A 139,757-nucleotide genomic window follows, 5' to 3' on the forward strand; every position below is an offset into this window, starting at 1 on the left:
GGATACAAAGTAAATTATGAATAAATCTGGATAGGTAAAAAGGCTATAGAAGGTTTGTGAATGTTGCAGAAGGTCTGTGGGAAGCTGTGCAGATAGAAGATATAGAGTTAGCAATAGAAAGTATAAAGCACGGAGATGCAATCTTAGTGAGTGTCAGAAGGAAAAGGATTTTCCATCATGCTTTTTATTTTCTCCCTACCTGATCCCTCCAGAATTTGGAATTCTGAAGGAATGAATAATAATGTAAGGTTTCTTGGTATAAAACCCATAAGACCAGTCTTTAGCAGTGGTTTTGTTAACCAGGACTTTGACTAGAATGTCACGCCTAAAGGAGGCATATATGGATTCTTGTCGTTACCCGAAAGCCCTGAGGAACTGGGATTGACCTGTGAAGCTAGTAAAAGCCCATGAGAAAAGCCTGGTACTTTGGTTGGTTGTGCGGTTCGTGCCAGTCTTTCCAGGGAAGGAATGAAGGTTGCTTTCCTGAAAGACAGCTAAAAAAGGAACCTATAAGCACAATAGAGGCTCAAGGATTTGAGTGAAACAACTGGTACAGGCGAAACCAGATGGCAGATGTGTAGTCCTGCTTCTGTGCCCTGAGGGGTGGACTGAGAAGTCAATCTGAAGGTTCCCTGTGTGAGTTCCAGCAAAGCAAACTTAAGGATCAGAATTGATCCAGGCTGCTCTTGGTGTGTTTATGCAAATGAACAGTCAAAATCAAAAGTGGGACCCAAAGTAGTCCCTATAATAACAGTGAGGGTGAGCTTAAGGAGAAAAACTGTGGTTCAAGGAAAATCACAATGCTCAGTATTGGACATCAGAATGGCACAGATAATTGTCTTGAAAGTTTGTTTTCATTTAAGAGTTGAAACCAGGGTTGTGATGTCACCAAAGATATACAATATACAGGTGCAAAGGACCTGTCAAATTGCCACTGTAAATGTCATTGCAGGAAGGACCTTGCAATGGAATGTCTTCCCAAAAGACAGTCTCACAGGCGCAGAGACTGGTTTGGGGATTGTTGTGTGAATTAATCTGTGTGTTCTTCTGTTTTCATAGGGCGTATGGCTATGACCTGCCTATGCCTATGAGTGATTAGTTGCAATATAGGCCTCACTTAAGAAGCCCATCTTCATCATCGCCCCCCTGAGACTCAACGGTTTTATTCAACTAAATAGTTAGGTTGATAAAGGGTGGGGGTGGTCTGTGGGCTTCACTTTAGAACTGATCTTCCCTTTTCTGTCTTGATAGCTTGGACAGAAAGGGCCCAGAAATCTGAAAGGAGGGAAATCCTAATGTATTCCCCTCAGCCCGAGTAAAGTATAGTGGGCCACAAGAGTCTGGGATAGGTGTAGCATGCCTTGTACACCTTCCTCCAGATAAGCCATTCTTTACTGAACTCCCTGCCTTTGTCACTTAATAGTTATGATTTAATTGTGCTTCCCATTTCTTGCCTAATCTGTCACCTCCAGAATACAACCTGACCAGGATGCCAACGGTCCAGTAATGCCAGCCTTTAGACGCCAAGCCTGCAACTTCCTGGTGCCAGCCAACTGACCAGGACCCTGTAAGGTCCTTCCCCTTGCAGGAAGGACTCCCTCCGTGCTGCAACCCCCCCTCTTTCAGGGTACCCCTGACCCAAGGGTAGGTAGGACGACATCCATGCCTAGCTGGAAGCAGTTACAAGAAGATGAGACCTTCGTCCATTGTCCTGTATATAATTCCAGAAGGGAAGGAAACCTCATTAATACTCTGAATCCAGGGAAGGGGGGACCTGTATGTTCCTAGGAGAGGACTATTGCTACTATGTAAATCAGTCAGGGATCATAGCTAAGAAAGTTAAAGAAATCAGAGAGAATATAAACCGCCACACCAAAGGAACAGAAAGTTAGAATTAGAGAAATTGAGGAATAAATCCTCAAGCCTGGCTCCAGCAGCTAGTTCCCTTTCTAGGCTCCCTAATTATTATCTTCTTAGGTTTAAGCTTTGGCCCCTATATCCTGTGGATCATAGTCCAGAACTTAGAAGCAACAGTTACCCGCAGGGTCCTGTTCCTCCGGTGATACCCTTATCAGATATAACAACAGCCCCCTGACGTACAAGAATAACCATAAAGTGATGCTACAGCAGTCGACAGCACTGTCAAGCATCAAAAGGGGGAACTTGTTTATTCCTGCAAGAAGAATGTTGTTACTATATAAATAAAAGTAAAACATTAATAAATTAAAAGAAATCCATAAGAGATTAAGAAATACCGATAATCTCACTGAGGGCCGCAGCTGGTGGCAATCTGCCTTATTTTCCATGCTAGCCCCGATTCTAGGACCCCTCTTTATTCTGTTGCTAGCCTTAACCTTAGGGCCGAGCTTAGTGCAGACAATAGTACAGCAGCTAGAAGCTACTGTAACCAGAACAGCCACCGCAAAGATCCTCTCCTTAAGGAGGCATCATCACCAAAGGATAGATTTTTCCGAGGGTGAACATTCAGATATAGATAGTTATGCTAAAATAAGCACTAGTGTTGTTTAGCATAAAAGGGGGGAATGATGTGGGAAGCTTTGGAAAACCTTTGTTCACCCAAACCCCAAGCCCCCTGGGAGAGCGATAAGGCCTTCTGGAAAAGCAAACAGCAGGATATTCACAAGAGCTAGGACTAGCACCCCCGCAGTTAGAACTAATTTCCCCATTTAGCCTTTGTACTCTGCTTCTGCCACGTAGGTATAGGGAGCCTTATAGCTAGAACTAACTTCCGCATTCTTCTTCTGCATCCTGCTTTGCTACATAGACAGGAAGACCCAGTAGACTATATAAACTCCAAGAACCCTTTGTTTGGGGCTCAGAATTTGGAGACTGACTCTCCTGGACCCGTACACGTTAATAAACCTCATACTCCAGAATCCCTTGGTGTCTGTTTGCTTCATTTTCCTGTAACAGTACCACTAGGCTTTGCCAGAATGGAGATCCCTGCACTCATGTAAGAGAGCCATGGGGTTTCAGCAGCATGAGGGTCCCCTCTTGGCCAGGTGAAAGAGGGAGCCATGTGGTTTTGGCAGAGTGCAGACCCCCTCTTTCCCAGGTGAAAGGGAAAACCACGCAGCTTTGCCAGAATGGAGATTCCTGCAGCCAGGTAAAGATGAAAGCCACATGCTTTTGGTGGAGTGCGAACCCCTGCAGCTTTGGTAGAAGAGGCCCACACAGCTTTGGGGTGCCCCTTTGGCCACGTGGCCTGGAAGCAAGAGAGACTTTGAGTGGAACTGGGTACAAAACAACTCTTGCCAGTGGACCGTGAGAGAGTGCCAATAACTTTGGATAAACTCGAGAGCCTGCACAGTGACACAGCTGACGGTGCCAGTGGCCTAAAACACAGACGTGTGCTCTTTTCCTGATTTACGGTACCTGGAGTTGGGACAGTGGGAGAAGGGAGTGCTATGTGGGTGTAGGTGTATACCCTAAAGGACTTTGATATTTTAGTGGAGGCGTTAGGCCTGAATAGCATTAAATAAACATTTTGTCTCCTTTTCACAAATCGCTGGCATTGAGAGATGTCTTTCCATTTGGCGGCGGACAGAAGAGCCCAGTAGATATTAGTATTCTGTCCTTAGGAGGGACCCCTGTTCTGTAGCAGTTTTTGGCATCCCTGGGTGGGCCAAATATTGCACCCCCCTCGGACCTCTTGTTTGGTAACACTCCTACAGAGTGGAAACCAGTTATGTGACTTCAAAAGTGTTTCAAATTGTTACAGAATGGACCAGTGGCAGGGAATGATATACTATTACCAAATGGACCCCCCTTTTTCTGGGGTCCCCCTGGACTAGGTTTGCCTTGCCCACCAACAGGGAATTATAGCTCTCAATGCCAGAGATTGGTGAAAAGGAAAGGAAATATTTATTCAAAAATATATACAGATTTAGAGTAATGACTTAATGTCTTCATTAATATCCTATGGTCCCTTAATACACCCACAAACACACACAGTCCTTCCTTCTACCCTTTGCCCAGTCCAGGGTACTGTATCTCAGGAAAGAAATGGAAGTCTGTGGCTCTGGTAGCCCCCGGTTCTTCTCAGCAATCCGTGCTCAGCTGGCAGGCCTCCCTCAGTTCCCAGCACCACCAGCTGTGTCATCATCATAATCTCGCTCTCAATCCAAAACTGCGTGGCACCTTCTCATGGCCCATCAGCAGGAGTCCTTTCACCACTTTTCTTCCCACAATGTCTCTCCTGCGTTCTTCTAAACTACTAGGAGACAGCTCTGCATCGCTGCTACGTCTTGCTTTCTGGCTTCCTAAACTGCATGGCAAAGGGAGCATCCAAAGCTGTGTGGGTCCTTTTCTCATGGCTGCTGTGCCTGGGTTTAAATTCCAGCACCAATTTTCCTTTGCAGCCCCATTTCCGACTCCTCCCTCAATTAGCTACACCTGCCAGCATTCCCCTATTTTTCCAACCTTTCTGGGCTGCCATAGTAAGTCCAGGCAGACGTGGCCCCATGGTGTGGAGCCAGTCATCCAAACTCTCACACAAGTGCTGTAACCAGGGGGAGTTGCCTCCCAGTACGTCCTGGATTGAAGTCACTTCAATCTCCCTGGCTCAAAGCAAATCCAGAGCTATTTAACATATCCATGAAGCTGGTCAAAAGTTATAGATATGTTAGCCCTGGCTGGTATGGCTCAGTGGATTGAGTGTGGGCCTGCGAACCAAACAACCGTGGTTCGATTCCCAGTCAGGGCACCTGCCTAGGTTGCAGGCTGGTTCCCGGCAGGGGACACATGAGAGGCAACCGTACATTGATGTTTCTCTCGCTCTCTCCTTCCCTTCCCCTCTAAAGATAAAGAAATAAAATTTTTAAAAAAGTTATAGATATGTTAAATGATCATTCCTGAAGTTATTTGCAAAACTGTTGCTATGCAAAACAACTTTCAATGGCCCTGCTCCATGTGTTCCATCCCCCCAGTTCAGACTTGTGAGGGTGAGGACATCCCATATTTTTAAAATATTTCCTGGACAGCCTAAGTTCTGGACCCCATTACAAATCCCTATTTGGGCCCTGTCCAGGCTGCACCTGGTTATAATATATAAAAAAGGAAAACTCCAATAGCGCAGATGCAGATTCTTTTATTTAGAACAAATATCTTTAGTACAGTTTACACTCAGTATTACATTGTGTTAGTTTCAGGTGTACAGCACGGTGGTCAGACGATCATTCACTTCACCATGTGCTCCCCTAATGTTTCTGGTACCTGCTTGGCTCCATCCATAGTCCTTACAATGTTATTGACTGTGTTCTTTAAGCTCCACTTTACATTTCCACGAATATTTTGTAACTCCCGACCTGTACTTCTTAATCCCTCCACTTCTTCACCCAGTCCCTCAACCCTCTCCCTCCTGGCAACCGCCAGTCTGCTCTGTATCTGAGTCTGTTTCAATTTTATCCACTTACTTATTTTGTTCTTTAGATTCCATGGATAAGTGGAATCCTACAGTATTTGTCTTTCTCTGACTTATTTCACTTAGATAAGCATTTGGGCTGCTTCCATATCTTGGCTGTTGTAAATAATGATGCAATGAACATAGGGGTGTACATATCCTTTTGAATTAGTGTTTTGGGTTTCTTTGGCTATATTCCCAGAAGTGGAATAACTGGATCATAATGATTCCAGAATAACAGGGCACAGCCAAGAGGGGGGCCCCAGAAAAGGATCTGGGATGGGGTTCAGAGCTCAGGGTGTCCAGGAAATATTAAGATGTCCTCACCCACCCCCTCCCAGGGGGGAAGGGACAAATGGAGCCAGGGCCATTGAGAGCTGTTTTGCACAGCAACAGTTTTGCAGCTAACCTCTGGAATAATTATTTAACATATCTATGTTGAGGTCCAAAACAGATGTTGAAAAGGGACAATCCTGAATGAGCCCCGGATAAAGTTAGGCTGACCAGGAACTAAAGTTAGGCTGACCAGGAGCAGGGAAATTTTTACTTCCTAAAAGGGCTAACCGCCAATTTCCCTAATAAGCCAATCAGCTGTTTAGAACTAGCCACTAGCTAACAGCCGCATCTGCTCCTGTTCAAAGCTTGCTTGCATACCCCTATATAAGGACATAGCTGTAAGCGCCGGGGCGCGGCTCTCATCTGCAGCTCTCCTGAGCATAGTGTCCTCGGACACTCAGAGAGCCTGCCCCTGCGCAGGTAAAACTTGGCCAATAAAGTAACATCTTGAAAATTCTGAAAGTCTCTGAACTTCTGTTCCTCGTGACGGCGGATGCAACAATCTAACTTTTAACTGATTTCGCAGATATGTTAAATAGCTGTGGCCAAGTTTTGAGCCAGGGAGAAGGGAGTGGCTTCTACCCAGGATGTACCTGGGGGCAGGTCCCCTGAGTTACAGCGCCTGCGTGAGAGGCTTGAAGTTGATTGGCTCCATGCCATGGGGCCATGCCTGCCCAGACTAATGATGGCAGCCCAGTAAACTTGCAATAATATGGGAGTCCTGGCAGGTGTAACTGATTATAGGAGGATTCGGAAATGGAGCTGCAAAGGAGGATGGGTGTGGAGATTTAAACCCAGATGCGGCAGCCATTGAGAGGAGAATCATGCAGTTTGGGTCAGAGTGAGGACCCCTGCAGTCATGTGAGAAAGAGCCACACAGTTTCAGAAAAGTTAAAACCCCCTCTTACCAAGGTGAAAGGGAGAACCATGCAGTTTTGGCCATAGGGCACACCCCTGCAGCCAGGTGAAAGGGAGAGCCACACAGTTTCAGCAGAGTAAGGATCCCCTTTTGGCGAGGTGAAAGGGAGCCACGTGGTTTTGGCAGAGCGCAGACCCCCTTTCCCAGGTGAAAGAGAAGACCATGAAGCTTTCCCAGAATGGAGATCCCTGCAGCCAGGTGAAGAAGAAAGCCCCATGCTTTTGGTGGAGTGCAAACCCCTGCAGCTTTGGTAGAAGAGGCCCACGTGGCTTTGGGATGCCCCCTTTGGCTGCTTGGCCTGGAAAGGAGAGACTGTGACTGGAACATGGTACAAAGAACTGTTACCAGTGGACCGTGAGAGGGTGCCACATAACTTTGGATTAATTAGAGATCCTGCCTGGATTGCGACACAGCTGATGGTACCAGCGGCCTGGAAAAGCAGATGTGTGCTCTTTTCCTGATTTACGGTACCCAGAGTGGGACAGTGGGAGAAGGGAGTGCTGTGGGTGTCTGTGGTTATCTTAAAGGACTTTGATATTTTAATGGAGACATTGGGTCACTACTTTTAAGTCTGTAAAGCTCTAAATAAACCTTTCCTTTTCACAAATCTCTGGCATTGAGAGATATCTTTCCAATTGGCGGCAGACAGAAGAGCCCAGTAGATATTAGTATTCTGTCCTTGGGAGGGGCCCCTGTTGTTCTGTAGCAGTTTTTGGCGTCCCTAGGTGGGCCCAAATATTGCCCCCCCCTTGGGCCTCTTGTTCGGTAACAATAAGGCAGTTCCATTTTTAATTTTTTGAGGACCCTCCATACTGCTGTCCACAGTGGCTGCACCAATCCGCATTCCCACCAGCAGTGTACCAGGGTTCCCATTTCTCCACACCCTCGCCAACACGTTTGCTGACTTAATTGATGACAGCCATTCTGACAGTTGTGAGGTGATACCTCATTGTGGTTTTAACTGACATCATTTCTGTGATGATTAGTGATGTTGATCATCTTTCTGGATGTCTGTCGGCTGTGCGTATGTCCTCTTTGGAGAAGTGTTTATTCAGGACCTCTGTCCATTTTTAAATTGGATTTTGGTGGGGGTAGGGGTGGTGCATATGCCATAACTCTTAAAACACTATGTTCACCACTTTTCCATTTGCATTTTACTGAGAGCCTGGAAATATGGAAATGGCCTAGATGTCCCCGGCCCTCTGAGTGGCCCTGGATGGCGGCTCTAGTGTCAGGGAGAGGACAGGTTCCTCAGCCAGGAGACCAGGGTGTCCTTACCAGGCCCCTGCTGAATGTAGGGGTCCGTGTGTGTGGAGACTGGGCGGGCTGGGCAGGCGTCCAGGCCCAGGCAGCGAGTCCCACGCTGCTAGGTGAGCGGCAGCTAGAGTCTGAGGAGCCCCGGGAACTGGACTCCTGGGCTGCTTCCCATGCTGGTGTCCTCTCTGCCGCCCCCGTGCTTTTGGTAGAGCCACACCTGTACCTGTGGACATGCGTCCCTCCCTGGGCTGAGAAGAGAAGGCCCTGCACCCTGCTTGACCTAGAGCACAGTGAGGGGCGGGCGGGGACCGGAGAGTCCAGGGTGCGGGATGAGCACAGAGTGCAGTTGCTCCCCATCCCCTTGCTTCTCTGCTCGGAGGAGCTGACCTGTGGAAGGAGGCACCTTCTCTGCAAGGAAAGCCTTCAACGATCAAGGTGTAATGGGGTGCATCCAAGGCTCCCTCAGACAATGATTTGAAATGGGGTCTAGAACTTGGAGTGTCCAGGAATTATAAAATATAGGATGTCCTCACCCCCACAAGTCTGAACTGGGGGATGGGACACATGGAGCAGGGCCACTGAGTTATTTTGCATATCAATAGTTGGCCAGCTGCATATCTGATATGCAAAAAGTTACTTCACATATCTGTAACTACTGGCTAGCTTCATATAGCTAGAAGTGAGTGTGAGGTGCAGCAGCAGCAGCACTGAGGGCGGAAGTGGGGAGAACATGACCTTTCTCCAGCCAGGAGCACTGACCCCAGACTTGCCTTTCAATAGGGAGCTGGCCTTTCTAAGAGGCCTTGGAGCTTTGAAAGGCTGTCCATCACCAGGATTGCCAGGTCCCAGCCATGTCCCTTGCTATCTGGGGATGGGTTTGCTGCCATAAAGCAGGTTTCTCAATATGAGCTTGCCAGGACCATGGTCACTATAGCTTCAAATCCTCCCTGGCCAGGAGCTGTTGTCCACTCACACTCCTCTCTCTCTCTCCATCCCACCCACCCTGAGTGTACCTCCTGACTGTGGACCTGGACAACCTTTAGTGTTTCTTTTCCTGCCTCATCCTTCTCAGGTGCGCTATGCAGACCCTGGGAGGTGTAGGTGGGGGAGAGGGCACAGGCTCCAGCCCAGAGCAGTCATTCCCTGCTGCTCATGGGCAGTAGCAGCCAGCTCTCCCGCCCAGGAGGGTGCTGTGCTCCCTGGGCCAGCTGACATCAACCACTTAGAACCAACATGTGCTGTTTGCCATCTTCCATGCTTCCTTCTCCTTGCAAAGGTCTCAGGCCAGAGTAGTGAAGACCTTAGCTAAGGAGCCTGTTACTGGCAGGTGACACCTTAGCCAGAAGTTGTAAAAGGTGAGAATTAATAGCTCCCATAAGGCCTGTCACTACGTAGACCTGACATGGAGAAACCACAGACATTTTCAACCAGCGTGATCATCAATCAGTGACAATTCATCCAGTGACCGCAGTTCTGAAAGTCACCCTGTCACCATCCCCTGCACATCAGCCACCACCCTCAAGCTGAATGCAAACACTCTCAATTGAAAATCCCCTAGTCCCTGAGGACTGTAATTCCCAAAACCCTCTGTCAGGTCACCAGCTTGGCTCAGAGAGACTGTCTTGCAAGCTCTCTGGTGCTTAAGCACATAATAAACGCAGCTTTCCATCTCAGCGTTGGAGTGGCCCTTTCTTTCTTCAGCAAGCGGTTTTGACAATCAAATCAGGTCCCCTGAGAGTCCAGGTTTCCCCAGGCTCTTTCTACAAAGACTGACATACGTTGTAGAAGCCTGTGGAAGTCCTGACTTGTCTTTAGTCTTTGTGGGCAGAGATCTGAGAGCTATAAAATATTTCATTTTAACAACTTGACTTTGCTGGTGAGCAAAGGAGCAGGAGCAGGCCCCGTATTCTGCACCTGGGCCCTTAGTCCTGAAAGGTAAGCTGTCCCACTGGGAAAGACCTGGGGACCTGAGAGTCCCAGATGCACCTACAAGATTTAGTCTTCACCTCCCCATGGGAAACACAGTGGAAAAATCATGTGGCAGTCTGAGCAGGAAATCAGGAAGAGTGGAGCCAGGGACAGGGGAGAGTTTGGCTGATGTCCCTGGAACACCTTCAGGCAATAGGGACGGGGCCTCCAGTGAATTTTCAAAACAGGAGAAACTGACCAGCTAAAAACTGCTGTCCTGAACATGGGGTCCCTGGTCAGAATTCAGGAGGACTGTGAACCTGGATGGGAGAAATAACCTTGGTTTTCACTAAGCTCTAGCTGTAGTATAGCCGTTCTTCCCGTGATGAACGGAGTTAGCAAAGCACAGTTGGATGAGTGGACCCTGCCGTGGCCACCTGCCCTACTTCCCAAAAGACAGTGACATTATTTGGCTCCACCACCGGGTAATGAGGCAGTGAAGAAGCATATAAGCTATATTTCATAATTATCAACACGACTGGTTTTCTTTCACATTTGTCCTGTTTTTCTCCTTCCGAGGACCAGCGAAGTGGGTCATTGAGGAACCCCCGGAGCCCAGCCGGACTGCGGGCTTGGAGAGTGCAGGGGAGGGCCCTGGGCGGGGCCGGGCGGGCGGGGCGGGGCAGGGGCCCAGCCAGGAATCAGCTGAACAGCCCCGGAAACGCAGGCCTCTCGGCAGGGGACCGGTTTGGGAGATTGGACTCAAGGCCACCGGCCACAGAGATGAAGACGGTCTCCGCTGGGACCAGCGCCCGGAGGCAGCGCGCCAGTCTTGTGGCTGGGGCCCCGCGGAGCCTGGCGTGCCCGTCGCTGCTGCTCCTGTTGGAACTGGTGCTGGAGAGCACAGCAGGTGATGGTGACAGAAATCATGGGGCGCAGTGCGGATGGGGGTGGAGGAAGGCGTTGGAGAGAGTGGCTGAGACTGCAGAGGCCGCCTCCGGGCTTGGGGGGGGGCATGGTGATTTGGAGAGCAGAATCTGGGGCGGGGGGACGCTGAGCCCAGGCAGGGCTTCTGTTTGCCATCTCCCCCTACAGCCCTCAGATCCCGGTGAGGGGCCAGCAGGTGGCGATCGCAGGGGTGAGGATACTGCTTTTGCTGGCACCCGGCTTCCAGGGCAGGTCCCCCAGGAAGAACCTGGGCAAGCTTCTTGGAGAAGGGACGTGAGGGTGGCCAACACGTCCCGTCCCCTCCAGCTCGGCCGGGCTCCGGCCCTTCGCTGAGGCTCTCCCTGAGCCTCAGCGAGGCTCTCTCGGGTTTCCCGGAAGTCCCCGTGGAATTTCCCTTCTTCCCCAGTTTCAGTTTTCTTTGCAGAGCTGACCCAGCTTGACCTCATCCTGGATTTCTCCTCCACTCCGAAAGGGCACCACTGCGTGCACGGCGCTTCTTCGCACCGGTGGAGAAGTGCACACCACCGTAGCAGTAATAATAGCTGGAGTCCTTTATGCCAGACGGTTGTAAGAGCTTCACTTACAAAAAGCTATTTCTGCATCTCAGAACATCCTCAACTGACAATCTCTATTTAAAATACAGCCCAGAGAGGACACTAGGTGGCAGCACTGGGACGTGGAGTCGGAGTTCTTAAACCTTTCATGCCTTACAAGTCATGTCAAAGTTATTAATACATAAAATGAGATACATAGGAATACAAAGGGGCCTAATTATGTTTCAAGAAAGCTATTAAAAAATTAACCTAAGCTCTGGCTGGTGTAGCTCAGTGGATTGAGCACGGGCCTGTGAACCAAAAGACGGAGGTTCGATTCCCTGTCAGGGCACATGCCTGGGTTGCAGGCCAGTTCCCAGCAGGGACCAGTTCCCAGCAGAGGGTACACCAGAAGCAACCATACATTGATATTTCTCTCCTTCTCTCCTTCCCTTCCCTTCTAAAGATAAATAAATATTATTTAAAATTTTTTAACCTAGAAATATAAATTCGTGAAATGTAGTATATGTGCGTCTAAGTTCCATTTAATAATGCACAGCAGCAGGGCTAACAACTCCCATTGTATGGAAGTAATGAGGAGGGGAAAGCATGTTCCCAGGTGTCCCCAACAGCTGTCAGGGATTCAGAAACACCTGTGGCTTGTATGGAACTAAAGCGCAGGTTCTGCTGACTCTGCTGTGCATTGCGCCTTCTATCATCATGAGAGGAGAGGCTAGAAATCAGCCAGAAGTCTGTGAAAAGAAAGAGGTTCTCTTTTTCCCTCGAGTTGAGGATCTGGAACTCGAGTTCTCAGGTTCACACAACCTGGGGGATTCACGGACCCCAGGGTGAGAACCCATGCCCCTCTTACAGCCCCTCCCTGGTGCACTGTGGGGCACACAGGTGGTTCCCGTTGTGCATGGCAGTCATGGTCATGGGTGTATCGCACAGGCCCTGTAGCCTGGTGCAGGGAAAGGGCCAGGGCTGGCCAGGGGGATGGGACGCTAAGCCAAGGAGGCAGGAAGAAGTGGAGGGGTAACCTCAGTTGTGAGCCAAACTGTAGGAGGGAGACGGCACATGGAGGGGACAAAGCCAGATGTCCCTGGCAGGCCCCTTCACAGTGGTCCTGGATGCCCGCCTTCCAGTCAGGAGCTGAGTAGTGAGGAAGTGGTTTTTAGGGGACAGACTTGGGAGTGCTGCAGCAGGCAGCTGAACCTCATGGCACACTACACTGATTCAGTGTATCTCCATGGTAAACACAGGAAAACCGAGGCTCAGAGTACCTAAGGTCACACAAAGCCCCACTGGCTGGTTAGGACTTGGACCCCAGGGGCCTGACTCTGGAGCCCCTGCTGCCCCTGGGCAAGAGCCAAGGCAGAGCGTCCTGACCGGATGACAGGGGCAAGAAGGCAGAAGTACTCAGTGGCCCTCGGGACCAAGACAACTAGAGACAGAATAATTAAGATGGGCAATTACAGAGCTGGCTGCTAAGGCAAAGGTGGAGTTAGGGGTCATGGGGTGAGACCAGGATGGGGGGCTCCCGGATGTCAGCCCGAGCATCGGGCTGGGTGTGCTGCTGGCACTGAGAAAGGAGCCATGCAAAGGGCGGGCTCAGGGAGGGACCTCAGAGGCTAGTGTACCTCACTGAGAGGTCCTAGGGGACTTGACGGGCTGGGACCCCTGAGACTTCCCGTGGTCTCCCTCTACCCTTCCCTCCCTCCTCCTCAGGTGCTTCTGCAGGCCCTTCTCATTGCGCTTCCCCTGCCCTCCCTTCCATGGCAGGCTCATGGGCTCAGGGTTCCCTCCGTGCTGACCACAGCTGTGTCCTTTCTCTGGCCCAGACCTTGCCCCTGAACTCCAGGCCTGGGGACCTGCACCAACGTGGCCTTTCCTGTGGACTAATTTGACAGATGCTTTGAACAGCAGCCCCTCACATGAGACACAATTGTAGGCATGTTGCAGTATTAACTTGTTATAATGTTGCAATATTAAGTTATAACCCTTACAACAGTCCTGTTATCCCCCACTTTATGATGGAGAAACTGAGGCACGGAGAGGTCATAGAGCCCTTTCTTTCCTCCCCAGACTCATTTCTTGAAATTTTTCAGTCTGCCTTCGACCTTAGTTTCCCGGATTTCCTTAGTTTTCGGTCTTCCTCTGGGCATTCCTGCTTTGCTCGTTCTTTCGGCCAGGAGCAGTGGTTTTCAAACTTTAGAGTCGCCCAGAAGGCTTGTGCACTGCAGAAAGCTGGGCCCTACCTCCCGAGTTTCTAACTCACCAGGGCTGGGTCCTAAGAATGGAGGTTCCCAGGTGATGCTGATGCAGCTGGTCCAGGGGGTAATGACTGAAGACTCCCTAGCCTAGAATGTTCTTTCTTCCTCACCCACTCCACCGCCTGGAAACTCACAGCTGGTGAGGTTTCCTCTGGGTCTCAGCCTATAAAACCCCTGACCCAGCACCCTCCTGTCCCCACGGCATTCCCGGCACTTGGTACCTCCTACATGCCACACTCATCTGCTCCAACTGGAGCTAGTTGTTTGATTGTTTAATTGTTCCCCCTCCCTGCTGGACCTGACCACCCTTGGGGCCATGTCTGCCTCAGGTCATCTCTGTCCCCACACCACCACCCCGTGCTGGCTCTGTGCCTGGCAAGTGGTAGGTTCTCAGTAGATGTTTTTCAGACCAGTGATACTACAAGGGGAGAGGTCAGGGCTGACAGTGCTGATGGGGTGTGCACGGGGGCCAGGAGGCGTGGCTCCCACCTGGCAGCACATGAGCAGCACCTGGGAGCTTTCAACATCTGCCAGTGTCCAGTGCCCCTTCCTGCAGAACAACTAAATCCAAGGTTGTCAGATTTAGTTGCTGGGTGATAACTGGGGGAGAAGAAGGGCAGCCCAGCCTTGCCTTCCCTCCCCTCTAAGTGGTAACAGTCAGGGCCCACCTTATAGGAAACGCAAGTAAAAAAACACCATGCATCTGAACAATAAAAAAATTCAACAAAAAATCCCCCCAATCCCACCATGCATCAGTACTTAAAAAGCTCAGGAAGCACACCTGGCACTGAGGCCCAGCACTGCCCCTGTTGACTTTGTGTCTGCGCACTGGGGAAGTTTCCGGTGACTCCTGAGGCCAGGCTCCCGGGTCCTTCTTTGCTTCCAACATGCCTCTAATTGTCATTCCATACCCTCTCTCCTCGTGGCAGACGCGAGGGTGTATAGGATATTTGTGCCTGGAGATTCATACTTCCCTTTTCCATTTCTCCCTTGTAGAGAGCCCCTGGGCGCTGCCTGTGATAGTCGATCGTCCAGCTTCCTTAGCAAAGGTCTTGATGGCATAACTGGCCAACTTGAAGCCAGAAAACAAGCCGTGGCCTGGAGGTAAGGCCCAGCCCACCTGCTGGTCCAACAGGATGGCAGAGTCCAGGAGCCCCCACTTGCAGGAGGGCGTGTCTTCAGTCCGGGAGTCTGGTGGACTGGCTCGGGGAATGGGGACTATGCTAGTTTGGGGGACACAGAGGCCAGAGCCTCCCAAGGCTGCCTAGGGGTGCTGGGCTGGTCTCCGGAGAGTGGGCTCCTCACTCAGGCAGCTTTCCCCACCCACTTCCTTCCTTCCCAGGCCCGCCTCTCCCCTCTGAACAGGATGGAGAGACTGGGAAGGTGATGTCTGGGGGCCCCCTGTACTTGTGCCTCACGTTCATTACCTCAGGGAATGTTCCAGTGCTGTGAGACTCCCACTGACAGTGGAGGAAGGCTTGCCTCCCTCAAGGCCACAAGCTAGAGAGCAGCAGTGCCATGTGGATTGTGTCGAGATGGGACAGGCAAAATGAGACTCCTAGGGTGGAGGGAGGGAAGGGACCAGGCACCTCCCTCCCCACCACAATCAGAGGAAGACGGAGACTGCTTCAGGGGTGCAGGACTGCCCACGGAGGGGCTGGCCACATGGCCCAGTGACCAGGGAGGGACAGTGAGGGGCCGATGGCACAGGCAGGCCCTTGAGGCAGCAATGGGTGTGTGGCCACTTCCTTCAGCCATGTTGCAGCAGGACCAAATTCCCCTGCACAGCAGCCACATGTCCCTCACTTCCCCCTGCTGTGGCCCCACAGTGCCTGACACTGACTACAGCCAGGCAGAGGTGGCACCTGGGACCACCAGAGCCAGCGAGGAGGCCTTGTGGTTGCTCCCACAACTAATTTCTGCTATATTCCAGGCTGGAGCCCAAGGCGTGATGGTCCCTCCTGAGCCCAGTGAACATGTGGGAGTCTAATCACAGCTCTGACCATCTTCCTGAAGCAAAAGAGGGATGTAGGCAGTGTGTGAGGCCCCCCAAGGAGCAGGCTGGGCCCCCAGGACCATCTGGCAGGTGGAGCAGACAGCAGTGGGATTTTCAAGGCAGGAGAGATGGCAGGCTCCTCGCTGGGCACATGCGAGGCAGTACCTGGCAATCAGCTGAGTGAAGGGCCACAATTGTGAGCTTGTCCTCAAAAGGGGCCCCGACTGCTGGGATGGGCATGCAGTGCTGGGACCAGGCCACGGGTGCAGCAGTCCTGAGCAGAGCAGAAGTCATGGCCAGGAACCAGGGCTCCGTGGTAGGGAGGGCCATTCCAGACACCATCTGCACACGCCTAAGAATCCAGCATTCAGCCCTTCCCTTTGTCCCTAGTGCCACACAGAGTCACAGCACCACTTTGTTCCCCTGTGTTACCACAGCAGGCCCCAAACACCCCTTGCCTCAGGGCCTTTCCCCTGCTGCAAGGCTCTCCCCCAGACTTACATGCCTGGCTCTTCCTCAAAGTTTCCTGTACGGGAAGGCAATTCCTGACCATTCTATCTAAAATTTTTAAACCCCTTCCCTACCATTTCATATACCTGCTTTATTGTTTTCCCTTCAGCACTTCCTTCTGTCCAGCCTGTTGTACAGTTTATTCACTTATCTTGCCTATCCTACATTCACATAAGCTTGCTGAGAATAGGCGTGGAGGGCTGTTCTGCTTATGCCGGCACCCCCAGTGCCATGGAGAGGGCCAGATACACAGTAGCTGGTCAGAAAGTCCTCACCAAATGGGACGGCGGGGACGTCCCCACTGGGCTGCCAGGGTGGACACGGTTGAGCCAGAAGTGTGTTCACTAAAGGGTAGGTGTGTGCCATCTGGCCCTGCTTTTGCTATAGTGGGCGTGGCAAATGACTTTGCTTCTCTGTGGCTCAGGTTCCCCGTCTGTCCTGGATGGGTACAATAGTACCTTTCCGAGAAAGTTGTTATGAGGGTGAAATGAGCCAGTCTTGTAAGTACTTGGGACAGAGTTCAGTACCCAGATGTTTTGTAAATTAAAAAAATAATACATTAATGGACTGTTCCTCGTTTTTAACCAAAAATAACTGGCCATTAAAGCAGCTGGCATTAAATACTATACTGCCCCCTTATCCGTAGGGGACACATTCCACTATCCCCAGTGGATGCCCATAGCACTGATAGTACTGAACCCTGTGTATACTATGTTTTTCCTATACATGCTATCTACGTTAGTTTAATTTATAAATTAGGCAATCTCACAGACCAAAGATTCAATCTTATCATCTTACCATAGATCTTACCAACCTCAGCACACAATTTTCTTGTTTCCTTAAATTAAGAACTCTCATCTTTTCATGAAAGGAAGCACGTTAAGGCTCCTCACGGGCACGCCCAAATCGCCAGCATCACTACTCTAGTGCTTTGGGGCCGTTGTGCAGTAAAATAAAGGCCCCCTGAGCACAGGCACTGCCAAACCCCGCAGCCAACCTGAGAGCCGGGAGGGCTACTAAGTGACGGGCAGACAGCGAGTTTACACATCGAGGCTCCGCCTGACAAGGGGATGATTCACGTCCTGGGCAGGAGGAGTGGGATGGCTGGAGATTTCATCACACCACTCAGATGGCGTGCAATTTGAAACTTACAAATTGTTCATTTCTGGCAGTTTCCATTCAGTACTTTCGGACCGTGGCTGAGCACAGGTAACCCATAGAAAGTAAGACCATGTAGAAGGGAAACTGCTGTAGTCACATTATCTAGTGAGCAGATCGTGCCCCAGCAGGACAACCTGGTGCATGTCGCTCCCTGTCCAGCCAAGCCTGACTTTGGGATCACTTGCTCTTTGTCGCCTTCCCACACCTGGGAAGAGCAGTAAGCACCTTTGTGTCCTCTTTGCTTCCATGGTGGAATGCCAGGGTCCCTTCACCCTACAGAATCCCTTCACCCCACACTCCCCATCCGTCAGACTTCAGTCTCGGTGGGGCTGAGACTCTGGACTCACTGCAGCTGTCCAAGGACAGCCTTCCTCCCAGACTGTGCATCCTCTTCTCTCTGTCTCAGGGCAGCAGCCATGACCTTCACACACACAGGTGTGAACTGGCTCCCAAACTCACAGGACACAACAGGCTTTAGTTCAATGCTACATATATTCATTTCCTGTACCTGCTATAAGGGATGACCACAACCTGACAGCTTAAGACAAAACACACTTATTCTCTTGTAGTTAGTTACAGAGCTCACAACTCCAAAACGGGCTTCACTGTGGTGTGAGCAGGGCTGGCTGCCTGCAGGGCTGGAAGGAGGAATCCAGTTCCTTCCCTTTCCAGAGTCTCGGGCTGCATTCCTTGGCCTGTAGTGCTTCCTGATTTTTCTGTGCTCCATCTTCATGTTACCTTGTCCTCTGATCGCTAGGGCATCTCCTTCTGCCTCCCTTTTATAAAATGTATCCCTTTTATAGGACACATTTAGGGCCTGTCTAAACAACTCAGAATAATGTCCCCATCTCAAGAGCCTTTAATTACACCTACAAACTCCCTGTTACCGTAGAGGGCGACGTACACAAGTTCCAGGGGTATCTGAGGGGCCAGTATTCAGCCCAGCACACTATGCTTCTGGACCAGAAACTCAAGGGCCTGAGACGCCCAGCAGCCACCCGAGGACACAGGCTCTTTGCCCTTCCCCACGCCCAGGGAGGTGGAGCTGCTGCAAGGTCTCTGTTCCCCCAAGGCCTGTGTACGGGTTCTCAGCCCCCAGCCCAGAAGCTCCACCACTGATCTGGACTCTGGTTTGCTAGGAAACCTGAGAGGGAAGCCAGCCATTTCCCAGGGGGCCTGCTGGTCAGCCTTTCACTCCAACACTCAACATTGACCCCTTGCCTCCACAGGAAGCTCCACCAGCTGGGAGAAGACAGTGCCCCTTTCCTGCCTGAGCTTAGAAGGTGGCAGGTGTGGGGGAGAATCTGGCTCCCCTCTTCCTAGTGCCTTTGCCTTTGGGGGCTATATTGGGTCTCCCCTGAGCCTGTTACCTCATCTGCAAAATGGGGCCAATCACACCGATGTCCTCGGGTTAGCCTCAGGATAACAGAGAGGGCTTTGGGGACAAGCAGCTGCCCAGGGCAGGGCACACAGGGGTAACTTCCAAATGACAGCTGTGACTATTTTCACTGCCATTCAGGCTTTTTGTCCATTTCAACAAACACAGGAAATGCTCCTGCCTGCCAAGCACGATGTTCCCTCAGGCCCGTGGGAATAGCGGTAACAGTCAGATGTGTTGCCCCCCCCTCACGAAACCCACAACATTCTCAGGGCACATGGAGACCCCCTGTGAGGGATCTTGGAGCAGCATCGCAGGGCTTCCTGGAGGGAAGAGAGAAGCTGGCCCAGAGAAGAGAGGGGAGGCTGTGCTGAGGACAGAGGGAACCTCAGGTTGGGGGTCTGGGCAGAGACTAGCAGAACTGGGGGCTGGCAGCTCTGTGATGGGTTTGACTCAACTTTCCCATTCGTGTATTCAAACATGCAGCACCTACTGTGTGCAGAAAGCTGTTCTAGGCGCTGGGAAAACAAAAGAACAATCCTTACAGGAATCCCTGCTCTTGGAGACTATCAGTAAGACAGACAAGTAAAGAGCAAAGATTCTCCAGAAGGTGGTAATGCGCTGGAGAATAACTCAGAGACCCAAGTGCTGGGGGACCTGAGGGGTATAAATATTTCCATGGGTGGGCTAGGAAGACTACCTGGCTAAGAATCAGGTAGCATTTGAGCAAAAACTTTAAAAGTTGGTTAAGGGAGTGAGCTGCGGCTATCCCTGAGAAAGGTAGGCTGACTTTTTAAAGATACAGCATTTGCTTTAATAGCTTGAGCTGGGACTGACTGCTGGGTGGATTTCTTCTCCAGCGTGGAGTTGAGAGGATCAGTTGGTGCTTTGGAGACCAGGTGGGAAGCGGGCTGCAGCAGTGTTTGGACGAGATCAGCCCGCAGGGAGTCCAGGGGCCAGCCAGTCCTGGGTCAGGCAAAGGATACTGGCCAACCTTCATAGGCTTCTCTGGAGGATGAACAATCCACATAAATTAAGCTTCCAAACAAACAACTTTTAAAAAAAATTGCACCTTTTGTGAGATGGGAAACCAGATGACCAACCACACTTACTAGCTCACCAGTTAGGAGTGTAAAGTATGAGTGAGGGGGCGCCCCCTGGGGAGCCGAGGAACTGTTTGGGAGTCAAGTCATAAGCCTGAGGGTATGGACCTTGGCCTCAATGTCTGAGTAAGTGATTAGTTAAACCATTCAGATGCCCTGTTTTTATAAATGAAACTGCCAGTTCTTGCTCTCACTCAGGATAGCGAAAACTCTGGGTGGGCTTTCGCCCCAACCCCTGGCGCAGAGCCTGGCAGTGAGTGTGAGCCTCAACTCGTCTGTTTTCACAGGGACGCACTCCCTCCACTACCACTACCTCACCCTGTCGGAGCCGGGCCCTGGCCTCCCCTGGTTTCTGGCTGTAGGCTACGTGGACGACCAGCCCTTCATGCGGTATGACAGTCGTGTGGGCAGGGCCGAGCCCCAGGCCCCATGGATGGCATCCATGGACACCCAGTATTGGGAGACAGAGACCCAGAAGTACAGGGCCTGGGCGGAGGTGCAGCAGGTGAACTTGTGGATCGTGATGAGCTACTACAACCAGAGTGGCGGTGCGTCAGGCGGGCCCCCTACCCCCTACCTTCCGTTAGGGAAGAGTGGTTGCTCCGTCCAGCCATCCAGCCTGTCCGAGGGTGCAGGCACGCTCCTGAGGCATGGCTCTTCCCAGTCTCCTACCCCACAGCCAAGCAGGAGTCATAGGGGCCTTCAGCATCAGCTGCGACTCCAGCAGTTGGCCCACAAGCCAGTGCAGGAAGCATCCAAAGGCACTGGGAGCTCACGATGCGTCCCCTGTTGGCTCACCAGGGTTCCACACCTTTCCCAGCCTCACTCTTTACCCTTCCCAAGTGTATCAAGTCACACCTACCCCTGGGCATGCTCTGTGCCAGACAAGGGAGGGAAGCCAGATAAACTTGAAATAGGCAAACAACGCAGGGTAGGAGACAGAACCCAGATAAGGACACCTGTTCTGCCCAACGTCAGCAAGGGACAGGAGCCTTTCTCTCAGCCTCAGCCTCCTCGCTTAGCAGCCGGAGCTCACACCCACTGCGGCGCTGTGTTCACACTCTGTGGAGGCAGCTTCTTCATACTGCTCTCTCTGGCTGTGCCCAGACTCCCAAATGACTAAAAGCCTTGGGGTCCCAAAGGCTCCAGAACTAGATGTAAAGGACCAAGACTGGGAAGGGCTGTGCCTCAGTCCAGGGCTCCTGGAATCAGTGTGAACAGCCAGGTGCGCCCTTCTAAAATTGCATTACTATTGAAGGCATCTTACACCCATCAGCAACCGAATTATCTCACTAGCATAGAAAGTACTGGTGTGTCTCATTGTGAAATTGAGTATTCTTCCCACAGGAGAGGCCCAGCCAGTTTCTCAGTCCTGGCTGCTCATAAAAATGACCTCAGGAGCATTTTCTAAAATGCTGACACCCCGCCCCTCCACATTTTGGAGGCTCCTGTGGGTGGTGGGCTCCTGGGCCCTGCAGCTCCCCCTCACCACAGCCTGCTCGCCCATGCACAGGCATACACAGTGCCCAGCGCATGTTCGGCTGTGATATCCAGGAGGACAGCCTCTCCAGCAGCTTCTGGCATTTTGGCTTTGATGGGCAGGACCATGTGTCCCTGGACTTGGAGACTCTGAGCTGGGTGTCAGCCGAGCCTGTGGCCGTGCAGACCAAGCGCGTGTTGGATTCAGAGCGCTGCTACGCGGAGTATGACAAGGCCTACCTGGAAAGCCTCTGCCTCACCTCTCTGCGCAGGTATCTGGAGCTGGGAAGCCAGATCCTCACCCGGAGAGGTAAGGCCCAGCCTGCAGCAATGCAGAGGGTGGCCCCATGCTCCCCTTCTCCACAGCTGTCCCATTTGACAGAAAAGCCTGGGGTGGGGTAAACTGTGTCACCCTGGCTTAGGTAAGCCAGCTGAGGCCTCGGAAGACAGCCAATCACCAGAGCAGGAAGAGAGTCCAGACCTCAGGCCCTCACTCCAGGTGAGGTGGGTGAGGAGTTCAAGTCCCCTGTCCAAGTGTGGTCCTGGGGAATAACCCCCCCAACTCAGCCTCATGTATATTTTTCAATTTTAAAGAAAGAGGATGACTTTTTAAAAAATTTTTCACCCAAGGACATGCTTATTGATTTTAGACAGAGGGGAAGGGAGGGAGGGGAGAGAGACATTGACCAGCTGTCTCCTGTACACACCCTGACCAGGGAGCAAACTTGACATGCCAACCAAGACACACTGGCCAGGGCTCAGCCTCCTTTTCTTTATCCATAGAGCTAGTGGGTTAAACTTGGTGGTTCATCAAGTCCTTTTGGGGTTTCACATCCTGTGGTTCTGCTCCATGGGAAATGTATCCTTCCCCACTCCTAGACCACTGGGGACTTCTGGGGAAGCTGAGGCCCTTTACCCCCCCCCCCAGCATGCAAGGCCCGTAAACACGCTCCCCAGACCTGGGTGCACCCTAAGCTCTTGACCCTGGCCAGCAGGGCTGGTGAGGTAAAGGCTGGGCTGGACACTGAGAAAGGTGGGTGCTTGGGGTGCGAGTGGAGGCCGCAGGCTGCCGGGGGACGGGGCTGGTCAGGGCGCACGGCACACCGTGCATGTCTGCTGACTGAGCAGTGGGGTGTGTGTCAGCTGAGGGAGCAGAGAGGATACTCCTCAGAGGAGGTCAGGACAGTGTCAGGAAGAGAAGATGCGGGTGAGTATGAGCGCAGAGCTCAGGTACCTGAGCACAGCCTCCAGATACACATCCTGGTTCCAGGATTTGCTGACTGTGTGACCTTGGGCAAGTTACTTGCCCTCTCTGTGCCTCAGTTTCTTGCCCAGTACGAGAAAGGTAATAATGGCCGATGCCTCTCTACAGCACCGTGTCATTAAACTATCATTCAGCACCAGGGGTTCTCCTACCTCCTTCACCTGGTCCATTGCTCAGTTCTCCGCAGAAACAGAAGCAACAGGGTTTGTATTGCATGTATAAAGGGAGGAAGAGATGTGATGTAAGGAACTGGCTCACATAATTACAGAGGCTTGGCAGTTCCCAGATCTGCAGTCGACAAGCTGGAGACCTGGGGGAGCTGATGGTGCAGTTCCAGTCCAAGTGTTGGCAGGTGCATGACCCAGGAAGAGACCCCTGTCCCAGCTGAGCAATCAGGCAGGAGGCGTTCCCCCCCATTAGCCTCTCTGTCCTGTTCAGATCTCCAGCTGCTTTCCTGAGTCCACAGAGTCAAATGTGAATCTCCCCCAGAAAACTGTCCAAATGCCGGGACATGCCCACAGCCCAGTCGAGGTGACACACAAAACAGTCACACTTAGATTGTCCTACAGAACCACTCTGAGAGGAAGGAATGGCAGATCCCCACCAGGCCTGGAGAGACAGAGGCTCGTGGGCAGGAGTGGAGCCGGCTTCGAACCCGGCTGTCCAGCTCCAGAGCTCATGCTCACAGCCGTGCTTGTTCTCAGGGGAGGGAGGGACGAGGGGCATCATTCCTGACTTCAGTCAGCAGCCTCCCATCAGGCCCTGCTGTGTGCAGATCACAGGAAATTTGTAGTCTCTTAAGAAAACCCTAGGGTGTCTGCGGGAAGGAAGGGGGTGTCAGTATAGAACCCAACAGCCCCACCTAGGACTCCCTTGGAGGTGGGGTCAGGAAGTTACATCGCCACCGTGGGAATTCCCAAGACAAGGCCCCTTGGGAACGGTTGGCAATGGTCATCCCTACCTCCAATACTGGTTGAGTGCCTCCCCAGGAGAGACCAGTCCCCATCTGCTCCCTGTCCTCCACCATGGAAGGTGCTGGAGGAGCCTGGATCAAGCAGGGGGTCAGGCAGAGTGGCCACTTACCAGCCTTCCTCCCTCCACCTCTCTCTGCAGAGCCACCCACAGTGCAGGTGACAAGGCATCCAATCCAGGACAGGGGTGCCACACTGAGGTGCTGGGCCCTGGGCTTCTACCCGAAGGGTATCTCACTGAGCTGGTGGCTGGGTGAGAAGGAGCTGGCCCTGGAGACTGAGTACGTGGAGACACGCCCCAGCGGGGACGGCACCTACCAGACATGGGCTGCTGTACAGGTGCCAGCCGGGGAGGAGGCTGCGTACACCTGCCATGTGCAGCACTCTGGCCTGAACCACGTGCTCACCGTGGCTTGGGGTGAGGCACTGGGCTTGGCTGGGAGGGGGCAATGAGGGCAGGGATGGTCCCAGAGCCCTCAGAGATAGTCTCACTGTCTGGGGTGCTGCCCCCTTTTCTCTGCCTTCCTTAGAACCGCCCTCTAGTCAAGGACTCATTGCCATGGTTACCTGCCCCCTCCTCTTCTTGCTCGTGGTGGGAGTTGTGATCTTGACCAGGAGATACCTTCAAGGTAGGTGGGATGGGAACAAAGTGGGTGGCCCTCCTCCAGCCGGTCCAGCCCACAGGGAGGAAGGTTCTGCCCCCATCCCTGCAGCTAAATCTGTTCCAGGAGCAGCAGCTACTATTAAGGCCCTGCCCCACACCCTGAGGCCCTGAGGATCCCACCATCCGGGAGACTGCTGGGCTGACCTTGCAAATGGCCCAGAGGGGAGAGGTGGGGAGGTGGAGACCCAGGCCCCCACCTCTACCCACCACTCACCTCATCTCTTGTTTTGTGTTCTTTCCCACAGGCAGGAATAAGGAACCTTATGAGCAAGCACCAGGTGACTGTGCGGTGGCGGGTTGGGGAGAGGAGGCCCCAGGTGTTCCCAAGTGCTGCTGGGTGCCACAGAATCCACGGAGGCAGAGCACTGAGGCAGGGGACTTCCCTGGCTTTGGCTCACTGCACTCGCCAGCAGGCCTGGAACCAGGCACGGAGGGCGTAATGAAGGCACTCCTGGGAGCCACTACCTGGGTTTGGGAAGGACCAGGAGCAAGTCAGGGTGACCTTCCTCCTTCTTCCCTGCAGGTGGAGAGGAACCCCTATAATTCCCAAAGCCCAGTGAGGACAGCGGCTGCTCAGCTGCTCTGCTGACAGAAGTTCACTGTCACAGATGAAGGACTTGTTCTGGGCTGTGTGCAGGGGCGTGGGAGCCCCCTGCCCTGGCTGGCTGGCTGGCTGGCTGGCAGATGTTCTCTGAACATATGGGGCCTACCCCGCCCCGAAACTGAGCACTCCTCACCCTCATTACCCTCTTTAAAAGCAGTGTGTGCCATTCAGATGACTTTGCTATCTTCCTGAAGTCCTTTAAAAAATGTGACTGTTTCCTGTTTGGGGAGAGGGCAGTGTTAATTCCTCTGAGCTTTCACAGTTGACAGTTTGTGGGACAACTTCATGTGCAATGTGACTCTTACTGAAGCCTCTCAGGCACCCTGTCTTTCCCAACACAGGTGTGTGTGGTATGGCTGCAGGTGAGTGTGGTGTGAGGGTGTCCTTGTGTACCTGGAAGGGGCTTACAGGGACAAGCGGTGGGAGGGGAAACAACCCAGTCCCTATTTTCCTTCCTGTTCTTTTCAGTGGTTTGGATTTTTACAATAAGCACACGCGATTTTACCATAATGTTCCCACGTTATGATGTAAGGTGTCTAAACACAGAAGACTTCATTCCACTCATTATTCCATTTCCTCCTTACATTTTAAAAGCTCCCCCCACCCCACCCCCGCCGCCATATCTAGCTTGGGGATAAAACAGTGCAAGGGTGTTGTTTAAAAAGCTAGCATTGTGTTGAATCTTTTATACCACCCAGGAAAAAAAATTTAGGTTTAACTGTGAATGGTTACCGCAACACCTGAATAAAGTTTTGCCTTCCAAAATTACCATATTTTTATTTCATTTTAGTTGTGATACTTCGTTTTGAAAATTTAAATATCACTAAAGAATATAAGATTTTTAGATGTGAAAAGTAGAGGTATGGGTTACAAAAATTTTGAGAAAAATTAGTATACCCGCATCCGCCAGATGCCCGCCTGTTTACTGAATGTCTTCCCTGCTAGGTCCAGCTGTTGGCCGCTGTATCACAAGTCAGACTGCTTGAACTAACTCTTTACTCCTGTGGCTGTACCCAGGACCTCCTCTTCACACGGACTTGCTACACATGTGAAATCCCCAACTCCAACTGCACTACAACCTTGGCTCTTAGCCTTCTGGTGCAGCTAAACACACTCCAGTTATACCTGCCCTTCAGCGGGAGGCCACTGTTCCACAGACTCCCAGTTTTTTCCTTCCCAGTTTCTCAGACACTTGGCTAGCCTTACCATCCTATCCAACCTGGACCTCATCGTTAGACTTGGCATGGAAAACTGATCCATGCTGTGGTCTAGACCAGTTTCTCAACCTCAGCACTATTGACATTTTGAGTGTGGTCATTCTTGGGTGGCGGGAGGGGGGGCTATGCATTTTAGAACGCTTAGCAGTATCTCTGGAGTCTACCCACTAGCACTTCTCCACTGGTTGTGACAACAGATGTCACTAGACATGACCAGATGAGATGTCGAGGGAGGGAGGAAACAAGGTAATCCCTGGTTGAGAACCACTGGTTTAGACTCAGGGAACCAGTCATATCCACACATATGCCATTACCAGACTCACTTGGGCCCTACAGCCAGTGCCTGGCATAGGTGTTCCAAAGTGTTCAGTGGAAGAATAGCCATACCTAGTTGGTACCTGACTAAATGTAGTCTTAACTTCAGCAGGTTAACTGATAGGACCCAGACTTCTCCCAGCTCTTGGCGTGTAGGTGGCATGGTCAGTAAACCTTTCTTAAACATTTGAGCTGCCTATGTCACTGAGAGTTGGGAGAACAGGACTATGACAAAGCAGAATATGAAATCAAGACCTGGAAATGATAAGTAATAAAAAAAGATCACTTTCAGCAAGGGACAGTCTTATTTCATTTTTTAATTATTGTGCAGAACCAACACATTAGAAGCATCGGAGTCTGTGGGTGGCTCTGGGATGGTACACATTAACAGCAGCCGATAAAGTACTTCCTTAAAAGCTAAGAATGCCCTGCTATTGGCCATCAACCTCTGGCCACCATGCCATGCCTCCTGAAACTTTTATGAGACCTGCAGATTCCCTGTTATTTCCCACCTTGAATCCCGGACCCTCTCTGAAAGTTATCCTTTAACGGTGAAGTGGTTACAAATATTTACTGACCGATAAAGTGGGATTACAAAGAGGGGGTGTCAGGGATATGAATCCTCCACACCAGGTCTAAAGGTACTTTCTGCACCAACGGCTGTGCACTAAGTCTGTGCTCTCAGCACAGTAGGTATCACTAGCTACATATGACTTTTGAGCTCTTGAAATGTGGCTAGTGAAACTCAGGAACTGCAATTTTAATTGATTTTAAATGGCTATGCAGGGCTAGTCGCTATCGAATCATATTGAACTATATAGTTATGTGGAAAGGCGGGTTGAATTCTATTCCTTCCTAGGGCTCTAAAGAGTAGCAGCGAGTCCAAAGATGAAAAGAACTAAGACAAGTTCTTTTCCCAATCAGGAGAGGGAGGCTACAGGGTGATATCTTTAGGCATAAAAGAAAATATTTAAAAGAAGACTTTCTTCTATTTTTAAAAAATCTAACCAAAACCGCCTTGAGCCAGTTTCACCTGTGGGGGATACGATAAGGGAGAAACTAATGGAAACTAGCTAAACAAAATTATACTACTCCCTTCCCCCAAAAAGCTGGGGCTCAGTCCTCAAAATAGAAAGGATGTAAGCATAAATAAGGTTTTATTTGGTGCCTGACATTTTGAAAATGGGGTGTGAGACAAAACCTAGTCTTAGGCAGGTAAGTGGGTTCTTGCCTTTTTTACGTCACAGCAAATCCTGACAGAGGAAGAAGAGGAGGTCTTGGAGCCCTAGAAGGGAAAGCAGTTTGTGATGGCAGCGTTAATGAGAGAAGGGAGGTGGAGGAGGAGCAGGCTGAAGGAGACCGTGAGAGCTAAAAGTGGTGATATATTACACTTTTAATGATAGTCTTGGCCAGCAAACCAGAGCATCCTCAGAGGTACAGCATGAGAAATCTGTGCTTGGAAAAAAATGGCTCATCTCAGCTTGTGAAAAGTATAGCAACAAGGCTCCTGTTATCATCACACTTGCAAAGAAGGAAAGAAATGGCCTTTACGTTAACACTTTCTGCCCCACCTCTCACTCTCCCAAAGGGGGAAAATGGACACCTCAGGGATCTGTATTAAAGGATCTGGGGCCCTGGCTGGTATGGCTCAGTGGATTGAATGCTGGCCTATGAACCAAAAGGTTACTGTTTCAGTTCCCAGTCATGGCACATGCCTGGGATGTGGGCCAGGTCCCCAGTTGGGACGTGGGAGAGGCAACTGATCAATTTATCTCTTGCGCACAATGTTTTTCTCCCTCTCTTTCTCTCCCCTTCCCATCTCTCTAAAAATAAATAAATAAAATCTTTATAAAGAACAGGGAGGCTCATTCCTCCATAGCTATCCTACCTACTGAGGTTGATACTTAGGCCTTCCTAACCTTTTCTGTTGTCCTGACCTACTTGGATCCAGAGTTAGTCTAAGCCTTCTGGTTGACAATTCCACTTAGCACCTTGCAGGGCTCATAAAGATAAAAGGGGGTCCAGGTGACCTGGAAGAGGCTTTCTGGAGGCACAGATTCCCTTTTTGTCTGCTGTTTCCTCCACATACAGAATTCCCTCTCCCATAGAGCAAAGGGTGGTCCTCAGCAGGCTCTGGCTTCGTAGTGTGAACCAAGAGAACTGTCTCCTCTTCAGCCCTCTTATCTCTGGTAAGCTAATAAGCCTCAAGGTTCCATTTCAACACATTCTCCTGACCTCAGTCAATGTGAAATTTTCTTTGTGGTGAACAGCTCAGAAAAGCCACCTTAGGTCAGCCTTTATTTTCTCTACCACCGAATGCTGCTTTACATCCATGAACAAGGCCAGAAATGTGCCTTCTCCCAGCATCTTACAGTCCTACCTGGACCATGCCCACTTCCACAGCTTCTGACTGCACATCAGCTAAAGCACCCAAGTCCTGTGGACTCCCACAGTCCGTCTCCCAGGGAAGAATGCCTTCGGGTCTGCTTTCTCAGGAACTGTTAGAACTCGGATGTCTGCATAAGATGGACACCAAATCTTTATTTTTTAAAAAAAAGTGATTTCTTGTAAGATCTGTTCTGTTTCCGGCATTGATTTAATGCCATATCCCCAGCTCTCACTAGGAAGAATGGAACAGAACCTATAATTATACTATGTTCCCTTGTCACTAACCTTTTTTAGCTTAATTCTTTAGGCCCCAATCATTAAATAATTCCTATATACAGTCCAATTCTAGACCTCCAATTCTACAGTGAAGGCAGGTTACGGAGGAGAGACTGAAAGAGATGCTCAACCCCTCACTCATAAAGCCGTTAGTAAGTCCTCAGACCCTCCCTTTATAGGAGTCTCATGACCCTGCCAGAAACCCTCCTGTCCAGCTTTAGATCCCTTCTTGTTTCTAGTCTCACTCCAGCCTGGCCTCCAATGCGACAACAAATGCCTTTTACGAAACTCACGCCTGGGCAGGAGAGGGATGAGAAACCTCCAGAGAACTCCCTAGGTTTCAGGACAAAAATCCGAATTCCTCAGCAGTCAATTCCTTCTGGACTAGGGTTCCCTGCCCACCGTGGGTTTCATTCTCTCCTACTGTCCCTCTTGAAACCATCTTCTCCAAATTTTTGCATGCAAACCACTTGTGTACCTCCTTCCTGGAACACCCTTCCCTCCTGTTAACTACCTGCCCTTTACTAAGTCTGAGGCTGGCCACCAAGATTAGAACCTTCCACATGCCAAACCCTCCACGTTGTGCTGGGAATGCTGCATGTGAGCAGAAACAGACAGTCCATGTCCTCAGAGCACATAGAGGAGGGCCTTGAGGGATTCCATGGCAAGTAGAGCTAAATGCTGTCAAGACCCAGCACACTACTGAGGGTGTGACATAAAGGAGCTTGACTGAGACCTAAAGTCACAGAGTGTTTCCTTGAGTGGCAACCTGAGCTAAGACCTTAAAGAAGCTTAGATTTAACTAAGAAAAGGAAGAGGACCTTCCTTTACCTCAGCACCATGCCTACCACCTACAATAGCCCTCACCTGAATGCTGGCAGGGAGGGCTGAAGGCCCCTGCTCCTTGGAGAGATCTTGGGCCTCTGGCAAGAAGCCCAAGGGGCTCTTTCCAGCTATGCAGGTATTGCAAGGTCTCACTCCAGAAAAGAAATGATGAGGCAGACTTCCTTATAAGAACCTCTCCAATCTCCTCTTGGGATTCTTACCTTACATGGAATTGAGGTGGTGTCCATGGAGAAATGGGAGAGAGGGCAGCCCACGGGCTCCAACAAGAAGTAGATGAGACCCAAATGAATTCCCCACTAGGAGTGGTGGGGCTCAGCCCAGCCTAGAACCCTTCTGCCATTAAGGGTGTTTGGGTGGGGGGAGGCTCTGAAGACAATCTGAATCTTCCCCAAAGGCCAGGTGGGGCCTCCAGCAGGCTTCCACCTCCAAGGGGCTAGAGAAAAGCTTACACTCTGGATGAGAAGAGAACTGAAGGCTGGGTCTGGGCAGGTTGTAGGCTTATTGGAGGCACAGCTGGATTCTCAGACATGAGGGGCATCACCCTGCAGGAAGAAGCTGAGCTCTCTTTGCTGACGAAGATTAAATCCACCAATTCCTGATTAGGAGCAGTGAGGAGTCCAGGTGGGCCCTTGAGCTGGGCCAGGTGGGAACCAGTATGCCTAGTGAGGAGCCATGTGGTACCTGAGGAAAGCAGGTGTGGGTGGGGCTTAACTTCATCTGGATCTGAGTGGGAAAGGATGCCTCAACCTGCCCCTGCTCCTAGCTGCACTGAAAGTGGTCCTCAAGGTTGAGGAGACACCTCCCTTGACTCAGGATTGTCCTGCAGCAGCATTGTAGCCCACCAGCATTCCCTCTGAGATGAGGAGAGGCCAGGCAGTGGAGGAAAATTCTGAAGTGAAAGCCCAAATCCTGCAGGATCTGGTTCCCCAGAAAGTCCACTATATTCCATTTCTCCCTCTCCTCCATTGGCATCACCAGCTTGGATTTGGTGGACTCTAGGGCAGAGGCATCTATTGTGATCACAGTCTAGCTCTCCGGATCAGGGAAGACAGAGGGAGGTAGGGGGCTAGCCTGCGGACTTTCCGCTTCTGAAAAGGGGCCTGGCAATGCAGAAAGGTCCCATCCTTGAACATGCATTTGTGACCTGGGAGGCTGCTCTTAAACCTGGACTCCTCGCCCTACCTCAGAGACACCAGTTCCACAGGGACGCCCTGGTCAAAGTTCAAGAACCAAATAAGGTTTCTCAAGGGGGGGGGAATATAATGTGACTTGAGTTTTGATGTCTTTGGGGAGTGGAGGTAGGAAGTGGAAGGGTAAGTGCTCGGGAGGGCAGAGAGGAAACCCTCTGCTTTGTACAGACCAAGTTCACCTTACACACCCAGATACATGGAATTGCTGGTCTGACCAGAGTCATGGGCAGTGGGCTGACATTTGGGTGGGTGAAAGCAGGGACTAGACCATAGGAGAAACAAAACACGTGGGTTGGGGGGCAGTGCAGTGTTAGAAAAGTGAAAGGGCAGTCGGTTGGGTGTACAGATGGCTACCTGGGTGATTCATCAAGCTGTGGAGGAGCCCAGTCAGAACAGAGCCCCAAGGAAGGCAGGGGAGACCGAGAGACACCAGGAGAGATATCCACACACCTGAGCAGCCATATAGCCCTCAGCAGCTTTGCCATTTCCCCTCACCTGACTTCCTCCCTCCTTCCCTGAGGCCACCCAGAACTCATTGCCAAGGCCCTTCCCCAAGTCTGCAATGCCCCTTTGTTACCGAACAAGAGGTCCGGAGGGGGGGGGCAATATTTGGCCCACTCAGGGATGCAAAATCTGCTACAGAACAGGGGCCCCTCCCAAGGACGGAATACTAATATCTACTGGGCTCTTCTGTCCACCGCCAATTGAAAAGACATCTCTCAATGCCAGAGATTTGTGAAAAGGAAATGAAATGTTTATTAATGCTATTTAGGCCTAATGCCTCCACTAAAATATCAAAGTCCTTTAGGGTATACACCTACACCCACACAGCGCTCCCTTCTCCCACTGTCCCAACTCCAGGTACCGTAAATCAGGAAAAGAGCACACGTCTGTGTTTCAGGCCACTGGTATCGTCAGCTGTGTCAGGCAGGCAGGATCTCTCTAGTTAATCCAAAGTACTGTGGTACCCTCTCATGGTCCACTGGCAAGAGTTCTTTGTAGCCAGTTCCAATCAAAGTCTCTCCTGCTTTCCAAGCCACGTGGCCAAAGGGGCCACCCCAAAGCTGCGTGGGCATCCTCTACCAAAGCTGCAGGGGTTCGCACTCCATCAAAAGCATGTGGCTTTTTTCTTCACCTGGCTGCAGGGATCTCCATTCTGGCAAAGCTGCATGGTTTTCCCTTTCACCTGGGAAAAAGGGGGTCTGCACCCTGCCAAAACCATGTGGCTCCCTCTTTCACCTCACCAAGAGGGGGTCCTCACTCTGCCAAAAACCATGTGGCACTCCCCTACATGACTGCAGGGGTCCTCACTGCCCTAAACCGCGTGGCTCTCTTCACCTGGCCAAGAGGGGACCAGGGACCCTTACTTTGCTGAAACTGCGTGGCTCTCTCTTCAATGGCTGCCACGTCTGGGTTACTCCCTTCTCCCTGGCTCAAAACTTGGCCACAGCTATTTAACATTTATATGAAACCAGTTAAAGGTTATAGATATGTTAAATAATCATTCCAGCTGCAAAACTGTTGCTATGCAAAACAGCTCTCAATGGCCCTGGCTCTATTTGTCCCTCCTCCCTGGTGGAGGGGGGGGGTGAGGACATCTTATATGTCTCTCCAATATTCCTATACACTTTGAATTCTGGACACCATTCCAAATCTTTTTGCCCCGCCCCGCGGCTGCACCCTGTATCACATTCACCTCCATCTCATTTTCTGTCTCAGCATCTCTAATATTCCAGCTCTTCCCCACGGACACATTTCCTCCCATATACCTTCCCTCCAACTGGGAAATTATTCCCTCCGTGCATCCACAGGAGTCTGTCCCACACCTTCTTGTCTTGGCTCCAATCCCCCCCCAACATTCCTTCCCCCAGCCCCATCTTACTCCAAAAAACAGGCCCGCCTCCCCGAGACCTAAAACAGAGCTTGGTCCCTGAGAGAGTTGCGTGCATTTCATCTGCCAAGCATTGTTGTGGGTGCCATAATTTCCAATCTCACTTCACAGATTTGAACCTACAGATAATGCATGTTACAAAAAGAAAAGTAAATGCTTATGTGTACTTCTCCCTGAATTCTGCTTAGAAAAGGCTGCCATCATCCAGAGGTGTGCCCCACCCTTTCTTGAGAGGGGCGCGGCCAGCACGGTCTCTCACCAGGAGTGTGCAGGACACATTCGCGCGCAGTTGGTTCAAGGGGAAGCCGGCAGGCAGCCGGATAATCACACTGAACTGCTGACCTGTCCCGGGGTACGTCCTCCTGGGCCCTTCTGCCAAGGGTTTAGGCCCGGGGGCGGCTTTCGACCCAAGTGCCCCCAGGTCAGGGGCCGTGCAGTTTCTGCAACAGCTCGCCGCTTCCGCGGCGGCGAGAGCCGGGGGCGGCCCCCAGCCTGCAGACCGATTTCCAGTTCCTCCCGCGGTTCCGGCTCCGGAACCCATTCTCGCCTTAGCTCGGCGCTCACCACGTACTTTTGGACTCAGTGCCGCGGCCCAAACCACTGGGACACAGACCTCTTTCAGGGAAGGGCCGCCCACCGCGCACGGCAGTCATTAGGGGTTTACCAATTCTCCTGAGACAGTTTATGATGAAAAGTGTCCTGAGACAGTGGAGGGCTGGGATGGAGGGGGAGTGGTGGTGGTGGGGTGTGTGTGTGTGGGGGGGGGGAATGGAAACAACTGTATTTGAACAATAAAAAATGTGAAAAAATAAAAACGTGATACCTTATTTTTCGTACTGTCCGCCGTCATCCTCTGAGCCACCAAGCCGACACGGCGGGGTTATGCAGTCCTCAGGAATACTTACCCGGCACATTTCCTCTTCCGCTTAGACCTCACGTCCCAGTCAACGTTTGAGGAGGTTTTTAAAATTAAAATTTTTTTTAGTTTTAAAATTTTTGCATGCGCTGCAAAATTACTCTGTTGCGAGGCGATTATGAAGTCTTACCATCTCACCTCCCCCAGTGGCACCGCCATCTTGCGCAGAATTGAATCATGGGAGCCACCATTTTACAAGGGCGGGCGGGTATTTCCGGTTCCGGCGAAGGCTCGCTCTCCCTTTTCCTCGGCAGGGCCGTGGCGGGAGCGGCTGTGCTGCTCTTCTCTGTGAGGGATCCACGTCCATCCTCGTCGCTGCGGCGACACCCGCACCCGCCACCGCCATGACTGAACAGATGACCCTTCGTGGCACCCTTAAGGGCCACAATGGATGGGTGACCCAGATTGCTACTACTCCCCAGTTCCCGGACATGATACTGTCCGCCTCTCGAGGTACGGGCTGAGATACGGGTCAGGATTGGCGAACAAGGGGCTTGCACGCATGTTGGCGGCTAGGAAAACTCGGGATGTAAGTTGGATACGCAGCCTTTGCCTAGGCCTCAGTTGGGATGCACACATCGAAACGTGGGTCAGATCAGCCAGTGGCTGCCAGGAGGGTTGCAGGGTTGGGGGCCTTTTTTTTTTCCCTTGCACTGCAAGTGTGCTTAGGTGTGCCCAGGAGTCTACGGGTCGGGTGAGGCAGTGATGACACCAACATGCCATCTGAGTGCCCGTGCTGAGACCCAGAGGCTGTTTCTGAGTTGCCGCCCGGCCCTATGCTCAGTGGGAAGAGGGTGGACTCCAAGGGGACCGAGCCTGCCCTTTCGGTGTCCGGTTTTCCTTACGTTTCTGTACCTGACTGCCTTTGGAAGCTCCACGTGCCTTCCGGAGGTTGCGCCCACACTGTTGGAGATGGTCTGAGGCTAGGCTCGTGCCTGGCGCTAATCGAAAAGCTTGGGCTTTAGTTTTAGTGAAAGCATCCGTGCTGTAGTGTGTGAAGCGACCTAATTCCAGCGCTTTTGGCAGCCTCAACTGGGTTTCCCACATCCACGCTGCTGGGTTTTGCCTTAGAGGTCAGATAAGACTAAATAGATGTTGAATTGTTCTGTGTCTCAGAAAAGGGCATCCTCAGTCTGTGGAAGTTTTGCATATTTGAGGTTAATTCTCAACTTAAACGTTTAGTTCTCTTCTCAGTAGTCACTTGGCCTTGGCTGTTAATGGTCTCAATAGCCTGCAGTTCCCCTCCCTCCCTGAGTGTCCTTAAGTTGTTACATTTAGACCCACCTTGAGGCATCCTGGATTATCCAGTAGGCAAGCAAATGGCCTGTGGGCTTCCTCACTGGGTTTTATTTCTGTTTTACTTGCCCTCAGACAAGACCATTATCATGTGGAAGCTGACGAGGGATGAGACCAACTACGGCATCCCCCAGCGTGCTCTTCGTGGCCACTCACATTTTGTTAGTGACGTGGTCATCTCCTCAGACGGCCAGTTTGCCCTCTCTGGCTCCTGGGATGGAACCCTTCGCCTCTGGGATCTTACCACGCAAGTAGCTGCTCATTTGGCTCTGGGGTGTTGGGGGAAAGCTGAGCAGAAATGAGGGAGATGCTGTTGGGAGGTGGTTTCCTCTGGGCCATCAGTTCCCTTGTGGGAATAGTGAATCCAGAGAGACCTAGAGAGGGTAATTGGTTGCTTGGCCTCCCTCCTCTCTGCTTTCAGTCAGACATGCAGAAGTGCTGATGGGTTTGGTTGAGCAGTTTTGCCAGATACTGCCATTGGGAGTAGGCAGGAGTTTGAACAGCTTCCATCTTGAGAGCTCCGTCTTTGGTTAGTCAAGCATAATGGAAGATCCTGGTGATGACAGGTGACATTGTCAGCCAATCCCCATGTGGGAATGAGGACATGTCCTGCAATTCTGAAAGGATCCTCTGGCATATTCTCAGCCTTCTGTGATTAGAGCCACGTCCAGGGTTGTGTGAATAAGCACAACTCTGCTGGGGTGGGAATGAGGCCAAGGAAATGGTCTAACTGGAAGAAGGCTCACAAAGTCTTCTAGATATTGACCAAGTCCTTCCTCTCAGGGGCACTACCACACGCCGATTTGTAGGCCATACCAAGGATGTGCTGAGTGTGGCCTTCTCCTCTGACAACCGGCAGATCGTCTCTGGCTCCCGAGATAAAACCATCAAGCTATGGAATACTCTGGGTGTATGCAAATATACTGTCCAGGTAAAGTGAAGTCACGCATAAAGGTTCTCTCCCAAGGTTAGGTTCTCTCTAACCTGGGCCGTATGTGGTGACTTCAGGCCTCACTGATCTTGAAGATTGTCATCATAACCAAGGGATGGCAGTCTAGAGGTTCATGGGACAAGTTGGTTTTCCCTAATTTCCTTTTCATCTGTAGGACGAGAGCCACTCAGAGTGGGTGTCTTGTGTCCGTTTCTCACCCAACAGCAGCAATCCCATCATCGTCTCCTGTGGCTGGGACAAACTGGTCAAGGTGAGCTTAGTTAGAGCTGGGGTCTTTGCTGGCTGGGATGTGTTCCCACTGTCTCCCTCCCATGTGTTCATAAACTCCAGCTTTGAAAGTTTTGTCCCTCGTTTTACTTGTTCCCTCTTGCTAGTTGGTCTAAAGCAGCTAATGGATGAGCCTGAGTCCCTTTTAAGGCAATAGAGCAGTTGTTACCTGTTTTAATCTTAATTGTCCATAAGTTACCAAGACAAATTCTTTAGCTCTTTTGGTTACTGCTGGAATTATTATTATTATTATTATTTTTTAATTGGCCATGCTATCCAGGAATGCTTTTAAACAGGGTTTTAAACCCCTTTCTGTTTGACTTGAGCCCTTCTGGCTCTGGTAGATCCAGAGCTAGGTTCTTTACCCCACTCCCCCACCACCCACTTCCCCCGCCAATTTAGGTGTGGAACCTGGCAAACTGCAAGCTGAAGACTAATCACATCGGCCACACTGGGTACCTGAACACTGTGACTGTCTCTCCAGATGGATCCCTCTGTGCTTCTGGAGGCAAGGTACTCAGAAGCTAGGAGTCGCCTACTCAATGGGGTTGGGGGTCTTAGAAAGAATATTTAAGATAATGAGGTAGCAATTCAAAAGTAAACATTTCTAGGGATCACTTTCTGGAAATGACATAGATGAGGAGTACTGATTAAAGGGAGAAGACTGTCTTCTGTACAGTTGGTCTCTTAAAACCATTGAGATCAGGATCTTGTTTTCCAAACTGATCATGGTGATTCAGAAGTCATGGGCCTTTGGTAGGATTGGTTAGGTGGTATATTAAAGGTGTACAGAGGTAAATATTGGTACTTGAGTCTGTAGTTTTTGGGAAGTTCAGAGTATAAGGGTGCAGATAGTTAAGAATTAAGATGATCTTTAGGCAGCTGGAATTGACAGACATCTGGAAGAGGTCACATTGTTCTGACTTACCTTTCCTTTCTCCCAGGATGGCCAGGCCATGCTGTGGGACCTCAATGAAGGCAAGCACCTTTATACACTTGATGGTGGGGACATCATCAATGCTCTGTGCTTCAGCCCTAATCGCTACTGGCTCTGTGCTGCCACTGGCCCCAGCATCAAGATCTGGGTAAGTATGGGCTGCAGTTGAGCCCAGGTACCTAGCTGTATTGTGTAAGCCCTGACAACATTGTGGTTTTCCTGAAAACTCCTGTTGGGGTGTCGGTGGAGACCTAGGAAAAGCTAGTTAAAATTTCCTGGATTTGGGATTTGCAATGATTAGGAGCTCTTTGCCTCTGGAAAAGGGTGACAAATTATAATTGCTTATTTACCCTCAGCACATTTGACATTTTGATCTAATTTATGGGCCAGGGGACAGTCCTGTGCATTTTAGGTTGTGTAGCAGCATCCCTAGTCTTTACTCCCCACTAGTAAACTTCTTCCCATAGTGACAAACTAAAAATGCCTCTAGGCATTGCCAAATATGGGGTGGGGCTGGCAAAAAAATCCTTTTGAAGTCACTGAGAGGCTTTTGGAGGAGGGAGGGTTAGTGTCAATGGCATTAAAGTGCTAAGAGTTTCCTTTCCTTACTCAGGACTTGGAGGGCAAGATCATTGTAGATGAATTGAAGCAAGAAGTTATCAGTACCAGCAGCAAGGCAGAACCACCCCAGTGTACCTCTCTGGCCTGGTCTGCTGATGGCCAGGTAAGTGGGTGTGTCAAGCCTGCCAGTCACAACCGGCATCTCTGATGTAAAGTAACATGACAACATTAAGATAATGGGATATGGGGTGTCTATTTAGCTGTGCCAGTGAACACAGTGTGTATACCTACTTTGGAGGGCAGAGATTACTTGTGTCTTCAGTTAACTTTACCTTGACAAGTTTATAAGCATGTGAATCCTTATTACCAGCTATTGCTTCCTCTAGGAGTAATCACCCATAATCAGGTAGAAGAGTGGGGATCTTAAAGGCCATCTTTGCTGTACTGGTGGGACTTCAGAGTTCCATGGCTCTGATGTAACCACCATCATTTCTCCTTTGCAGACTCTCTTTGCTGGCTATACAGACAACCTGGTGCGAGTGTGGCAGGTGACTATCGGCACCCGCTAGAAGTACCTGGCAAAGCTTTAAAAATTAAAAAAACCCTGGTTTTCTGACATGTAGAGAGTGTCTTTCTCTGATTAGGAACAAAAGACTACTTCCATGCTGTGCTGCTTACAGGTTCAGATACTAGCAGACTGGAAGCCTAGACCGAGTAACTAAGGCTTTGGGGGTGGGGGCGTGTCAGTCTTGTTAGGTTCCCTCATCACAGTGTCCCGTTTCAGATACTGATTCTCAGGGCCTCCCTTAAGCCTGGAAAAATTGTTCAGTGAAAGGGACTATTCACACTGGTTGCAATCATTTTAAAATTAGCAGAGCCCTGGCTTGAGCACCTACCTGCAAATCACAGGGTCACTGGTTTGATTCCTGGTCTAGGGCCCATGCCTGGGTTATGGGCCACATCCCCAGTTGGGGTGCATGAGAGGCAACCACACATTGATGTTTCCTCCCTCCCTTCCTCTCTCTCTAAAAATAGATCTTTAAAAAAAAAAAAAGCAGAATCCTCAGATACAACTCTGTTTGCACCTAAGAAATCAAACAAAGGTGCATTTTGCTCTTCCTCCAAAAAGACTAATGCAGAAAACTTATAGAACTCTACAGGTTAAGGTTAGCATATAGCCTACATCAGATTTGGTCATCTTGTTAAAATGGAGTTTTTCAGTTAAGTCACAGCAGCTCACCAGAATTGTTGCTTAATAATCCCATTTCATTCTTTACATTATTGGAGATTAAAAATGGATAGAGCCCTGGCTTGCGTGCCTTGGTTGGTTGGTATGTCATTCAGGAACCAAAAGGTGGGTTTGATCCCTGGCCCAGGTGTGTAGGGGAAGCAACTGATCAATGTGTCTCCCTCTAAAAGCAATGGGAAGAAAATGTCCTCAGAATTTTTTAAGCATCTGTGGAGTGATACAATTGTCTTTGTGATCAAAGCTGGGTAAATGACAGCATGTTGAAGTCACCTGTAATACCTTCTATTTCCTCCTTGACTAAGGGTAACAAGGCATCTCTGACTTAAGATCCAACTTTATGGGGCTCCAAATAATTCACTTAAAAAAAACTTGGGAAATGTGTTCTAGGTTCTGGGCCTGAGCCATATGGGTGGGGAGATTTTGAGGAAACCATTGTCCCAAAGCCTCAGAGCAGGAGTCAAGAGAATGAAGTCAAGTATAACATGAAGAGTGCCTATAAATTTGGGTGTACAAATGGGAAGGGTAGGATTTGTACCCCAGTCTCTTGAGACCAGGGTCTCAGCACTAATCATATTAACCACCTCAATTTAGTAGAGGGCTGGCTTCCTGTGGAAGAAATGGTTTCCAGGTCCTATCTTTAGATTGTCTAAAAGAACAGACTCCGCAAAAGCAGCAAATAAAACTTTATTTCCACAACACAACCCAACTTCCCTTTTCCCCAGGAACATAAATTGACCTGGGCTATCAAAGCACAGGACAAAAGCTGGTAAGTGACAAGGCAAAGGGTTACTAGAAAAATAGATTATACCCAAGGCTCTCCTTGTAGGGACCCAAACCCTGGTCCCCAGGCTCCCCATCAGGGCTCATCAAATGGAACTAAAGACATGAAGATGATGGAGAATGACAAAAGGAACTACTGAACAAAGGGGAAAGGAGCCTGGCAGTGAAAAGGGTAGGGTGAGCTTTGCTCCTACATTAAGTGCTGGAAAAAATGGGAAGAAAATAATTTATTGGGAGATGTAGTTTCAATCATGTCGACCATTCCAGATCTCTCATTGAAGCTAAATTCTGGCCAGTCTATGGAGGTAGAAATTGGGGATGGAAGAAAATTTAGAATCCTTCCTTCCCCCAGAGAGTAGATGGTTCTTTATTATCCAGCTCTACCCTTAGTCCATCCTGCCTCCCCCAGGAAAGCTACCAAATCCCTTAGCTAAAACTTGCATCAGAAAATGTAATTGGAATAGGGGTAGTCATGAGTCTTGCCCAAATCCTCCAGCCTGGGAACTGATGTGAAGGTTGAAAAGCAGGGATGGGGAAAAGGAAGTTAATGAAATTAAATATCCCCTCCCCTACTCAAATTCAGGCCCTGGGCATACAGAGGGAGGGAAGACCAAGCAGCTGTTATCAGGGACCCATGCAGACCTGTTGGACAGATAGTAGGTGAGAGGAGGCCGAGCTGGAGGCCAGAAGGGTTCGTTAGGCTCCTAGAGGGAGAAGAGCAGGGTCCTGGGGTCAAGGAAGAGTAGGAAGCAATGCAGTAACAGTTTTGGGAGCCTTTCAGCCCCCAAACTTACGGGCCACCCTCCACCACCACCCGCCCCACCAGTGCTGACCAGAGGGGCCCCTGCGGGTGGCAGGCTGATCAAGGGCACAGCTTGATGCGGGTGCCCTTGGAAAGCACCCGGAAGAAAGGGAAGACACGCTCGCCCAGGAAGGCAGCTGAGAAGGTGTGCACATGGGCCAGAGTCTCGGCATTGTAGAAGCCCAGGCGCCCAGCCTCGTAGTCCAGGTACACGCCAAAGCGCCGTGGCTTCTCACTTGGGCTCAGCAGCGTCTGCTCCGTTGAGCTCTGTGCCTGGTAACGTTTGCCATTGGTGCCCACACACCACACTTCCCGCTGGAGCAGGGGCTGCTGGGGTAGGTGGAGCCGGCGGCGGCGATGGTGATGGCGTGAAGAAGAGCTGGCATCCCCGATGCCCACAGAGGAACCCCCAGAACCCACCTTCTCCTTATGGTGGGTTGATTCACGGGCAGCACCCACCGCCCAACCCCGCCGCCCACCCACCTCTACCTCCCAGTAGTGCCGGCCAGAGCGGAAGCCCTGGGCCCCCAGTACGCAGCAGTCGGCTGAAAAGCGCTTGGAATGGTCAGCAACCTCCTGCCGCCGCTCTGCCAGGCGGACACCCCGGCGGTCAGGAGACAGCATCAGGGCCGGGTGAGCCGTGTCAGGGTCCAGCGTCAGGTCCACTTGGGAGGGAGGACGACAAATACGCCAGGGATCGGCCCACTGTTCCCCCATGATCAGCGAATGTCAAGGTTCGGCCTCTTCTAATGCCCTCCCCGCCCCCCTCACCTCCCCGATCCCCAGCTATCCTCAGTTCCCCACCGTTCCTAGAGGCCAGGCTCAGGTTCCTAGGGGCTCCACCTCTTTTCCCACTCTTGATTCCAGAACACTGGAGAGGTCTTCCCTCTGGCCCTGGCTCTTCTTGCCAGCCCTCATCCCCAATACCTACCTGGGCTAGGAAAGAAGTCTTGGCTTGTAGCCCTGGGTGGCCTACCTGCTGCCTGCTCCATCTCTGCCCCCATTCTTCCCCTGGGGCCCATCTTCCCTCAGAACCCAATCTCAGGTCTGTGAAGGGAAAGGCAAAGGAAGGTCGTCCAGGTGACCTCCCTACCTCGAGCAGCCTGACAGAACATCCGGCTCATTTTCCTCACGATGGCGTCTGTCAGGAAGTCATGGCTATGGGGTTGACACGGGTCAGGGGACCAGATCTCTGGGGGCTGCAGCTGTACCTCTTCACACCTGGAGGAAGGGGACCAGGCAGGGGGTGGGACCATGATATTCCCAGAGGGAAGAACAGAAGCTGAGGAGGAGAGAAGGATACAGGAGGCAGAAATTTGGGTCCTGGGGAAGGAAGGAGAGGGGAAGGACAGCCAAAAGAGGTGGGGATTGGGAACCAGATGCCACTGGGTCACAAAGGATAAAGGATGGGAACACACCTATTGAAAGTCTCCTTGATGTCCTGGGAATAACAAACACAAAGAAGGAGAGGGAGAAAGAGACAAAGAGAGGGTCAGCTGTGCAGGGGTGGGTCCTTTCTCCCACTCCAATGCCAGCCAGAGAAAGACTGAACTCGAACAGGGAGTGAGAAAAAGCACCTCAGGTCTCTCGGTAACATGCACCCATCTAAATCATCCTATGCCCCAGCACACCTAACTCATCTCATCTTGCTGTGAGCCCAGGAATAGAATTTTCAACCCCGGTAAAATAATTTTCACAGTATGACTTGGTCATCTTTTTCAGGAAGTCACCATCAAAAAATCTTTCCTCGATTCTCACTTGAGACCCTCCTTCTACAACTGATCTTCTCAATTGTCATTGGGTATGATCACACATACACACCACAATCGACAATAATGCTTATCTTCTGCCACAGGTGAAAGCCCTGTGCATTCCTCCCAATGAGAAAAGGAAACCACGGACAGGTAAGGTGTGTGGAAAGCAATGTCTGACAAAGCAAACACAGGGTGCTCGGGAGCAGACAGGGAAGGGGGCACTGCTTACCTGGAGCAGCCGCAGGCCCCCCTGCTGGCTCCGCTCTTGGGCCTCAGCCAGCAGGCAGCTCAGCTGGGCTGCCTGCTCAGCCAGACGGCTGGCCGCTGCTCCTGCACGCCCCAGCTGGGCTTCATGCATCTCTCGAAGGCGCCGCTCCAGCCCTGCCTGCTCTTCAGCAAGAAACCTTGTCAGCCGCCCAAACTCTGAGGCCACAGCTGCCAGCTCTGACTTCATCTGGCTCTGGGATGATACAAGGGGATAGTAGATAGCACCTCAACACACAGAAACATAAACCCCCAGTTTTGCAACTGCTGCCCCTCAATCCAAGACAAAGGAGCCCTACATCCCAAATGGAAAGAGATACCTAACCCCTTCCCCACATCCCAGCCTTATCACTCCCCCACCCCCAGCACACTGGTCCAGAACACCCACCGCTGCCTCCAAAATTCATCTCTACCTTGGCTACCTAATTTGACTCACTCTTCAGGTCTCAGCTTAAATAATCCCTGAGAGAAGCCTTCCCTTCCCTCTAGATCTAAATCAGGACCACTCCCAGAAATATCACTATGTCTCCTCATGGCATATCTCAATTTCCAACGTCCAGTTTACACTGGAGTCCCTGTAGTATTCTTCCCCCCGACTGCACTGGAGGCTCTGTTTGCCACAAGATCCTTGGACCCTGGCACAGCGCCCATCATGGAACTGGTGCTTGGTAAGAATTTCTTGGAATGAATAAACAAAAAATTCAGGAATTGAGATATGAAGTTAGGATCCTGACTATCACACTAGTGACCTTCGGAAAGTCACCAATCAGGAATCGGCGAATGGTTTCTGTAAAGGGACAGATAATATTTCATGCTTTAAGGGCCAAGAGGCAAAATGAAGGATATTATTATGTAGGTACTTCTATTATAATAAGAAAATATATCTGTCCATCCCCATCCCACTTGCCTGGACTGGGCACTCCCAAATGGTGGGCACACTTTTTGTCCATGTATCATCAGCTGGTGACATTCTTAGGACATAGAGTGACAAACCGGAGTGAGGAGGGAAGTCCTGACTGGCCAAGTGGGTGAAGTAAAAAGTCAGTTTCTCCCTCTGTCCCAGTGACACACAGATCCTTACACTTTCTCTGCACACCAGCGACCCCAAGTCTCAATTTGGGCAGCGGGCTAGAGGCAAGATGACTCCCCAACTCCCATACCCAGATGCCACCACCCAGCCCCAGGCAGCTGCCAGCAGCAGAAGGCCCTGAAGTGTAGGTGGCAACAAGCACAGGCCCTGGGAAGTGCTAAGGCCCAGCCACAGGCCGGGGGGCAGGCACAGAAGAGGTGGGGAAAGAAGTCTGATAGGAGGGATACCCTGCACTTGGTCTCTGAAGTTCAGCACCAGGCCATTCCAGTGCCTGGTGGCCTTATAAAAACAGACAGGGGATAAGGGGTGAGAATTGAGGAAAAAAATATCTAAAAATACTTCTTAGGGAGAGGTGAGCAACAGTGAAAAGGGGCTGAGAACCACTGGACTAGAGGATACTATGTCTCTACAATTCTAACATTCACTAGTTCCTCCCCTCCATTAGGTACCTTGGCCCCTCTCATGTTCCGGATTGCTCTGCCCACCACCTGCCATCTACCCTGGGATCTGGGGCTTCTCTGATGGCTGCTATATGGATTTTGCCTTGCCCCCTTCTGCTCTCTGCTATCCAGCATGGTGGGGACAGAGTGGTAGGACACTGGATCTGGGGTGAGGTGGCCTAACGTCTCTAAGCTAGGCCTTTCACCCCCATTTTAGAACCTGGGAATGCCTCTCTCTTCTCAGGACCCTGGGAAGGTGTCTGTCTACCTCTCTCCCAGGCCTCAGCTGCCCCTCTTCAGCATATCTAGTCACGATCTGTGAGAGTAGACAGCCCATCTTCCCTGCCCTGACCACAGAGCCCGTCAGCCCCTGTCAAGGACATCCACCCACCTTCAACTCTGTCACCCGCCTCTCCTCCTTGGCTTTCATCTTCTGAACAGCCTCCAGCTGCTTCCTTAGAGGTTCCACATGCCCCTGCAGTTTGGCCTGAGGGAACAGTAAAAGGAAGGCTAAAGGCCTGGGCTGGGAGAGGAACCTGCTCTCAGAACCACCTTGCCCTTCCTCCCTGCAGTGGGTTGGGTCTCAAAGCCTGATCCCTATCACACATATCAAATGAGCATCCCATTCCCTTCTTTCTCTGCAGATGACAAAGGCTCCAACCCACCCCCTGCACTCATGTCCACAGCCCCGGATGTGTTCTCTAAAGGGAGGATCCTGATGACTACAGTGCCCCACACTAAGGGGTAGAGTGGGCCTGGCTTGAGCACCTCACCACAAAGTCCTTCCACATAAATGCTGCTGCCTATGGTCTCTTCCTCCTCATAAACAATCTTTTTCAGAACTTTCATCTCTAAGTACTTTTCTGACTTTCATGTGATAAAAATCCATCAGTCCTTCTCCACCACTTGCAGAATATGAGGCTCTCACTGCCCTTACATTTCTAGCCTTCCCTCCTTTACCTACCTCTTCTACAGACTTAGTTTTAGCTACATAAAACTGCTTGTCTTTTCCTAAGTTTAACTCCACACCTTTATCCATGCTGTTCCCTCTGCCTGGGAATGCCCTTCTCCACTTGGCCCAAGGCATTCTTCCTTTAAAACCCAGCTACCTGACTATGGCCCTCATCCTCCCTGCCCCCATCTTCCTCTGGGATCCCAAAGAACATGATCACAAGTTTTACAATAGTTCCCAGGCACTGTAATCATTACAAGTGTGCCTGCCTTCCCCAAGACAAATAGGGGTTCCTGGGGGCAAAGTTGCTACTTCCTCCCCCACTCAAGCACTTGCTAAATGGAAAACAAACTCCCTCTCCTATTTTTTAAAAAAATATTTCTAGACACAACAGAAGGGAGGGAGAAAGAGAGGGAGAGGAACATCAAAGTGTGATTGCCTCTCATGTGCCCCCCACCAGGGACCATGCCTGCAATCCAGGCATGTGCCTTGAGTGGGAATGGAACTGCTGACCCTTTGATTTGCAGGCTGGCGCTCAATTCACTGAGCCATATCAGCCAGGGCTCCCCTCCTAAAGTTTTAATCTTCACATGAAAATATGCACTTAAGCTCTGTGTTCCAAACATTTGTAGCAGTCCTTTTTCTTTAAAAGGGCTATCAGAGGCACCAGAATGGGTGAAACAAGCCCAAACAATTTGTTAGTTCATTTTTTTGTCTTTTCCTTCTGTTTATTTCTCCTTTTCCTGGAGGGGTATAACACAAGGCAGAAGATCTCAAGCCTAAACTCCAATCTGATCCTAAATGCAACCAGGTGACCAGAAGCAAGCTGTGATCCATTTCCTCATCTGAAAATAAGAATTGGGAGTAATACAATCTACCACTTGTACAGTATGTTTTGCACAACACCTGGTATGTAGCCACAGATCAGTGAATGTTATCTACTATTCCCTACTTAGGCCTTAGGCTGCCAATAAGAGTCTGATAATGACCTCTGAACTAAAGAAGTTACTGACCCAGGGTACAAAAGGCCCTGTAGTTGCACAGGTAAGTGGTGGTAGAAAAAAATTACTGTAATAATAATATTACAAATCAATCTCTAACATGAAAATAGCATAAACTACACAAAATTTTGCCTTTTGATATTACTTTACTTTTTTCCAGTAGTGTACTGCTAATAATTTCAATTCTATTAATATAGAATTTATGATGCTTAAATTTTCCATTTAATATTTTCACTGAATTGTTGACAAAAACTCATAAGCAGAAATCCAAATAGAGTACTATTTAAGAGAAATCTTCAAGGACCTTTACCTTTTTTGGAGCTTTATTTATACATCATTTGTGTATTACCTATTCAATAAAGAAATATTTCTTTAAAACAACACAATGCCAAGCTAATTTGGTGTATGTATCTGAATGCAATAAACTACTTGCGTGTAAAACACCCTATAAGTTAGAAGGCAATCACTCAAATTAGTTCTATATAATAAAACTTATGCATTGACATTTGCTAATCAGTTAACATCAGATTATTCATCACAGAGCCCAAATGGATTGGCATTCAATAGATACGGTTAACACAAATCAAAATCCAGTTTCAGAAGCGGTTTGGAAGTCCTGCCAGGGGAGTGTGAAGCAGAAAGGGGTAGAATGCCTATGGATATTCCACCCCGAGATTCGGTGAACAAAGTGACCACACATTATTTGATGGGTACAGTTAACTAGGAACTGAGGGGATATAAAAGGAAGGACAAAAGGGACTCACAACCTCCCCTAATAATGCAGGGTCTAAAAGGCAGGTGATATGACTAATGCAGTGAGTCCCATGCTAGGCTGGGCTGTCTAAAGATACTCTCCTCGTCACTGATGCCGAATCTCTAGTGGTAAGGCTCACTTACTTTTGAAGATCTCCACTAATAATCTGGCTAATCAGCCAGGTTTGACGATCACTACATGAAAGAAATAGTTACCCTGTCACAAGAGGATATAGGTTTGTCTGAGCTATACCACAACTCTAGATAGATTACTCTAAAATTGGGGAAATGATATTATCTATATGAGGTTACTGTAGGAATCAGGAAGTGTGAAAATATAAGGCATAAAACAAAAAAGAACTGTGCTGATCACAGAAATCTATCTTCTCCCCTTCCCTGTCCCATCACTTCAAACATATCCAGGCCTTCGCTAAGCAGTGACATTTGTGCTGGCTGTCTCACAGCCAACTCTCCTTTACCTATGTCTATAAAGAGTCAGGATCAGAAGTAGGGGGCAAGATATTAACAAAAATAGAATCAGACTCCAAGATGAAGTCATATGTCAGAAAAGTCAAACAGACATCCAAATAGCAGTGACCTTGTTAACAGTATAGACCAGGGGTGGGGGGGGGGGAGGTCATAACCAAGTCCATCACTTACTAGTAGCTGTGTGGCCCTGTGTATATTACTTAAATCTCTCTGACTCTGTTTCCCGATCTGTAAAATGGGAATAGAAACCATATCAAACTCACAAGGTTGTTCTAAGTTTTAAATGAGACAGTCCCTGAAAATTGCTTGGTACAGTGCCTGGGGTACGTAGTATACATTCAATAGATAATAAAATTCAAAGACATTTGGAGATTTGCCCCCAAGTAATTAAGTGTATAGCCAGGACTACTGACTTAAAAGTCTCTCCCTTTTTTCTGAACTCCCAGGAAAGGTAAGAAGTTCTGGCCAGTACATCAGAATGGCGCAGACCCAGCAAAAGTCCTGGGGGAGAACCAAGCCATATCATGAGGTGGGGAACCCATTAGAAGGCAAGTGCAGAGCCTCTGAGTCAGACACTAGGAATCATCATTTGTATGTACCTGATCCTCAGAGCTCTTTCCTGTTCTTTGAGGCCCCAAGTTCTTGCCATTACTAGGGGTCTCTGTCAAGAATAAACTTTAGATCACCCAAAGGAAAATGAGACTAGGGGGCTCTCACCTGCACTCCTTACTCTTAGGGACAGAGAAGGTGGGAAACACCAGTGACTTTTCCCCAGGAGACATTGCCCAGTCACCAGCTTTGCCCAATTTCCTTTGAGGAAACCAGTCTTCACTGGCCTTCACTGTGTCTGTGTACAGGATCCTTCTCACTCTAACCCTTGGTGCCAGTGAGTGCTTAGATAAGGAGAATCAGCTCACCAGTACATGAGGTTCTTTGGAGAGAAGACATTTCCTTTTCCCAGCTCCACTTCCTCTCCTTCCCCACTAAACTCCCATCTTCTCTCACCTTGTACTCCTGCACCACCTCCTCCAATGGCACCACGCTGTGCTGTTTGTGGCTCCTGGATTCTCGACACACCACACAGATGGCCTCTTCGTCCACCTCACAGAAGAGCTTCAAAGCTTCTTGGTGCTTGGGACAAATACCCTGCTCATTTCCACGGCTCCCCCGACCGGGTGCTGGATGCATCTGCCGTATCACCTGGACCATGTTGGCTAGCTGCAGGTTCGGGCGGAAGCTCCGCCTGGGAAAGCTCTTTCGGCACTGGGGGCAGGTGAAGCACCTCCGAGGGGCTGGAGGCGGGGGCAGTGACGTGACAGGGTCTAGCTCCTCTTCCTCGTCCTCCTCCAGCACTTCTTCCTCCTCCTCGTCCTCCCCCCTCAGGTCCTCCTCCATGTCCCCCAAGTAGTAGTCCAGGTCTTCTTCCTCATCCTCCTCCTCCCACACATAGTCCATGTTGTCCCAGTTGGACCCACCCATGCCACCGGTCCAGAACACACCTTCCTCTTCCTCCTCGACCTCTTCCTCCAAGTCGCCCTCATAGTCTTCATCCCTCATAGGAGTGTCCCAGCCCCCACCGGCCCCCACAGCCTCCACTTCCTCCTCTTCGCCGTCCTCCTCCTCCTCCTCCTCCCGGTCTAATTCGTCCCTGTCCTCCTCATCCTCCCCTCCCCACAACTGGGTTACACACACTCGGCAGAAGTTGTGCCCGCAGCCGATGGACACGGGGTCCGTGAAGTAATCGAGGCAGATGGCGCACACCGCCTCCTCCTGAAGGGTCTGCACAGGGTTGGGTGCCATGGCAACGGCAGCCATCTTAGTGTCCACTCAGCCAGTGTAGATGGTTGGGGGGGCAGGGGTGGGGGTCTTTTCTCTCAGACGCCCTGACGACCCGGCCCCACCCCCAGCCCTGCCTCTCCACACCTCGCCTCCAGCGCAGCCAGAGAAATGTCCTCCCGACAACCCACCCCTCAATAGTGTCCTACTCCCAGACGACAATTGTGTCTCTGCTGGGGGGAGGACACAGCTGAGCGCGACCATCAAGTCCCTCAGGTGGCCCTGAGTGCAAATCTGTCCCAACGCTCCTTGGGCCTCCTCATACCCCCCCTCCCCTCATCACTTCCTGGCTCCGCCTTCTCATTTCCGGTCTTCCTCTCAGCACTTCCGGTACCTATAAGCCACCCAACCTAGAGAGTTCCTTCCTGGGTCCCGCAATGCTCCCTCCTTCCCGCCCCGGGCTCGGACAACAGGAAGCGGCGAGGAGACGCTCTAGCATTCACTCGGGTGCAGGGAGGGAGAGCTTGAACGGTAGAGGCCCACATCTCTGTGGTGCGGGGGAGCGAGAAACACAGATAAAACAGAAGGACTGACTACGCCCCTCCCCCGCCAAGGGGGATAAACGTCAGGAAACAGTGGAAGCCTTTGCGGTTGTCCGCTGCCGGTGCTATCACCGCATTGGACCGGCGCCATCCTACTACCGGACACCAAGGACTGCAGTGAAAAACCCAAAACTCATGCTGGAAGAGGAGGGGCGCTTCTCGGTGAGCGTCCTGAAGTACTTCCGGTCCTTCCAGGCAGAGGACTTTGTTGCTCGAGTACTTGGAGCTTCCTTCGGTGACCGTGAGGAGGTGGGACCTGAAGAAATGCGGTGGTTGGGGACCAGAGGCCCTTCCCCTCCTCCGTTATATAGTTGCCAACTCCACACCTATTTTAAAAATTGCCGTCTGGTCACTGTAGCATTAGAAGAACTTTCCTAGCTGCACATCAGCAAAGGGATAGTGGCAAGACATTACGTGCACATTGACATAGTGGAACACTCCAGCCGTTAAAAGGAATCCTCTTCAAGATGTATTAAGGGAAAAAAGCAAGGTACCTAACAGTGTGTAGAGTGCACTGCCATCGGTAAAAAGGAAGAGGGGAAGGATGTTAAGCATATTTGATAGTCCTGTGGTTACTCACAGAAGATAAGGGTAATAGTTTCTGTTCTCAATAAATTGTGAAATTAGAAGTAATGTCATGCACAGCGATAGAATGTTGCTTAGCACATAGTAAGATGGTATGTTTTAGCTACTCATTATCATCGAGGTTGCTTGTCTCTGGAAGAATAACTAGTACCAGAGGTTCTCTGGGGGTGCCCAGGGCCCAAGATAGGAAAGATACCTTTTCGTATATGTCATTCTGTATCTTTTGAATTTCGAACCAAATAAATGGATTACCTTAAAAGTCCCCCAAAAACCCCACCTTTTATCTCTAAATTGCATTGGTTCATTCATCCACTCATCACTTTCTGAGCTGTGCACTGCTCCTGCTCTGAGGCCAAAATACCTCGAGGTCTGTTTTCATGGGGTCGCAGTCTCAGAAGAAGAACTCATAATGGGTCTGTGGTATTGATTTTACTCATTCAATAGGAGAGAGTCCTATCCCAGATGTAGAAGTGTATTAGTCAAGATGTCATTATGAGCATCTGTCTCACAGGTGGCAAACACAAGGCCCGCGGGGCCCTCCATCTCCACCTTGTTTTACCTGGCCCAGCACCTTGTTTCCACCCAGCGACAGCGCTGAGCTCCTTGCTACTAGTTAAGGAGTAGTTACACATACAGTCCTAAAATTACATTCGGCCCTTCGAAGGGAACCGTGAGGCTGATGCTGCCCCTGGTGAAAATGAGTTTGACATCACTGACCTATGTCAAATATATTATTTGTGCAAGAGAAATAGTACCTTTTTAAAAATTGTGTCCTTTAATTTTTTTTAAAAAGACTGCAGAGAGAGATACAGGACCATAAGTCGTGTACAGAATTCCCAGTGAGTGTTGGCAGTGCATGATGTCAGGGCAGGGCACACATAATTTTATCCCAGCCTATGGGGAAACACCAAGTGGACCTGTGCTTCCTAAGAGGATGGTGCCAAAACTACGAATCCTCGTGAGTGGGCTATATTAGGCCTTTCCAGGAGCTGTTAGCCCTGCTGTTGCACAGAAGTGCGACCGCAAGACCCGAACCAAAGTTCACCTGAACCAGAGGCAGAAGTTGTGCTCCGTTTTAGTTTGCCGGTCAGTACTGTGGGTAGATTCAGGGAGGTATTAGTCAAGCTTGGTCGTCAAGGGTTTCCGTAGTGTAGTGGTTATCACGTTCGCCTCACACGCGAAAGGTCCCCGGTTCGAAACCGGGCGGAAACATACTTTTGGTCTCCAGTTCTTCTGTCACTTCTTCATCCCATTATCTAGAGGACAGGTGGTTGTCACATGGAAGGAAGGTAATGGGTATATTTTATCTGTATTCGTTTGTGGGAGTCTGTGACTGAAGCGGGACAACAGGAGAGTCGGCTCACAGCAGCCTCTTCGTGAGTGCTCGCAATGTAAATTCAGGTCTCCAGCTGCGGCTAATAATCTTTTGACCTCAGAAGCCCATTGGGCTGTCTCCCACATCGAGGAGCCTAGTGACTAGCACAGAGCTAGGCGCACAATAGACGGTCCATAATACTTGTACAGCTGGTCCTCAAACTATAGTCCTATCCCTGCACCACAATCTTGGTCCCTCGAGACTGAGGGAGAAGTGTCGCGCGTCGCCCGGCTAGCTCAGTCGGTAGAGCATGAGACTCTTAATCTCAGGGTCGTGGGTTCGAGCCCCACGTTGGGCGCATGGGTGTCTTTTTGGAAACTATTTCCTTGCGAAAGCAACTTCGCACTCTCCGCACCTAAGCGTCCCCAGTTATGTCATCGCCAGAGCTAGAAAAGTGATCTCCAGTAGCTGAGTAAAGGACCTCAAATGGGAAGATACTCCACAATCAAGCCCTTGCAGGCCTTAGGCATTTGAGCGAGGGTGGGGTGCCGGCGGGTAAATTCCAGTGTCTGTCGCTCCAGCAGCCATCACTGAAGTCCGCCTACCTGTGTTCAGCTAGGACCAACCCCTTCCGTTTATCAGAAGACCCGCCCATGTGTCCCAGACTTGAAGCGCTGGGACAGACTCGTAACTTCCCAAAGCTGTGATGGGACCCCAGGACCCGCCCACCTGGATGTTCCTCTGTCTAAATCGTAGCCCGGTGATATGCTAGCGCCTTAGTAGGTGATAATAGAGGTCGAGATTCCGTGTTCTCAACACCACCACCTGTTTTCCACTTTGTAATGAGACCCTCAGCTCAATATATTCTCTTTATGCTTGATTTCAAGCGTCACTCTTTTTTTGCGAGATGTTACCTCGCACATTCCAGCCTCCACATTTGCCCCCACACGTAAAGGAATGAAAAAAATATCCTGTATTTTGGAACACCCTGAGTAACATGAACGCCCTCGCGTCTTGTTGCAAAATTTTTCCTTAACTGCAATTGAAATTAATTTCTTTTGTTGATTATTTCCAGCCTATTTTCTACTTTCCGGCTGGAGAAGTCTCCCCACATACACAGCAAACCACAAGAGGAGGCTGCTGGTCATATAAAGCTGGTTTATTAACCTTGATAAGAAGGATAGCTGAAGGGGAATGGGTTTGGGAGGTTGTATCCTGACGCCCTGAGAGCGATTTGCACTGGAATGGGTTAGAGTTTGTAAAACAATCAGAGTTGCTAGTTCAGTCCTCTTTCATGAGCCTCTAGGGAGTTACTGTTGCTCTAGTCTTATCTTGCAACATAAGGGTCAAAAAACCTGGTGCTAAAAGAGTGTGAACTGTGACATTCCAATTCTGGACATTAAATGCTAGGATTGGTGAGTTTTATTTTTATATAATACTTCATTACATTTTCAAAATTTAATAACACTTTTAGCTTTACTTAAATATCACTGAGTTAAAAGTGGATATTTTCACTCATTTCAATTTCCCCTTTTAAAATAGATATTTTACATAATTTATAAGAAATATAATTTTATAAAGCATGTGTAAAATTATTTTTGCCTCTATAGCTATTTTAATTTACATTTTGATAAAATATATTCAAAACTCATATCCTTTGAATGCATTTTTTAATTTGTTAGATTGTAACTGTCAAGGGAGCACAAATTATGTGAAGATTCAAACCCTGCAACTGTCTTCGTAAGAAATATTTCCAAAGCTGCATTTTGCTTTTCCTCCTGCAAGGTCCATTGCTTTTGCTCACTTTTTTTTTTTTTTAAATTAATGGACGTGACTGACTTCATGATCCACTAACAGGTTGCGCTCTGCAGTTTGACAAAAATTATTACCCAGGAACACGGCAGTATTTGTGCTCAGGAATGATATCAGAAGGCTTTGAACCGGCAGGAAAGATTGGAAGACCTGGGTGGTGAACATGATCTAAGCCTTATAAGACTCAGGAAAGACCTACTTCTTATGTCTGTTTCCGTAGTGTAGTGGTCATCACGTTCGCCTAACACGCGAAAGGTCCCCGGTTCGAAACCGGGCGGAAACAGTTGGTTCCCTTAGGGGGTAGGTTTTCTTTAGTCTACCTTAGTAACTTGTCGTTGGAATGCACGTGCACGTCTGTGTAACACGTCATTGCAGTTTTATCTCTACTCCTATCTTTTCCGAGCCTTTACCAGGTCGGGCTACTCTCGGCCTCTCTGGGTTTCTGGTGCAAAGAAACTGCCCAGATGTCTTTAGGAATTGCCTTCAAGGGGCTTGCAATCCAGGACGATGAAAGGGCAACAAAAGGCAGGAATGCCACGCAACGATAAATGAAGAAGGAATGAGTTGGAAATGTATGGTGGAAACGAGTCCAGAGAAAACACTTTTAGAGGACGGTCGCAATAACCACACCGTGGACAGCACGAAGGGCCACTGAGTCCGGGCCTGCGGTGGGCGTGTCCCTCAGGGAAACTTAACAGTCCTGCTGCTCGAGGCCACTGAGCTCAGACACAACGCAGCACAGAAGGCGAGGAAAGGCGGGGGGGTAGGGGAAATGGAGTGCGGAACCGAAGGACGCGGAACAGGAAAGAGACGGGGCACGGGGAGAAATTCCGGGCAGCACAGCACGGAGGGCAAAGCCATTGCTCCCGCTGCGGACTCGGGGTGAGCCATAGCCGGTCCGCTCCAGCCGAGGGTCATCACGATGTCCTCGCCGCGACAGCCATCTCCACGAGCGATCCTGGGCTTCTCTGCAGGACCGGTTTCCCTCCAGGCCCACACCTCCTGGCCCGCCGGTCCTCAGTGGGGTCGCCCATGCGGCTCCCTCCTGTTTTACCCACGGGTTTGAGACAAGTCAGTACGGTTCTCCCACCCCAGGCTTCGGACCCCAGTAGTGTCTTCTGTTTTCCCACCCCCGACCCCTCCCACAAAGCTGAGCTCCTCGGAGGCTCCGGGACTCTGCGAGGCCAGAACCAGCATTCAGTCCTATCACTTTCTCCAGGTAGAGTTTGATCTGTGCCTCAGCTGACATGAGTTCTCATCATCTTCCTTGGGGAGACAGTAATCCAAAACAACACGATTAACCTCAAAGCACCAGCGGGGCTGGGCAACAACTTTGTGTAGGTCATACTGCTTTGGGGTTACAATTAATGCTAACTTGTCATTATGGCTTTGTAGCTTTCTTAGACTCACCTTGCTTCAATAACACTATTATTCTGTTTTTGAGGCTGAAATTGTGGCTGCTTGTCAGCGGGGGCCCCTTTCCTTCAGCCCTTTTGTCCTTTCAGAGTTGGCCAGACAATTTGAAAGCATTCTTGTTTCCTGGCAGCAAGCACATTCCTGGCCTAGCTATAATTTTTCCTGTCCTAGGATCCAAGGGGATGTTCAGGGAACTCAGTTTTTCTTTTTTTCTTTTTTCAGTGAAGAGTAAAAGAGCCAAATCTGGGTGCCAGGGCAGTACATGGGGCAGAAGGCCCCTGGCTCCCCATTTCCAAGTTACCCTAGGGAAATAGTTGAAAGGATGAGTTCATTCACATTGAGGATTCTACTTAATTGTAACTTTGCTAGCTAGATCTTTACTTTTTCAAATATTTTACTTTATAACACCATTACTCTACAAAATTTTCTACAGCAATTTTTCATTTCTCACTAAAAATTATGTTGCTTTAAAAAAACCTTTTTTTATCAAGAAACAAAGTAGAGAGAATGGTATTATGAAACTCCAAGTACCCATTACCCAGCTTCAACAATTTTCTCTTTTTCACAATTCCTGTTTCACCTCTACCTCCACCATTTCTCACCCCCACCCTCTCACTACCTGCCCCCATTCTTTATAGTCCTCAGATCCCACAGACGATCCTTTTATAGTTACTCTGTTGACCATCTCCCCTTCCTCTGGTAGTTCTGGTACTCTGTAGAACTTGAAGTTTCTTTGATATTTAGAAAATAATTTTAATAGCTACAGATCTCATGAACATGGGCTCTGCTATGGATGAGACACTTGCAACAAACTTATGATATGCCCCTATTAAAAGGAAACTTCACCTATTTATTCATTACATTGCAATAAAAAACAGGCTAGGTCCCTACCCTCCGGTTTACCTTCTGCTAGGTAATTGAAATAACAAACAAGTAAACAGATAAAGAAATAACACAGCCTTGGCAGGGTGGCTCAACTGCTTGGAGCATTATCCAGGTGTAGGCGTGCATGGGAGGCAACCAATGGATCTTTCTTTCTCCTCTCTCCCCCCTTATCCCTTCCTCTTTCTCTAAAAAAAAATCAATAAACATATCTTGGGGTTAGGATTAAAAAAAATCAAAACACCCCAGCATTATAAGGACTGTGAAAAACTTAAAGATTAAAGATGGTGACCTGATGAAGTGGCAGACAAGCAGATGACACCATTAGAGAGATGAGCCAGGAAAGATTTGTCATAAGAGGTGACAATGAATTGAGTAGGGAAGATAAAGAGCCAGCCTTTCAAAGATTTTAGAAAAGACACATAAAGTAAGAGAGGGCTTGGCAGATTAAAGGACAGAAGAAAGACTAGGAGCTTGGAGAGTAAGGAGCCACAGCAAATACCTCCTTTGGCTCTGCATCCCGATGACGCTACCTCCACCATTTGTTGTTTTTCTTCGCAAGTGGATTGAAAAATTTGTGGAGGACACTGGATTCTTACAGGACTTCCAGGCCAATAAGGAACACAGTAGTACCTCAATGTGGAGTTTTTAAGAGCAGATGGATGAGCACATAGGTTCATTCAGAAGATTGCAAATAAGGGACTTCCGGCCAAGATGGAGGCATAGGTAGACCCACTGTGCCTCCTCACACAACTGTTACAGAACAGGGGGCCAAGAGGCCAAAGGGGGTTTGACATACTATTACCAAAAGTACCCCCGCTAGGTTTGTTTGTCTGCCACCAAAAAAAAGACATCTCTCAATGCCAGAGATTTGTGGAAAGGAAACAACATATTTATTTAAGGTTTTATAGACTTAAAGTAGTGACCTAATGTCTTCATTAAAATATCAAAGTCCTTTAGGATACCCACGGACTCACACGGTCCTTCCTCCTACCTCTGCCCTTCTCTGGGGGTACCATATCTCAGGAAAAGGAGTAGAAGTCTGTAATTCAGGCTCCCGGCAGCCGTGTGGTCTTCTCTTCACCAAAGCTGCGGGGAGGTCTCCACTCTTCCAAAGCTGCGTAGTTCTCCCCTTAAAGGCTGACGTGTCTCAGTTTAAATCCCACATCAGTCTTCCTCTGCAGCCCCATTTCCGACTCCTCCCACAATCAGCTACACTTGCCAGCACTCCATATCCTTCCAGCTTTACTGGGCTGCCATAGTGGGTCTGGGCAGGCGTGGCACCATGGCCTGGAACCAGTCATCTCCAAGGTCTCATGCGGGTGCTGTAACCAGGGGGAGTTGCCTCCCAGTTACATCTTGCATGGAAGTCACTCCCTTCTCCCTGTCTCAAAGTATGGCCACAGCTATTTAACATAGTCATGAAACAAATTAAAGGTTATAGATATGTTAAATGACCATGCCAGAGGTTATCTGCAAAGCTGTTGCTGTGCAAAACAGCTATGAATGGACCTGCTCCGTGTGTCCCATCCCCCAACTCACACCTTTAGGGGGGAAGGGGTGAGCACATCCTGTATACCTTTCTAATATATCCTGGACACTCTGAGTTCTGGGCCTCATTCCATATCCCTATTTGGGCCCCACTCTTGGCTGCACCTGTTACACAAACAAAAGAAGGACAACAACAATTTAAAAACTAAAAACAACCAGAACTGACAAAAATCAAACTGTATGAAAGTCTGACAACTAAGGAGTTAGAGAAGACACACTCATCCAGACCGGTAGGAGTGGGGGAGATGGGCGTGCAGAGAGGAGTCACCACAAGGCGGTGGCTGGTGGACCCAGGGCCGGATTGTGGAGTGGGGTGGGCAAGGCTGCAGCTGACTGGCAAGGCTGTGGCGGTGGCTGGTAGAGTGGGCAGTCCCACATCTGCACACAGATAAACTGAGAGGAACAATTGGGGACTGAGACAGACCCAAAACCCAGGGCCCCAGCACAGGGAAATAAAGCCTCAAACCTCTGACTGAAAACACCTGTGGAGGTTGAGGTGCTGGGAGAGACTCCCAGCCTCACAGGAGACTTCATTGGAGAGACCCACAGGGTCCCAGGATGTACACAAACCCACCCACCTGGGGAATCAGCACCAGAAGGGCCTACTTTTCTTGTGGGAAGTGAGGGAAGTGACTGAAACCTGGCAGAGAGCAGAGCAAGTGCCATTGTTCCCTCTCAAACCCCGCACCTACATACAGTGTCATGACACAGCGACCTGGGTTGCCCCCCCCCAACACCTAAGGCTCTGCTCCTCACTATGTAACAGGTGTGTTGAGACAAAAAAAAAAAATGACCCAAACGAAAGAACAGGTCAACGTTCCACAGCAAATACAACTAAGCAACGAAGAGGTAGCCAACCTATCAGATGCACAGTTCAAAACACTGGTGATCAGGATGCTCACAGAGTTGTTGAATTTGGTCGCAAATTAGATGAAAAAAATGAAGGCTATGCCAAGTGAAATAAAGGAAAACGTACAGGGAACCAACAGTGATGGGAAGGAAACTGAGACTCAAATCAATGGTGTGGACCAGAAGGAAGAAAGAAACATTCAACCAGAACAGAATGAAGAAACAAGAATTTTAAAAAGTGAGGAGAGGCTTAGGAGCCTCCAGGACATCTTTAAACGTTCCAACGTCCGAATCAAAGGGGCGCCAGAAGGAGAAGAGGAAAAGCAAGAAGTTGAAAACTCATTTGAAAAAATAATGAAGCAGAACATTCCAATCTGGCAAAGGAAATAGACTTCGAGAAAGACCAGGAAGCTCAGAGAATCCCAAAGAAGTTAGACCCAAGGAGGAACACACCAAGGCACATCATAATTACATCACCCAAGATTAAAGAGAAGGAGAGAATCTTAAAAGCAGCAACAGGAAAGGAGACAGTTACCTACAAAGGAGTTTCCATTAGACTATCAACTGGTTTCTCAAATGAAACCTTACGGGCAAGAAGGGGCTGGAAAGAAGTATTCCAAGTCATGAAAGGCAAAGACCTACATCCAAGATTGCTCTATCCAGCAAAGCTTTCACTTAGAATGGAGGGCAGATAAAGTACTTCTCAGATAAGGTGAAGTTAAAGGAGTTCATCATCACCAAACCCTTATTATATGAATGTTAAAGGGACTTATCTAAGAAAAAGAAGATAAAAAATATGAATAGTAAAGTGACAGCAAACACACAATTATTGACAACCACACCTGAAACAAAAACAAAAGCAGACAACTAGAACAGGAACAGAACCACAGAAATGGAGATCATATGGAGGATTATCAACAGGGGAGTGGGAGGGGGAGAGAGGGGGAAAGGGGGGGAAGGTACAGAGAATAAGTAGCATAAATGGTAGGTAGAAAATAGACAGGAGGGTAAGAATAGTATAGAAAAAGTGGAAGCCAAATAACTTACATGTATGAACCATTAACATGAACTAAAGGGAGGGATGTGGGTGGGAGGAGGTGAGCAGGATGGAGGGGAGCGAAGGAGGAGAGTGGGACAACTGTAATAGCATAATCAATAAAATATATTTTTTAAAAAGAAGATTGCAAATAAGCAATACACCTGGGATTTCTAGGTGCTGTGGGTAAGTGGTTAAAGCAAGGAGTCTGCAGGAGCAGTGAAGGTTCAGACACCTGCTCTGCACTCCAGCTGCATGCCCTAACCAGTGCCTCCCTCTCCTCCCTCTGAAGAGGTTTCAGGTAGATACATCTGTAATTGCCATTTGAAATGTCTAAGAGAATAAATATCACCAATGGCTTAGGTGTTCGTGATGACACCTTATTTAATGAAAGGATTCTTTCAAAAGTTGCTAATTTATAAGGAAAATACTATTTGTATTCTGAATACTATTTGTTTTAAAACCTTGTTTTAGTATTTTATTTAAAACCTTAAGAATAACCATAGCAGCATTATTTACAATAGCCAAATGCTGGAAGCAGCCTAAGTGCCCAGCAGTAAGTAAGTGGATCAAAAAACTGTGGTTCATTGACACAGTGAAATACTACACAGCAGGAAGAAAAAGAAAGAAAAAGAAAGAAAGAAAGAAAGAAAGAGAGAAAGAGAGAAAGAGAGAAAGAAAAGAAAGATGGAACTCCTACCTTTACAACAGCATGGATGGTACTAAGAGCATTATGCTAAGTGAAATAAGCCAAGTGGTGAAAGACAAATACCAGATGATCTCACCTATAAGTGGAACCTAATCAACAAAACAAACAAGCAAAATAGAACCAGAGACATGGAAATAAAGAACAAAGTAACAGTAACCAGAAGAGAGGGGAGACGAGGATAAATGAGAAGAATGGGAAGGGGCAAGTGAAGGAACATATATAGAGGACCCATGGGCATGGACAATGGGGTAGGGACTGACTATGGGGAGGGGGGTGGGCAGGGGAGAGCAAGTAGGGGGAGGGGAATGTGGGACAACTGGAACTGAAGAACAAAAATAGAGTAAGGTGGCCCTGGTTGGTGTAGTTCAGTGGATTGAGCTTGGACTTGTGAACCAAAGGTTGCTAGTTCAGTTCTCCACTAGGGTACATGTCTGGGTTGAGGGCCAGATCCCCAGTAGTAGGGGGTTTGTGTGAGGCAACCACACATTGATATTTCTCTCCCTCTTTCCTTTCCTTCCCCTGTCTCTAAAAATAAAGAAATAAAGTCTTTTCCAAAATTGTATTTATCTAAAAAAAACATCAGGAATAGTGTAGGTTTGAACATTTACAACCGTTATGCACTAAATATTAATCACAGAACAAGTTTGCCTTCTTTTCCATATTCAAAAGCCTTCCTGTTGCCCTTAGACACTAAACATCTCAAATGACAACAGAGAGGGTTTCCCAAAATATCCAGTGATTTTCAGCCAATGAGTCCTGACACAGAGAAGAAGCAGGGCATTCTGGGTCATCTTTTTGGCCGCTCTTCCTTCTGCAGGCAGTCCTTCAGAATCAGGTTGCTCTGGGTGACATTTTATCTTTCCCCTTACCCAAAATTCACACTCCCCAGGACAGCAGCATGCCATTGAGAACTGTCTTTTATCTGGGGGACTTGCACCCTTAAGCCCATATGTGGTGATGTAAATGACAATGAAATAAGGGGTGAGCATTTGATGTAGGTTGGGCCACCTCTCCCACAGGCTTCGGGGGAATGACTTGGTAAAGTCTAGAAAGGGAAACCAGTGACGGTTTAAGAGCTGCCACTGGAGTATTTTTAGACTGGTTAGAAAATAGGCATGAATATATTAAACTTAGAGATAATTTTCTGTTTCAAATGAGCTCTTTAAATGAATATAGTCAAGTGGATGGTTGATGGATAATTTGTTCATGAATTATCTATAATCATTATTATAATACTGCTTCACAAACTACATGCATGATCTAACAGTTTGTATATGCCTCATGTGACACCAGCCAAGTAAAAAATCATATACAAATTTAATTTCTTATGGCTGATTGGATTCTTCCTGTGAAAGAGAGAAAATTTTGCAGAGTCAGAGATAACTGAGTAGGCTTTTCCAATGAGGTTGTGGCTTGCGAGTGAAGAAAACATGACAACCGCTACAGAAACAGGCCTGAAAAGAAAAAAATAATATTGTCCTATAGAATATTGTCCTATGGTTTGTAATCTATTACAAACCATAAACGGGAGTGACACTGTGATCTTCAGAATTTTTTGTCAGAGTATGGTCCTGTGAAGGACAAAGGAGGGTTCTTTCCCCTGTCAGGCTGTCCCCTGCAGGCCCTGCAATTGGCATTATCTTGTAGAATAAGCAGTGAGGAGCCCTGGTAATTTTAAGGATGTGGGGGAAGAAAGAGGCACATGTTTAGATTTTTTGCTACAGCAGCTCATTGCCAACAAAGCAGTGGAGAAACGGAATTTCATTCAGGACTGGTGGGAGGAAATATCAGCTGGTAGGATCCATAGGTGTGGGACCCATCTGCTGGTAGATGATTTGCTTATTTCTATAAATTACAATAATATATATACCTTGACCCATTAGTCTCATATCTGGGATTTGCCTCACAGACATAAGCGCAAAAGTGCACAATGACAACACTACATGCGTACTACCTGCAGCATTAATTGTAATAAGAAGAGATTGGAAACAATATAAATGTCCATCAGTAGGTGATATGTTAAACACACTATGATTCATCTACAGCAGAACAATAAGAGGGTGCAAAAAGAGACTGAGAAAATTTTGTCTTGAGATAGAAAGATCTTCAAAATATAACAGAGCTGTAGTCTATTTTTGTGTAGAATAAAGGAAAATAAAAATATACTTCCATCACGAAATTCTGGCAGAATATGTACAGATACACAAGTTGTTAACTAGGGAGAGAGAGTGGAAGTTAGACATTTTTCATTGAATATATTTATAGGTAGTTCAATTTTTGAACAGTATCAGTGTATCACCTACTCAAAAGATGTTTTAAAAACCTTCTTTGGTGTGCAGCCTCTGTGGAAAGTGGTATGCAGATTCCTCAAAGAATATTAAACCCAGACATAGCATATTCAGAAATTCCACTCCTAGTATATTCCCAAAATAAGTGAAAGTAGGTACTCGAGTGTATATTTGTACAGCCAAGTTCACAGCAGCATTTTTCACAATAGCCAAAATGTGGAAGAAGCCCAGGTATCTATAGGTACATGAGTGGATAAACAAAATATGGTACACACATGCAATGGATTATTATCAGCTTTGAAAGAAAGGAAAATTTGACACATGCTACAGCATGAGTGAACCTTGTAGGCATTATCATCCTAAGTGAAATAAGCCAGTCACAAAAGGACAAATATTGTGTGATTTGTCTTATATGAGACACCTAGAGTAGTAAAATTCATAGAGACAGAAAGTGGAATGCCAGGGGCTAGGGGAAGAAGGAATGAGTGGGAAGTAATTGTTTACTGGATCCAGAGTTTCAGTTGGGGAAGTTATAAAAAATTTTGAGAGGATTGTGGTGAGGGTTAGCCAGGAACATAAATGTGTTTAAAGCTGCAGAACTGTATACTTAAAAATGGTTAAAGTGGTAAATTTTGTTCTGCATGTTTTATGCTTCTTAATACTCGTTTTGTTCAACGAATAAGAGTTTTGCCACTAAAAGACCAGACAAAGTATTGCACAAAGGAAATCTTCACTATTATTTATTTTTCAGAGATTGGTCGATCAGGCAACAAGTGTTTAGGAGTAAAAGTTACTCTTCCGCCCAACGTGGGGCTCGAACCCACGACCCTGAGATTAAGAGTCTCATGCTCTACCGACTGAGCTAGCCGGGCGCCGCTGGGAGTCCGTTTTTAACTGTCACTAACAAGTATTAACTCGATGATGCCATTCAGCTGGCGTTCAGCTCGGTGTTTCAAGTTCAAGACCGGAAACTTAAACTCTGAGGATCGTACCAGGTCACCCCTCCCACTCCCACCAGTTTTCTGTTCCTTGTCCATCGCCAGCGACCCAGCCCTTTACTCTCCGCGGGAAGCGCGCGGGGTGAAGAGGACACATGCGCGTCCCGCAGCCTCCGGAGCGCTCGCCCTGTGAATTTTTAATCTAAAAAGGCAGAGTCAGGTAATGGGAGTGAGCGAGGGCCGCAGCCGACCCCTCCGAGGTGGGCAGAACGCCGCGATCCGGGGGCGGGGAGCACACAATACAATATACGGAAGATGCATTATAGAGTTGTACACCTTAAACCTATTAAATTTTATTAACTAATATCACACCAGGGCATTCAATAAATAATTTCCTTTTTGACCTCCACGATCTGGGTTTTTCCCCGGGGCTGTGGGAGTACGGTGCGTTTCGGAAATAGGAAAAGAACTAAAAATATCCGGAAAAACTATTGGAGATGCCGGGGATCGAACCCGGGGCCTCATACATGCAAAGCATGCGCTCTACCACTGAGCTACATCCCCTCCCCGCGAGCCCTAAAGCTTCTCTGCTTCCCTAGAAGTTTCCCATCGCCCGGCACCTGTGGGCTGATGGCTCCCTAAGGGCCTGACGTCCCGGCTGCGAACCTAAGGGGACAGTGTCGCGAAGGTTTCCAGGGTCTTCTACTAAATAACTACAGGGGCGCGACTTCAGTGGAAGGACGCCGAGGAGAAAACGAGGCCGGTATAAACACCTGGAGGCGGCGGTGGGAATAGAGGGAAAGTCACTTGACGCGATGCCTCAAATGAACTGTGAGCCGAGAAAGAAAAGTAAAGAAGACCATACGCAGGATGCTACGTCCATAAAACAAAAAGAGGGAGACGTGTAGTAAAATATGTATTTGTATAAAAGAATTCGTAATTGCTTGGGATGGGGAGGAGACTGGGGTTTAGGCGGCAGGCCCTGTTCAGTGTAAACCACTGTCTGTCTGAATTTTGAGTCATGTCCAAATGAATTCAATCCACGAAAAGTTTACAGAGCGCCTGCTGGGCACCCAGAACTGCACGAGAAAACGGTGGTCCAGCGGTGAACTGAACTCCCATAGTCCGTCCCCTCCGGTGCTCGGTGCCGGAGGAAGGCCGGAGCCAGCGCTGGGCCAGGGAACGTGGCGAGGCGTGACTGCAAACAGATTTCACTGAGAAAGGGGGCGTTTGAAAGAAGACTCGAAGGGGGTGGGAAATGAGTCACGCACATTTCTGGGAGGAGAGAGGTTCAAGTAAAAGGAACAGCCAGTTCAAAGGCCCCGAGGTAGGAGCTCTGATGTGTTGCAGGAACATTAACGAGGTGCCTTTGGCAGGAAGGAAGCGAAGCCATAGGCCGGAGCGAAGAGAGATGAGTGCGGAGGGGAGGCCTAGTACCAGGAATGGGGATGAAGAACAGGATAGAAATGTACACAACAGCAAAGACTGCGACTTTCCCTCTGAAAAAGGTGGGAGCCACTGGTGGGTTGGGGCAGAGAAGGGCCATGATTTGACTTAAAAATAATATTTTAGCAGAACTGCTCACACACCTGAGTGGAGAAAACAGGGAGGGGGAGTGGGACAGAAGGGGAGATTCTGTTGCTCACTGGAAATCATGCAATGGAGGGAGTGAGAGGCTGAGGACCTGCTGAAGACCGCCGATGGGGGGGGGGGGTTTCTCTTGGAGTCACAGAGGACTCCTACCCCGACCGGCGCGGGGTGGAGGTCCCCAAATGGGGGAGATTAAGAAAGACATAACACAGTTTAAGGAAAAGTGGGGGCCAGGTGGGGCATCATCCTCTGATAGAGAGACAATGACCCTGAACGTGGTCTCCACGTTTATTTTATAGAGGTTGGTTGGTTACATAAAGCTCAAGGACGTTTTACAGACTTAGGGACATGCTGCGGGCAAAGATTGTTCTGTTCCCGGGCTATCTAAATGATAAAGATGTCTTCTGCGAAGGTTACAGTTGCATTCAGCTGAAGTTCGCGGTTATCTAATTCCTTCTCAACCCCCACGGGTTCCGGCTGCCGTCAGCTGCTGGCTTGCTCGGCTTTGCAGATGCAAGCAGGCAAGTGTGGCTTTGCCAGACACTTAGCCTGTGCTTTGACGCCAGCCTTCCCCGTCCTCCACAGACTCCCTGATTTTGTCCTGAGCACCTGGAGGGATGGAGTTGCTGTTAAATGGAGTGGAGTGGGGAAGGCTGTGGGAGGGACACGTGGTGGGGCAGACCAGAAGTAGAGTTGTGGACACAGTGAGTGTGTGGTGCCCCTTAGAACATGCAGATGGAGCTGCTACACCGCAGTTGGATGTAGAAGCCAGACATCCTAAAGCTCCTGGGCTGGGGTTGTGTATTGTGGTGCCAGCAGGGAAGGGGTCATCCAGGCCTGTAAAGTGGAAGAGATCAAAAGGGACTGAGTATAGACAGAGGTCCAAGGACTGAGCCTGGTGGGGAGAAGAGATGAAGGTAGTGAAACCGCAAACGACACCGGCGTTCGGGCTGCCTGTCACTACCAAACCCAATAAGCAATGACAGTGATGAACCTATATGGGCGTTTTATTCAGATGGCCATGATCTGAGAAGATGGCCGGTTCATACCCTAACAGACCATCTTCTCTTTTCCTTTCAGGCCAATGTTTTCATAACAAGGAATAAAGAAGGGGCAGTGATGGGGTTTTGAAGTTCAGGGAGGATTAGATGAAAGAAACGGCAACATTCCTGTCCTGGGCAGTTAGCTGTTCCCAGGCACCGGTGGTCTTTGGTCTCTCCCCGGAGCACAGTGGCCTGGATGCCTCCACTCGTCCCCAGGCAGTGGTCTTCAGCGGTGTCCCAGGATGTCAGCTGTTTTCCCAGGAGCTAGGATAGGCCTCATCTGTAGTTTCTGAAACAAAAGCTTTAGCCATATACATTACTTACTAGGCTTATAACTTCTTGCCTTAAACTAAAATTTTCCAACTCTTGAGACCCCTATCAGTAGCAGGCCATGGAGCTTGGGGGGAAATGCCTGGAAGGCGCTGAGAAAGGGTGTTAGGAAGGAGGAAGTGACGGAAGAGGTGGCCGGTGAGCTGAGGCCTCAGAAGGGGCCTTTGGGTTAGGATCGCTGAGGTCGCTGGTGACTTCAAAAACAGCATTTTTGAGGTGCTGTTTTCTGCGAAGGTGAGGGCGAAAGCTTGACCCCAGTGATCTCTGGAGGGCATAAGGACAGAGGGGATGGAAGCAAATAATACTAGCAGCTTTGGAGTGGGGCTGAGGGGATAAGCTGGAGGAACATAGAGGACTGGGTTTTATTTGACAGCGGAGGAATAACACTGAGTAAACTGGGAAATTTTATTGTAAATGTGTTATTTGTTTTAAAAAAGCAATTCAAGAATAAATAAGGGGGAGGAGGTTATCGCTGGAAAGGTAGCTACAGAGGTGGATAGAAGGCCACGCTTGGGAGGGGGTGGGGGGCAAGAGCCAGGGTCCAGACTCCAAATTTAGCTGGGCACAGAGCTGGGACAAGCCCGCAGGCCAGCAACCTGATACTGTGGGCGGGACGCCAGCCCCTTACTCGGTGCTGGGTCGGCCTCAGGCAGCAGTCGGGAGTGGCGCCCAGCTGGGCATGTGTGCCCACCTGTCCCGGCCCATTACCCACAGCAGCTGACTGGGTCAGGCCAGGGCGGCCTGGACGGGCCCGCGGAGGGGCCGAGCGAGGGGGCGACGGAGAGAGGGCGCCGCGGGCCAGGGCCGGGGATTGAGGGGTCCAGAAGCCGGGTTCAGAGCGCTGGGCCTCATTGGGATCCACTGGCTGCGCCTCCTGGCACGCCCTCCACGCGCACCTACCCGGCGGGTTTCCCAGCCCGGCGCGCCCTCAGTGCCAGTCTCCGCCCGCCCGTGTTGTCAGCCGCGCCCTTCCTTCCCGAGGGAGCCCAGAGGCCCGCCCCGGCCGCAGCGCTCCCTGCGGCGCGCTGTCACGTCCCTGGCCTCCCCCGGGCCAACAGACTTCGGTGCGCCGAGCGCGCGCATGGCGGCGGTGGGGCCGCGGACTGGCCCGGGCTCTGGGGCCGAGGCCTTGGCACTGGCGGCGGAGCTGCAGGGCGAGGCGACGTGTTCCATCTGCCTGGAGCTCTTCCGAGAGCCCGTGTCCGTCGAGTGCGGCCACAGCTTCTGCCGCTCCTGCATCGCGCGCTGCTGGGAGCGCCCAGGCGCGGGGTCCGCCGCCGTGCCCCGCTTGCTGCCGTACCCGCTCCCCTGCCCGCAGTGCCGCGAGCCCGCGCGCCCAAGTCAGCTGCGGCCCAACCGGCAGCTGGCCGCGGTGGCCGCGCTGCTGCGGCGCTTCAGCCTGCCCTCCGCTGCTCCGGGCGAGCGCGGGTCCCCGGAGGCGGCGGCCGCGGCCGCGGCGACTGGGTGCGCGCAGCACGGCGAGCCGCTCAAGCTCTTCTGCCAGGACGACGGACGCGCCATCTGCGTGGTGTGCGACCGCGCCCGCGAGCACCGTGAGCACGCGGTGATACCGCTTGGCGAGGCTGTGCAGGAGGCTAAGGTGAGCGCCAGCCCCACTCCCGCCGGTCCCCGCCACCCCGCCTGCCTTTCCGCGCACGCCCTGCAGAGGACCCGCAAACTCGGGGGAGCCCCTGCCTCTTTCTCTAGCTCAGCACTGGCCCTGGGGCTGAGTGTGGTTGTCTCTCTGTCACCCCCACACCACCAATACCCCCGAATCCCCCTCTAGACTGGACAGCCTGGGCGATGACCGGCAGGCTTGACGATTTTCTTCCTGTCCGTCTCCGTCCCCTAGCGGCGACTTGGACAAACCCACATGTCCGCTGCCTCAACTCTCAGCTCTTGTCCAGAGCCGGACGACCTTCCCAGGAGGTCGGGGAAGTGTGGGTGGTTCCAGGGTTGAGGAGAGCAAGGAGAGAGCCGTCTGGGCTGTGTCAAAGCTGTTTGTTGACCCTAGGCTTCTGTTTTTCCTGCCTCCTTGCTGGGGCCTCAGCTGAGGTGTGTGTAGAGGCCTCTACACACAGTCCAGTCTTTCTTTGCTCCCCACACTGCTCCAATCCTTCCACACAGAGGGATATCTGATGGTGAAGACAAGCTACATTGGGCTGCAGGGAGTGGGAGGAGCACTGGTGGTCTCGGGGAAGTGAGACCCTTGGGCTTTTGGCGTTGCCCTGAAGTTGTCCTGTCCCCTTATTTGAAGTCCGCGCAGGCTGTTCCCATCCTGTCCAGAGATGGCTTCGACCTGGTCTCCTTGATGTGCAGGGCCTCCCCTTGCTCCTGGCTCCTGGAAGTCACTGGGGTTTCCAGAATCCTCTTCCAACAGTATCTCCCTTCTCACCCTCTGGCAGGAGCTCCTGGAGTCCAGGCTGAAGGTCTTGAAGAGTGATCTGGAGGACTATGAGATGTTTCGTTCCACGGAAGAGAAGGAGGGCAAGGAGCTCCTGGTGAGCTGCCACACCACCCCCAACTGAGGGCCACCCACCCCCCTGGCACGGTCTCAGTGTGCGGTACAGGAGTGTGTGCCTGCGGAATAGCAGGGAGGGATTTTAGAAAGATAATAGGATGCATAGTATAAAGGGTGAATGTATCCTTTATTATAAAACCAGAGCTTTTTTTTTAAAAAGACTATATTTTTAGAGATGGAGGTAGAAAGAGAGGGAGAGAAACATTGATGTGTGAGAGGAACATAGACTGGTTGCTCCTCACATGCCCCCAACTAGGGACCTGGCCCACAACTGAGGCGCCTGTCCTGACTGGGAATCAAACTGGCAACCTTTTGGTTTGTGGTCAGGCTCTCTCTCAACCCACTGAGTGACACCAGCCAGGGCAAAAAAACAGAACTGTTGAAAGTAAATGGAAGTGCTAAAATAATCCTTCTACAACAGCTGGCTGAAACTGGAACTATCCCAGTGAATCTGTATAGGCAATCATTTCAACATTACATGACACCCCAATTAGGGCCTTGGAGCCTCTTGTAATTGAATGCAAGTGAAAACATAGTTACAGTAAATAGCCTCATGTTAGCCCAGGGCATTTTTGTCACCAAAATGTTATGAAAAAACTTTTTTTCATTTTTAGAGTTTTTTAGGTTTTGAAATTGAGCCAAGGGTAAGGGAGCTTAATGGGTGTCATAGCTGCTGAGGACAGGAGGTCTGACGACTGGTTTCCCGAAGCCCCCCCACCCCCCCACCCCGTGTAGCCGGGTGTGCTCAGCGCCCCCTGGTGGGTGGGGATGCTACTTTGTCTACGTTGGATCACAGGAGTGAAATGGGGCTCATTTTGATTAAGACGGGCAACGTGGATCACGGACGGTAATTTTCTACCCCGCAAATTCAGTTCTTAGCTCCACAAATAGGTGTTAAAAGAGTGAAAGGATCTACTAGGGTGTGTTAGGACAGAGCCAGTCAGTTCTGGAGTTGGGGATTGCAGGAACTTGAGGACCCTTCTGTCCTCGAGATTGAGAGAGGGTGGGACGGAGGGGAAAACCCTGAGTTTAGGCGTTCCTTTCCTGACCCTCAACTGCACCTGGCGCACCTGCTTCCAATGTACAGCTGATCATTCACTTCCCTCCCCATGGAAGAGCTGAACACTCCCCTAGAGACTTCCACCCTGCCCTCCTAGAGAAAGGGTTAAGCACGTGGCTCCGTCCAGCCATGATCCAGAGGGACTTGCACAGCGTGGGCAGATAGAAAGGATCCCTAAAGAGCTGTGTAAAGCAAGAGATTTTATAAGCAGAGGAAGCAGGAACAAGGAAATTGCAAAAAATCCTGGAAATTGCAAAAAATCCTGGATTGGTTATTGCAAGGTTACTTTCCCTTTAGGGAATTGCAGGTTACCGAACAAAGGCAATTCCTGATTGGCTGGTTTAATATTCCATTTCTGGGAGAGCGGAAACTATAATGAAGTCTGGTGATGTGGGTCTTGGCATAAGTGACTCCATTTTGATAATGTTTTCTTGAATTTAACACATAATAAATGTGTTTGGGGAAGAGAGAATGACCTCAGTTTAATCTTTATAGTGGCCCCAGGAGGCACTAAAAGTCATTCCTCCTACTTTTCAAATGAGGAAACGATTGCCCTGAGTAGTTCTCAGGCGAGTTTAAAGTTGCCCTACATTGGTGGGAAAGCCCAGGTACAAAGGAACATGTGTACACATCTGTGACCAGGGAAGCAAGAACATGTGTTGAAGCGGTGGGGAGCTCAGAGTTGGAATATTTAAATTACAGCCTGTGCAGGGTGTGCCCATTTGGGTGACCCTGTGACCTCTGAGCAGTGTGGTGGATGAAGCCCTGCCCTGTGGAATGACTCCAGGCTCCTGTCCAAGTGCCAAGTCTTGATGCCCATGTCCCCTTACCCCTCTAACTTCTTCTCTCCTGAGACAGAAGCAGATGGCTGCTGAGCGAGAGAAGGTGGGGGCAGAGTTTCAGGCACTACGGGCCTTCCTGGTGGAGCAGGAGGGCCGACTCCTGGGCCGCCTGGAGGAGCTGTCCCGCGAGGTGACACAGAAGCAGAATGAGAACCTGGCCCAGCTTGGGAGTGAGATCACTCAGCTATCCAAGCTCAGCAGCCAGATCCAGGACACAGCTCATAAGCCTGACCTGGACTTTCTCCAGGTGAGTCTGGCTACCCAGGATTTCGAGTCTCTGTCCTAAGGTGTTGTGAAGGCAGTGAGAACAGAGTCAGATCCTGAGAATTTAGTGGACTCACAAAATCTGGAGCCAAGAAGGACTGGAGAGAGATGCCCTGATTCTCCTGGGGTTAGAGGTCTAAAGGGCTATGATAAAACTTTCCTAGCCATGAATAACAATAATATATCTTACATCATATTTCAGTGTATACATACTTGAGATAAAAGTCTTAGAAAGTATCACCTTTACTAATGTGATGCACTTTGATATTTTCTATTCTATTTCATCTAAAAAACAGTTACAATCTACAGTCACAAATGGGTCAAGAACAGTCATTTAAAAGACACTGGTAGGAATGAGCAGTTGCTGCGTAAAGTCTGTAACTTGTCTGCGCAGCATGGAGAGCAGAGACAACGCTGGGCCCCAGCATGTGGCTCCAGGGATGATTCTGTAGTGACAGGAGCATTTGCAGACTGTGGGCAGGGAGGGGTCCACCACGTTGAGATGTCCAGCTGCCACCGCAGTGGGAAGACCTTGGCACCAGGGCTCACGCAGGCAACGGATAAGCCGGGATACCTGCTTATTTATTGCTGTTCCTCTGGAAGCAGGGCAGGGAGCAGTAGTATTTTTTTCAAAGGTGTTGACTAGGTTTGCTTTCATCTTTCTTTTCAGGAATTCAAAAACACGCTAAGCAGGTGAGTGGACCCTAGCAGTTCCTTGGTCTCCTCTAAGCTGGTTCTTTCTTTTTTCCCCACTGTGTGCTCTCTTCATTCGCCGCACCCAGCTTCTCACCTTCTGATTCCCCACTGCCCTACCTGGTACCTTCTGAGGCAGCCATCCCGTCCATCTGCCTGGTCGTGGTTATGGGCGTGAGATCAGGCTCTCCTCTTCCTACCTCTCCCCATCAAGAGGACCCTGTTGTCCTAACTGTGGCAGTGGGACAGTGTCGGTGGGCCTTCCTCCTTGTCCTGCAGGTGCAGCAATGTGCCTGCCCCCAAGCCAAGCACAGTCTCTTCTGAGATGAAGAATAAAGTCTGGAATGTTTCCCTCAAGACCTTTGTCTTAAAGGGGCTGCTCAAGAAGTTCAAAGGTAGGGCCCATGTGTGGGGGGCTGTGTCATGAGATGCCCGTGGCAGTGGTGTGGCTCTGGTGATTTGGGGTCCAAGGGTCCAAAGATGTGCCTTTCCAGAAGCTGTGTGAGAAGACTAGAGCTGGGGTGTGTGGTGGCTGATTTATTCAGATGCCCCCAGGGCATGAAGCTCCCTGCCCTGGACAGGATAGAGGGGCACTGGGGACAGAAAGAGGGGTGAGGAAGGAGATCTCAACTCAGACCAGCACCAGGTGAAAGAGGGCAAAGCTGGACAGGGAAAACCAGAATAGTGCCTCTCCCACCCCCACACCGGGCCCAGTGCCCCTGGCCTGTCTGGGGTGGTAAGTGAGCCACCGGGGCCATGAATGTGTCAGAGGAGGTGGTGTCCCTGTCATGGCCAAACAGACAATGTCCTGTGTCATCCACGCACACCCTGCTTTGTTTCTCTTCCTCAGAGGATCTTCGAGAAGAGTTGGAGAAAGAGGAGAAAGGTACGATGATTGCGCTGATAGAGAGAGCGAGCCTGTTGTTGGCCATGTAGGGAATTCCCTCCCTGCTGGTGACTGTGTCTCTGGGCTTTGTGTGTGGTCGCTTCCTGCTGCCCGCCCACCCGGGCAACTCTGCCCTCTACCCCCTTTCCCTGTATCCTTACTTCACAGTGCTGACCCCCTCAGGCCACAGTGGGGCCTGGAGACTTATGGTCCACAGCAGGAGTGCCCTGTGGCTCAGGATACTTAGATTGGGGAAGGCTTGTGGGCCTCTCTCCCCTGCCCTCACTCTCAACTGAGACCTCTCATTGAGACCTCTTCTGGGGACTGGGGCTGTGTGCACGGGAGGGCTGACGGGAAACTGGAGGAATCTGAGGACCAGGCAGGGGGTAGTTCTCACCCCCGCAGAGCTCTGGGGTGAGTGGGACCCAATCCCACAGGGAGGCCTAAATCAGACTTTTCTTGGGTGGGATCTAAACCAGCTGGGTAAGACTACCCGCCCCCCCCAACCCTGCCCCAGGCCCTCTCACTCAGCAAAGGCTGTGGCCGGTTCTCCCAGTGATCTTCCAGGCCCCAGGGGGTCTGGCCTCACTGCATCCCATGCCCTCCCACCCCCATGCACTCTGCTGCTCCTGGAATGTACCTAGCACACACTCGCCTGGGCCTGGAACATGCTTCACCAGACAGCACCTATCTGGCTTCTTCGCCTTCTGCATGTCTGATTAAATGCACCTATTCGGCGAGGCCTTCCCTGGGCCTTCTAGTTGAAATCACAGCCTGCTGTTCTGATCACCTCTTATCATCTTCTCTTTTTAAAAAATCACCTATATTCTATCCTCCCCTCCCCTGTCAAAGGAAGCTGCAGGGGGGCTGGGCCTCCAGGGGCCTGGCATAGGCCTGGAACACTGTGGTGCTTACGGGTGCTTATTTGAGCTGTTTAGTGTGGAAAACTTCAAACATACACTGAAGTGGAGAGACAAGCATAACAAATATTACGTACTCATCATACACCCTCAGCAATCTTCACTCGCCTACTCATTTCTTCCCACTGGATTATTTTGAAGCAAATCACAGATATCATTTCCATAAATATTTCAGTATTTGATCTCTAAAGAGATAGACTTTATAAAAAAACAACCACAAAACCATCATAATTAGAAAAAACCTGATGATTCTTTTTAGTACCTAAGTGTTTGACATCCCTCAATTGTCTTTTCCATTGGATTTGCCCCTGTGTTTGAACGAGGATTCAATCCAGGTCCATATATTGCATCTGTTTGATTTCAGCGTGTACATGTTGGGGGCGGGTGGGAATAAGGAGTGGTGGCTGTGCAACGGGCCTGCATGGGCCATCTCTCCCTGTCTCCCCCGCTTCAGTGGAGTTGACCTTGGATCCTGACACTGCCAATCCCCGCCTCATCCTCTCCCTGGATCTTAAGAGCGTGCGCCTCGGACAACGAGCCCAGGACCTGCCCAGCCACCCGCGTCGCTTTGATACCAACACCCGTGTCCTGGCATCTTGCGGCTTCTCCTCTGGGCGGCACCACTGGGAGGTGGAAGTGGGCTCCCAGGATGGCTGGGCCTTCGGCGTGGCCCGCGAGAGCGTGCGCCGCAAGGGCCTCACGCCCTTCACTCCCGAGGAGGGCGTCTGGGCGCTGCAGCTCAATGGCGGGCAGTACTGGGCTGTGACCAGCCCTGAGCGGACACCCCTCAGCTGCGGCCACCTGTCCCGCGTGAGGGTGGCACTGGACCTGGAGGTGGGGGCCGTGTCCTTCTACGCCACTGAGGACATGCGCCACCTCTACACCTTTCGTGTCAAGTTCCAAGAGCGCGTGTTCCCCCTTTTCTCTGTCTGCTCCACTGGTACCTACCTGCGAATCTGGCCTTGAGGGACATTGCTGGCCTCCCAGAGAAGGGGCAGTCAGTCAAGGGTGAACGCATTCTCCTGGCTGCCCATGGGAAGGGATGCTATTTTCCACCGGAGCTGCCTGGTCACCTTGGGTCTGCCCTTCCCTCTTCTGCCACAGGCTGCCTTAGAGAGGCTTCTGGAGACCCAGCCCCAGAGGCATGAGACTGTGCAAGGTGGGAAAGAAACCCTGTGCTCAGCTGAGCAGAGGAAGGGATGCTTTGGATCTTCAGGCCTGTCCCCTACCTGTTGCTTCTGGCATGTAGTTTTGGTACCAGCTGTGAGGAGGTGGAGGCCTATGAGCACTGGAGTCCCGATGTTGACAGGGGTGGTTTCTTTCACTGGGGCTTACTGCCCAGACTTCAGCAAGGCCTCTGGCTCACCAGACCCTGGTCCTGTGCTGTCTCAGTTCCAATGGCAATGTTTGGGGCCAGGCCAAGTATGATCATGATCACTTCTGTTTTGCCTTCTTGTCAGCTGCCAGCTCTGCCTTCAGAGACTTGAATCCAGCTGGCCCGACCAACTTGTCCACTCAGGGAGGAGCCTCCCAGCTCTGAGGACAGTCTGGGGCAGAGTTGGGCCTTGAACTGTGCATGAGGGAAGAGCCCCAGACTACAGTCTGTAGGCATGGCCACCCTCTAATACCCCTAAACTGATGACACATAGTGATATGTCCATCCTCAGTCACAGTGACAGCCATGTGTTCCCACAGATACCTAAATCCCTCTCAAAGTGTGGTCTTTCTGGGTAAGGAGACCAAAGGTTCTGGAATTTTGAAACACAAGAAAGCGCATATAATTTTACAGGTGTAACTAACACAAACATGAAAATGCCGAGCACAAACATGCCCCTGACGGATTCTTTCCGGAACTTGTCGAATGTATGCTAACAGCAGAGGACCCTGGTGCCAAGGCTAGCTTGGCCCGTGCCCTGCCGGTTGTTATCACCTTGGCTAATTGTTCAGCAGCTTCTTTCAGGCTAGGCTTCTGTGAGGGTGGGCTCTTCCTTGCTTGGTGCTCCCCAAGGAAGGGAGATGGAGATGGAAATACAGATCGTGAGCTCATTTCTACAGTGGCTTAGCTCATTCTTGACTTCCCCAATCTGAGTGCGAGAGCACAAGTACGAGCAGGGGGCGGTCTGCCAGATGAGGTGAGCCAGTATGCTTCTGTGTGTGAGACATGTGCACACATGTGTTTATATCAGGTTGGGTGGGCAGAGGGATGTGTGGATCTTGGAGGGGGCATGTACGGGCACATGCATAGGGTTTAGGTGTTGAAACAGACCTGGTGTGATTAGGTCATACCCTATCGTTGACTTGTGGTTAAGTATTAGCCACCCCATAGTTAGGTGATGGCCTTAGGTTTCCAACACTATAAATGGGCTGCTCAGCTAGATGAAAGCCAGTTTCAGACCTAATTCTGTCCTGCCTAGGTTGTTATGCAGATGCAGGGACAGTGACAGTCAAGGAGCCTGGCCTGCAAGAGTCATGGAGCTTCAGCGCTCTGTCCCTTAAGGTGCTTCAAGCACACTTTGCATACGGGGTTCTTGGAAGGCAGGCATGGCACTGTTCTGGAGGCGGGCCGAGTGCACCCAATGCCAGGCCATCGGAATCCAGTGTCCTACAGACTGGGGACCAGACCATTTAAGAGTTTAGCCTACAGCAGCATTCCAGAAGGTGAATTCTATGCCCTATTCATACACAAAGTGTAGCTCTAGAACACTGTAGCTAATCAAAGTGTTTGAATACCACTGAATTCCACAAGGAAAACTCATTTTAACATTTATTTGCTCATTAAATGGCCTTTTGTTGTCATCAAGCCCTAATGTTTCCTGGGATTGTATGATTTTTAAGCTGGATATCACAATTACTCTTTATGTCCTCTAGCAAGTGTGCTGAAGTTCTGTAACACAGGTTACGGGTCACAGAAGATAGGGTGACTGGTGGGGGCCCTGTAGGGCCAGGTCTGGGGACAGCAGGCACGGCTGTCTGTGTGTATATTTTAAGCTTTTGTGTTCGTGAGTCTGCAAGACTCTGTAGAACTACCGGAACATAGATGGCTGTGTATCTGAAGAGCTGCAACAAGTTACATAATAGCTGCATGTGGAGGGTGAGGGAGATGTTCTCTCTTGGTCACCAGGACAGCATGGTGACTTTGGATGTCACAATGCTGGTGTGAGAGTATGTGTGCATGTCTGCATTTTTCTCTCCCTTCCTTTGGGCATCGTGAGGTCTCCGAGATCTCTGGGCCTCTGAGAGCAAATACTGGCTTAACTTTGGCCCTTCTGACCCATTAGTCCCAGATCCTTGTGAGCTGCCGAGTGGTGAGAAGCCAGGTTCTTGCCATTAGCCTCTCACACAGCTAGCTCCTGAGTGTCGGACTGGGTGTCCCCTAGGGGCCTGCTTTTGGCCTGGCCATCCAGTGACCTAAGTCATCTGGCCTTGTAGGGACCATAGGACAGGTTGGGCAACGGGACCAAACCCACCACCTCCGGCTGCCACTTTCTGACCATTGCAGAGCAAGGGCTCCTGTCCCTCACCTGAGCTCTCGCCTTCTCTCTCTGCCCTCAACCCAATGGGTCTTGTGACAGAACAAGTTCCCCAGAGCCCAAGGTGGACCCTAAAGGTTGACTTTTCCTCATTTTTTTAACGGACCGGTAGGGGCTAAGGACCACGGGCCCAGACCAAGTCCCTGGCCCAGCACTTCCTCACACCCGTGCACTTTCGGCTTCTTCCTCCTGATCCTCACAACTGCTCCCGCACCGCCAGCCTACCTTACCAGCCCCGGGTCTGGATTCCCCTTAGGACAAGCACATTGACATCCTTCTCCTAATTCCTCCCTCGAAGCCCTGACTCGGATCCTCACACACAATAAGCCACAGACCCCCGCTCCAGACGGGTTCCCACCTGCGATTCAGCCGAAGCGCGGAAGTCCCGGACCTCCGCACAGATCCGCCCACCGGACGCCCCGCCCCCGCAGGCTCAGCCCGTGAGCGGAACGGCGGCCTTCTCCCCGTGGGCCTCTCTCCCAGGATGAGGCTCCGCTGGCAGCACCAACACGTACAGACCCCGCAAGCTAAGCTGCTGCGGCCCAGCTGGGTCCTTCAGGGCGCAGGAGCGCGGGCCCCACTTCCAGTCCCTTAGCTTGTCAACAAAGAAGCCGTACGTAGCTGCACGGAGACTGATTTCACATCAAGTACTTGTGCGCAGAAAGGAAACCGGCAGTTGGCTCCATAGCTCAGGGGTTAGAGCACTGGTCTTGTAAACCAGGGGTCGCGAGTTCAAATCTCGCTGGGGCCTGCTTTCCATCTTTTAAAAATTTCCTTTATTTTTTCCCCTCTTTGAACTGTAAGGCGGCAAAGTGCAAAATGCGTAAGCCAACACGAATTCCACCTTTCGGGGAGGCCAGACCTAGGCGAAGCTTCCTACCGGTGTCAGCCGCCCTACCGGTGTCTGCCGCCCATCGCTCACCTTTGGAAGAGCTGTACCCACTGCGTCCTTGGCCTGGCGATCGCAGGCCCGGGGCTCCGCGCCCCTTCTCCCCCAAGACCCCTCTCTCGATTCCTACTGCGCGCGCTCCGGGCCAGCTCGTGGCGGATCTTTCCGTTTCCCTCCTGGGGGCGAGGGCAGGGTCTCGTCCTCGCCTCTCGTTCTTTCTTCTTAGCTGAGTGGGGTCCACCTGGTAAGGTCCCCTCCTGCCCCCTGGGAACCTACTGCTTTAGCTGGGAGGGTGACTAAAAGTTCCGTCGGCTCTAGCGGTCTGGCTCCCGTAATGAGGTGGCCTTCCCGTAGGGCAGGCACATAGGGGCCGATGGAGCCCGGGAGCCCGGGGCGCTAAAGTGGGGAGAGGGAAGCGGGTCCCCCATCCACTCCATTTATCCCCTTGTCCAGAGTCTTCACAGGTTTCCGCGAGCGATTCTCTCCTCTGCTACACCAGACCCGCATTCTGTTTTCTAATCCCGAGCCGCGCTAGAACGCCCCTCGCCCCCGGAGTCAGCGGTGTCCCCACGTGAATCTGCAAGTCGCTCAGGGCTTTTCAGAGGGTCCACTCAGGCTGGAGAGAAGGCTCCTGCGGTCTGGGGTCGTGCCCGCCAAGGCCGCGGCGGGTGGGCGCCCGGGACTGCCTGCCGGGCAGCTACCTACCCCCTCCATTGTTTATTTAGTCTCATTTTGTCCACTTGACTTCGATAACAGCATAAATAAATAAATAAATGCTAGAAGGTCAGCATGTATTAGTTGTGTGGGGTTTTCGCTTGTTTGGCTGTTTTTTAAAAAAAGTGAGTGGTAAAACAAACAAACAAACAAACAAACAAACAAACAAACAAACAAACAAACAAACCCGAAAGGCTCGAAGCGAATATGACACATTTATAGCCTTTAGGCCACGGATGTGGGTGATTATTTGCACTTTTCTTTGAATAATTGCCTGGAGAAGAGAAGCAATAACAAGCCTACAACACGGGGCGGAGAGCCAGGAGCGCCCAACGTACCTCTGGTGAACAGGAGGGGGCGCTCCGGCCTGCGGGTTCCGAAGGAAGAGCCCCAGAGCCCCAGCAGCCGGGGAGGGCTTGTTACCGAACAGACCGCGGGGTTCTGGGGTCCCTCTGTATTCTTTGGGTTCTTTGCCCGCCACCAGAAAATTGGAATTACGGCTCTCAATGCCAGAGTTTGGTGAAAAGGAAAGGAACTATTTATTCGAAATTTATACAGATTTAGAGTAATAACTTAATGTCTTCGTTAAAATCCCAAAGTCCCTTAAAACACCCCAAAACAGCCTTTCCCTCCCCCCTTTGCCCAGTCAGGGGTACCCTATCTCAGGAAAAAGAAAAAAAAAAAAGTAGGAGTCCGTGGCTCGCCTACCTCTGGGTTCTTCTCAGTTGAGCTCAGCGGGCGGGCCTCCCGCAGTTAGCACCTCCAGCTGTGTGGCGGTGATTTCCAGTTCTTAATCTAAACCCGCATGGCACCTTCTTATGGCCCACCAGCAAGAGTCCTTTCACCCCTTTCCTTCCTGCATTGTCTCTCCTGTGTTCTTCCCAGCCACTAAGAGAGGGCTCTGTGTGTCTGCTACATCTTGATTTCCTGCTCTCTGAGCCGGTGGTGAAGAATTCCCCAAATCCTGTGGCTAGCCCCCGCCTGGGTTTTAATCCCCACGACAATCTTCTGCAACCCCATTTCCGACTCCTCCCAAATCGGCTACACGTGCCAGAACTCCCATATTTTTCCAGCCTTTTTTTGCTGCCATAGTTGGTCCCGGCAGGCGAGGTTCCAACCATCTCCAAGCTCTTACACAGGCAAGCGCTGTAAAGGGGAGCCGCCTCCTAGCTACACCATGGGTTAAAGTCTCCCTGGCTCATAGCATCTCCCTGGCTCATAGCATGGCCACAGCTGTTTAACAAATCTATGAAGCTAGCCAGCAGTTATAGATATATGCAAAAAATCGTTTTTGCATGTCAGGTATGAAGGTGGCCAACTTGATATACAAAATAACTATCATTGGCCCTGCTCCTTGTGTCTCATCCCTTAGTCCAGACTTGTAGGGGTGGGGATATCCTATAATTTTATATTTTCTGGACAGGACCCTGTTTCAAATCCTTCGTCTGGGGGCCCCTGGATGAAGAACCCGGTTACAGGCTGAGCAAGAAAGTGGAGAATGTCAATGGAAGAAATTAGCACCTTTTCCCTTGGAGTAGGTCAACTGCCTTGTATCTCCTACACTGTTTTGTAACAGCCAGCTGGTGGCTCAAAATAAACCTTTGGGCCAGTTTTGAGTGAATTTTGTGAATTTTACAGCAGGGAATCAGAATCACTGTTTTTACTCCTAAACAACAGTACAATTAAACCCCTTTGGGGAGAGCAGGTCTGAGACGGGGGAGAAAGAGAGCGGCCAGACCGTCTCTAGTTCTCCAGGTTGGGGCGGCGGCATAGGGCAGTCCTGGGAGGGCGGAGGGCGGAGGGCGGAGGGCGGAGGGCGGAGGGCGGAGGGCGGAGGGCGGAGGGCGGAGGGCGGAGGGCGGAGGGCGGAGGGCGGAGGGCGGAGGGCGGAGGGCGGAGGGCGGAGGGCGGAGGGCGGAGGGCGGAGGGCGGAGGGCGGAGGGCGGAGGGCGGAGGGCGGAGGGCGGAGGGCGGACCGGTGTGCGCGCGCGAGTGCGCCACGGGTGCGCGCGCGCACTGCAGCCGGACTGTGGGAGCCGGGTTTTCCGTCATCTCATTTCTGCCTTAACACTTGCTTACGTTTCTCGAACGCGTTGCAAATAAGTATGTGCTGCTTGTAAAAGTATTTTCATAAAACGATATAGAACAGTCCCTCCCCTTTACCAGGCGCCCCACATGAAGAGACTACGCTGGATTTCATCTCGCCTGTCAGGGCTGAGGACCCAGTCCGCGCCGCGCCCCTCCGGGCTCGGCGCCAGGTTCTCTCCCGGGGCCCTACGGATCTCCCGGCCTCTGCGTCTGGTCTCTGGGCCTCCAGTCTTGCGCCTTATTTAGGCTCCCTTGGGACCGAACTTCCAGGTTCCAGGAGCGGAAGGATGCCCTTTCCTGCTGCTCGGGTAGCCCTTAGTGATCATGCGCTCACTTGGATCCCAGGACATCCGAGAGGGGCCCAGAGGGACGGAGAGTTTGCACTGCGCGACCTGCCTGCGTCTGAGAGTGAACGGCAGACGCGAAGATGGCGGAGAAGAATTGGACGAACGCGTGAGACACCAAAATCCAGAGAGCGGTTTCAATATACCAGAAATAAGAATCTGTTTTTCTGGTGATGAAATGACTCTGCAAAGAATTAAAGACTCATTGGTGCAACATTGTATCAGCTGGCTCGTTGGTCTAGGGGTATGATTCTCGCTTTGGGTGCGAGAGGTCCCGGGTTCAAATCCCGGACGAGCCCAGTTTTTGTTTTCACAAAACAAAATTGTTTTCTTGTACGAACAATTGCCAGTTGTGCACAGGCCCGGTCCTTTCACGCCACACAGCTACGGGGCCCTCCGCGACCGGGGTGAGCTTTCCCACCCATCAGTAGTAAAACTGCAATGAGGCAGTCAGGGGTTTCCGTAGTGTAGTGGTTATCACGTTCGCCTAACACGCGAAAGGTCCCCGGTTCGAAACCGGGCGGAAACAGGCTCTTTTTTTTCTTCTCTCTTTTTACGGTTTGGCGTCTTTCTCCTTCTATTTGAAAATTATTACTGGGGATAAACCTGGAACTCTGTGGGGCAGAGCAGGTCCCAGCTCAGCACATCACGTCCTCCTGATCGCGGAGGTGAGCGGCCTTCAGCCCCGGCTCCCCGCCGCCGCCGCGGGTGCAGGTCCTGCGGGCGCCGCTTCGTTTTTGGCCGGGAGCTCCTGTGAGCGAGGAGGCCGCAACGGCCCGTCTGCTTCGCAGCCACACGCTCTACGCGGAGTCCTAGATTCCGAGTAAGGGCAGAGTCTCCCGCTGGGGTTCAAGTTCATGGTCTTCTTTTGCTGTCCATGGAGAGAAAAAAATTTTACGTTAAGGATAAAACAGATGGCAGCGGTGGGATTCGAACCCACGCCTCCGAAGAGACTGGAGCCTTAATCCAGCGCCTTAGACCGCTCGGCCACGCTACCTCGGCCCTAAAGTTGATTTGAGTGTCTTTTTTCAATGTTGACTAAGTCCCCAGAAGCCTCATGAAAACTTTGTACGTATGGAATTTTAAACAAAGAACAATAGGCCGAAGGGGTGGTGCAGGGGTACTTTTAAACAAATAAATGAAGTTCATTTTGGGTAGTTGTCCACAACTCCTTATAAGAAACTTCAGATGACTTTAAAAAGACCCTTTGATAATATTTTTACCTACGGACGGCCACTCTGTAATTACTGCAACCATTTAAAATGAAGGGCTGCGTGAAGGGTCAGGGAATAGCTAGGAGACTCACTTGTTGAGATTGTTCATGAGTGCGACAGAGACCAATCAACTGGCCGATCTTCTTGAATAAAGGCAAATGTAGGATTTATAAAAGGAAGACGAGAGAAATCTCACAGCACGTCTTGAAACAGTGAGTCTTTTTCTCCTGGGTAAACTGCTTGGCTGGAGGCTGTCACAAGCATAGGTCTGGGATCTGCCCTGGGTGGGCTGGCTGAGCCTGCCAGCAAATGGTTGTTATTTTGTTCCTTAAACAAACCAACCAACAACGACCCCCCAAACCCAAACAAACAAACAAAAACCCCAGAGACGGACGGGTAAGCACTCAGCTAATGAAGCCCGCGTAATTCTGTAAACCTGAAAAATTTGGGTTGTGTCAGCATTTTTCCTCATTACAATTCTTCAGAAATTACACAAAACTTTTTTTTTTTTTTTTTTACTCAAGTCACCAGTAAAGGAATAGTGCGGATGACAATGGGGCTATGCGATAAACTGGACAAGCTCAGTTACCACAAGTAACCCACACAGGATGGTATGATCACGAATTTCTAACTGTGCAGGACGAGGTGGGTAGTCGTATCCTGGGACTATAACTTCCTTAGCAAGGGCCAGTCTTTACCTCAAGTGAGCCATGTTCATGGTTCTTATACATCTAAGATAACATACCTTTGATGTGTCAGAGTAATTTGCTTTTCCTACCGCTGGAGGGCACAACTGCTGGCACCAGACTTCAAAACCAGACTGAGCACAAGAACACAGAAGCCCTTATTGCTATCTTGTTGCCCACATATCATCTCTATGTGCTGTGAATGTTAAATGTTAACTATCCTTTACCCACCAATGTAAAAGAAGCATGTGTTTCTCTATTTTGCCTTTTATCCTATCCGAGCAAATTCTTTCCTCCCTTTGTTTTCTCCTGTCTCCTTAATCTACCAGCACAGGATTTTTTGCACCTCCCTTTTGTCTCCTCCTTTGATTTTAATGTATAAAATAAGCTGCAAAACTGCCATTCTCTGGAGCATTTGAAATCTTGGTCCCCAACATATGTGGTCAGTTTGGCACAAATAAACTCATAAAGGTTCTCTACAGGTTTGGATGTTGCTTATGTCAACAATAGAATTCAGTAGTTTCTTCTTTTTTTTCTTGAAAACAACACAATTTCCAATTGTTCATAACTAGTACAGAGAGATACAATTTATTTTACCTTATTGACCTGGTACCTTGCAACCTTACTAAACTCAATCAGTTCTAGTAGCTTATTTTGTAGATTCCGTTGGATTTCCCCCACTCATTCATTGTAATTAATGAGATTTTTACTTCTTGCTTGCTTTTTTCACCTTCTTGCCCTGGCTAGGAGAAGCGCCAGGACAACGTTGACTGGAAGTGGTGAGAGTGGATATACATAAGTGGACATCCTCGTGCCTGATCTCTAGGGGAAAGATTTCAGGTTTTTTTGTTTATTTCTTTTAAAAAAATTTATCATTGAATATGGTGTTAGCCTTTCATAGGGTTGAGAAAGTTACTTCTATTCCTGGTTTGCTGAGACTTTTTCTTTCTTTTTTTTTTGGGGGGGGGGTCCAATACTGAGATGCATCTACTGAGATGATCAGTAGAGGTTTTTCCTTTTTAGTTCATTAATATGAAAAATTACTTTGATTGATTTTTCAAATGTTGACCTGGACTTGATCAGCTGAAATCATCTGAGTCATTTACTGGTTTCCTTTTTAGTCGTTTGGCTGTCCCATGTGTTAGCTCATGTGTCTCCAGACCACGCTGCTCCCCCTCCTCAGCTTGACTGAGGTATGAATGGCAATTAAAAGTTGTATATATCGAAGGTATACAATGTGATGTTTTGATATACATATACATTGTGGTGAAGTAATCACCAAAATCAAGCTAATTGCCACTTCTGTCACCTCCCATAATTACTCTGTGTGTGTGTGTGTGTGTATGTGTGTGTGGTAAGAACACTGAAGGTTTACAGTCCTGGCAAACTCCAACTGTGCAATACAGTATTATTAACTGTAGTCACCAGGCTATACATTAGGACTCAGGAAATTCCTCCTAACTGTGAGTTACCAGCCTTTCACCAACCCCTCTCCACTCAGCCCACCCCCAGCATCCACAACCACCATTCTACTCTCTGCTTCTATGAGTTGACCTTTTCAGATTCAACATATAAGTGAGATCATACGATATTTGTTTTGTGTCTGGCTTATTTTAGTTAGCATGATATCCTCCAGGTTCCTCTATGTTGTAACAAATGGCAAGATTTTCTTATTTTTAAAGGCTAAATAATACTCCATTTTATTCTCACATTTTCTTTACCCATTTATCTATTGATTGGCACTCAGGTTGTTTCCATATCTTGGCTATTGTGAATAATGTCACAATGAACTTGGGTTTGCATATATATTCTTGAGATACTGATTATGTTTCTTTTGGGGATATACCCTGATGTGGGATTGTTAGATCATATCTTTAATCACCTTCAGGCAGAGTGAAGGCAGCAGCCTCACTGATATTGAGTGAATTGCCCAACACACACCTCACTATGTGAAGGTTCACCAGGTGAACCTTCAGGCGGCTAAAGCCACGAACACTTTTCAGCCCCCGTCTTTCTCTGAAACATCAACACACTGGACTTGAACTATGCTACTACATCCGGTTTCCTCCCACCTCCTGACCTCTCGAACCTCCTCCTCTTCCTCCATCTGATGTAAATGTTAGAATTCTGCAGCACCTGCGCATGGGTCTCTGCTCTTCCAGTGCTCACTCCCTTCCTAGGCAACTTCACCCCCTGCATTGGTTGTGACAAGAACAAAATTCTGAGATGTTCTAAATTAAATTGCGGTGCCAGACACTGAGAGAAAGAGACAAAGCAGCTTCCGAGCAAATAGCTGGGGGCCAGCTTACAGAAGAGCTTCACTTTCCTGGATTTATGTTGGAAACTTGCTCCAGGCGTCTGCTAGTTGGCCACTAGACGGGCCACGGCATCCTGCAAATACAGTAACTTTCAGAACTCTTGCCTGTAACCAATTAAACTCAGTAAGTACTTCTTACTATGGATTCTGCCCCCGCTTCACCTTATCCTGTCCCCCCCCACTTTGTCTGCAGCCAGTGTAAAGTCTTCCCAAACACCTTACATTTCTCTTCCCCTACTTGATGTATAAAAGAGCCCATCAACTCCAGGAGGTAGACATGTTGCCTTCACCCAGTGTTATGTGCCCCAGGACTTGGACCTTTGTAGTCTAATAAACTCTTTCTTTTAAAAAGGTTCTCAGCCTCCGGAAGTTAAAGTTTTTGGTTTAACAACTGCACATATGATCGATGCCTCTGGATTTTATCTCCAGCCCTTCTCTCTGATCTGGCTTCATCTCTCATTTCCACTCCAAGTGGCTGGGAGCCCACAAACTCCAGCTCCACCTCTAAGGCATGTCCATTCTCCCACCAGCTGCCCAGCATGACCCGCCTATCAGGAAATGATGCCACCACACTCCTGGCTGTTTGACTCACAGGCCCACTGGGTAGCTGCAGACACCACCACTGCAGCCATCACCTCTCCCCAGGATATCTGCCGCATCCTCTGGTCAGGACCCCTGTGTCCCCTCCAGCCAGCACAGCAGAAAGATGTCCATTTCTTCTGTGCTCACTCAGTCAACAAAGCTCAAAAGGATGTGCGGACAAAGCCCAGAATTTGCAGTGAGAAATAAAATGGAATAGACACTTGTGCTGGGTGCTAGGCAACAAAGGGAAACCAGAAGGTAATAGGTGAGCACCGAATAAATTCAATGTTTTAACTTTTTTTTTTTTTTTTAGGAAAAAAGTAACATCGCCCTGGCTGGTGTAGCTCAGTGGATTGAGCGCCAGCCTTTGAATCAAAGGGTCGCTTGTTCGATTCCCCGTCAGGGCACATGTCTGGGTTGCAGGCCAGATCCCCAGTGGCGGGTGTGTGGGAGGCAATCGCACATTGATGTTTCTCTCCCTCTTTGTCTCCCTCCATTTCTCTTTCCTTCCTAAAAATACATAAATAGATTATTTTTAAAAAAGAGAAAAAAGTAACATTGATTGGATACTACCTTCAATGTCACCTCTGGGCATTGTGAGTGATCTCTGTTGTCAAAATTACCTGGCCATACACACCACAGTCACAGCACATAGGAACAAATGGGAAGCCCCCTGCGGAAAACTAGGGTAACTCTCATAGTGAGAAAGCATGGAACGCAAGGAGGCACAAGAGAAAGAGGGGGAGCCATCAGGGAGGAGAGGAAGTGGCAAAAGCATTAACAGTGGACCAAGAGAGAAAGAATTAATGGGAAAATGTCCAGATAAAGAAGACAAGATAAAGAAATGTCATTAAGATGGATAAAAAAAGAGAGGAAATGTTAGAATATCAGAAATGTTATTTCCCCAGAGGAGATGGAAAGTAAGAAGATAAAGACAATAATGCAACGGATATGAGAACATGGATGTGGTGAGAAAGGAGAACTCAGATGTGAGAAGAAAAGAATCAGGGGAAAGGCAACGGCACAGGTGGGACAAGATACTGAAGAAAGGGGGCACCTGAGTGAAGCAGGCAGCCAGGCAGAGGGACAGCACTCCAGTTACCAACGCCGTAATGAGCTCTCTGATTTCTGGGTCTTAGGGGCTGTGAGAACCCAGTGTCTCCAACTCTCCCCACCATGCTCAAACCCCTTCAAATTGCATGGACAGCCCCGCCCCCCTTCAGAGTCTTCTCATAAATGTCCCTGGTCCCTCAAGTACCAGAGCACCTACTTCCAATGTGGCAGAAATGAGGGTCATGGCCTCACCTTTCCCAGCTTCCTCCAACAGCACTGTAACACCAGTGTTTGTATTCAGGAGCCTGGACTCTTGTAGGTGACCAGGGCTCCATGTATCCTGCCAGCCTGTAACATTCCAGGCCTGCCCTGCAGTCTCGGCTTTCCTCTTTATCTCAATAAGCTCAAGTCCACCCACATAGAGAGGGCCAGACTCACCAACCCATCTGCCTGGAATGCCTTCCCTGATACTTTGTTCACTCAACAGATATTTACTGAGCACCTACGACATGCCAGGCACTGCCCTAGGTGCCTGGAATACACTGAACAAGGAGGCAGTCTCCCCCGGGAGCTGACTGTCCAGTCAGCCCTTTCCTCCTGCCCCAAAACCTTCACTCTTCAGTCAATTCCTTCCTCTCCCTTAGGGATCATGCCTTTTTTAGAGCGCTCGGTGTCCAGAATCATTAAGTTGTTGATTAATCAAGTGTGTCCTTGGTAACCAATAGAATACAAAAAGTTCCTAATATGGGGGTTTATGAACCCTGAAACTGTGTGGAAAATCTGGTGCTTATGCATACAGTTCTACACAGCATGTCCAAAATTTTATTATATTTTTAATTTTTTTAAAGCATTATGATTTATTTTTTTAAGATTTTATTTATTTATTTTTAGAGAAAGAGGACGGTAAGGAGAGAGGGAGAGAAACATCCATATGTGGTTGCCTCTCACATGCCCCTATTGGGGACCTGGCCTGCAACCCAGGCATGTGCCCTGACTGGGAATTGAAGCAGCAACTTTTTGGTTCACAGGCCAGCACTCAATCCATTGAACCACAGCAGCCAGGGCTACATTCTTCATAAAAGTGAAAAGACCCTGCCCTTTGTTGTCTAATTGACATTATTTATCTGGTGTCAGTGTTTGCATTCTCAAGAGTGGATTTCTCCAACCTCATTGCGTGCTTATTGAGCACAAAAGCCTTGAGTGTGGTCTCCATGTGCTCCATCCGGGAGCTCTCAGGAGAGGTGGGGGCCTGACAGGTGCTCTGGGTGCCCTGCCCTTGAAGGTGCTGCAGAGGAAATTCTCATCTGTTTGGCGGAATTGTGAGAGGCCTCCTGGAGACCCAAAGGAGAGATTGGATCCTGGAGGATTACTGGAATATCTGAGGCTGAGCAGAAGCTGATCCAATATGATGAGCAGAGGTAAGAGGTGGAGAGGCACAAGCACAGTGTTGAGTGGGGAGTAAAGCTGGGCGTGTCAGCCAAGCACAAGGTCCATACAGGAGAGCAGTGGAGGGAGCCTGGTGTAAATGGCAGGATGAGAACCTGGGATATTTGGCATCACTGGGTCATAGTCAGGAGCTAGGATTTGGCTAATTGTTAGCTTTGGGAAAGTACTCACTGGGCCTTTTATCTCATTTACAAATGAAGGCAGCAATAATCATTTTCCAGAGTGGTTATGAGGATTAAATGCGTTCATACATTCAAAAGCACCAGACACTTGCCTGGTTCACACAGAGAAGACCCAACAGTTGGCCGTTGAACAAAGGAATAGGTCTAAGCCTGCTCATTGGCTGGCAGATTCAGGGAGACCAAAAAAGGAAAGAAAGTACTAGTATAATTTGGTGCAGTTGGGGGCCACCCAAATGGGTTATGTAACAGGGTCCTGAATTTGGGGTTTCTAGGAATTATAATATATAGGATATCCACACCCCCACAAGTCTGGACTGGGGGATGGGACGCATGGAACAGGGCCATTGAGTTATTTTGTGTATCAACAGTTGGCCAAATTCGTATCTGATATGCAAAAATGATTATTTTACATATGTCTAACAGTAGGCTAGCTTCATAGATACATTAAGTAGCTGTGGCCACGTTTTGAGCCAAGGAGATGGGTGTGACTTTAACCCATGATGTAACTGGGAAGCAGCTCCCCCTGGTTATATCACCTGTGAGAGTTTGGAGATGGTTTGCTCCACACCATGGGGCCATGCCTGCCAGGACTTACTATGACAGCCAAGAAATGCTAGAAAAATATGGGAGTGCTGACAGGTGTAGCCGATTGTGGGAGGAGTCGGAAATGGGGTTTTGGAGGAAGATTCGCACTGGGATTTAAAACCCAGGCACCAGAGCCACGTGGGCTGGAACCATGTAGTTTTGGGGCTCCCTTTACCGTGCAGCTTAGGAAGCAGGAGAGAAAGATGTAGCAGACATGCAGAGCCCTCTCTTAGCAGTTTGGAAGAATGCAGGAGAGACAATGTAGGACTAGGGACGGGGACAATGCAAGACCTTTCAGGGAAGGAGCGGGGGAAAGGACTCATGCTGGTGTGTTACAGAACAGACCTGTGTGGGTGGGGCAAGATGCTATTACTGAACGGATCTTCCTTCTCCTGGAGTCCCCTTGTACTAGGTTCACCTTGTCTGCCACCAGGGAATTGTTGCTCTCAATGCCAGAGATTGGTGAAAAGGAAAGGAAATACTTATTCAAAAAGTTATACAGACTTAGAGTCTTCATTAATGACTTAATGTCTTCATTAATATCCTATGGTCCCTTAAAACACCCACAAACACACACAGTCCTTCCTTCCACCCTTTGCCCAGTCCAGGGTACTGTATCTCAGGAAAAGAAATGGAAGGCTGTGGCTCAGGTAGCCCCCGGTTCTTCCCAGCAATCCGTGCTCGGCTGGCAGGCCTCCCTCGGTTCCCAGCACCACCAGCTGTGTCATCATTGCAATCTCGTTCTCAATCCAAATCCTTGTGGCACATTCTCTGGGCTCACCAGCATGAGTCCTTTCACCACTTTCCTTCCCTTCAAGGGCTCTCCTCCTTCCTAAGCCACTTGGCAAAGGCCACAGCTAGTTAACATATCCATGAAAACAGTTAAAAGTTACAGATATGTTAAATGACCATGCCTGAGGTTACTGCAAAATCCTTGCTATGCAAAGTAACTCAATAGCCCTGCTCCATATGTTCCATCTCCCAGTTGCAGACTTGTGGGGGTGTGGACATCCTATAGTTTTAATATTTTCTGGACACCTGGAGTTCTGGACCTCATTACAAATCCCTCTTTGGGGGTCCCCTGGCTGCACCCTATTACATTGAGACTCATAATTCCAATTCCCTGGTGGCGGGCAAAGAATCCACAGTGACTGAGGGACCCCATAACCCCAGGTCCGTTCTGTAACACTAGGAAGCAGCTCTGACTGTCTAAGTAGGAGAGGGCCACCAGCTATGTGACCTTGGGCTGGTTCCTTAACCATTCTGATCTCCAGTTTCATCATCTACGGTGGCTATGAGGATAAAATAGAATAATGTATGTGAAAATCCTCACTCCAGTGCCTGGCGTGTAAATCCATTGTGGCAACTACTATGATGTCCATCACCTGCATCACTTATTATGCTCTGGACAAGGTGCTGGCAGGGGAATGTAAAGGAGGAGGGAAAAATAAACAAATAAAGGAGGAAGGATGTTTAAAAAAAAGTGCATTGCACTGGAAATAGAAATTTTCAAGTTGAAAGGCAACTTGGACATTGTTTACTCTGACTCTTATCAGATGGCTCAACTAATTTTTAATAAGTGCTTTTTTTTACATTTTATAACCTCTAGAAAATTTACATAAACATAAAAAGTCAATTAGTAACATGGACTTATTTTTGTAAAGCCCAGGTAAAATAAAGACATGTCTGTTTTTCTTTAACCAACAAACTTAAGCTAGTTTTTATTTACTAAGGATTAACCTTAGCTTATGTGAACTTAAAAAGTATTTGAGTGGGTTCCTATATTTCTGAGAATTTAAGAATACCCAGTTCTTGCAAACCCTTGCCTTTAAATTTCACAGTATCATCCAGAGGTAGAAAATCATTCAACATTTACAACACAGATGTATAACATACATTTAGACAGAGAGACCTTTTGGCCATGAGAAAAACTCACTAGTTTATAAAAGAATAGTTGTATTCCAATTTTGCCCTGGGGGCATTTACAATTCGTATCTGGCCTTGACAAGTCAAGTTCTAAAAGATCTTCTCTTAAAGATAAGGACAGCTATATTTGTCCATATTTTATAAATCCTCTCCTTGAAATTTTGAGAAACAAATGTGTTTTCCCTTCATTCTGCCTAATTTATAGCTGGCTTTTTCTAACTGCATGCACAAAAATGAATTTAGAAGTACTACAGTGTTGACAGTGAAAGTGGGGCTCTTTCACCACCCACACACAGGAGACTGTGGTGTGGCAGGATTTTTTTGGTGAAAATAGAAGGCTGCTTTTGCCCAGTGTCCTGTGTCCATCCGTGCCACCTGTGGAAAATCAGGGCCAGAAATAGGGCCCATGTTCAGAGAGTTCACTCCATCGTTTGGACACAAGCAGTCTCAGCCTCCATCCAGGCAGCTTGGCTGCTGTTCCCAGCTGCCATCTGGGGGCCACATGGTTACCATGGAAAGAGAATGCACAAATGACCAGGATGAGTGTGTGTCACTGGGAAAAGGGGTGGGGGAGAGACAGACACAGGAGGGGATTGTCTTATTTAGGACAATCCCTGGGATTATATTATTTAGGGCTTGGGAAGGACCAGGAACTTTTTCAAAGTAACCAATATGCTTCCCAAGATTTCTTGGGCTTCTGATGGATCCACCTCCTAACCAACTTATCCCCCTCCCAGGCTAGACTGACAGGCTCCTGGGTTTACCAACCAGTCTCCTATTTCTCAGGCCTCATAAAAGCACCTCCCCCTGCTCCCTGACAATCCTGTAGGGAGGACCAGCTGCTCCCTACATGGGAAAAAGTGGGGATGTTGTCCCCTTGAGGGGACAGTGCTGTGATCCCCTGGAGTGTGTGTGGGTCAGGCTGTGGCTTCCTGGCTGATTATGCTTAATGGTGTCTGATTCCCTTTGCTTCCTTCCTTTTTTGCCACCTAGCTACTTGTGCCAAAAAAGGACCCTCATCTCTGCCATCTGAGCACTGAAGGGAGGGTGTCCATCATGGCCTCACTGGCCTGGGAGGCACGATTTCCCACGTTCACTTTGAGGTCTGTAGCCTCTCAGCCAACTTCTAGGGCAGTGTTTTTTCAACCTTTTTCATCTCATGGCCCACATAAACTAATTAGCAAAATTCTGCAGCATACCGAAAAATATACTATATTTTTTTACTGACATGACCAAAAAGAATAGGTGTAATTTTGATTCATTCACACCAGACGGGTATTGTTGTGCTGGCTGTTGTCATTTTTTTTATTTGACAATCTAAGGGAAAAGAGGTCAGTGCCCCTGTGACTAAATAGTCATGTACTGCATGTTTTAAAAAATTCTTGTGGTACACCACTTGAAAGTCGCTGCCCTGGAGGAAACTCCTCCTCAGGCAAATCCATGAAGATTCTCAGTCACCCAAGAATGCCTGAGCAAGGGCCAGCCCAGCTTGCCGTGTGCTGTCGGAGCCAGGGTGCCTCCCACTGCACAGGGCCCTCTCTCGGCCCCTTTTTCAGGGGGAAGCCAGTCCAGAGCTTGCTGCCCCTCTCCCCAGGGGGTTTCACCAGCCTCTCTGGGATCAGCTGCATCACCTGCTGGATGACTCCTGATGCCCGACTTTGCTACTCCAGATTTGGAGGTCTGAATGACTATTGTCATCCCACTGGCAGTTGGGGAAGCGCAATAAGTGTCCTTTCTCTTTTGGAGTTAAAGGGAGTTCGGTCTTATTTCCCCAGAAAAGATTTTGTCAGATTCTTGGTAAGCAATCCAATTAAAAAGCCAAAATTAAAAGCAGCCTTCCATTCTTTTTCCTTTCCTTGGGTTATCCCAACCCTTATTTACCTCAAAGATTTTCTAAGAATAGCTCACATAAAGTCATGACCTGCTATTTAAAGCAAGGAGGCTTGGAATTCTGAAAGAAATTCACCCAAGTTCACCAAAAGCAAAGCAGGGGGCTAGTGGAGCACAATGGGCCCTTGCTAGTACTTAGTTTAAGTACTAGCAAGGTTTAAGTCCACAGGGTGGTCCTGGGTTCGCTTCTTCAGACATTTGCCATACTATGTCAAGTAAATTTCAATGTAAGATATGTTCAGACCCACCCTGGCTGGTGTGACTCAGTGGATTGAGCGTTGGCTTGTGAACCAAAGGGTTGCTGGTTCGATTCTAAGTCAGGGCACATGCCTGGGTTGTGGGCCAGGTCCCCAGTTGGGGGTGTGAGTTGGGTCACCTTGGCTAGACAGGAAGAAGGCTTTACAGAGAAATTCTGGTTCAAAGAGACTGAGGAAGGAGGCCATGGAATGTAGCCAGGCCTGGCTCATTTTTCATCCCTTGGACACCAATATTCACTGGAGATGACGGGACACGGATACACCTTAGGGCACATCCAGGAATATTCTCGATAGTGAGACCCACACAACTCTGAAGTAAAAGTGAAAGAGCAGAAGGTTTAGTTCTACTAGATTCTCATCTTCTCACGCTCTTTTATTTCAGCTTCTCCCAAAGGAAGGAGTCTCTCTTCATATTTTATGGTGGAGTTAAGAAGGGAATGAGATGTAATACATAATTAATAAAGGAAAATGTCCTCAGGTGAGGACAAGAAAACCACCATCAATATACACTGGAAGTCTTCCTCCAATCTTCAGCCAGAGGAACCTGTCATCATTTACTAGAGTGACTACGCATGGGGGAAAAAACCTGAAACCTTTAGTAATTGAAACAGTTGTGTTGACTTCCTCAGAAAGAGTTGATCAGAATAACCTCCTCATTAAACAAGGCCAAGTTTACCACGTCTGTAGTAAAGATAAACACGGTCTTGACAGAAATTAGTGTTTCAGGAGGGGAAGATCAAGTGTGTTTGGGTGACTTGAAGCAGCTCTCGCAATGCAAGGATCTGACTGAAACTGGTCAAAACTTATGGCCCTGCAGAGTGAGCGTGAGTTGTGGGAGAACGTTTTTTAAAAAATATTTTTTATTTTATTTTTGGAAAGGAGAGAAACATTGATCAGTTGCCTCTCACACACCCCCAACTGGGGACCTGGTATACAATCCAGGCCTGTGCCCTGACCAGCAACCTTTTGTTCTGCAGGCTGGCACTCAGTCCACTGAGTCACACCAGCCAGGGAGGAAGAATCTTGATGAAAAACAACTATTTGATAGCAGCTGAGTTTGAGCAATTTGAGTCATCTCTTGACTTGAAAAGGCAGCTGATTGAGAAGCCTGTCGCTCTTAGTTTCTGATTTACAGTCTTATCCTCCTGGGTAAGAATTTTCTGGAATAAAAAGTACAGTCTTGCTAATGTAGGACCTTTAATTTTGAGTCTTTTTTTTTTTAGTGTTCTCTGTCAACTACTTTATTTTTGTTTCTTCTTTAAGTATATTTTATTGGTTATGCTATTACAGTTTTTCCAATTTTTCCCCCTTTATCCCCCTCCGCCCTGCACCCCCCAACCCTCTAGCATTCCCTCCAACTTAGTTCATGTCCATGGGTTGTACAGATAAATGCCTTGAATTCTGTTTCCTATACCATTCTTAACCTCTCCCCATCTATTTTATGCCTACAAATTATGCTTCTTATTCCCTCTACCTTCTCCCCATTCCTCCCCTCCCTCCTCCACTGAAAACTCTCCATGTGATGTCCATTTCTCTGATTCTTGTCCTGTTATAGCTGTTTCCTTAGTTTTTGTTTTCATTGTTTTTCTTTTTTTTAGGTTCGGTCGTTGATTGTTGTTGAGTTTGTTGTCATTTTATTGTTCATATTTTTTATCTTCTTTTTCTTAGATAAGTCCCTTTAACATTTCATATAACAAGGGCTTGGTGATGATGAACTCCTTTAACTTGACCTTACCTGAGAAGCACTTTATTTGCCCTTCCATTCTAAATGAAAGCTTTGCTGGATAGAGCAATCTTGGATGTAGATCCTTGCCTTTCATGACTTCAAATACTTCTTTCCAGCCCCTTCTTGCCTGTAAGGTCTTTTTTGAGAAATCAGCTGACAGTCTGATGGAAACTCCTTTGTAGGTAACTGTCCCCTTATCTCTTGTTGCTTTTAAGATTCTCTCTTTAACTTTAATCTTGGGTAAGTTAATGGTGATATGCCTTGGTGTGTTCTCCTTGGGTCCAATTTCTTTGGGACTCTATGGACTTCCTGGACTTGCTGGAAGTCTATTTCCTTTGCCAGATTGGGGAAATTTTCCTTCATTATTTGTCCAAATAAATTTTCAATTTCTTGCTCTTCCTTTTCTCCTTCTGGCAACCCTATGATTCAGACATTGGAACGTTCAAAGTTTTCCTGGAGTTTCCTAAGCCTCTTCTTATTTTTTTGAATTCTCGTTTCTTCATTCCTTTCTGATTAAATGTTTATTTCTTCCTCCTGCTCCAACTTGTTGATTTGAGTCCTAATTTCCTTCCTGTCACTGTTGGTTTCCTGAATATTTTGCTTTATTTCACTTTGGGTATCCTTCATTTGTTCTTACATTTTGCAACTAAGCTCAATCAGTTCTGTGAGTATCCCCATTACCAGGGTTTTGAACTCTCCATCAGATAGGTTGTCTATCTCCTCATTGCTTAGCTCTCTTTCTGGAGTTTTGATCTGTTATTTCATTTGGGCCATATTTCTTTGTCTCAGAGCACCTGTTAAGTTGTAAGGGGGTGGGGCCTTAGATATTCACCTGGGTGGGATAACCTTCTATCCAGGTTGTGTTGCTGTCTGTGGGGGAGGGATCAGAGAGGGAACAATGCAGCTTGCTTGCTCGGCTCCAGCCCCACTTTCCAATGAACTCCTGTGAGACTAGGAGTTACTCCCACCATGGCAACCCTGCTGTAGTCCACAGTCAGCTCTCAGTCTTTACTTTCCCATTCAGTCAGCTCCACCTGCACAGTCCACCGATTCACCAAGGGTCTTCTCAGCCAGCCCTGCCCCCATAGTCCACTGCCTTGCTGCCAGTTCTCTCCATCTGCTGTCCACCCCATCTCCCTCATTTCCTTCCTACAGGTCTGGTGGTCTGGTTGGTCTGGTTGACGGTTTCTTTATTTCCTTGGCTGTTGGAGTTCCATGCAGTTTGATTTTCTGGCACTTCTGGGATATATTGTTTTTAGATTGGTGGTTATCCTTCTTTTGGTTGTATGAGGAAGAGAAGGGTTTCTACCTACACCTCCATCATGTCTGGAATCTAATTTTGAGTCTTTATCATTAAACCCATTTTGAGTCTTAGTTCTCTCTAGATAATGGCCCTAAATTATTATTAAATCTTTGTGACCCTAACTACCACTGTAGTCCACCAGTCAAAGCAGAGGCTTATGATGATGAGTTAATAAGTGGTATTTTGGCCCAGGTTCTAATCACACTGTAGGTCTGTAAACTGACCATGTGTTTTTTTCCCACATCTTCAATGATTATTTGGAATAAACATCCACAGAAACTGTTATTTTCTCTCTGGACTGTGCAGTGAGTTTCATTATGGTAGAGAGAGCTAGTGGAAGTTCAAGAAATTCTGTTCTTTCCCGGGACAGCATACCAAAGTCAATACTGCATTGCTAGGAAAATTCTGCATATTAGTGCCACCATAAACTTGAAATATGCATGTTTCTTTTGTTCTTTAAAGAAGAAGAAGAAATCTTTGAAATTTCCTTCAAACTATTATAAAATTAAACAGATGATAACTCTAACCATAGAGGCTGTTAAGCATGTTAACCTTTACTGGAATAAATCACATAGCCCTCGACTCCCGGTATGCAGCTTACTGACCTAGAACATTCTTTTTCTCTATAACAACTTGCAAGGACCAATCAAAGCAGGTTGTTACCTTTCAGGTCCAACAGTACTCTTTACAATCTAGTCTCGTATCACATCAATTCTCCCGCTCTGCACTGCAGTCTAAGAATCTCGATTCTCCTGACATTTCATAGGCCACATTCTATGGGCCACTCTGGTGCTTTCTCAGTGGACTAGGTAGTAGGGGACAAGGGTGGTAGGAACAGAGGTTATATGCATAGGCTTATCTACACGGATTCATCCTCACTATACTGACCTGCTTACTACTACCACTGAGTGCTAGCCTCCCATTAGCAGACACTAATTAAACATTTAAAAAATTTTTCAGTTACCATTGGCATACAGTATTATATTATATTCAGGTGTACAACAGAGTGAATGGACATTATATAACTTACAAAGTAATCACCCTCAGAAGTCTCATACCCAGCTGGCACCATCCATAGTTATTAAAATATTATTGACTATCTTCCCTGTGCTGTACTTTAAGCAGAAATTAATTTTGAGCTCCAGCATGGTGTCTTTCCCTTGGGGAATTGCTATCACCTATAAATTGTTGATTGTATTTGATCCCTTTTTATCACGGGTGAAGTGGTGATTTGATTTCACTGGAATAGACAGGCATCTATTCTGCACATGAATCTCCTCACCTTGCCCATCGTGATTCTGCAGCGCCCCCACCTGTGCACTGACAGAATGCCTGGCACATCCTCACAGTTTTCTGTACAGCATGGCTTTGGAGCCAGGTACTTGTTTTGAAGCTAAAGAAGGGCAATGATGCATGTGTGCCCACAGAACTGACTGGTCTTCAACAGATTTCATCACCCAGATGCAGTTGGCCTTAGCTATAATACTAACTCACTTGTGGTGTTAGTTCAGCAACAAACCCCCAAAAATGTGGGGTTCGAGCTCACAGAATGTAGTATGTACTTTTATTCAGTGATCAGTATGTGTTGCTATTTCTTCCATAACCATATTACAATGTTGCATCCAATAAGACATTGAAACCTCACCTGGTCGTTCTGGACTCTTCGTGCCAGGGGACCAACAGGCAGATAAGACAGCAGCTCTCTGGGAGTGGGGTGAGGTGACTGATATGACGACCAAGGGGAAATTGGGCCACTGTGAGCAGAAGGGCTATTTCCTGAGACAAGTGGTTCTCCAGGTGCTTCCATGTCCGAGAGTAAAAGATAATGGGAATGCACGGCAGCAACCAAAGGCAATTCCATTGAGTATTCAGACCTTTTTGGAATAAAGATTTAGACTACGCCAACAGCTCAATTATCCCAGACAAATGAGGTTGTACCAGGGGGCAAAGGAAACAGGGAATGGGAAGTAGAAGAAGAAAGTTATAAACATCAAGTATGGCATCATGACCAGTTGGTGTGTGTGTGTACGTGTGAGTGTCCATGTATGTAAGCTACCTTGGTCTTCTCTGTCATCCCTTTTCTCCCTTACACCCTGAGTGCAGGTGGGGCTCATACTCAGAGAGGAGGTATAACTGACATCATTGGCCACAGATGGCTACTGTGACCAATAAGGTACCATGGGTACAAAGAATGGTTACGCGTGGTTCAGCTGCTGCTGCCTTATATGGAGTTCAAATACAGATAAAATGACATGGCTGCTAAGAGACCAAAGGGGTGGACAGTGCAGTTTCTAGGCTGTTCCCTCAGCTCCAAGCCCACACGTCTTCACTTCAGTTGAGATATGAGGCCTGCTTTGCCAACAAGGTGAGCAGGAGCATCTGCTAACAAGGCACAGAAGTGGACAGTCAGCTGAGAAGAGGGGAGAGAAAACAAACTCCTCCTTCATTTCCCATTTCTCCAACAAACTATCTCAGAAACATTTTTCACTCTGGATGTTGGTTCCACTTTGCAGATTTTGTCTTTACTCTCCCATCACCAGTCTCCTTCCGTCCTTCAGAGGAACAAGCCCTGGTTGACCTGCACCTGTTCCTCACCATGTGGGGACAGACAGTGACCTCTGAACTCCTGGATTACTGAACCAGCCACAGAGCACCCACTTGTCACAAGCCTGACACCCAGCTCTGCAGACTCCTCTTCTTCCTCTGGGCCCTGGAGGAGCCACCATGAGTCAGGGCTGGGCAACCTTCTCAGAGGCCTGGGCAACCCTCACAGGCCCCCCTCTGAGGGACCAGCTGGTCTGTGTGTCCTCCTCCAATGCTTGGGCACAAGACTCCAGGTTTCACTTACCTGAAACCCTTCCCCAGATTCCCAGGCCTAGAGATTGTAGCTTCTTTCTGCAGGTCTTTTTCTCTGCCATCCTTAGTGTTCTGGTGCTATTTCAGTTCTCAAACATATGGTTAGCAATCCCTCACATTACATTTTCTCTGTTAGAGTATTTGGTGTGGTATTTTCCTTACTGGGTCCTGACTGATGTACGTTAGGTTTTACAATAATGACTCAAGTTCTGTCTTTATTTCTGTTCTAATCTTCATCCTCCATGCAAAAAAGTGTGTAGAACTTGAAGTGCTGAAGTGATTCACAGCTGTTACAGCAAATTTGGCATGTGAACACATACAGTGCTTTAAAATGTTTTGTATATTTTATCTCATTTGATGCTTCCTCTTGCATTCATTTAACAAGGTTTTCACTAAGCAACTTATAAGGCACAGGACCAGGTGCTGATTATGCAAATAAAAAGGCACTACCCCTGCAAAGGTAACTTTTAAATAGTAGGGACATATTTTTATTTCATAGAAGAAGCTTTATAAAGTGTTCATTGAGTCAGAGGAGAAAGCTAGGACTTACTCAGGAGGAATTATAAAGATAATTTCTGCCATCTAGAATTCAGATACTCATGGTTATTATGCTGAATCATCAATTAACAAGTTTCTAAAGGAACCAGTATAGTACCCCACACTTTGTAAACACTCAGTAAGATAGTCACAGAAAAGAATAGTGAAGACATAGAGTGAGTTCACTTCAAGGACTCTATAAATGGGGATCCGTGACAATAGCTATGTGTTGCTTCTCCTTGAGCCTTCAGAGTTCCATGTAGTGATCCCTAGGAGAGTCCCTGTGAGGCAGGGCAGGTGTCATTATTCCTGTTTATTGATAAGGAAGCAGACACTAATAAACAGTGAGTGACTTGCCAATGTCCTGTAATCAAGATGTGGTGACACCAGGTGCGGGATGCCCTGGTCATTCAGTGTTGACTGCCACTCCTGCAACAGTCTAGCCCCTTCCTCAGGGCCCCCATCACATCCCGGTTCCTTAAGCTATAAATGAGGGGGTTGAGCATAGGGGTAACGACTGTGTAGAAGATAGAGATCACCTTGTCATGGCTGGGGGTCCGGTAGCGCCTAGGCCTCAGGTAGATGAACATGGCTGCCCCATAGAAGAGGGAGACAGCTGTCATGTGGGAGGAACAGGTGGCCAGAGCCCTTTTGCCAGCCTGAGCAGAGCGCATATGAAGCACAGCCCCCAGGATGCGAACATAGGAGGCCACGATGATGGAGAAGGGAAGGAGCAGCATGAATACACAGCAAGCAAAGAGCAGGGTTTCAAAAAGTGAGGTGTCAACACAGGCCAGTTTCAACAAAGTTGGCACCTCACAGAAGAAGTGATCCACAACCCTGGAGCCACAGTAGGGGAAGGTCATCACTACCACCATCTGGATCAAACCATCTAGTAGCCCAAAGGCCCAGGAACTCCCAGCAATCTGGAGACAGACCCCCTGACTCATGCGGGTGGAATAGTGCAGTGGGTGGCTAATAGCCACATAGCGGTCATAAGCCATGAGCCCCAGCAAAAGCCCCTCTGATCCAACAAGAGAGACTAAAAGGCCTGCTTGCATGCCACAGCCCATAAAGGAGATGGTCTTCCTACCAGACAGGAAGCTGGCTGCCATCTTTGGTACACTGGTACAGACCAACATGAGATCCATGAGGGAGAGCTGACTGAGGAAGAAGTACATGGGTGTGTGAAGTCGAGGATCTATGCTGATGAGGGCCAGGAGGAGGACGTTTCCACAGAGGGCCACTGAGAACACTACCATGACCACAGAGAAGTGAGCCAGGTCAGCTGGGCTGTGGGAAAAGACGCCCAAGAGGATGAAGCCATCTGTGCAGGACTCATTCAACCACATCTCCATGGCTGTGTTGTTCACAATCATCCTGAGAATTTGGACAAAGAAATTCTGAATTAAGTGATATATTTTTATTTCCCTCAAAATTCTTTTTCTTTCAGCTATATATTTTGTAATTCAGCAGAGCTCAACAACATGCTTTGGAACATACAAGTGCATGCTCCTTTGTATTCCCATGGCACAGATGGTAGGACTTTGTTAGATCCAACTGTAGCCCATAGAGTTGGACCACATAGCCATACTTGCAGGTTTCCATAACAAAAAAAGCGTAACTTAATTATTTTGTGTGTCACAGGACTACTGAACAATCCTCTTTCAGCAAGCAAAATATTGCCTTTCCCACATGACACCAACTTTTTTCGGCAAGGATTCTGCAGATGCAGTCAACGGTCTCTAACAAGACTAGAACCATTTCATGCCCAAGAGATAATTTATATGGGTTAAAATTCCATGTAATGTATTATTATATGGGTTAATAAAACGGGTTTATATGGGTAGGTAATAGAGACAGGAGACATTCTTTATTCTGCTCAGGCCAAATAAATCAAAATCATTTTCATTCCTCTATGTCATTTATTCCTGATATCCAAACTATGAGCAGAGCCTCTTAACTTGACATTCAGAGCATCTCAGAATACCCCTAACTCTTCTCATCCTGATGCAACTGCCCTGCTATAACCACAGTCCTTCCTATGATGGATCATTTGAGGCTTCTACTCAGTCTCCTGGCTTCCATCAGTTGAATCTCTTGGGTCTATTCTCACAGCAGTTCAAATGATTCTGTGACAATATCAGTCATATGATATAACTCTCTTACTGAAGGGTACATCAATGACTACCCCAAATCTTCCAAATAAAGCCCAAATTCTATAAGGTCTTAAATCTCTCTTCCTCTCCCTCTCTCTGTCTGTCTCTCTCTCCCCCACCTCCAACACACACACTGGTGCTGGTACCTATGGCCTCATCCCCTACAATGCCCCCTTCACTCATTGTGCTTCCATTAATTTCCTCAGACAACCTGGACTCATTCTCACCTTTGGGTGTTGCCTTTTCTTTGCCCTTCCCACAATTCTATCTCTCACTTGCTTTATTTTCCCCCTATTTTATAGAGGGTTCTTTTTTTATTTTTGAGAGAGGGGAAGGGAAGGAGAAAAAGAGGGAGAAAAACATCAATGTGTGGTTTCCTCTCACATGGCCCCCACTGGGGACCTGGCCCACAACCCAGACATGTGCCCTGACTGGGAATCCAACCATGACCCTCTGGTTCACAGTCCAAGCTGAATTCACTGAGCTACACCAGCCAGGGCTACTTTTTACCTTTCTTCAATTAATTTTTAAAATTTTTAATTGCTGTTCAAATGCAGTTTTCTGCACTTTACCCCCATCCTAGCCCACCCCTCTCACCTGCTTCAGAACTTTACTTAAATGCCAACCTCTTTAGAGATATCTTCTGTGAAAGACACATGAAACATATGTACAAATGTCTTTGTACTCTCAAGCCCAAGCCCTTTCCTGCTTTTTTCCTGAGCACTTACACCATTTAACATGCATATGCTAACATTTTTAACTTTTATTGTCTGTGTCATCCCAGTGAGACACAGAAGCACCATTGGCTTTCACTGTGACACTGGCAGCCCCTGGAGTGTGGCGTGGCTTGTGGGGCACCCTCAGCACAGATGGGCTGACTGCAGGGGACCACGCATGATGGAGACATGTACAGTCTCTGCTTCCGTTTTCTGAGAGCAGAGGACTCCCCTTCCTTGCAGGAGCCTTTGTTCTCAACTCAAATGTGCTACTTTGCTGCTGGCTTCCTTCCTCTGAGGGAAAGTAACTCATACAGCATGAAATATTTTTACATATTTACTAAAAATAAGCACTTCTCCATAAATGGATGACAATAGCATCTAGGGGGCTTTAATGGCAGGTCTATCCAGTCTCCTAGGACACACTACAGGGTGTGTCTTTGGCACCTCTCCTCTCACACTCACCCCAATGTCAGAATCCCTAGCTGTCTCTTCCTCCAAAATGTATTCCACCATGGCCCCTTACACTCCTGCTTACCCTATCTGGCTACACCTGTCCCCTGGATGGTGAAGGTGGTCCCTAACCAGACTTGCCTCCTCATTGCCCCCTTGCATCCACCCCAGGCTACTTGAACATAGCACTGGAGTGAAGCATCCTCATGAGAATAAAAGACAACATACTTCACAATGAGGCAAGGCTTTCCTCTGGCTGCCTCTCCATCACCTGGACCCAGGTTCACTCTGTTGTCCCTGGAGTTCATTTCCTGCTGGCCTCACCTGCCTCCAGCCTTTCCTCCCACCCAGCAGGCAGACACCAGCCTCAGGGGCTCCAGTTCACTCGGCCTCTTCATGGAAGGCCCTCCGCTCATTGCTCCACCCTGTGGCTTTGCCTGCTCCCCACCTTCTCAGCCAGGTTGCTTCTCAACACCTGTTTAGAATTGAAATCCCTCTGCTCTCCACTCTCCTCCCCTGCCTTGCTTTTCTCACAGCACTCAGAAAATCGGTCCTGCTACATTTAATGTGCATGGATTTGTCTCTCCTCTCCCAACTAGAACCCATGGTGCCTGATGTCACTTTGCTACTGGGCAGATCCCTTGCTCACAGTACGGTACCAGCATCTATGACGTTCTCAGTAGGTATTGCGGAATAGTTCATTGTGCACCCAAAATGACTCAAGAAACTATTCTAGTGTCTCACATACTCATATTTTCTCCTCTCTGACTTTATTCCTGTATGCTGGGGGTGTAATTAATAGCTTTATTTTTCTCCCTAGAAATGACACCACATTCTTTTATGGTGTCATTGTCTCTACAATATACTTTCAGGGAAGAGGTGACTCTATGTCCCATATCAGTCCTCCCTTTCCTCCCCTTCATCTCTCCACATGCATCCTCAGTCTTCCTGTTTTCAATCACCCTTCACCTGGAACCCCACCATGGAGCCACCAGCCCAGACAAAGGGAAGGAGGAAGGGCAAATGTCAGTGAGAAATTAAGAAAAAGACAGCAGTAGATCAAGGGAAGAGGACCAGAAAATGAGTGAGAAGACACATAACATTAGAAAGAATATGCATAAGCCCAGCACAGAAATGCGGAAAGAGGCAGACATTAGGAGGAAGAAGAAATGCTGACAAATAAATAGAAATGAGGACACAAACCAGAAATCAGAAAAAGGAACTGTAAGGAAGGGACAAGAGGGGTGATAGGAAAATGACACATGCTCACCTCAGGACAGGTTGTCTGGAGGAAAAGGCGACTCTGTAGCTACCTTGTGGAGGAGTTTCTGGGATGAACTTCACTCCATCACCCCTCACTCACTGAGTCAGGGGGGACAAAGGGTGCAGGAAGATGCCTCTCCTACTCTGACCTCTCTCCCAGCCCCTCACTTCCCAACCTCCCAGTGACTCTCTCACTCAGTGGGGCTCAGACAGACAACAGTCTCCTCTCAGAAAAGGGGGAGAGAGAGAATGGGGACTTAGTCAAGCGTGTGGTGGTGGGCAGATGGGCTCAGAGACAGCACTCATGTATCCCTTGTACCCACCAGTGCCTGTCCACCTGGTACAGGCTGCTTCTCAGCTTGGTTTTCTGACCTGTCTCCCACTGCCCATTAAGGTACTTAACACAGAGCTGCAGTGAGGACGGTAAAGCTGTCCCCTCCCAGGAGACCCCTCAGACTTTAGCCCTGACAGGAGCTCCCAAGATCATAATTAAAGAGACTCCGAAAGGGACCTTGGGGATAGAACCAGAAGCAGGTCCCGTGGAGACCGTGTGAGGAAACCTGGTCAGGGGAGGGCCACAGGGCAGCCAGGACACAGAAAGGGGGACAAGTCTCTGGGGGCTCTACCCCCACACAGACACATTCCACTCTTTCCAGTCACCCCCAGGGCCCTCATGGGGTCTCCACCTGTGACTGGCCCAGTTGGCTCTCCATACTCCATAGTCCACACCTGTTCTTCATCTGCCCTGCAGATCAGCCCGCACCTGCTGAGGCCCAGGATACACAGAGCACTGGGTGAGATGTTGTGCTGCATTCCAAGTGGGGCCTGGACACAGCCCTGGCTCCCAAAAGTTCATGACCTGGAGGGAGGGAAACAGAGCTCCCACCTTCAGGAGAGTCAGATGGTGGCATGGGAGCTGGCTGTTCTTCAAACCCTGTCTGATGCTTCTCTGTGATCAGTGCCCTCCCCGGTGTCTGGGGTCTGCAGTTTTATGCCTGTTGTCCCAGTGTAACCATGAATGGCAGAATCTTCAGTGTCTAGAGTGCCCCAGCTTGGATGATAAATTTAATGGCCCCTTACTTTGGGCTTTTACCCCGTAGAAGCTAGTTGATTTTTTCATTAGCCAGTATCTTTGCTATTCACTTGCCAAAAGGCTAATTCGTCATCTTATTTGTTTTGTTAGAGCATTTTTCTTCGTGTTTACCTCCCTCTGTGCTTCTGCTTCCAGCTACTAACTGGAGGCAAGGAGCATGCACAGGCTTCTAAGAGGAAGAGGCAGGAAGACCAGGGAGCAGAGAGAGTGGAAGAGTAACAATCACCTAGCAAATGAGTTTCGGGCACATTGGCTGTTGAGGACTGGATCCAGCCCATTTTCTACTCTTCTTTCTTTTCATTCTTCTCCTTTCATCCTCCTTATGCACCTGCTGTTTCCCAACACCCATACTTTTGCTCAAGCCATTTTTCCCCACTGGAAATTACTTTGTCTCCTAACTATGTTCCTCTTTGGTCATTACTAATTCTCCAGGATTCCGATGAAATCCATCCTCTTTCAAACTCCCCAAAGCGCTCAGTCCACACTGACTTCCACGTCCTGGGAATCCCTGAAGCCTCACTGTCTCCACGTTGCACAGCACAGTCTTACTGCCCGATGGCAGCTCCTACATTACAGTTGGTTGTACTGAACAGCCTGAAGTTGCTTACATCCAAACAAGAAGGTATCTTTATTTTTGTGCAAATCACTGTTTTGAAATATAATATCTCAATTCTTTTTTTTAAAGATTTTATTTAGAGAGGGGAATGGAGGCAGACAGAGAGGGTGAGAAACATCAATGTGTGGTTGTGTCTTGTGGACCCATTACTTAGGGACCTGGCCCCCAACCCAGGCATTTGTCCTGACTGGGAATAAAAAACGAGATGCTTTGGTTCACAAGCCAGCACTGAATGCACTGAGCCACACCAGCCAGAGCTGATACCTCATTTCTTTCTTCACTTTTCGTGACATCTCGTGCACATGAAAGAGTTGAGCACAAAAACTAATGTTCATTTAGCTACCCAAAAATCCAAAACAGAAAATCAAGACTTCTATCCCATATCCAAACCAGTGTTTCTCTCCTTGATCCAGCCTGTATCAAGACTAAGTAGGGTGTTAGAGGTCCACTCCAGGAAAGAGAGAAGAGTCTATAATATTAATTATTGCTTACCTTTTAAAATCCTAAACTCTGTAAAAATAGTGTTTAAAATGTCTATTTTTCTCAAACAACTAGGAAGTCTGAACTGATCTCTTTTCTTTTACTTTGAAAGCTGCCTGGAATATATAGAGACATTCTCTTTTACTTTAATTTGTAAGTCTAATTAAAATTTTTGTTGAAAGTGGCCAAGGGCATTCAAATTACTTTCCAAAATTTGAAACCCTATAATGAAAGCAGTAACTATCACAAAAATGTCCATGGATGTCACTATTGATCCTTTTAGAAATTCTTTTAAAATGTTTATCATAATGTTAATTTTAATTTCCTTATATTTTAGGAAAACACAGAAAAATGTGTACTGATTAAGATATATGATTCCTGAAATTAGTTTCTAAATAATTCAGAGATGAGTGATGCAAGGAGAAATGGGTAGAAGAGTAGATGAAACCATACTGGGAATGAGTTAATAATTGCAAAACTAGGCAATGGGTACATGGAAGCTTATTATACTATTCTTTCTGATTTCACATGTATGTCTCAAAATTATGAAAGTTCACTCTAGGTGATTTGAATAAACACAATATATCCACCTGGTAGATTACTATACAACTGTAAGAAGGAACATAAAGTACTTTTATCTGCTATGCTGGAGTGATCTTCAGAATATAACACTGAATGCAAAACACTGTACATAATATGCTATCTCTTATGTAAGAAAGGGTGATAATTATATACAGACCTGTATATAATTCAAAATCAAACAAGGAACATATAACCAAAAATGAATAGATATGTTACATACAGGAGGAGAGAAGAAATGTAGAGATGAGACAGAGATAGAAACTAAAAAATTTTTAATGTGCCTTCCTTTATAGATTAAACTTTGCTAAATCTTTCGCCAGTTAAAATCAAAATTAAATAAAAAGAAAAATTAGAACTATCAAGGGCTAGTTTTTATCAGAAGAACTTTTACAATGATAACAATGAGAGAAGTTGAATAGCATCTAAGAAAGCATAATTTTCTGAAAGCGTCATAAGAATGCTAACACAATTATGACTCAAGAAGCCAAGATCCCAGAGAGAAAGGACATGTTTTGAGATGAGTTGGACATTCTGTGGTGTCTTTCCTCTTAGGGATTTTGCTAATTCATCAGTGGCACAAGGTATAATGGCCAGAGACCTGAGCAGAGCTTTTGGTACTCTCATAGATCTGGGAGACAAAAAAATTAAAGTTCAGAGCCCTCAAAACATGCCAGGGTTTCAGCAAATACCCCAGAAAGACGGTACCCTAAGAATAACTGATTAATGAGATTCTAATCAAATTCTCATAAATACTCAACCCAACTTCAGCTTCATACAGATCAGTCACAGTCTGGATTAATGTAATTTGCTGTCAATTTGGTTGCACAACAAAAGGAGAAGTAAATCATCTCTGGAGGAAAAGGTTATTACCCAGAGCTTCAGATTTTCTTTATAATTTGTAACTGCAGTGTCTTCTATTCAAGGAAAAATGACCATGCATTCTAGGAACAGAATAAAATGACCAAAAATCAAGAGCAAAGGAAAAGAAACAAACTTAAAGTAGACCCATATATTGACATTACCATTCATGGACATTAAAATACCTACTATTAAGGACTTCTGGCCAAGATGGAGGTATAGGTATATACTTTGCTTCCCCTCACAACCAAAAGAAGAACAACAACAAATTTAAGAACAAAAAATAACTAGAACTGCCAGAAAATGGAATTGTATGGAAGTCTGACAACCAAGGAGATAAAGAAGAAACATTTATCCAGATTGGTAGGAGGGGTGGGGAGGACTTGTGGCAAGGTAGCAGCTAGAGGATCGGGTGGGCTAGACACCAGATGGTGGAGTGGGAAGTCCCACATTTGCATGGGGATAAACTGGGAGGAGTAACTGGGGAGCGAGACAGACCTTGCAACCTAGCGTTCCAGAGTGAGGAAATAAAGTCTCAAAACCTTTGACTGAGAAAACCTGTGAGGGTTGAGGTGGCAGGAGAAACTCCCAGCCTCACAGGAGAGTTTGTCGAAGAGACCCATAGGGTTCTGGAATGTACACAAAACCACCCACCCAGGGATCAGCACCAGAAGGGCTTAATTTGCTTGTGGGTAGTTGGGGAGGTGACTGAAAGCCAGCTGAGAGCTGAGCAAGTGCCATTGTTCCCTCTCGAACACCTCCCCCACATATAGTGCACAACACAGCAAAGTGGGTTGCCCTGCCCTGGCAAATACCTAAGGTTCCATCCAATACTATGTATTAGGTACACCTAGACAAAAAAAAATATGGTCCAAATGAAATAACAGATTGAGGCTCCAGAAAAAATACATCTAGGTGATAAAGAGATAGCCAATCTATCAGATGCAGAATTCAAAACACTGGTAATCAGGATGCTCATGGAAATGATTGAGTATGGTCATAAAGTAAAGGAAAAAGTAAAGGCTATGAAAAGTGAAATAAAGGGAACCAAAAGTGACTGGAAGGAAACCAGGACCCAAATCAATGGCTTGGGCCAGAAGGAAGAAACAAATATTTAGCTGGAACAGAATGAAGAAACAAGAATTCAGAAAAATGAGGACAAGCTTAGGAACTTCCAACACAACTTTAAACATTCCAACATCTGAATCATAAGGGTGCTAGAAGGAGAAGAGGAAGAGGAAGAAACTGAAAATTTATTTGAAAACATAATGAAAGAGGACTTTCCTAATCTGGCAAAGGAAATAGACTCCCTGAAAGTGCGGGAATCTCAGAGAGTCCCCGAAAAATTGGACCTTAGGAAGCGTACACCAAGGCACATTATAATTACATTACCCAAGATTGAAGAGAAGGAGAGAATCCTAAAAGCAGCAAGAGAAAAGGAGACAGTTACCTACAAAGGAGTTCCCAGAAGACTATCAGCTGATTTCTCACAAGAAACCTTACAGGCACGAATAGGCTGGAAATAAGTATTCAAAGTCATGAAAAACAAGGACCTATATAAAAGATTACTCTATCCAGCAAAGCTATCATTCAGAATAGAAGGGCAGATAAAGTGCTTCCCAGATAAGGTCAAGTTAAAGGAGTTCATCATCACCAAGCCCTTATTATATAAAATGTTAAAGGGACTTATCCAAGAGATAGAAGAAGATAAAAAATATGAACAGTAAAATGACAACAAATTCACAGCTATCAACGACCAAACCTAAAAAACAAAAACAAAAAGAAAAATGAACTAAGCAAACAACTAGAACAGGAGCAGGTTCACAGAAATAGAAATCACTTGGAGGGTTATCAGTGGGGAGAGGAATGGGGGAAAGTAGGGGAAAAGGTACAGGGAACAAAAAGCATAAATACTAGGTACAAAATAGAGAAGAGGAGGTTAAGAATACTATAGGAAATAGAGAAGCCAAAGAATTTATTTGTATGACCCATGGACATGAACTATGGTGGGGAAATGTTGTGGGGGGGTACAAGGCAGAGGGCGGATAAAGGAGAGAAAAATGGGACAACTGTAATAATATAATAAAATCTATTTTTTAAAAAAGACAAGGTCAGGGAGAATTGAATATGGAAGGTGGGGGTATGGGTAGGGTGAGGGAGAGTAATGGGAGAAAAATAGGGACACCTGTAACTGAACAACAATAAAAAAGTTAAAAAATAAAATAAAATATCTATTATTACTACATGAAGATCAAAGAAAAGAAGGTGGATAATTTCATTAGAAATCCATAATTGGAGAGGATGCTGGGAAGATGGCGATGGAGTAAGACGGAGCTGATGCTAGCTCCTGTACTCATGGGTGAAAATCCTGGCAGATCTATAGAGAAACAGCACAATAAACCATCGGTTACCCAGCATTTATGAAATTAAAAGACCAGAGATTGTGACCGACGCTGAAACACCAGACGGCGGCAGAGTTAGCTACTGGAGCTGGGTCTCACGCGGCCCCTGTGCTGCCACCAGAGCAACAGGCCTGGGAGCCGGGGAGTCAGGTATGGGAGCTGGACACTCCAAGCCCCTGTGACAGTTCTGGGAGACAGAGGAGTCAGGAACCGGAGCTGGGACATTCTCGGCCCCTGTGCCAATGCCATAGCTACTGGCCTGGGCAACGGAAGGGTCAGTTGCAGGAGCTGGGACACCAAAGGCCCTGTGACGCTGCCATAGAGACAGGCCTGGACCCTGAGGAGCCAGCTACGGGAGCCGGGACGTTCTCAGACCCTGTGCCGCTGCCATAGCGACGGGACTGGACGCCGGGGAGTCAGGTATGGGAGCCGGGACACTCCAAACCCCTGAGACGGCCCTGGGTGGCAGATACAGGAGCCGGGACATTCCCAGTCCCTGTGCCGCTGCCATAGTAACGGGACTGGGTGCTTGAGGAGGCGGCTACTAGAGCCGGGACATTCAGCCGTGGTAGGCGACTAACACAGGGACCAGCGCGAGGACCAGTGTGAGAGTAGGTGGAGATGAAGAACATCAAGAAACTTCAAGGAGTCTGCACCACTGAACTTCACAAGGATCATACCACAGAAGTTCACACCATAAAACCAGGGTTTCAGAACAGATCAATTTTAGAAGCAGAGACTAAGAAGAAGAGTCTCAAACAATGGGAAGACAAAGAAACAATCCCCAAATGAAAGAAAAAGCAGAAACTTCAGAAAGAATGTTAGATGAAATAGACGCTGATCAACTATCAGACAGTGAATTCAAAGCACTGGTTATTACGAAGTTCAAAGAGCTCACAGTGAACTACCAGAAACTACAGGGGAACTACAATGATCTCTCTGCAAACTACAGCAACATGAAAAAGGAAATGGAAACCATCAGCAAGGGACAAGAGGAAATGAAGAATACAATTTCCGAATTGAAGAACACACTAGAAAGTTTCAAAAGTAGGATAGATGAAGTGGAGGATAGGATTAGTGAGTTGGAGGACAAGGTAGAAAGCATCTCACAGAAAGAGCAAGAAAATGAAAAGAGGCTCAGAAAGAATGAAGAGGGATTAAGAGAAATGCAAGACAATATGAAACATAATAATATCTGAATAATAGGAATACCAGAAGGAGAAGAAGAAGAACAAGGGATAGAAAACGTATTTGAATGAGTAATGAGAGAAAATTTCCCTAATTTGATAAGAGAAAAAGTCTCACAGATCCAGGAATCAAAGAGAGTCCCAATCAAGAGGAACCCAAGGAGGCCCACTTCAAGAAACATCATCATAAAAATGGCAAAATTCTAAGACAAAGAGAGAATCTTAAAGGCAGCAAGGGAGAAAAAAGAAATAACATACAAGGGAGCCCCAATAAGGTTAGCTACTGACTTCTCGATGGAAACACTTCAAGCAAGAAGAGAATAGCAAGAAGAGAATGGCAAGAAATATTCCAAGTAATGAGAACCAGAGGTCTACAACCAAGGCTACTTTACCCAGCAAGGCTCTCAATCAAGATAGATGGCCAAAGAAAGAGCTTCCAAGACAAAAGAAGCCTAAAAGAATATGCCTCCACCAAACCAGCTCTACAAGAAATACTAAAAGGACTGCTTTAAGGGAAGGAAGGATAAGAGGGAGACAGAGAGAAACACAGGTACAAAAATGGCAATGAATAAGTATCTATCAATAATAACCTTAAACGTAAATTGATTAAATGCTCCAATCAAAAGACACAGAATAGCTCAATGGATAAGAAAGCATGACCCACACATATGCTGCCTACAAGAGATCCACCTCAGGACAAAAGACCATCACAGACTAAAAGTGAAAGGCTGGAAACAAGTTTTCCAAGCAAACGGACAAGAAAAAAAAGCTGGGGTAGCAATTGTCATATCGGACAAAATAGACTTCAAAAAAAAAGGCCATAAAGAGAGACCCAGAAGGTCACTTCATTATACTCAAGGGAAGAATCCACCAAGAAGACATTGACATTGTAAACATATATGCACCAAACATAGGGGCACCCAAATATATCAAGAAAATCTTAGAGGACTTCAAGAAAGATATTGACAGCAACACAATTATAGTAGGGGATTTTAACACCCCACTATCAAAAATGGACAGATCTTCCAAACAAATTATCAACAAAGATATTGTGGCATTAAACAACACCCTAGATGAAATGGACTTAACTGATATATATAGAGCCCTTCATCTCAAAGAAGCTAAATACACATTCTTTTCAAATGCACATGGAACATTTTCAAAGATAGACCACATGATAGGACACAAAACGAGCCTCAAAAAATTCAAGAAAATTGAAATCATACCAAGCATGTTCTCTGATCACAAGGGACTGAAATTGGAAACCAACCCCAAAGAAAAAAACCCAAAGCACCCAAAATCATGGAGACTGAATGGTAGGCTATTAAACAACGAATGGGTCAAGAATGAAATTAGGGAAGAAATCAAAACGTTTCTAAAAACAAATGAAAATGATCTCACAACAACCCAAAACTTATGGGACACAGTGAAGGCAGTCCTGAGAGGGAAGTTTATAGCAATACAGGCCTACCTAAAGAAGATAGAAACATTTCAAACAAACAACCTAACCCTACGCCTGCAAGAACTCAATGAACAACAACAAAGACAGCCCAGAGCAAGCAGAAGGAAGGAAATAACCAAGATTAGAGCAGAATTAAATGACATAGAAACTAAAAGCACAATTTTAAGGATCAATGAATCCAGGAGTTGGTTCTTTGAGAAGATAAACAAAATAGACAAGCCTTAAGTAGGCTCATCAAGAAAAGAAGGGAGAGGACACAAATAAACACAATCAGAAATGAAAGAGGAGAGATTTCAACTGATACCACAGAAATAGAAGGGATTGTAAGAAATTACTATGAAGAACTGTATGCCAAGAAATTTGAGAACCTAGGGGAAATGGACACATTTCTAGAAAAATACAATCTTCCAAAACTCAGTGAAAAAGAAGCAGAAAATCTAAATACACCAATAACAGCAAAAGAAATTGAAGCAGTAATCAAAAAACTCTCATCACACAAAAGCCCTGGACCAGATGGTTTCACAGGAGAATTCTACAAAGCATTTAAGGAAGAGCTAACCCCTATTCTCGACAGACTATTCCAAAAAATCCAGAAGGAGGGAAAACTCCCAAATTCTTTTTATGAAGGCAGCATCATCTTAATTCCAAAACCAGATAGAGACACAACAAAGAAAGAAAACTTCAGGCCAATATCGCTGATGAACATAGATGCTAAAATCCTCAACAAAATATTGGCAAATCGCATCCAACAATACACCAAAAAGATCATACACCATGACCAAGTGGGATTCATCCCAGGGATGCAAGGATGGTTCAATATTTGCAAATCAGTAAATGTAATACATCACATAAACAAAAGCAAAGACAAAAATCACATGATCATATCAATAGATGCAGAAAAAGCTTTTGATAAGATACGACACCCATTAATGATAAAAACACTCAGCAAAGTGGGGATACAGGGAGCATTTCTCAAAATAATAAAGGCCATATATGAGAGACCTACAGCCAATATCATACTCAATGGGAAAAAACTAAAAGCTTTTCCACTAAGATCTGGAACAAGACAAGGATGTCCACTTTCACCAATTCTATTCAATATAGTATGGAAGTTTTAGCCACAGCAATCAGGCAAGAAAAGGAAATAAAAGGCATCCAAATAGGAAAGGAGGAAGCAAAACTGTCACTGTTTGCAGATGACATGATAGTGTACATGGAAAATCCTATAGACTCTACCCAAAAACTGCTCGAAGTAATTAATGAATTTGGCAAAAGAGCTGGTTACAAAGTCAATATCCAGAAATCAAAGGCATTTTTGTATACCAACAGTGAATCAGCAGAAGCAGGAATCAAGGAAAAAATCCCATTCGATATAGCAAAAAGAAAAATAAAATATCTGGGAATAAACCTAACTAAGGAGGTAAAAAACCTGTATGCAGAAAACTACACAGCCCTGAAGAAAGAAATCAAGGAAGACACAAACAAATGGAAACATATACCTTGTTCATGGATTGGAAGAATTAACATCATCAAAATGTCCATACTACCCAAAGCAATATACACATTCAATGAAATACCTATTAAAGTACCAATGGCATATTTCACAGACATAGAACAGACACTTCAAAAATTTATATGGAACTATAAACGAGCCCTAATAGCAGCTGCTCTTTTGAGAAAGAAGAACAAAGTAGGGGGGATCACAATACCTGATATCAAACTGTATTACAAGGCCACTGTAATCAAAACAGCTTGGTACTGGCATAAAAACAGGCACACAGACCAATGGAACAGAACAGAGAGCCCAGAAATCAACCCAACTCTCTACAGTCAATTAATATTCCACAAAGGGGGCAGTAACATAAAATGGAGTAAAGATAGCCTCTTCAACAAATGGTGTTGGGAGAACTGGACAGCTACGTGCAAAAAAATGAAACTTGAGCACAGACTTACACCATACACCAAAATAAATTCAAGGTGGATAAAAGACTTAAATGTAAGTCGTGACACCATTAAAGTCCTAGAGGAGAACATCGGCAAGAAAATCTCAGATATTTCACGCAGCAACTTTTTTACTGATATGTCCCCTAGAGCAAGGAATGTAAAGGAAAGAATAAACAAATGGGATCTCATCAAAATAAAAAGCTTCTGTGTGGCTAAAGAAAACAGTATTAAATTAGCAAGACAACCAACTGTATGGGGAAACATATTTGCCAATGATACCTCAGACAAAGGTTTAATCTCCAAAATATACAAAGAACTTACACGACTCCACTCTAAGAAGACACCCAACCCAATTAAAAAATGGGAAAAGGACTTGAACAAACACTTCTCCAAGGAGGACATACAGAACATTCAGAGACACATGAAGAGATGCTCAATATCGTTAGCTATCAGAGAGATGCAAATTAAAACCACAATGAGATACCACTTTACACCAGTCAGGATGGCTATCATAAACAAAGCAACAAACAACAAATGTCGGAGAGGTTGTGGGGAAAAGGGGTCCTTAGTCCACTGTTGGTGGGATTGCAGACTGGTACAACCATTATGGAAAACAGTATGGAATTTTCTCAGAAAAATAAAAATCGACCTGCCTTTTGACCCAGCAATTCCACTGCTGGGATTATATCCTAAGAATCTTAAAACATCAATATCAAAGAACCTATGCACCACAATGTTCATAGCAGCACAATTTACAATAGCCAAGAGTTGGAAGCAACCTAGGTGTCCATCAGTAAATGAATGGATCAAAAAATTGTGGTACATATACACAATGGAATTCTATGCTGCAGAGAGAAAGAAGGAGCTACTACCTTTTGCAACAACATGGATGGAACTGGAAAGCATTATGCTGAGTGAAATAGGCCAGGTGCTGAAAGACAAATACCATATGATTTCACCTTTAACAGGAAGCTAAACAACAAAACAAAGAGGCAAGCAGAAAAAAAAAGACACTGAAATAGAGAACAAGGGGACAGTGACCAGAGGGGAGAGGGAAGGGAAGTTAAGGGGAAAAAGGGGGAGGGATTTGGAGGAATAAATAGGAAGGACACAGGGACGAAAACTAAGGGGGCTGGAAATGGGAGGGAGGTGGGGAGCAAGGGGCAGGGGAGGCTGGGATGGGAAAAATAGACAAAAAACTGTACTTGAAAAATAACTAAATAAGGACTTCCGCCAAGATGGAGGCATAGGTCGATGTGCCATGCCTTCTCACACAACCAAGTTTAGAGACAACTAAATATTAGCAACAGAATACACAGCCAGAACACGGAAAATTGAACTTTTAGGAAGTCCGTTAACAACAAATTCTTCAGCCTGACCGGTAAGGGGTGAAACCAGCGGCTGGTGAAGCAGGGTTGCACAGGAAAACTTGGTCAGATGGACTCAGGCACACGGAATCCAGGTGCAGGGTTGGACCTAGTGAGCAACCAAGCGAGCGACCAGGCGAGCGACCACGGGGGAGACAGCGGGGGAGCGGGGCTGCGTGTTGACTGTGGTCGGGAATTTGTGCGCGGGTGGACAGGCGAGGGAGTGGGCGGTTGGACCAGGGCCTGGCGGGTCCTCGTGGCGGGCGGCACAGAGGGCGCCGCCATTTCCCTGCTCTGACCCCACCTCCACATACAGCATCATAACCTAGCGACTCTGAGTGGCCCCGCCCAGGTGAACCACCTAAGGCGCTGCTCCTCACCCAGCTGTGAGAAACAGAGAGGGGGTCGCCATTTCCCCGCTCTGACCATGCCCCCACATACAGTGTCACAACCCAGCGACCTGGGAGTCCAAGGCGCCACTTCTCACACTTAAAGGGTGCGAACAGACCAAAAATGGCTCAAGAAGATCTCAAAGCCCCAGAGCCTATAGATCTAAGCAATGAAGAAATAGCAAAACTCTCAGATGCACAGTTTAAAACACTGGTCATCAGGATCCTCATAGAACTGGTTGATTATAGCCACAAATTAGACAAATATATGAAGGCAAAACTAATTGAAATGAATGGAATTGCACAGGACACCAATATCAATGAAAAAGAAACTGGGACTCAAATCAATGGAGTGGGCCAGAAGAAAGCAAACAATGGCCAAACAGAAAAGAGTCAAGAAGCAAGAATTCAAAGAAATGAGGAGAGTCTTAGGAACCTCCAGAACATCTTTAAATGCTCCAACATCCGAATTATAGGGATACCAGAAGGGGGAAAGGCACAGCCACCAGTGGAAAAATTATTTGAACAAATAATAAAGGAGAATTTCCCCAATCTGGCAAAGGAAATAGACTTCCAGGAAATCCAGGAAGCTCAGAGAGTCCCAAAGAAGTTGGACCCAAGAAGGAACACACTAAGGCACATCATCATTATATTAGCCAAAATTAAAATGAAGGAGAGAATCCTAGAAGCAGCAAGAGCTAAGGGGACAGTCACCTACAAAGGAGTCCCCATCAGACTGTCAGCGAATTTCTCAAAAGAGACCTTACAGGCAAGAAGGGGCTGGAAAGAGGTATTCCAAGTCATGAAATCCAAAGACCTACAACCAAGATTGCTCTATCCAGCAAAACTTTCATTTAGAATGGAAGGACAGATAAAGTGCTTCTCAGATAAGATCAAATTCAAGGAGTTCATCATCACCAAGCTCTTATTATATGAAATGTTAAAGGGACTTACCTAAGAAAAAGAAGTTAAAAAAGATGAACAGTGAAAGGACAGCAAACTCACAGTTATTAACAACCACACCTAAAACAAAGCAAACTAAAAGGACAGCTAGATCAGGAGTGGAAACATAGAAATGAAGATCTCAAGGAGGGTTAGTAACAGGGGAGTGGGAGGAGGAGAAGGGGGGAGAAGGTACAGAAAATAAGTAGCATAGACAGTAGATAGAAAATAGATGGGGGGGCAAGAATAGCATGGGAAATATAGAATCTAAAGGACTTGAGACACATGGTCATAAACTAAAGGGGGGTAATGGTGGGGATGGAGGATAGGGTGGAGGGGAATGAAAGGGGGAATAGAACAACTGTAACAGCATAATCAATAAAAAAATAATAAAAAAAAGAAATAAGAAGTGAGTTACCAGAAGGTTGCCAGATAAGAGGGGGGGAAGGGGAGAATTGGTGAAGAGGTGAGAGGATTAAAAAGTACAAATAGGTAGTTACGTAATAGCCATAGTGATTTTAAGTACAGTACAGGAAGTGGAGGAGCCAAAGAACTTATACACAGGACCCACAGATGTGAACAATAGTGGCAGGATTGCCTGAGGGAGTAGGGGGTGCTGGGTGGAGGGAGCTTGAGGGGCAGGGGGCAAAATCAGGACAACTGTAATAGCATAATCAATAAAATGTCATTTAAAAATAAAAAAATAACTAAAGAAAATTAATTAAAAAAAAGAAAAATTAACATCATTAAAATGTTTGTATTACCTGAAGCAATCTAAAAAAAAAAGAAATTCATAATTGATGAAAAAATCAAATAAACATTTTAAATTGAAAAAATAACTTAAGAACTTAATAGAAGGAATTAGCAACCGTTTAGACACAGATGAAGAGAAGAGTAGTGAATTCAGTCAATAAACCTATTGGTCAATAGAAAAATAAAGGTTGAAATACAGAGGAAAAGGAATGTAGAATGTAAAATATGGAAAAGTGAATAATAAATGTATGACCACAGTAAGGTCTAACTTAAATGTAACTGAAGTTCCAAAAGCAAAAGAAAAAATAGAGTAGGGCAGAAACAATATTTAAAGAAAATACTGGTGGAGAAATTTCTAAAAGTGATGAAAGATTTCAACCCACAGGTTAAGAAGTTGTATTAACCAAAAACAAGATGAATAAAAAATATTAAAAGCTAGACCCATCATAATAAAACAGCCACTAATAATCAGAACAAAAAGAAAAATTTAACAATATATAAAAGAAAAATGTAACAAATGTACAAGATTACATTTTAAAAATGCAATAAGAAGACTAATAGTTGGCTTTTTAAAAGATTTTATGTAATGATTTTTAGAGGGAGGGAGAAAGAGAAGGAGAGAAACATCAACGTGCGGTTGCCTCTTGCACAACCCCCACTGGGGACATGGCTGGCAACCCAGGCATGTGCCCTGACTAAGAATCGAATCTGCAACCCTTTGGTTCGCAGGCCAGTGCTCAATCCACTGAGCTACACCAGCCAGGGCTCTAATAGTTGGCTTTTTAAAAAATGTTGAAAACTAGAGGACAATAAAATGACATATTTAAAGTCTTGGAATTAAATTTCTGTCCAATTAGAATTATGTTTTTAAAAGAAATATACTCAACAATGAAGACAAAACAAAGATGAGTTCATGCAAACAAAAACTGAGAGAACTTTCTGTTCAAAGACCTGCACCAAGTCAAAACCAAAAGGAAGCCTAAAAGGAATTCTGAAAGCAGAATGGAAGGAAATGATGGCAGGGGGAAGCACAGGAAAGCAGAGAACTGAAGGGCAATGGTAAGGGCAAGCATGTGAATAAATCTAATTGAATATCGACTGTGTAAAATGACATTAATTAAAGTTGTGTGGGGTTTAAAATACACATAGAATTTAACTATGTGAAAACAATGGCAAAAAACAAGAGTGAGGTTAATAAAACTAAAGTGTTCTAAGGTCCTATGTGAGCCAGGAATTAGCAAAAAGACTTATTTATATATTAGGCACTAGTAAGTCAAGTTAGGTGGGTTGTATTTCTATGTTGCCACTCGAAGAAGGAGAAGAAAAAATAAAGTGTGACTGAAAAGTTATTAAAAGAAAAGAATAATAAATTTATCTCATTAATAGAAAAGATGCAGGTAGGTCAATTATACAATGAGATACTACTCAGCCATATAAAAGAAAGGGAAGGTATCATGCTCAGTGAAATAAATCAGAGGAAGACAAATGACATATGATTGCACTTACATGTAGAATCTGAAGAACAAAATAAATGAACAAGCAAAAGAGAAACAGACACAGGGAGTGGACCACTGGTGACAGTAGGGAGGGAGGGAGTGGGGGTTGGGTGAAAGAGAAAGGGAGTGAGAAGTACAAACGGTTGTAACGAGTAGTCACAGGGATGTCTAGTACAGCACAGGGAATATAGTCAATAGTATCATGGTAAATGTGGATGGAAACAAGAGGGTAATGGAAATATCGGGAGGCAAGTGGGGAACACTTTGTAAAATGTATACTGTCTGACCACTGTGCTGTGCACCTGAAACCAATAAAAAATAATATTGAATGTAAATGGTAATCAAAAAATAAACATTAAAAAATGCAAAAAAAATTGCAAGTAGAGATTAACAAGTGGGACAAGTGAAAACCAAATAGGAAAATTATGAGTTGAAACCTAAATACAGAAGACATTGTTAGGGGCTGAACTGTGTCCCCTTGATATTCAAATATTTAAGCTCTAACCCCCAGTACCTCAGAATACGACTATATGCTAGAGGTCATTATATTAAAAATGAAGCTGTTAAAGTGGACCCTAACCCAATCTGACTGGTGTCCTTATAAGGCAAGGATGTTTAGACATGAAAGAGACACAAGAGGCATTCGTGCGCAGGGGAGGACTTGGGGACACAGAGAGAAGGCACCCATGTCAGACCAAGGAGAGAGGCCTCAGGAGAAGCCATGCCTGCTGACATCTTGATTCTGACTTCTAGTCTCCAGAACTGTGAGAAGATAAATTTCTGTTGTTTAATCCACCAGTTTGTGGTACTTGATTATGGCAGCCTTAGCAAACTAATACAGACATTATATTACATAGACTGGATATACCAAATAAAAGATGAAGATAGAGTTAATTTTTTAAAGTATTAAGTTGCATACAAAAATGCTCTTAAACCCTGGCTGGCATGGCTCAGTGGATTGAGTGCTGGCCTGTGAACCAAAGGGTCGCTGATTGAGCTCCCAATGAGGGCACATACCTGGGTTGCAGGCCAGCCAAGTCCCCTGTGGGGGTTGTCTGGAGGGTAACCACGAATTAATATTTCTCTCTCTCTCCTTCTCCCTCCCTTCCGCTCTCTCTAAAAATAAATAAATAAAATCTTTTTAAAAAGTGTAGTAAATTTTTGAAAATGCTCTGAAAACTAAGTAAATCAACAGGTATAAAGCAAAAGGATAGACAAGTACATGTCATGCCAACAATATTTAAAAATGTTTATAAAGCTATGCCAATATCAAGCAAAGCAAGCAGTAAGGTAAGTAAAACTTTCTTAAGAGAGTAAGCAAAATTTTTATAAAGGGGACAATCCACCAAGAAGTTATAACAATTTCAAATTTATATGTACCTAATCATGTGACCTCAATTATAAACAAGGAAACTAGACGGAACTACAAGTAGAAACAGAACAACTCACAATCATAATGTGAGATTTCAGTACGCATTTCTTAGTAACTCTAAAACAAAGTAACAAAAATAACTATAAGGATGTACATGATATGAACAACTAGAATAGCAAGCTGACCTAGTGACATATGTAGAAAACTGCACCCATCTACTCCAAAATACAAGTTCTCTTCAAGTTCACATGCAACAATTGGCAGAATTGATCACATGCTGCTCCGTAAAGCAAATCTCAACACAAATGGCTCAGGTCTCACTACATAGCTCTCGGAGGAGAGGGGAATTGGACAACTCAAAAGACCCCAAGAGTGCTAGTCCCATAAGATTTTGCCATTTACCTCTACTCGTTGTGTCAAAACCTAAAGGGCCCCCAAAAAGCAGCAGCAAGCAGGAGCAAGAGTGAGTCTCACTGCTGACCAATCCCCTCCTTCTGGGGACATGTCCATAAATGCTGCAGGTCTCTGACCCACTGAGTGTTGATTCTGATGCTTCACTCTTGTGGATATTCTTATTTTAAGTTCTCCAGAGGTAGTTTAATTGTATTTTTGATGTGGCTGTGGGAAGAGACAAGTACCATGTTTAGCTACCCTGCCATCTTGACGGGAAGTATACCAGATCTTCTTTATTCAGTTAACTGTGGAAGGACACTTAGGTAGTCTCTATGTCTTGGCTATTGTGAATAATTCTGTAATAAACACAGAAATACATGTATCTTTACAAATAAGTGTTTTCAAATGATTTGGGTAGATACCCAGAGAGAGAGTGTTGGGTCATGTGGCAGCTCAGGTCTTAATTTTTTGAGGATCCATCACAGAGACTCACCAATTTACATTCCCAGCAGCAGCATACAAGGGTTCCCTTTTTTCCATATCCTCTCCAACGCTTGTTATTTTTTGTATTATTGATAATAGCTATTCTAACAGGTGTGATGTCATATCACATTGTGGTTTTAATTTGCATTTCCTTGTAGCTAGTGAAGTTGAACATCTTTTCATCTATCTGTTGGTCCTCTGTATATCTTCACTGGAAAAGTATCTGTTCAAGACTTCAGACCATTTTTAATAAGATTGTTTTGTTGTTTATTGTGAAGTTGTATGAGTTATTTATATATTTTAGAAATTAGTCCCTTATGGGAGAAATTGTTTACAAATATTTTCTGTTGTTCAGTGGCTGCCTTTTGTTTTGTTGACAGTATCTTTTGTTGTTCAGAAGCGTTTTAGTTTGATGTAGTCTCATTTATTTATTTTTCTTTATTTCTTTTGCCTTTAGGGTCAAGTTCACAAAAATCCCTCTGATAGAAGACCCATAAGTTTACTACCTATATTTTCTTCTAGATCACTTATTCTTTCAGGTATTATATTCAAGTTCCTAATTGACTTCGTATTAATTTTGTGTGGAGTGTCAGACAGCAGTCCAGTTTCATTCTTTTGCATGTGACTTTCCAGTTTTCTCAACACCTTTGAAAAGGTGTTGAAAAAGACTTTCCTTTCTTCCTTGTATACTTTTGGCTCCTTCTAAAAAATTTCTTGCCTATATATGTGGAGGTTTATTTCTGGGCTCTTAATTTTGTTCTGTTGGTCTGTGTGTCAGTGTTTCTCCTAACATCATGTGATTATTGTAGCTCTGTAGTATAATTTGAAGTCAGGGAATGTGATAGCTCTGGTTTAGTTCTTTTTTCCTCAGGATTGCTTTGGCTATTTGAGGTCTTATGAGTTCCATACAAATCTGAAGATGTTTGTTTATATTTTTTGAAAAATACCATTGAGATTGATATAAGAAATGCATTAAATCTGCATATTCTTTTAGGTAACACAGTCATTAACTATATTGATTCTTTCAATCCATGAACATGGAATATCTTTCCATTTCTTTGTGTTTTTTCAATTCCTTTCAATAATGCCTTGTAGTTTTCAGTCCTTCCCAACTTTGTTAAGCTTATGCCTAAGTATTTTATTCTTTTTGTTGCAGTTGCAAATGGAATTGTTTTCATTTTTATGTTTATATTTCACTATTAGTATAAAGAAATACAATAAATTTTTGTACAGTGATTTCGTATCTTGCAACTTTACTGAATTTTATTGTGTCTAATAGTTTTTTGGTGGAGTATTTAGGGTTTTCTATATATAGAATCATGTCATCGGCAAAAAAGTGACAATTATACTTCCTTATTCCTAATTTGGATGCCTTTTATTTATTTCTTTTACCTGATTGCTTTGAACTTCCAGTATTCCAGTTGATTAAAAGTGGTGAGACTGGACATCCTTGTCTTAGAGGAAAAGCTTTCAGATTTTCACCACTGAATAAGATATTAGCTGAGGGTTTGTCACATATGACCTTTATTAAGTTGATGTAGTTTTCCTTTTCTTCTGTACCCACTGTATTGTGTGTGTTTGGTCATAAATGAATATTGTTTCTTGTCAAATGCTTTTTCTGCATCTATTAATATGATCATATAATTTTTATTTTTTATTTTGTTAATTTTGCATGTCTGACCATCCTTATTTCCCACACACTTTATTGTGATGTATTATCTTTTAAATGTATTGTTTTGTTCAATTCGCTAGTATTTTACTTAGAAATTTTGCATCTATATCATAAGTGATACTGGTTTGATATAATTTCTTCTTTTCTGTGTTGTCCTTTTCAGGTTTGTGTATCAAGGAAAAGTTGGCCTCATAAATGAGTTAGGAAGTATTGCCTCTTCTTCAATTTTGGGGGAGAGTTTGATAAAAGTCGATATTAAGTCATCTCCGAATGTCTGGTAGAATTCACTAGTGAATCCATCAGTCCCTGGGCTTTTATTTATGGGGAGAAGTTTGGTGAATTTTTCAATTTCCTTACTGTTGATCAGTCTATTTAGGTTTTCCGATTGTTCATGTCTCAGTTTTCTGAACTTATGTGTCTGTTTCCTTCACCAGCTTAGAAAAGTTTTTAACCATTATTTCTTCAAATTGGTTTTCTGTCTTTTCACTCTCTTTCCTCTTTCTGGAACCTCTATAATTCAAATATTAGTATGTTTGGTGTTGTTGGAGAGGTCCCTTAGACTGTCCTCATTAAAAATTTTTTTTTTGCCGTTCTGATTGAGTGATTTCCAGTCTTATAGTTTGCCAATTTGTTCTTCTGCACCATGTACTCTGCTGTTAATTCCTTCTATTGTATTTATTTCATTCCAGTTATGGTATTTTTCAGTTCTGATTTGTTCTTTTTTTATACTTTTTATCTTCTTTGTTGAAGTTCTCACAGGATTCATTCGTTTTTTCCCCCCAGTTTGGGGAATATATTTGTGGCCATTACTTTGAATTAATTATCTGGTGAACTGCTCATCTCCATAGTGTTTAGTTCCTTTTCTAGAGGTTTTGTCTTATCCTTTTGTTTTGGAGATATTCTTTTATCTTCTTATTTTGCCTAGCTTTCTGCGTTATTTTACATATTAGCTACCTCTCCTTGTCCTGAAAGAGTGGGTTTGTATAGAAGGTGTCCTGTGGGGTCAAGTGGTATAATTCTCTTTGGTCACCAGAGTCGGGTATTCCTGGGGTGTTCCCTAAGTAGGTTGCATGTACCCACCTGTTGTAGTTGGGCCTCAATTGCTTCAAGCACACTACTGGGTGGGGTTGGTCCTCAGTTCCACTCTCTGTGAGGCCTGGCACGACTGCTGTGGGTGTATTCATGTGTGGGACTGGCCTATGACACCACTGTCTTGATCCCACTGTCTTCTGACATATTTTATATTTTTTCCATATGTGCATCAGCCTGAATATTTTCTACTGGTGATGGTCTTATTTTCACCCATGTCTAATTTGCAGGTAAATCCACGTGTTGGGTTTGAAATTTCAGTTTGTGCACTTCTTCACTGTAAGTTTACAAATTGACTTTTTTATTTATTCCAATTCTCTAGTAAAATTCTCCATTGTGCTATTTTTGTATATTTTATTGATTTTAATATTACAGTTGTCCCATTTTTCCTTGTTTTCCCTCTCTGCTCTGCACCACCATCCCTCCAGCATTCTTTCCCCCTTAGTTCATGACCATGGGTCATAAATATAAGTTCTTCAGCTTCTCCATTTTTTATACTATGCTTTACCTCACCCTGTCTATTTTGTACCTATCAATTATGCCTCTTATTCCCTGTACCTTTTCCTCCTTTTTTCCACCACCACCTGCCCACTAATAATGTTCCATGTGATCTCCATTACTATGATTCTCTTCTCGTTCTAGTTGTTTGCTTAGGTTTTTTTTTTAGGTTAAGTTGTTGATAGTTGTGAATTTCTTGTCATTTTATACTGTTCATAGTTTTGATATTCTTTTTCTTAGATAAATCTCTTTAACATTTCATATAATAAGGGCTTCGTGATGATAAACTTCTTTAATTTTACCTTGTCTGGGAAGCACTTTATCTTCCCCTCCATTATAAATGATAGCTTTGCTGGATAGAGTAATCTTGGATGTAGGTTCTTGCTTTTCATGACTTCAAATACTTCTTTTTAGCCCCTTCTTGCCTGTAAGGTTTCTTTTGAGAAATCATCTGATAGTCTCATGGGAACTACTTTGTAGGTCACTCTCTGCTTTTCTCTTGCTGCTTTTAAGATTTTCTCTTTACCTTTAATCTTTGGTGTTTAAATTATGATGTGCCTTGGTGTGTGCTTCCTTGGGTCCATCTTGTTTAAGATTCTTTGAGCTTCCTGAACTTGTATGTCTATTTCCTCTGCCAGATTTATGAAGTTTTCTTTGGTTAGTTTTTAAAATAAGTTTTTAATTTCTTGCTCTTCCTCTTCTCCTTCTGGCACCCTTATGACTTGGATGTTGGTACATTTAAACTTGTCCCAGAAGTTCCTAAGCCTGTCCTTACTTTTTGAATTCTTGTTTATTCATTCTGTTCCAGTTGAACATCTATTTCTTCATTTTCTTCCAGGTTGTTGATCTGAGTCCTGATTTCCTTTTTTCACTGTTGATTCTCTGTATATTTTTATCTCTCTTTGTAAAGTCTTCAATTCTTCCTTTATTTTGCAGCTGTACTCAATCATTTCTCCGGGCATCCTGCTTACCAGTGTCTTCAACTCTGCATCTGATAGGTTGGCTATTTCCTCATTGCTTAGTTCTTTTTCTGGAGTTTTGATCTGTTCTTTCATTTGGGCCATATTTCTTTGTCTTGGTGTACCTGTTATTTTGTAAGGAGCAGAACCTTATGTATTCACTTGGGGTGGGGGGAGCAACCTGCTTCACAGTGTTGTGGAGCAGTCTGGATGCATGTCTCTTCTTTAACTCCTTGGTTGTCAGATTTCCATACAGTTCAATTTTTCTGGCAATTCTAATTGTTTTTGTATTTAAATTCCTTGCTATTGTCCTTTGGTTGTATGAGGCGATTAAGTGCATCTACCTAAGCCTCCATCTTGGCTGGAAGCCTCATTCTCAGGGGTAACTATAATTTTGATTTTATTAATGTGATGTATCACATTGTTTGCATCACTGGCATAACTTCCATTTGGCCATGGTGCATAATCTTGTGAATGTATTGTTTAATTCAGATTAGTACTTTGTCGAGAATTTTTGCATCTATATTCATCAGGGGTGTGGACCTATAGTTCTCTTGCTGGCCTCATATAATGAGTTTAAAAGAGTTCCTACCTCTTAAATTTTTTGAGTAGTTTTAGAACCGAGATGTCAAATTCCTTTTCACTGGAACCCTCACAATTGCCTTCAAAGAGCTGAATGTAATTTTAGGACTTAATAAATGTAACTACTCCTTAACACTCAAGCGAGAGCTCAGCACTGCTACCAGGTAGAAACAAAGTGCTGGGCCAGATAAAACAGGGTAGAAGGCTGGAATTGGCCCATGGGCTTTGTGTCTCCCACCTGTTTTAGAAGAATAGGTATTTAGGTCCTCCTTCAGTACTTGGTAGAATTCACCTGTGAGGATGTCTGGTCCTGGGCTTTTATTTGTTGGTGTGGTTTTTTTTGGTGTGTGTGTGTATTTACTGCTCCAATATATTGCTGGTAATTGGCCTGTTCAGATTTTCTGTTTCTTCCTGGTTCAGTCTTAGAAGTTACATGTTTCTAGATTCTTCTAGGTTGTCCAGCTTATTTGCATATGCATGTTTACAGCATTCTTTTTCATAAAGATTTTATTTATTTAGAGAGAGTGGGAGGGGGGAAAATAGAGAGGGAGAGAAGCATCATCAATGTGTGCTGGCCGGGACCTGGCCCACAACCCAGGCATGTGCCCTGACTGCAAATCAAACTGGTGGCCCTTTGGTTCACAGGCCAGTACTTAGTCCACTGAGCCACACCAGCCAGGTGGCTCACAGGATACTTTAATGATCTGTATTTCTATGGTGTCACTTGCAGTCTTCCTGTTTTATTTCTGATATTATTTCTTTGGTCTCTCTCTCTCTCTATCATTTCAACTTGATAAGTGTGAGTAGAGGTTTGTTAATTTTGATTTATTTGTTTTTAGGCAGAGGGGAAGAGGGGGGAGAAAGAGAGGGAGAGAAACATCAATGTGTGGTTGCCTCTCATGTGGCCCCCACTGAGGACCTGGCCTGCAACCCAGGCATGTGCCCTCACTGGAAATTGAACCAGTGACCCTTTGGTTCATAGGCTGGCACTCAATCCACTGAGCCACTGAGCCACACCAGTCAGAGTGAGGTTTGCTAATTTTATTTATCCTTTTAAGAACAGCTCTTAGTTGTGTTCATCTGTTTTGCTGGCTTTTACTTTTGTCTCTAGTTTATTTATTTCCATTCTGATCTTAATTATGTCCTTCCTTCTACTTTTGGTGAGTTCTGTTTGTACTTCTTTCACTAGTTTGTTTAGGTGCAAAGTTAGATTGTTTACTTGGCATTCTTCCTGTTTATAGAGGCAGGCTTGATAGTTATGAGCTTCCCTCTTAGAATTGCTCCTGCTGCATCCCATAAATTTGGGCAGGTTGGCTCTCTTTGTTTGTCTCAGGGCAGTTTTTGATCTCCTTGATCCATTGGTTATTTAGTAGCATGTTGTTTAATCTTGACATGTTTGAGAGGGTTTTCTTTTTCAGTTTTCTTCCTGTTGTTGGTTTCCAGTTTTATGGCATTGTGATCAGAAAATGTGCTTGATATAATCGAATCTTCTTGAGTTTATTGAGGTTTGTTTTATGGCCTAATAAGTAGCCTCTCCTGGAAAATGTTCTATGTGCACTTGAGAAAAATGTGTACACTGCAGTTTGGGGATGAAATGTTCTTTGAGTGTCTATTAAGTTGGGCTGGTCTAATGCAGCATTTAAAGCCATTATTTCCATATTAATTTTCTGTCTGAATGATCTGTCCATTGAAGTAAGTGAGGTACTGGTGTGTTGCTACTAATTTCTGCCTTTATGTCCATTAATATTTGCTTCATATCTTTGGGTGCTGCTCTGTTGGGTTTGTAGATATGTACAACTGTTATATCCTCTTCTTGGGCTGACCTCTTTGCCATTATATAATTTCCTTATTTGGTTCTTCTTACATTCTTTGTTTTAAAGTATATTTTGTCTGATATGAGTACTGCTGCTCCAGCTTTCTTTTCATTTCTATTTGCATGTAATGTCTTTTTCCATCCCTTCACTTTCAGTCTGTGTATGTCTTTTGCTCTAAAATGAGTCTGTTATCAACAGAACACAGTTAGGGCTTGTATTTTGTATCCATTCTGTTATGCTATGTCTTTTGAGTGGGGCATTATTCCACTTACATTTAAGATAATTATTGATAGGTATGTGCTTATTCCAGTTTTATTAATTCTTTTTTGTTAATTGGTGTTCTTCTCTGTTCCTTTCTTCTTCTGTTGATCTCCCTTTTGACTTTCTGGCTTTCTTTGGTATTTTCGCAGTTTTTAGTTTCCTCTCTTTCCTCATTCCCTCTTCTTTACCTTGCTGGGTCTTCCCAGCTCTCCTTGGACCCGTCCCCTCTCAGCTGTGTGATCCAGTCTCTCCTGCCTGGGCACCACCCTCCACTGAAAGTCCCCAAGAGCTTGGCAGGCAAACACATTTCACTGCTGTTGTGAAAACAGAATGAAAGCCAGAAAAGAAAACTAAAAAGCTAGAAGGAAAAGATAAATTGGTTATTTGGCCATTTGGTTTCCAGTGAATACATCATTTTGAAAACTGACCTGCTTCCACAGTAATGGGCCAACAGTAGAGTGATTATAAAATTATGGTCCAACTTGGGACACTCTTGAGAGTGAAGGAAATACTCTTGCTGATTACACAGGGGGAACAGACATAAGGCCTCTGCATCGAAGGACAGCCTGCAGATACCAGGAAGGGCACTGATTGCAGAGAAGCACCAGACAGGGTTTGAAGGACACCCAGCTCCCATGCCACCATCTGACTCTCCTGAAGATGGGAGCTCTGTTTCCCTCCCTCCAGGTCATGAACTCCTGGGAGCCAGGGCTGTATCCAGGCCCCACCTGGAATGCAGCACAACATCTCACCCAGTGCTCTGTGTATCCTGAGCTTTCAGCAGGTGTGGACTGACCTGCAGGGCAGATGAAGAACAGGTGTGGACGATGGAGTGTGGAGAGTCAACTGGGCCAGTCACAGGTGGAGACCCCTTGAGGACCCTGGGGGGTGACTGGGGAAGAGTGGAATGTGTGTGTGTGGGGGTAGAGCCCCCAGAGACTTGTCCTCCTTCCTGTGCCCTGGCTGCCCTGTGGCCCTCCCTTGACCATGATTCCTCACACGGTCTCCATGGGGCCTGCTTCTGGTTCTGTCTCCAAGGTCCTTTTCAGAGTCTCTTTAATTGTGATCTTGGGAGCTCCTGCTTCAAGGCTGAAGTCTGAGGGGTCCCCTGGGAGGGGACAGCTTTATCTTCCTCACTGCAGCTCTGTGTTAAGTACCTTAATGGGGAGTGGGAGACAGGTCTGGAAGCTGAGTTGAGAGGCAGCCTGTACCAGGTGGACAGGCACTGGTGGGTACAAGGGATACATGAGTGCTGTCTCTGAGCCTATCTGCCCACCATCACCTCCTTGACTAAGTCCCCGTTCTCTCTCTCCCCCTTTTTCTGAGAGGAGGCTATTGTCTGTCTGAGCCCCACTGAGTGAGAGAGTCACTGGGAGGTTGAGAAGTGAGGGGCTGAGGAGGGAGGTCAGAGGGGCAGGGGCAGGAGTCTCCCTGTCCCCTCTGACCCAGTGAGTGAGTGATGATGGAGTCATGTTCATTCCAGAAACTCCTCGACAAGATAGCTGTGGAGTTGCCTTTCCTTCAGAGAACCTGTCCTGAGGTGAGTGAGCGTCACTTTCCCATCACTCCTCTTGTACCTTCCTTATGGTCCCTTTTACTGATTTCTGGTTTGTGTCTTCATTGCTGGTTTTTGTGGTCAGCATTTCTTCTTTTTCCTAATGTTTGCCTCCTTCTTTGTTTCTTTGTTGGGGCTGTGTGTATGTATATCACTCATGGTCCAACAGTGAACTACTATTTAAGGTGTGAACAAGTTCTGCAATGAACAAGTCCAAGCCATTTTAGCTCAGAAATTGAGGTTGCAGATGCATGTCAGTTAATGATTCATTATTTTATATAGTCAACACGTGTTGATGTAGGAACCTGGGGTTTTTGAGGGAAGCTTTCTATGACCCCAGGAGATCTGAAATCAGAGGGGAGGTGTAGGTAACTGGGGGAGGAACACACCATTGTGAGGGAAGGGGAAAGGTCCTAAGGTAGGATTGTTTTTGGCCTGCTCCTGTAACTGAGCACCCTGAGGGGGGAGAGAGGTAAAAGCCCTTGTCCCAACCTTTGGTGTGGGAAGGGCAGCCGCAGCGCTGGGTCAGTTGTGGTCTTGCATGGCTGGGGTTGCCTCATAAGGACTTGTCCTTGCCCTGAGTGGGTTAGGAACCAATGGCATAGTTAAAGCACAAAAGTGACATCATCTACCTTGAACTTCAGATGAGGCTAATTCTCCTGCTGCTGGGTGGAAAAGCAGGGACCCCCGTTAGAGGATGCTGGGAACTGTAACTGCCCTCATGGAGAGCACAGAATGTGAGGTGGGAGGCCTCAGGGAAAGGGATCACCTGGCATAAGGTCAGGTGGGGGCCCCTTCACAGAAGAAGCAGGTTGGAGCTGAGCCCCTGAGAAACAGTGACATGACAAAAGGAGTTTGGAGGCAGGTACTCTGGGAGAATGGAGCAGCATGAGCAAAACCAAAAGGGGCCAACAGAAGTCGTTTTGGGTGAGCTGCAGAGGTCAGTGCAGGTGGAGTGTAAGGCTTATTTAAAGGAAGGGAGAGTGGGCCAGTCACGGACATCAGTCAGTTAGAGGTAGAGCCCTGCTCAGTTTTGAACAGAGCAGTGACCCACAGAGACACGCTGGGAGGTGCCCGCAGTGTGCGGTACCCAAGGAGGTGCCTGGTCAGGGCCACTGTGTGAATGCTGGCAAAACGGTAATGCTCTGAATGCAGTGGCGACTCCCGGGATGAATCAGAGGCTATTGTAAGAAGCAATATTCTCCATAATGTGCAAATCAGCAGGACCAAACAGGAGACTGTTTGACACAGAATGCAGGGAGTATCCAAGTGGGTCATTTTGAACTTGAATGTTTGGGACAGTAAAGTATTTTCTTTTTGAAAAAGATGCAAATAGGAAATATTACCTTTCTGGTAAACACATGCAAGAATTGTTCTTTCCAGTTTGGGGTGTCAGGAAGACATGCAGTTATATATATTCCTCAAGAAATTGGTATTTTGGGGGCCGGTTCTGGGCCCCAAAGGAGCCCAGAGGAGTGCTGGGATCTGACAGAGATTCTGGAGTTGTTTGGAGATAGGTGGGCAGAAGGGGTCTCTGGCTTGTCTGCCTCAGCCTCCTCCTGATCATCTCCGGGAGGCCTTTCCCTGAGTGTCACAGGGTCAGAAATGTAATTGTCACCTGCATCTAGGTTTAGGGGCTCCAGTTTATACTAAAGAACTCACAAGGTAGAAATGTAATAACCATAAGTGATCAAGTATTCATCTGTGATTTTAAAAGATACACAGACACATATTAAAATTTTTAAGAGTTTATATGAACAGAAATAAATTCCAATTGGGCTATGTTAAACCGAAAGTGATTAGGAGAGCTCCAGACCATAGAGAAGACTTTTATAGAGAAAAGGCAGAAGACAAGCAAGGAAATTATTTAATTGGCTCTATGTAAGCCTTTGACTCACTGGGAAATCGTAGCTGCTGCCTGTGCATTGATATGTTGGTCTCGCGATATTTACAGGCTGAGGTTTGGGTTTGCTTCGCAGGCTACAAAGGCATTGTAACCACGCATCCTAACTGCCTCCTTGTTCAGTGAACAGTAACAAGCACCCTATGTCTGACAGGAACCCTGTTCTGTCTTCAGCAAAAAGGTCTCCAGTTTTTAAGAGTCCATATTACAGATCAGAAGGCTGCTGGGCAAGCCAAGAATCAGAAAAAAGGGAACTGGAAACACTTTACTAAGAATTTCTTCAAAATAAGATAGCTTGCCCTTCTAAGGATATTTTTTTGCCCTGCAACAATCTGATACAACTTAAAGTGTTCAGAGCTTAAATTCCAAAAGCCCCTTCTCAAGTCTTGGTCCCACATTTACTAGCCATGTAGCTTCAGACAATGCAGCCAACTCCTCAATTTCCTCATCTGTAAAAGATGGTCTATTTAATAATCTTGCTGTACCTTCTGTATGGTTGACTATAAGGTCAAATTAAAAATAGATGTGAAAGTCATATTATTTTATTTTTAAAAGATTTTATGTATTTTTAGAGAGAGGGGGAGGGAGGGAGAGAGACAGAGAAACTCGATGTGCAGTTGCCTCTCACACACCCCTGCACTGGGGACCTAGCCCACAACCCAGGCATGTGCCCTGACTGGAAATCAAACCAGTGACCCTTTGGTTCACAGGCTGGCACTCAATCCACTGAGCTACACCAGCCAGGGCTATTTCAACCAATTGAATTTTGCTTGGCACTAGGTCAGGCAGAGAGCCTTGCCTCTTCTCAGCAGATGAGAAATAGGCTGACAAACTTCACATCTTTGATTTGTTGTTTTCTAGGCAACTTGCAAAAAGATGTCTTTCTTATCTGTGAAATCACGCTCTGGTTTCGTTTCATATAACATATTGAGAAAAAATTCTTGACCCAAATCAAGAGAAACACTTTTCATGGGCATGGTCCACGTAAGTTAATTGAAAAATATATAAGACAAATAATAAATGTTTCATTAGTAAGTCAGAAGGAAGATATCAGAAAAATTTTTATAAAGAAGGCTCTTTGGGTCCTGGCTGGTATAGCTCAGTGGATTGAGTGTGGGCTGCAAACCAAAGGATCGCTGGTTTGATTCCTAGTCAGGGCACATGCCTGGGTTGCAGGCCAGGTCCCCAAAGTGGGATGCATGAGAGGCAACCACACATTGATGTTTCTCTCCCTCTCATTCTCCTTCCCTTTCCCTTTTCCTCTAGAAAAATAAAGTCTTAAAAAAAAAAAAAAAGAAGAAGGCTCTTTGGCCCTGGCTGGTGTGGAGCATTGTCTCATGGACCAAAAGGTCACAGATTTGATTACCAGTCAGGGCACATACCTAGGTTGTGGGTTTAGTCCCAGTTGGAGCATGTGAAGGAGGCAATTGATTGATTTTTCTCACTTGCACTGATGTTTCTTTCTCTCTCCCCTCTCCCCCTTTTCTCTGTCTCTAAAATCAGTTGGCATGTCCTTGGATTAAAAAAAAGGCTCTTTTGTTTCTATTAAAGATAACTCAGTAAGCAGGTATTACTTGTATGTGTTTATCAGCCAACATCTACTGAGTCTGTGTCCTGGGTTTTTTTGTTTGTTTGCTTGTTTGTTTTAGAAAATAAAAACTATAGTTTTTTTTCAAGCTTACAAGATATTTTCCATTACAAATGACATTATGGTCAAAGATTCTACAGCCACAAATGCCCATAGTCACATAAATATATCTGATTCAATCACTGATTTTTTTTCCTAAATGAGGCACGTGTACTCCAGAGGGTTAGGTTTTGAGCAGAAGTTGTCGTTAATGGGTGGCTCTGTCGGTGCATCAGGAACTAGCCGATGAGCCTTGCTTGCCAGAGCTGTCTGAGTCAGAGGAGTGGAAGGCACAGAGGGCCTGCTGTGTCCTGGTGCTATTTTAAAAGTAGCCATATAATTGAAGACCCCATTACTCTTGAGGATTGGATGCCAAATCATTGCTTCTCCCTATTAACCCTGCATCTTTTTTGTCAACCCTAACATAAGTAACAGCACTGACATTCAATTGTAACTGTTCCTTCTCGTGGGAGGCAATAGAGAGCACTTCTTTATCTACCTAATAAACATAACAGAGTGGCTGGCCAGATAAAACTCCCAGAACATAGAGAAATGTGCACGCTAAGTAGCAGCTCATGCTTCATTTTCTTCCTTTCCCTTTCTATAACACACATAAGTGGTTTCCCTTTTTTTCTTTTAAAGGTATTTTTTTAAAGAATTTATTTATCTTTAGAGGGGAAGGGAAGGAGAGAGGGAGAGAAATATCAATGTATGGTTGCCTCTTGTGCCCCCCCCGCTGGGAACTGGCCTGCAACCCAGGCATGTGCCCTGACTGGGAATCGAACCTCGATCCTTTGGTTCGCAGGCCTGAGCTCAATCCACTGAGCTACACCAGCCAGGGCATAAGTGGTCTCTTGACTGAACTCTCCAGCCCTGTCAGAGGTCATTCATCAAGTCTGTGTGGTATCATAAAAAACTCAATATCATAAGGTAAAGCCAAGACATATAAGGCGGAAAGGCCTTATCACATAAAATAACTCGGTTTCTACTCTTCTTGGTAAGCATATTCACCAATAAAGATACATGGATTGGTCTACAAACTACCAGGGCTCCTACTGCTGAATCACAGAGCTATGAAGTAGAATCCTCTTCATGTCCCAGAGCATATGTTGTTGAGGCCTCAGGAGTGACAAACCAAACAGCTGGCTGAAGGTGTACAAGCAGAAGTCAATGAGAAATGACAGTCAAGCCATGACCAGTGTGGCTCAGTTGCGTGGAGCTTTGTCCCACAAAGGGAAAGGTTGCTGGTTCGATTCCCAGTCAGCGCACATGTGTGGGTTTGGGTTCAGTCCCTTGTCAGGGCATGTTAAAGAGGCAACTGATCTATGCTTCTCTCTCACATTGATGTTTCTCTCCCTCTCTTTCTGTCTCCCTTCTGCTTCTCTAAAATAAATACATAAAATCTCTTTAAAAATTAGAAGTGCAACTCAATCCAATATTTATGTTCATATTCTCAGGCGACCAGGAATAACCACTGAGCCATGGAGATGTGGTTGAATGAGTCCTGCACAGATGGCTTCATCCTCTTGGGCATCTTTTCCCACAGCCCAGCTGACCTGGCTCTCTTCTCTGTGGTCATGGTGGTGTTCTCAGTGGCCCTTTGTGGAAACATCCTCCTCCTGGCCCTCATCAGCATAGATCCTCGACTTCACACACCCATGTACTTCTTCCTCAGTCAGCTCTCCCTCATGGATCTCATGTTGGTCTGTACCATTGTGCCAAAGATGGCAGCCAGCTTCCTGTCTGGTAGGAAGATCATCTCCTTTGTTGGCTGTGGCATGCAAGTTGGCCTTTTAGTCTCTCTTGTTGGATCAGAGGGGCTTTTGCTGGGGCTCATGGCTTATGACCGCTATGTAGCTATTAGCCACCCACTGCACTATTCCACCCGCATGAGTCAGAGGGTCTGTCTCCAGATTGCTGGGAGTTCCTGGGCCTTTGGGCTACTAGATGGTTTGATCCAGATGGTGGTAGTGATGACCTTCCCCTACTGTGGCTCCAGGGTTGTGGATCACTTCTTCTGTGAAATGCTATCTGTGTTGAAGCTCGCCTGTGTAGATACAACCCTTTTTGAGAATGTGGTATTTGTTTGCTGTGTGTTCATGCTGCTTTTTCCCTTCTCCATCATCGTGGCCTCCTATGTTCGCATTCTGGGGGCTGTGTTCCACATGCGCTCTGCTCAGACTGGTAAAAGGGCTCTGGCCACTTGTTCCTCCCACATGACAGCTGTCTCCCTCTTCTATGGGGCAGCCATGTTCATCTACCTGAGGCCTAGGCGCTACCGGACCCCCAGCCATGACAAGGTGATCTCTATCTTCTACACAGTCATTACCCCTATGCTCAACCCCCCTCATTTATAGCTTAAGGAACCGGGATGTGATGGGGGCCCTGAGGAAGGGGCTAGACTGTTGCAGGAGTGGCAGTCAACACTGAATGACCAGGGCATCCCGCACCTGGTGTCACCACATCTTGATTACAGGACATTGGCAAGTCACTCACTGTTTATTAGTGTCTGCTTCCTTATCAATAAACAGGAATAATGACACCTGCCCTGCCTCACAGGGACTCTTCTAGGGATCACTACATGGAACTCTGAAGGCTCATGGAGAAGCAATGCATTGCTATTGTCATGGATCCCATTTATAGAGTTCTTGAAGTGAACTCACTCTATGTCTTCACTGTTCTTTTCTGTGACTATCTTACTAAGTGTTTATGAAGTGGGGGGTACTATCTTGGTCTTTTTAGAAACTTGTTAATTGATGATTCAGCATAATAATCATGAGTATCTGAATTCTAGATGGCAGAAATTATCTTTATAATTCCTACTGAGTAAGTCCTAGCTTTCTCCTCTGACTCAATGAACACTTTATAAGGCTTCTTCTATGAAATAAAAATATGTCCCTACTATTTAAAAGTTACCTCTGCAGGGGTAGTGCCTTTTTATTTGCATAATCAGCACCTTATAAGGTGCTGACAGTCTGATGGGAGCTCCTTTGTAGGTGACTGTCCCCTTAGCTCTTGCTGCTTCTAGGATTCTCTCTTTCATTTTAATCTTGGCTAATGTAATGATGATGTGCCTTGGTGTGTTTCTTCTTGGGTCCAACTTCTTTGGGACTCTCTGAGCTTCCTAGCCCTGTGCCTTATAAGTTGCTTAGTGAAAACCTTGTTAAATGAATGCAAGAGGAAGCATCAAATGAGATAAAATATACAGAACATTTTTATTTTATTTTTAAAAATATATTTTATTGATTATGTCATTACAGTTGTTTCATTCCCCCCTCTTCATTCCCCTTTACCCTGTACACCCGCTCCCCCATTATTACCCCCCTTTAGTTTATGTTCATGTGTCACAAGTTCTTTAGATTCTATATTTCCCATACTATAGCTCTTCCCCCTGTCTATTTTCTACCTACTGTCTATGCTACTTATTCTATGTACTTTCTCCTCCTTTCTTCTCCTCCCACTCCCCTGTTGCTAACCCTCCATGTGATCTTCATTTCTAGGGTACTGCTCCTGATCTAGCTGTCCTCTTAGTTTGCTTTTGTTTTAGGTGTGATTGTTAATAACTGTGAGTTTGCTGTCCTTTCACTGTTCATCTTTTTTATCTTCTTTTTCTTAGGTAAGTCCCTTTAACATTTCATATAATACGGGCTTGGTGATGATGAACTCCTTGAACTTGATCTTATCTGAGAAGCATTTTATCTGCCTTTCTATTCTAAATGAAAGCTTTGCTGGATAGAGCAACCTTGGATGTAGGTCTTTGGATTTCATGACTTGGAATACCTCTTTCCAGCCCCTTCTTGCCTGTAAGGTCTCTTTTGAGAAATCAGCCGACAGTGTGATGGGAGCTCCTTTGTAGGTGACTGTCCCCTTATCTCTTGCTGCTTCTAGGATTCTCTCTTTCATTTTAATCTTGGCTAATGTAATGATGATGTGCCTTGGTGTGTTTCTTCTTGGGTCCAACTTCTTTGGGACTCTCTGAGCTTCCTGGATTTCCTGGAAGTCTATTTCCTTTGCCAGATTGGGGAAATTCTCCTTTATTATTTGTTCAAATAAGTTTTCCACTGGTGGCTGTGCCTTTCTCCCTTCTGGTACCCCTATAATTCAAACGTTAGAACATTTAAAGATGTTCTGGAGGTTCCTAAGCCTTTCCTCATTTTTTTGAATTCTTGTTTCTTCATTCTTTTCTGTTTGGTCATTTTTTGGTTCCTTCTGGTCCACTCCATTGATTTGAGTCCCAGTTTTGTTTTCATCACTATTGGTTTTCTGTGTATTTCCCTTCATTTCAATTAGTTTAGCCTTCACTTGTTCCTCTAATTTGTGACTAAAATCAACCAGTTCTATGAGCATCCTTATCACCAAGTGGTTTGAACTGTGCATCTGAAAGGTTAGCTATCTCTTGGTCACTTAGATTTATTGGCTCTGGGGCTTTGAGCTGTTCTTGAGCCATAATGTTTTGGTCTGTTCTTGCCTGTTATGTATGAGAGGCGGAGCCTTAGGTGTTCACTAGAGCAGAGCAACCCAGGTCACTGGGTTGTGATGCTGTATGTGGGGGGGGTGGGTCAGAGAAGGATAATCGCATTTGTTCTGCTCTCTCTCAGATTTTTGTCCCCTCTGCTACTTCCCACAAGCAAATTGGGCCCTTCTGGTGCTGGTTCACAGGTGTGTGGGCTTGTGCACCTTCCAGGACCCTGTGGGTCTCTCCAACATACTCTGTGAGCCTGGGAGCTTCTCCTGGCACCTTGACCCCGAAAGTCTTTCCAATTGATGCTTTCAGGCTCTAATTCCCATCGCTGGGGCCCTAGCCTGGGCAGTCTGTCTCACTGCTCACTCCTTCACTTGGTTTATCTGTATGCAAATGTGTCACCATGGTCAGCCAGCCACCTTGCACCCTCACTGAGTCTGCCCGTTGCCACCCCACGCCTGGGATGCGCCAACCACCGCCTGCACTCCTGTGCTCCTGTGCTCCTGTGCTCCTGGGTCTTTCCTGCCTGACTCCTCTCTGCTGCTGACTCCGCCCTCTTACCAGTCTGGATGAAGGGTTCATTGTTGTCAGATTTCCCTACAGTTCAATTTTCTGTGTTTTGGCTTCGTTTTTGCTACTAAAACTTTGTTGTCTTTAAAATTGGTTTTGTGAGAAGGTACAGTTTTTCCACCCACACCTCCATCTTGGCTGGAAGTCACAAAATATTTTTAAAGCACTGTATGTGTTTATATGCCAAATTTGCTGTAACAGCTGTGATTCACTTCAGCACTTCAAGTTCTACACACTCTTCTGCATGGAGGATGAAGATTAGAATGGAAATAAAGACAGAATTTGAGTTATTATTGTAAAACCTATGTATATCAGTCAGGAACCAGTAAGGAAAATACCACATCAAATACTCTAACAGAGAAAATATAATCTGAGGGGTTGCTAACCATATGTTTGAGAACTGAAATAGCACCAGAACACTAAGGATGGCAGAGAAAAAGACCTGTAGAAAGAAGCTACAATCTCTAGGCCTGGGAATCTGGGGAAGGGTTTCAGGTAAGTGAAACATGGAGTCTTGTGCCTAAGCATTGGAGGAGGACACACAGACCAGCTGGTCCCTCAGAGGGGGGCCTGTGAGGGTTGCCCAGGCCTCTGAGAAGGTTGCCCAGCCCTGACTCATGGTGGCTCCTCCGGGGCCCAGAGGAAGAAAAGGGGCCTGTAGAGCTGGGTGTCAGGCTTGTGACAAGTGGGTGCTTTGTGGTTGGTTCTGTAATCCAGGAGTTCAGAGGTCACTGTCTATCCCCAGATGGTGAGGAACAGGTGCAGGTCAGCCAGGGCTTGTTCCTCTGAAGAACGGAAGGAGACTGGTGATGGGAGAGTGAAGACAAAATCTGCAAAATGGAACCAACATCCAGAGTGAAGAATGTTTCTGAGATGACTTTGATGGAGAAATGGGAAATGAAGGAGGAGTTTGTTTTCTCTCCCCTCTTCTTGGCTGACTGTCCACTTCTGTGCCTTGTTGGCAGATGCT

At 47.0% G+C, this 139,757-nt stretch overlaps 6 protein-coding genes and 11 non-coding genes across 28 annotated transcripts; 12 read left to right on the forward strand and 5 right to left on the reverse strand.

The window, feature by feature from the left end:
- The first annotated feature begins 10,625 nt into the window (after positions 1-10,625).
- On the forward strand, positions 10,626-25,494 carry LOC119055211 (class I histocompatibility antigen, Gogo-C*0202 alpha chain-like). The gene is made up of 7 exons (XM_053663298.1): positions 10,626-10,752; positions 20,032-20,292; positions 21,258-21,533; positions 23,601-23,876; positions 23,989-24,087; positions 24,368-24,547; positions 24,646-25,494. Exons 1-7 carry the CDS (start codon positions 10,626-10,628, stop codon positions 24,663-24,665), a joined length of 1,239 nt encoding a protein of 412 aa, XP_053519273.1. The 3' UTR covers positions 24,666-25,494.
- Positions 25,495-33,990: 8,496 nt separating this feature from the next.
- On the forward strand, positions 33,991-38,394 carry RACK1 (receptor for activated C kinase 1). Its single transcript, XM_037153439.2, has 8 exons — positions 33,991-34,218; positions 35,137-35,308; positions 35,845-35,992; positions 36,168-36,263; positions 36,683-36,793; positions 37,225-37,365; positions 37,831-37,941; positions 38,282-38,394. Exons 1-8 carry the CDS (start codon positions 34,110-34,112, stop codon positions 38,345-38,347), a joined length of 954 nt encoding a protein of 317 aa, XP_037009334.1. The 5' UTR covers positions 33,991-34,109; the 3' UTR covers positions 38,348-38,394.
- LOC119055282 (small nucleolar RNA SNORD95) lies at positions 34,462-34,529 on the forward strand. The gene has a single exon (XR_005083670.2). It is a non-coding gene; the product is annotated as a small nucleolar RNA SNORD95 (small nucleolar RNA).
- On the forward strand, positions 35,611-35,689 carry LOC119055276 (small nucleolar RNA SNORD96 family). Its single transcript, XR_005083667.2, has one exon. It is a non-coding gene; the product is annotated as a small nucleolar RNA SNORD96 family (small nucleolar RNA).
- Positions 38,395-39,692: 1,298 nt separating the features above from the next.
- Positions 39,693-49,471, reverse strand: TRIM41 (tripartite motif containing 41). 11 transcript variants are annotated; one of them, XM_053663722.1, is made up of 8 exons: positions 48,358-49,471; positions 44,549-44,644; positions 42,593-42,823; positions 42,028-42,050; positions 41,703-41,830; positions 41,093-41,274; positions 40,450-40,511; positions 39,693-40,104 (listed from the first exon to the last, which is right to left on the reverse strand). In XM_053663722.1, the coding sequence occupies exons 1-8, from the start codon at positions 49,165-49,167 to the stop codon at positions 40,089-40,091; spliced, it is 1,548 nt and encodes a 515-aa protein (XP_053519697.1). In that variant the 5' UTR covers positions 49,168-49,471; the 3' UTR covers positions 39,693-40,088. The 11 variants fall into 11 exon arrangements, 8 of the variants coding, with proteins under 8 accessions (XP_053519697.1, XP_053519695.1, XP_037009299.1 ...); XM_053663720.1 differs by having other exon boundaries at positions 39,693-40,511; positions 41,099-41,274; XM_037153404.2 differs by having other exon boundaries at positions 39,693-40,511.
- A 1,983-nt stretch (positions 49,472-51,454) lies between these two features.
- TRNAV-CAC (transfer RNA valine (anticodon CAC)) lies at positions 51,455-51,527 on the forward strand. Its single transcript has one exon. It is a non-coding gene; the product is annotated as a tRNA-Val (tRNA).
- Positions 51,528-51,915: 388 nt separating this feature from the next.
- Positions 51,916-51,988, forward strand: TRNAK-CUU (transfer RNA lysine (anticodon CUU)). Its single transcript has one exon. It is a non-coding gene; the product is annotated as a tRNA-Lys (tRNA).
- A 1,664-nt stretch (positions 51,989-53,652) lies between these two features.
- Positions 53,653-53,725, forward strand: TRNAV-AAC (transfer RNA valine (anticodon AAC)). The gene has a single exon. It is a non-coding gene; the product is annotated as a tRNA-Val (tRNA).
- A 9,247-nt stretch (positions 53,726-62,972) lies between these two features.
- TRNAK-CUU (transfer RNA lysine (anticodon CUU)) lies at positions 62,973-63,045 on the reverse strand. The gene has a single exon. It is a non-coding gene; the product is annotated as a tRNA-Lys (tRNA).
- A 558-nt stretch (positions 63,046-63,603) lies between these two features.
- TRNAA-UGC (transfer RNA alanine (anticodon UGC)) lies at positions 63,604-63,675 on the reverse strand. The gene has a single exon. It is a non-coding gene; the product is annotated as a tRNA-Ala (tRNA).
- Positions 63,676-67,133: 3,458 nt separating this feature from the next.
- TRIM7 (tripartite motif containing 7) lies at positions 67,134-74,618 on the forward strand. Its single transcript, XM_037153451.2, has 7 exons — positions 67,134-67,674; positions 68,480-68,575; positions 70,514-70,744; positions 71,432-71,454; positions 71,734-71,849; positions 72,305-72,340; positions 73,715-74,618. The coding sequence occupies exons 1-7, from the start codon at positions 67,156-67,158 to the stop codon at positions 74,224-74,226; spliced, it is 1,533 nt and encodes a 510-aa protein (XP_037009346.1). The 5' UTR covers positions 67,134-67,155; the 3' UTR covers positions 74,227-74,618.
- Positions 74,619-77,468: 2,850 nt separating this feature from the next.
- Positions 77,469-77,541, forward strand: TRNAT-UGU (transfer RNA threonine (anticodon UGU)). The gene has a single exon. It is a non-coding gene; the product is annotated as a tRNA-Thr (tRNA).
- Positions 77,542-81,052: 3,511 nt separating this feature from the next.
- Positions 81,053-81,124, forward strand: TRNAP-UGG (transfer RNA proline (anticodon UGG)). Its single transcript has one exon. It is a non-coding gene; the product is annotated as a tRNA-Pro (tRNA).
- A 157-nt stretch (positions 81,125-81,281) lies between these two features.
- Positions 81,282-81,354, forward strand: TRNAV-AAC (transfer RNA valine (anticodon AAC)). The gene has a single exon. It is a non-coding gene; the product is annotated as a tRNA-Val (tRNA).
- Positions 81,355-81,740: 386 nt separating this feature from the next.
- TRNAL-AAG (transfer RNA leucine (anticodon AAG)) lies at positions 81,741-81,822 on the reverse strand. The gene has a single exon. It is a non-coding gene; the product is annotated as a tRNA-Leu (tRNA).
- Positions 81,823-99,795: 17,973 nt separating this feature from the next.
- On the reverse strand, positions 99,796-100,897 carry LOC128627171 (olfactory receptor 56). 2 transcript variants are annotated; one of them, XM_053663795.1, is made up of 2 exons: positions 100,877-100,897; positions 99,796-100,788 (listed from the first exon to the last, which is right to left on the reverse strand). In XM_053663795.1, exon 2 carries the CDS (start codon positions 100,762-100,764, stop codon positions 99,796-99,798), a length of 969 nt encoding a protein of 322 aa, XP_053519770.1. In that variant the 5' UTR covers positions 100,765-100,788; positions 100,877-100,897. The 2 variants fall into 2 exon arrangements, with proteins under 2 accessions (XP_053519770.1, XP_053519767.1); XM_053663792.1 differs by having other exon boundaries at positions 99,796-100,765; positions 100,889-100,896.
- A 34,339-nt stretch (positions 100,898-135,236) lies between these two features.
- Positions 135,237-136,112, forward strand: LOC128627097 (olfactory receptor 2V2-like). The gene has a single exon (XM_053663352.1). The coding sequence runs from the start codon at positions 135,237-135,239 to the stop codon at positions 136,110-136,112; it is 876 nt and encodes a 291-aa protein (XP_053519327.1).
- Positions 136,113-139,757: the final 3,645 nt, after the last annotated feature.

The sequence above is a fragment of the Artibeus jamaicensis genome, unplaced genomic scaffold (assembly GCF_021234435.1).
Source record: "Artibeus jamaicensis isolate MK-2021 breed Jamaican fruit bat unplaced genomic scaffold, CSHL_Jam_final contig_1085, whole genome shotgun sequence".
NCBI classification, from domain to species: Eukaryota; Metazoa; Chordata; class Mammalia; order Chiroptera; family Phyllostomidae; genus Artibeus; species Artibeus jamaicensis.

Excerpts from the sequence above, each read along its gene's own strand:
- LOC119055211 (XM_053663298.1), top strand. The coding sequence starts at position 10,626 with ATGAAGACGGTCTCCGCTGGGACCAGCGCCCGGAGGCAGCGCGCCAGT. Across the intron at positions 20,293-21,257 it reads CTACTACAACCAGAGTGGCG|GCATACACAGTGCCCAGCGC; the intron begins GTGCGTCAGGCG and ends GCCCATGCACAG. Across the intron at positions 24,088-24,367 it reads GACCAGGAGATACCTTCAAG|GCAGGAATAAGGAACCTTAT; the intron begins GTAGGTGGGATG and ends TCTTTCCCACAG.
- RACK1 (XM_037153439.2), top strand. The coding sequence starts at position 34,110 with ATGACTGAACAGATGACCCTTCGTGGCACCCTTAAGGGCCACAATGGA. Across the intron at positions 35,309-35,844 it reads CGCCTCTGGGATCTTACCAC|GGGCACTACCACACGCCGAT; the intron begins GCAAGTAGCTGC and ends CCTTCCTCTCAG. Across the intron at positions 37,942-38,281 it reads CCTGGTCTGCTGATGGCCAG|ACTCTCTTTGCTGGCTATAC; the intron begins GTAAGTGGGTGT and ends TCTCCTTTGCAG.
- TRIM41 (XM_053663731.1), bottom strand. The coding sequence starts at position 49,167 with ATGGCTGCCGTTGCCATGGCACCCAACCCTGTGCAGACCCTTCAGGAG. Across the intron at positions 44,645-47,523 it reads ACAGGGCCACACAGCTACTA|GCCAAACTGCAGGGGCATGT; the intron begins GTAAGTGATGGA and ends CTGTTCCCTCAG. Across the intron at positions 41,831-42,027 it reads ATCAAGGAGACTTTCAATAG|GTGTGAAGAGGTACAGCTGC; the intron begins GTGTGTTCCCAT and ends CCCTTCCTCCAG.
- TRIM7 (XM_037153451.2), top strand. The coding sequence starts at position 67,156 with ATGGCGGCGGTGGGGCCGCGGACTGGCCCGGGCTCTGGGGCCGAGGCC. Across the intron at positions 68,576-70,513 it reads AGGAGGGCAAGGAGCTCCTG|AAGCAGATGGCTGCTGAGCG; the intron begins GTGAGCTGCCAC and ends CTCCTGAGACAG. Across the intron at positions 72,341-73,714 it reads GTTGGAGAAAGAGGAGAAAG|TGGAGTTGACCTTGGATCCT; the intron begins GTACGATGATTG and ends CCCCCGCTTCAG.
- LOC128627097 (XM_053663352.1), top strand. The coding sequence starts at position 135,237 with ATGGAGATGTGGTTGAATGAGTCCTGCACAGATGGCTTCATCCTCTTG.